This window comes from Ambystoma mexicanum, chromosome 12 (assembly GCF_040938575.1).
Source record: "Ambystoma mexicanum isolate Mex_15411 chromosome 12, UKY_AmexF1_1, whole genome shotgun sequence".
NCBI lineage: Eukaryota > Metazoa > Chordata > Amphibia > Caudata > Ambystomatidae > Ambystoma > Ambystoma mexicanum.
In genome coordinates this window covers 278,736,193-278,880,371 of record NC_090936.1, presented here as the reverse complement: position 1 = coordinate 278,880,371, position 144,179 = coordinate 278,736,193, and positions in this window count along the sequence as shown.

Genomic DNA, 144,179 nt, shown 5'->3' with positions numbered 1-144,179 from the left:
AAACGGTGTTACAGTTTGCCTGTATCCATCTGAAATTACCAGTGGCATACCAGAAAACTTGTATTGAGGCCCATACTGTTTCGTTACACAGCTATCAACCCTTAGCTAAGCTTTTAGCATCTGGTACTGACAGGTCCTCTTCCTTTTGGAAAGCAAAGTCTGTAACTGTGATGGCGGAGGCTGATATCTTATTAGATCTACTCATATAAGCCCTAATCGGGTGAAATTGAAAATGTGGCTATGATTGGTGCCAAGCTTGTGATACCTGCATGAAAAACAAACATGCCAAAACTGTATACTTTAAAATTAAATCCATCAATCAACCAGAGAAGTATCTAATCAGGTTCCCGGCACCCAAATACAGAATATTATTTCTCTGCTTTTGGTTAAACTTGTTGCATTAGAGCTAAGCTGACCAATAAGGAGAGGACTTCTGTATGTCTTATCGAGGATGGTAATTGGAGAAATGATGGTCCAACCTTGCTTTTACTTTCAGTCTTTGCCTTGTCTTAAATGAAGGAACAGGCCTGCAGGGTCTGCAAACATAGCCTGTTAAGAGGTAAATGATCTTCTCTTCCTGCAATTCCCTAAACAATGTGACTCCATAAAAAGGTAGTTTCATGGCAATCACCTTTTGGGAATGCTCAGAGTGCTATTACCGCACCAGCAGATGATGCCTACCACAAACCACTGTTTCTATAGCCATTGCAGGAGCTCAAACCCCATCAAAAGCCAGGTCTGATAAAAATTGTGCTAGAATTCGCATGTGCTCCAAAATAGTTGCACATTCATCCTCCGCCAAAATTGCCTTGACCAGTTTCTAAAAATCATCAAGGCTGTCCAAGCAGCATAGCAAGCATTGTTATTCATCATCAGAGCCACATGTGTCCAGAGTCTATTTTAATTCAGAATCCACCTCCATCACACACAGATGCCTCCTCAGGCACCATATATGATCTACTCATCAAGCTCACCGAAAACTGGATCCATGTCCACTACACCGGGTGATGCTGCTTCCTCCCCTCTCAAAAGATATGGTACGCCCATTAAACAATGCAGAGCGATCCTATTATACTCTTTCCACTCAGATAACACCTCATTGTTTAAACATGCTATTAGAGGCAATCCCAGATTGGGGGACTTCTTGAACTGTTAAACTTTAGGGTCTTCTGGAGTCTGAGGTACCTCCTATGAGGGGAACCCCATACCATCAGCCACCTGTTGCATCACCCTCACAGGTTTTTCTTATCCAGGTACTTCACCCTGGGGTCACTGTCCTCCTCCGAGGAAGCAGTACCAGTGAATTATAAAGACCCTGCTGATGAGGATGATTGAAAAGATGGAAACATCCACCTTCTTGAATGTTTCTGGTGCCTCTGAGCTGTTGACAGTCTGCAGGACTTATTCCTTCCCTCTGTTTTCAAAGGCAGAAAGCCTCTTCCTGTGCTTCTTTTGGTCCGTGCCGAAGGGGTCTGGATACAGAGGAACCTCACTCCTCATAGGAAACCAGCTCTACATCTTGTGTTTATAGGAATGCTTCGTTCGGCACAGCTCATGACTAAAGACACAGATTTCCAGCCACAGTAAAAGCTGAATGCAGAAGATAACCACCAGGTGTTCACCTACAAGTACCACCAAAAACTATCAATCCTCCACATCCCTTTAAAATCATAATGGCCACAAACACTTGAACCCAATCAATCAACCTCCACCTGCCCAGCCACAGTAAGACAATGATGCACCTCAATTCAATCTCAGAGAATTCAGTCTCAGAGAAAAAGCTATCAGGAGCAAGCTCCAACCATGTCGTTTCCCCGCAATGACCATGGCATTGCACAATCAATCCGAACTTGACTCCCTCCTTCACTTGTTCGGTCCAATGCTCTTCACATGGTACAGCTCCACAGCTCCTCAGCTCCACAGCATGTATCAACTCAGACTGGGTTGGACCATGCCCTATTAGCTCAGCCTGTATTTCAAGCAAGGCTCTGTATGGCAGTAGAACATTTAAACTGGGCGGGTCTGCCAGTCGAACAGCAATCACACTGACTTACCTGTGCCCGGGTTATTCCATCCTCAATTGGGGCCCTTCGCCTTGCAAGAAACCAAACCGTAGCTATGCACAATGCTTTCACATTTCCCTCTCCCACTTGCAGTGGAGGGTGCACACAAAGTCACCAACTTGGCAACTGAAAGCCCAGCAGTGAGAGGATACAGTACCTGTCAAGAGTATAGGAAAGGTTAACAGATGAGTATAAGTAAAAGGGGTACTAGTCTTCCTGGTGGAATGTGCGCAACCTTTAATTGGATAGAGATAGTTCCTGTCAACGTAAATTGACCCTCAAAAGTAAGTACTGAGACGGTGAAGAGGGACACAGGTAATATGTACCCTTCTTTTAAGATCAAATTAGTAGCAAAGCCCTGTGTATGTAAAGCTGAATCTATTTTGTGAAGCCTCCACATCACATTGTTAATCAGCATTTCCTTTTAAACATATCACAATATAACTAAAATAAGGTTGTTGTTTGGCAGAATTATATTTGATTTCTGAAGTGCATTAAAATGTTCGGTTTTCAGTTTGGAACATGCATTCTATCATATTGTAGGTTTTACTTAATAAAACTGAATTTAAATTATGGAACAGAATGCCCGCTAACTTTAAGGTATATTTGTCACCAAAAAATGATTGATGATGTCCACAATGTGTAAAATAAAAACTACCACATTTATTTAATTTATGATTGGGAGACGAGTAGAAAATGTGGTGGGGATTCACTGATTCTTTTTAATTGTGACTTATTTTAATGCAAAACAATCTTTGAACAATTGGGTTTTGAGTTTGGCTATTAGTGGATTACGCCGGCCACATAGATAGCAACACAGTTTATTCTGAATTTCCTCTGCAATCTGAATTTCCCCTGGCAGTGTATCTCTTGTTATACGTGAAAACAATGAAAAATTAGAGCGATTACCCCACTCTTCCTCCGATTAGTTCCGGTCACTGCACCAGCTTTTCATTATCACCAAACAATTTGATAATTATCACGTTATCTCCAAATAATTTTCATTAAAACATATTTTATTCATATTTATACAATTCAAAAAACATAAAAACAATTAAGATGTTCATGTGCCTTTTTTCAAAACGCATTTGTACAAAGCCCAAGTTTCAAAACACTTTCGAAGGATGTAATTCAAAAAGATTTTTTCAAAGATTTAATCAACCGTGGGGTTAGTACGTGACATCGATCTTTTACATTCTACAGTAAGGCTCTCTGACAATTTCACAAGAGCAATAGTGACAATGGTATCTATTTTCTTTAAGTCACTGAACACCTCTTCACATAGAAACCCTTTATTTGGTCTATGGTTATCAGGTTTTTTATTCTCAAACCTGTCGGAATGTCTACATATGTTTCGGCCATCAAAAGGTACATTGGAAGTTATCCCTAAAAGATTGGCTCAAAAAAGGTTTTAGTGCCACAGATGTCTCATCAAATGAGGCACATCTTGTGACCTCAAAGAAGTTGGTATCTGGCAGGGCTCAGAATTTCTAGCAGCATCAAGGACTGACATTTCTTTGGCCAATCCTTTCTCTCCGGGGAAGCCACATGCTTCAATCTGCCACGAGGTATGAGTGGATCAGCAAACCTTGCATGTTCAAAAGTGCCACCAACAAAACCAGAATGATGGTGCAGATTTGAGGTCCAAATATAGTTGTCCGGATCAGAATGCCAACACTCACAAATCTCACCCCATACATCTCGGAGAATAAACAACTAAAACGGCTGCACTGTGCTCAAGACAGCAAAAGATGGGGAGGAAAAACGCAGCAAGCAGTATCCAATTCAAAAGAACAGAAAACAAACTTGATGAAGAATAAACAATGCAGTACAAGTAGGAACAGCTCCCCCTAATCATTCCTGAGACAGTAAGTGTACAATGTCTCGCAAGCACTCTCGAGACCAACAGTGCCCAACGGCACGAGGAAATGAAAGAGAGGAGAGTGAAGGAGTACATCAGAACTAGTCTACCCACCCGATAGAGGACACAATGTATCTGTGAAGGTAACATTCAGTTCCAGTTATCCTTTATCCAGGAGATCAGGGAGGACAAAGGCAGAGAATGGATCCAGGAGAGCATACAATGAAATTAAGAGGAAACCCCAAGAGTCTATGCAAGTGAGGGTGCATGTTCAGGCTCAGTAAGCACAAAAGAAAGATCAGGGGAGCCAAGAACAAGAGGAGTATGCAGATGCAATCTTAGAGTAAAAGATGGAAGCACTGCAAAAATCAGACAAAAGGGGTGAGTAGCCGCAGTCCAGAAACTGAATAGTGGTTCAGCAACATGCAGTTACAACTGAGGGAAGGTATCATGCGATGGTCAAAAAAGTGGATTGGTGGTTTGGCAATTTGCAGCATTAATCTAAGCAAAGGATGAGGTAGTAACAGTGGAGTGTATGATTGGTGAGGTGGCAGCGTGCAGAAAGGCTAATCAAGGCAGAAGCAGTGCATGAGATAGATACAGACCAATGTCCAGGCAGTCAATATGAAAAACAGCAGAATCTCAGTTTGTGCTGCTGCAACACCGTAGCGTTGAGGAGTGTTGCTGAGCAAAACATGTGCATTGATATGTGTGAACAGCAATGTAATGTCACACTATACCCGACGGGATTTGCAGGCAACAGGCTCAGACCTTCAGACACCAAGGGTTGAGCATCACTGTGATCACCATTATGCAGCTTGACGAGGGAAATCTCTTGTTGTTCTGGGAGGCACAACTTGCAGGACTGCTAACTTTATGTTATGTTCTGTTTTTCTTATAAGGCGCAACATACCTGGAGGCCTCAGTGCGCTGCAAGAAAAAGGGACAGATCTTGAAATCAGAGCCAGGGAATCACCACCCAAAGCTAACCTAACCTCGTTGTTAGAATGAAAAAGAAATGTCTTTGTAGATTTTTTAAAGCCCGCAAGACAAGCTGTGAGACGTATATAGGGGTGGGGGGGGGTGGAATTCCAGAGAATGAGGGCCTGAACAGAAAAACAGAGTCCACCAAAGTTTCTCAGCTTAAAATGAGGAATGAAAAGCTCAGTGTGCTTGGTAGAGCTAAGAGTACGAGTAGTGGGCTTCTTTGCTATTCTATTGACTAGGTAGCTGGGTGCTTGATTGGCAAGGCATTTACATGACAACATCAAGATTTTGTGGGAGATACGATGGTGAATGGGCAACCAATGTAGATCTCACCTTGACTGAGTAACATGGTCGTGCGGGCCCAGTTTACAAATTGTCCTGACCGCGTTGTTGTGGACTACTTGGAGGTTATGAAGATTTTTTTTTGATGTGCCAGCCAGTAGGCCATTGCAGTAATCGAGGCGCAAATTGATAAGTGCGGCAGCCAAAGAGAGGCAATGCGTGCAGGAGACGAGTAAGCTTTAATTTGTCTCAAAAGCTTATTGATATATGAATAGGTAGATTTAACTTGACAAACATGTTGATTCATAGTAAGACCAGAATCTAAAATAACGCCAAGTGCTTTTACATAAGGACTAACCACAATAAGACAGTTAGAGATACAAAAGTGGGAGTACCATTTACCAAGTTTCTGAATTCTCTGGTGCGAGCCCACTATCATGAGTTCTGTCTTGTCGTTATTCAGTTCCAATGAGTTGTGAATCATCCAATGTTGGATCATGTCGTAAACACTGTTCACACAACGAAGGTCAGTATTATAGTCTCTGTCAAGTTCCAGGACAAGCTGAGTGTCATCTACATAGTTAATGTAGGCGACACCAGCACCGTCAAGCATATCAAAGAGCAAACAGGCGTATATATTGAACAAAATTGGTACAAGGCAGGCAAACTGTGGTAGCCCATACAAGAGGCCTTAAAATTGTCAACAGCCACCCGTGCTGTTCTGGTACCAAGAAATGAGGCAAACCAAGAGATGGTAGCTTCTGAACATTTGACGTGGTGTCTCAACCTGTCCAATAGGAGGGAGTAGTCCACCAAGTCAAAAGCAGCCAACAAGTCAAGTGGGACAAGAAGAGCCAGTTTGTCTTTCTCAACTATTTCTCCCAGGTTAGTATGTAGGTCAATCAGGGCTGTTTCCATGCCATGGATGGCACAGACACCAGACTGACGGGCACTGTGCAAGCCATGTTGTTCAATGTGGTTTGGAGCTGTAGATAAGCAATCCTGTTCAGTTTCTTCAGTAGAAATGGAACGTTAGTGATAGAATGGTAGGTATCAACGTTCCCAGGGTTCAAAGTGGGCTTTTTAAGAATTGGTGTTATCCATACATCTTTCAGGATAGGAGGCACAACAGATGTACCGAATGAAGAGTTAACAATTTTTTACAGGATAGGAGTAAGGAGATGCATAGAGTCTTGAATGAGACAGGGTGAACAAATGTCTGAAGTACATGAAGTGGGTTCGAGTTCTAGGACAATCCTTTTTTATAACATCCTCTGGGGGAGAGGAGAGATCAAAGGGGTGGACAACTCAAGTTGTGTCAGATCAATTGACTGAATTATTGGTGAAAGTATATTGCACAGAAGGAAGATTTTCCTGTCTGATGGTGATATTAGTTTGATGATTCTTATAACCTAATTGTATTTCAGTGCACCAGCAATCGCTGGCTTGGACACAATTGATTACCTGTTAATTACCTTCAAGCTCCCCTAGGACTTTGAACAGTTCTCTTTTATCTGATTTGGCATTTGCAAATCTGGTTTCAAAGTAAGATTTCTTACTGGAAATCATTTTCCTTGTAGTGACGATCGCCAGACTTATACATGGCATGTGAATCAAGGCATGGATCTTTCCTCCACAATCTTTCCAGGAGTCTCTTCCAGACCACGGGCAAGGCTCTATAATGGGGGGAGACACTATGAGATTAAGGGTCAAGACCCAATCAAGAGTGTGGCCTTTTTGGTGAGTAGCAGCTTTGACTATTTGAGTAAAGCCAGAGGTTCCAAGAGCGATCGTTAATGAGGACACTCTATTATCAGAATCACCATGATCCCATAGATTAAAGTCACCAGGAATGAGGGTATGTGAGGTCATTTTAAAGGAACTATTAATGGGCGCAATTACTTGTTCTTCAAATGCAAAAGTGCAGTATGACGGTCGATAAATGTTTAAAATATTGATAGTAATATTGTCATCGGTACCAATTTTTATCAATAAAGATTCACAATCTTCCAAAGAGGCTATAGTCGAAGCATAGCCTCTAAAGATATCTTTAAGGATGATAGCAACTCCCATACCCCGGCCCAAGGTACTATGCGCTCTATAAATTGTGTAGCCAGTGGGTGTTGCTAGGGTTGCAGTGTGACTCGTTGCAGCTGAAAGCCATGTTTCAATTAGGCACATAATGTCCAGGTCATGTTCACTAATCAAGTCTGCAACGTCAGTGGCATGTTTGACTATGTACCGTGTATTCAATAAGAACATCCTCATATTTATATTAGAAACACATTGGGCCTCATTCCGAGTGGGGTGGTAAGGGATACCGGGCACTGGTAAGGAGACCGACCGGTGCCGGTAATCCCTTATCACCCTACTACGAGTTCCCTTAGCGGGTCCCTCCTTTAACGCCTGGTCTGACTAGGTGTTATGGATGGGACCCATTAAGGGAATTCAGAGCCAAAAACGGTACCACAATTTGCGGTACCGTTATTAGCGCCTTCCCCACTCCCATTGAGCCCTATGGGGAATGGCTTTTTCAATGAGGACTTACCGGTCCCGCAAAGGTCGGACTACACCGGTAAGTCCGCATTGAACGAGACCAGTGCTGGACATGTTATTGGTGGCAGTCATGGTGCAAATAGCGCATGACTACCACCAATCTCGTAATGATAGTATTATAGTTCACCTCTAGCAGGAAACCACTATACTGCTGGACGCTGCATGGACCGGCACAGACCGGCTAAACCCTCACGTGCCGGCACTCACTCGCCTGGTTTGCAAAAATATAACCCCTCAGGATATATTATGACTGTAGTCTGTTAATATGAAAAGGAGGTTCCTGAGTTACTCTTGGTACGTTGGCAGCATACGAAGGTAGCGGTGGCCATCCATGAGTTGAAAGGGTTCATGCATATCCCTGGGTGGGTCACTTGCAGAATTATACCGTAGGATTTCTCCATCTTGTACCAATTTGATCTGGTGAGTCACCAGCTTCAAATCTAGAACCAGACAGAAACCTTCCGGGTTAATCGGAACAATACAAATAGAGTAGGATTTGCAACCCCATGCTTCCATGACTAATCCCATGACCCTCTACCAGGAAGCTTTGACGCTGAGTCTCAGTGCTTCCATCTTCTGTTGATTGCAAGGACATGGAAGAGATACAATCTTGGTGGCATACACCTAATGAATGACCTCACAGAAACCGTGATCTAAAATATGTCACCAATACCTCCTGCAAAAGTAGACAACATGATATTGCTGGTTCTTTTGGACCATCATTAGCATATTGGGGATCATTATATTTTCCCCCGTTGTTAGGGAGAATTCTCATAAATGACTAATTTCCCTTACCTAAAGAGTCCCCCAGCAGCTTTGCTGGATTTCTAGGATGTATTTCTTTCACCTGGTAAAATGCACACAGCTCACAGTCTTACATGTGTTTTGCTGTGTGCATTTTTACTTTTGGTGTGATCTTGGGCGCTGGAGCCTCACCTACTCCATGTGCACCACTTACTTTTTGTGTGTGTTACACACAACTTCAGTGCAGTGACACAGTGTTGTCTTTGAGACTTCCCACTGACTCCATTTTTCTCGGGCTGATTCCTGTCCCCCAGAAACATGTAAAGTTGCCATTAACTTTATATAGTCACTTTAAACTGCAGACCCAGTACACCCCATCTTCCATGGAGTACTGGAAAGGGCTCATTCTTATCTCTTTTTGTCAGTGCCTCTTGGAGCCTTGTTTCGCTCCCTTAACACTAAGACTTGGCTGGTGGCAGTGGTAACTACCCTAATTTTCCTACCGCGATATAATTATATAAACGTGGTATTGTTCCAGGCTATTATAGTAGCCTCGAACATAATCCTGCTTGACCAAATACATTTTATTTTGGCTCCGGCTGGGTTTTTTCACCATTTCTTTTTGTTAAAGTCTTTCTCGTGTTTTACTCTGCGCGCCAAACCGGGGATGATTTCTTTGTTTGCTGTCTTTTCGCGGGCTTCTGCACATAAGCCCTCCTTAAGGCGCCAGTTAGTCTAGAGGGGCAGGATGCGAGGGAGGGATGTTCGGACCACTGCCATGGGTTGCCTTAGCAACCGAAGTCGCACTCTTGTCTGATTGGCTAAGGGTACTGGCCTTTCCATGCCAGCCACACTGCTGTGTGATTGACAGCCAGGCTGTATGAATGGGCGAAAACTGCATAAAAAGCAGGTCTCTGGGACTGGGAGAGCAGAGTCGCCACTGGAACGAAAGAACCAACAAGGAACTGGAAGAAGAGGACCCCTACCACGACTGAACCGCCCGACGACAGAGAAGATCCTCCAGGAAACTTCTTCCCTTGAGCTGGTGGGACCAACCAGTTCGCCCAAACTGCAAGACAGGACCCCTCTTCTGGTCGAATTCGCTGTACAGAAGTACAGTGGGCCGGATAGCCAGGAAGGTCAGACCCTGCTTGGGTTTTAAGGAGCGCACCTTTTATTCGCTGATTTGCTCTGCTGCTGGTTTCTTCCCTGGGTGGTGCAGGACCCTCCAGTCTTCCTACTTCGTGTCAGTCTGACAGTCGCTTCAAGAACCGTGAGCCTGCAGGAACCACCAGGAACGTCCTCAGCTGCAGCTCCCTCTCCGTTTTAAGGTACTGTGCAAATCCGGTTGCCCGTTTCGGTTAGCCGCAGTGAAAGTGTTTGAAATCTTTCTCCAATCCGAGGTCTTGTCCTTCTCTTCTCTTTGAACTAACTTTTCTACCAACCAACCTCGTCCGGAATCGGTGCCACAAACTTTACCGCAAACTACATTGAACCTATTATCTTGAGCAAAAGACTTTTGAACCATTGACTTTGGCCCTCAGCCTTTTTATATATTTTAACCTGGTAGTCTCTCTCTTGTTCTACTGCCCTGATTACTTACCTGTTGGTGTTGCCTAATTTCTAATAACTTTGTCTTTCCTTCCCTTTTAAATTGCTGGAGTGCCATTTTGCTCCCACTTCATTTGTGAGCTTAACTTGTCTGAAATTGAAGGGAAGTGGTGTGGTGTGTTTATGTTTGTGATTTTTGACTTGGTTAGACTAGTGAAATGTTATACAACTGTTGATTAAATAAATATATATTCTTTTACTTAGAAACCTTGAGTCGGTGTTTGCCTGAACCACAATAATTGCTGTCCTTTTGTGTAACTCCTTGTACTGCTCACTAACTGTGTAGTACAGGCTTGTACCAAAGGTGAAATTGTACTGTCACTTGAAGTCTTAATTGTGTGTGGTGTTCCCAAAGGGTACTGCATATAATTCTGCCTAACACCCGTGGTGATGAACGACCTTTCAAACACTTGGAACTGGAGGAACTCTTCTCCTTAAAAAGCGTTTACAGTGAGCCGACTGACAGAACTTTCATTAAAAAGGAAAATCATGCATACAAAATGTAAATGGTTGTACCTCTTTTGCCCTAGCTCAAGGGTCTGCAACCTTCAGCTCTGCAGATGTTCTGGACTAAGACTCTCATTAGCTCTAAGATTTGATTATTCTTGCAAGGGCCATTGGAAGTTTTAGTCCAGCAGGTCTGGAGAGCCAAAGGTTGCAGAATCCTGCCCTAGCTGGGATCCCAAAAAGAGTTTGACCTATGAATGACGTTTGAAACAATACATTTTTATGCATCGAGTCTCAATGCAATGTTCTCATATAAATATGATATGATATAATATGATGTGGCATTTATAATGCGCCTGTACACAAGTGTTTTTAGGCGCGACACGACAGGGAGGGGGAAACAAATGGAGGACAAAATAACAATCTTACTAGGCCTTATGTCATTCAGATGGTGCAAGTGCGAGGAAGATGGAAGGAGAGAAGTGCCAGGGGGGAGGGGAAGTGCAGTTAACTCACAAATGCAGCCAGTGGGTGGCTCATAAGTGCAGATAGAAGGGACTGCAGGTTTGCAGATACAGACCCTCAAGTGCTGGGGAGCCTGGGGGCAGTGCAAGGGCAACTGGACATGCATGAGCCTGGGCCCGAGTTCAGAGGATGACCAGGTAACCAGTGCGCGGAGCAGTCAGGTGCATCAGCAGGGGAGTGGAAGAGAGAAAGTGGAAGCGAAAAGGAAGGTCTTGAGTTGCTTCTGGAACTGGAGGTGGTTCTTCTCAAGTTTAAGAGAGACAGAGAGGCTGTTCCAGAGGGAGACCCCAGACGGGGAGATAGATCTGCCCCCATCTCTCTGTTTGGAGAAGGGTCTGATCCTCAGAGATTTGGAGGTGGTTGAGCGGAGAGCTCGAAATATGTCATCACATCCGTGATTCCTTCAAAGACTAGATTGGATCACAGTTTCTATAGCTTCTATAAGGACTGAGAGGGCTATGCAGCATTTGAGTACATTCTTTGTGTTAAACTCGGGGCTGTCACATCATATTGTAAATGGGATTCGGAGTGTGGGGGTGAAGCCTATGGTTTAACCTAATTTCCAAATCAATGTTACTGCTTCATGCTACTCAATATAATAGCCACTTTTCATAAACACATGTTGCCACTTTTTTTCTACAGGCAGGTGGTTATGCTGCTGTTTTCATTTTTAATGACAGGAATTTGGGTCTGACTGGCCCCAGTGTGTGGCAGTAAAGTCAAACGCATGACAGCTCCACCCCGTCTCTAGCCCCACCCACCCCCATGCACACCCTCTCTCCCCTCCACATCATGCACAGCATCTGATTCTGTCCTCTACTCTGAAGGCACACCTACGTCACACTATGCTATGCGGAGATCCATGTGCTAGCAGGCCCGAGTAATGTTAAATGGGCTGCCTACAAACATCAGTAGCATAAGAAAACGTGCTCAGCAGCCGACGAAATCCCCCATGCTTTGGACACCAAAGACTCCAACGAGCCTTCAAAAGCATGCAAATAAAAGTTGGAAAATTCGAGCAATGTATTTGTTTTGTAGCTTTATTCTTCAGTCCCAAGTGTATTGTTGGTTTTAAGTGCTGCTGTTGATCCATGTAAAATGGCTTGACATTTACAGTAAGGATCCTTTGGTTGACATTAATAGAGTGAAGTCATTTTGTTGTCTAAATGAATCTTCGTAATATAGAAGGGTTTGCCTTGGGTCGCTTTTGTTGCGTACCGCCTCTTACAGAAAGTGAAGGTCTGACATGACACATCTCAACGTACGCTGCTAAAAATAATTGCTGTTTTCTACAATGTGATCGTTCTCGGGGAACAGTTTTTTTTCTCATTTAGTCATCCTCTTATTATTCCTTTGCAACTTCAACTGGTTTAGTTAAAAGGCTGTTCTACTAATGCTCTGCCTAAAAAAACAATCTAAGCAAATGTGAAAGACGTCTTTCACTTCATGTTTTGTGAACTTCAAAAATGAGTAGCAAATCTAGTTTTTCTATTACTTTCCGCAATGTTAAATGAACTAACTTGTTTCCCTCATTATAGAAGACTTCTGCGCACCTTACTACAGGGAAACATAGAATGATATGTCATCATTTTGTATTAAGCTATCTAGGGTTAACTGGGAACAATGAAGCAGGATTCTTCCTTTGTGATGCCAAAGGATCTGAGATATCGACAAAAAGAACCCCCAGACTTCCATTGGATATTATCCGATTACTAACCGGTCATCTTTATTACTCCTAGTCATGCACTTCCTCTTCACAGTGTTTACTTGTGAGGTGTCATCGTCCCTTGACAGGAATCCCTTTTCTATGTCTTTGATCATGCCCCACCCTTCTTACCTGAGAGTATAACACTCCCTAATTCCCAGCATGTAATAATTTCATTCCAAATACAATCAGCAGACCGAGACCTATTTCAAAATGCTGTTCAAGGGCGCCCCTCTTCCCTGAACATCCTAAGGCTGGGCAACCTCCAAAGCCTCATAAGCAAGTTTAATCACTTCACAAATCCATCTACTAATTTTAGGAATGGAAGCCTTCCTCCCAAAGTGATGAACAAACTATCTAATTTCTATACTTAAGCATTTTGTATTTGTATTTATTGATTTATAAAGCGCCTTACGCCAAAGCGCTGTCTTATCTAGGTACATGAGTGCTGAACGTTGTACGTCCATGTCCTTCGAATGCCATTGCATATCCTCTGGAGATACCAGGTTTGGGAAGAAGGAACGAAGAACAGTCTCTTGAGCCAAATGGAACTTGGAGAGCAACTTTTCTCTTAATGACGGATGACATTTGAGAAAGAGGGCCTTCTCCTGTATCACTAAGTACGAGGTTTAGATAATAGGATTCCAGTTTCCTGGAGGATGTGATGGCTACCGGAAATGGTGCCTTTAAAGTAAAAATTGTCAACTCTGTATCATCTACAGGTTCAAATTTAGCCATGACCGTTAGTACCAAAGGTAGATCCCTGACGAAGACCCGACAACCAAACAGGTCTAGAATTTTCCCCATGCCCCGGTCCCTAACACCCTGATGGCAGCCCTTTGTGACCTTAAGGGAGAAATAGCCAATACCAATTTGAAACCATCACTTAGGAACTGCATGACAGTTGGAGACACACTGTAGTGCCTGCCATCCCTTCCTCTGGCACCACTTAGAGATGTTAGCCAAGTGCCTATCGTACACTTTCAAGGACATTGGCCTTCTAACCCCTTGCACTTGTTGAGACAAATCATGCGTCAGACCCTGTATTTGCAACCCCTTCCTTTCAATCTCTAGGCCCCCTATCACGGAATCCTAGTACGATTCTGCCCCAGATTTAGAACAAAGGGACATGGATGAGGTGGACGTCGAAGAACTGGCGCTATTGCCAGCTTCATTAGATGTGGGAACCAAGATCTCCTCAGCCAAAACGGTCAGAGGACGATCACCTCAACGTCATAATCCCTGATCCCTGATCGCCATTTTCTCTGTGGGAACAGCAGAAAAGAATATAAGACCTGTTGGCCACTAGATCTTCGTGGCATGTACCCCCCATGCTCCCTGGCATGGAGACCTGGAGCAGAACGTCTCCACCATCTCATTGTGGGGGGAGCAAACAAGTCCAGTACATGAGTCCCAAACTGTTAGCATATCAACCTGAACATATCTGGACAAAACTTTCATTTGGCACAAGGAAAGCCCGTGTCCGGGTGGTCTGCTATCTTATTTTCCTCCCCTATTACTCGGCCCGCCATTACAGACAGAAGGTGAGTCTTCGCCCATTCCCCCAAGGATTTTGCCATATCTCCATATCCTTCGATTTGGTTCCCTCTGCCTTTTGATATAAGCCATAGCAGTGGTGTTTTCTGTACTGACAACCACTGCCTTTCCCTGTAGAACATATACAAATGCCTAGAGTGCTCTGCCTGCTGCTGCTAATTTACTCCAATTTCGAGGAGTGAGCAGATTACCGGGCTGACTTCCCACTTCCCCTCGAGAGATCTCAGCAGTAGCTCTCCAGCCCAGCCTGCTGGTGTCTGTCATAACTATGATCAGACAAGTTTGGCCAATGGAAACCTCTCTATAAATTGTTTCTTTGCAGTCTTGCTTTCAACTCCCCTGTAACCGGGGGCAACATGTCGAAGTTCTGCAACTCCACTGCCCAGTGCAGATGTGAGTGCCAAGGTCTTCCATGTGGCCTGGCCCACAGAATAAAAATAAAATAGGCCGCCATGTTAACCTGGATCTGTAAAAAAACGACTTGCAGAAGCCTGTTCCACTTCCATTCCATTAAGGACTGACCCAGATGCTGGTATCTGCCTGCTCTTGCTTCTGGTAAAAGAACCATGTGGTTGGCTATCGAGAATAAGGCCCCTATGAAGACGAAGTCCTGAGATGGTTCCAAGTGCACATTCTCCCTCTTCAAGTTGAATCCCACCCCTGCCAATGTTCTGCACAAGACCTTCAAATGCTTCAGCAGCTCCACTTGTGATGCTGCATGGAGAAGCCAATCGTAAAGATATGGAAACGTCTGGATTCCCTGTGCTCCTTTATTGACTTCAGAAGGACGCAAGGTTGAGGTTGACCTGCAGATTTCACACAGATTGTGCAGTGAGCTCTGAATCAACTGAGAAGGAGCGTGGACAAGCGTGATGTGACATCACAACTTGCTTTTAAGAAGGAAAAAACTGTAACCTTCTTGGGAAGTAGCATTCCGTAAATTAAAGAATTGAACAACCTGATTTGCAGAATTAAATGGATAACACAAATGTTTTCTCTGCGAGAGACAGAATCCATTTTTATTCAGGTTTCGCCATTAACAAATCATACAATACAATAAATAGCACATACTGCAATACATAGAAAACTGTACATAAAGTTCTAAAAAAAATAGGTAAAACATCAAATCACATTAAAATTGCCTATCAAGTTTCCCAAGTGCAGCTTTAACACATTCACATATTTCCATTAAAGCATTAGTATCATTAATACCAATACGAACTCCATTACTTCTGCTGTGGTTCTAATATTATGGTTAGTAAAGTGACCCCTGAGCCACAATCTGCTAATATCCCTCAAGAGCCTGCAGATCAGAATAAAGTGTAGCAGATGTTCAATGGCCCCTGATGCACAGGAGCAGAGCCTACTATGGGTTAACCAACCGAAGCACACCCTCAGGGGTAGAACATGCAGCCTCACCATCAAAATAATTCCTGTTTCAGGAGACCTCAGTTTTACAGCAATGCTGTCAACTTGGGTCACAGGATGAGAGCCCGCCAAATATTTTACAAAATGTAGATTCCTGCTATGGCTCATCATAATGTCGTAGTCGAGACAAAGCTCTCTTTTTTAGGTTCAACATACTTATTTTACAATTAATCAGCTCCATAAAATCCATATCCCAGCTATTACACAAAGCTGTAAACTTTTTAGGCTATGGATATTTTACTTGCGTGAACTGGGACATAATTTCCTACATTGTAGTTTTAATATTCTTATTTTCTAGGCATAAATGTAAATAACTTTATGGCAAGTTGTAAATATTTTGCTGCACTAAGATCCTAATACTGGGAATTTCCAATTCCAACCACAGTGCTTCCCCTGGGGTGCTGGGCCCAAGCACGGCTATCCTACCTTGGAAGCTATTTTGTATGTAATCTAACACTGCCAAATCCGAATGGCTGGGTGCTTGATTGGCAAGGCATTTACATGACAACATCAAGATTTTGTGGGAGATACGATGGTGAATGGGCAACCAATGTAGATCTCACCTTGACTGAGTAACATGGTCGTGCGGGCCCAGTTTACAAATTGTCCTGACCGCGTTGTTGTGGACTACTTGGAGGTTATGAAGATTTTTTTTTGATGTGCCAGCCAGTAGGCCATTGCAGTAATCGAGGCGCAAATTGATAAGTGCGGCAGCCAAAGAGAGGCAATGCGTGCAGGAGACGAGTAAGCTTTAATTTGTCTCAAAAGCTTATTGATATATGAATAGGTAGATTTAACTTGACAAACATGTTGATTCATAGTAAGACCAGAATCTAAAATAACGCCAAGTGCTTTTACATAAGGACTAACCACAATAAGACAGTTAGAGATACAAAAGTGGGAGTACCATTTACCAAGTTTCTGAATTCTCTGGTGCGAGCCCACTATCATGAGTTCTGTCTTGTCGTTATTCAGTTCCAATGAGTTGTGAATCATCCAATGTTGGATCATGTCGTAAACACTGTTCACACAACGAAGGTCAGTATTATAGTCTCTGTCAAGTTCCAGGACAAGCTGAGTGTCATCTACATAGTTAATGTAGGCGACACCAGCACCGTCAAGCATATCAAAGAGCAAACAGGCGTATATATTGAACAAAATTGGTACAAGGCAGGCAAACTGTGGTAGCCCATACAAGAGGCCTTAAAATTGTCAACAGCCACCCGTGCTGTTCTGGTACCAAGAAATGAGGCAAACCAAGAGATGGTAGCTTCTGAACATTTGACGTGGTGTCTCAACCTGTCCAATAGGAGGGAGTAGTCCACCAAGTCAAAAGCAGCCAACAAGTCAAGTGGGACAAGAAGAGCCAGTTTGTCTTTCTCAACTATTTCTCCCAGGTTAGTATGTAGGTCAATCAGGGCTGTTTCCATGCCATGGATGGCACAGACACCAGACTGACGGGCACTGTGCAAGCCATGTTGTTCAATGTGGTTTGGAGCTGTAGATAAGCAATCCTGTTCAGTTTCTTCAGTAGAAATGGAACGTTAGTGATAGAATGGTAGGTATCAACGTTCCCAGGGTTCAAAGTGGGCTTTTTAAGAATTGGTGTTATCCATACATCTTTCAGGATAGGAGGCACAACAGATGTACCGAATGAAGAGTTAACAATTTTTTACAGGATAGGAGTAAGGAGATGCATAGAGTCTTGAATGAGACAGGGTGAACAAATGTCTGAAGTACATGAAGTGGGTTCGAGTTCTAGGACAATCCTTTTTTATAACATCCTCTGGGGGAGAGGAGAGATCAAAGGGGTGGACAACTCAAGTTGTGTCAGATCAATTGACTGAATTATTGGTGAAAGTATATTGCACAGAAGGAAGATTTTCCTGTCTGATGGTGATATTAGTTTGATGATTCTTATAACCTAATTGTATTTCAGTGCACCAGCAATCGCTGGCTTGGACACAATTGATTACCTGTTAATTACCTTCAAGCTCCCCTAGGACTTTGAACAGTTCTCTTTTATCTGATTTGGCATTTGCAAATCTGGTTTCAAAGTAAGATTTCTTACTGGAAATCATTTTCCTTGTAGTGACGATCGCCAGACTTATACATGGCATGTGAATCAAGGCATGGATCTTTCCTCCACAATCTTTCCAGGAGTCTCTTCCAGACCACGGGCAAGGCTCTATAATGGGGGGAGACACTATGAGATTAAGGGTCAAGACCCAATCAAGAGTGTGGCCTTTTTGGTGAGTAGCAGCTTTGACTATTTGAGTAAAGCCAGAGGTTCCAAGAGCGATCGTTAATGAGGACACTCTATTATCAGAATCACCATGATCCCATAGATTAAAGTCACCAGGAATGAGGGTATGTGAGGTCATTTTAAAGGAACTATTAATGGGCGCAATTACTTGTTCTTCAAATGCAAAAGTGCAGTATGACGGTCGATAAATGTTTAAAATATTGATAGTAATATTGTCATCGGTACCAATTTTTATCAATAAAGATTCACAATCTTCCAAAGAGGCTATAGTCGAAGCATAGCCTCTAAAGATATCTTTAAGGATGATAGCAACTCCCATACCCCGGCCCAAGGTACTATGCGCTCTATAAATTGTGTAGCCAGTGGGTGTTGCTAGGGTTGCAGTGTGACTCGTTGCAGCTGAAAGCCATGTTTCAATTAGGCACATAATGTCCAGGTCATGTTCACTAATCAAGTCTGCAACGTCAGTGGCATGTTTGACTATGTACCGTGTATTCAATAAGAACATCCTCATATTTATATTAGAAACACATTGGGCCTCATTCCGAGTGGGGTGGTAAGGGATACCGGGCACTGGTAAGGAGACCGACCGGTGCCGGTAATCCCTTATCACCCTACTACGAGTTCCCTTAGCGGGTCCCTCCTTTAACGCCTGGTCTGACTAGGTGTTATGGATGGGACCCATTAAGGGAATTCAGAGCCAAAAACGGTACCACAATTTGCGGTACCGTTATTAGCGCCTTCCCCACTCCCATTGAGCCCTATGGGGAATGGCTTTTTCAATGAGGACTTACCGGTCCCGCAAAGGTCGGACTACACCGGTAAGTCCGCATTGAACGAGACCAGTGCTGGACATGTTATTGGTGGCAGTCATGGTGCAAATAGCGCATGACTACCACCAATCTCGTAATGATAGTATTATAGTTCACCTCTAGCAGGAAACCACTATACTGCTGGACGCTGCATGGACCGGCACAGACCGGCTAAACCCTCACGTGCCGGCACTCACTCGCCTGGTTTGCAAAAATATAACCCCTCAGGATATATTATGACTGTAGTCTGTTAATATGAAAAGGAGGTTCCTGAGTTACTCTTGGTACGTTGGCAGCATACGAAGGTAGCGGTGGCCATCCATGAGTTGAAAGGGTTCATGCATATCCCTGGGTGGGTCACTTGCAGAATTATACCGTAGGATTTCTCCATCTTGTACCAATTTGATCTGGTGAGTCACCAGCTTCAAATCTAGAACCAGACAGAAACCTTCCGGGTTAATCGGAACAATACAAATAGAGTAGGATTTGCAACCCCATGCTTCCATGACTAATCCCATGACCCTCTACCAGGAAGCTTTGACGCTGAGTCTCAGTGCTTCCATCTTCTGTTGATTGCAAGGACATGGAAGAGATACAATCTTGGTGGCATACACCTAATGAATGACCTCACAGAAACCGTGATCTAAAATATGTCACCAATACCTCCTGCAAAAGTAGACAACATGATATTGCTGGTTCTTTTGGACCATCATTAGCATATTGGGGATCATTATATTTTCCCCCGTTGTTAGGGAGAATTCTCATAAATGACTAATTTCCCTTACCTAAAGAGTCCCCCAGCAGCTTTGCTGGATTTCTAGGATGTATTTCTTTCACCTGGTAAAATGCACACAGCTCACAGTCTTACATGTGTTTTGCTGTGTGCATTTTTACTTTTGGTGTGATCTTGGGCGCTGGAGCCTCACCTACTCCATGTGCACCACTTACTTTTTGTGTGTGTTACACACAACTTCAGTGCAGTGACACAGTGTTGTCTTTGAGACTTCCCACTGACTCCATTTTTCTCGGGCTGATTCCTGTCCCCCAGAAACATGTAAAGTTGCCATTAACTTTATATAGTCACTTTAAACTGCAGACCCAGTACACCCCATCTTCCATGGAGTACTGGAAAGGGCTCATTCTTATCTCTTTTTGTCAGTGCCTCTTGGAGCCTTGTTTCGCTCCCTTAACACTAAGACTTGGCTGGTGGCAGTGGTAACTACCCTAATTTTCCTACCGCGATATAATTATATAAACGTGGTATTGTTCCAGGCTATTATAGTAGCCTCGAACATAATCCTGCTTGACCAAATACATTTTATTTTGGCTCCGGCTGGGTTTTTTCACCATTTCTTTTTGTTAAAGTCTTTCTCGTGTTTTACTCTGCGCGCCAAACCGGGGATGATTTCTTTGTTTGCTGTCTTTTCGCGGGCTTCTGCACATAAGCCCTCCTTAAGGCGCCAGTTAGTCTAGAGGGGCAGGATGCGAGGGAGGGATGTTCGGACCACTGCCATGGGTTGCCTTAGCAACCGAAGTCGCACTCTTGTCTGATTGGCTAAGGGTACTGGCCTTTCCATGCCAGCCACACTGCTGTGTGATTGACAGCCAGGCTGTATGAATGGGCGAAAACTGCATAAAAAGCAGGTCTCTGGGACTGGGAGAGCAGAGTCGCCACTGGAACGAAAGAACCAACAAGGAACTGGAAGAAGAGGACCCCTACCACGACTGAACCGCCCGACGACAGAGAAGATCCTCCAGGAAACTTCTTCCCTTGAGCTGGTGGGACCAACCAGTTCGCCCAAACTGCAAGACAGGACCCCTCTTCTGGTCGAATTCGCTGTACAGAAGTACAGTGGGCCGGATAGCCAGGAAGGTCAGACCCTGCTTGGGTTTTAAGGAGCGCACCTTTTATTCGCTGATTTGCTCTGCTGCTGGTTTCTTCCCTGGGTGGTGCAGGACCCTCCAGTCTTCCTACTTCGTGTCAGTCTGACAGTCGCTTCAAGAACCGTGAGCCTGCAGGAACCACCAGGAACGTCCTCAGCTGCAGCTCCCTCTCCGTTTTAAGGTACTGTGCAAATCCGGTTGCCCGTTTCGGTTAGCCGCAGTGAAAGTGTTTGAAATCTTTCTCCAATCCGAGGTCTTGTCCTTCTCTTCTCTTTGAACTAACTTTTCTACCAACCAACCTCGTCCGGAATCGGTGCCACAAACTTTACCGCAAACTACATTGAACCTATTATCTTGAGCAAAAGACTTTTGAACCATTGACTTTGGCCCTCAGCCTTTTTATATATTTTAACCTGGTAGTCTCTCTCTTGTTCTACTGCCCTGATTACTTACCTGTTGGTGTTGCCTAATTTCTAATAACTTTGTCTTTCCTTCCCTTTTAAATTGCTGGAGTGCCATTTTGCTCCCACTTCATTTGTGAGCTTAACTTGTCTGAAATTGAAGGGAAGTGGTGTGGTGTGTTTATGTTTGTGATTTTTGACTTGGTTAGACTAGTGAAATGTTATACAACTGTTGATTAAATAAATATATATTCTTTTACTTAGAAACCTTGAGTCGGTGTTTGCCTGAACCACAATAATTGCTGTCCTTTTGTGTAACTCCTTGTACTGCTCACTAACTGTGTAGTACAGGCTTGTACCAAAGGTGAAATTGTACTGTCACTTGAAGTCTTAATTGTGTGTGGTGTTCCCAAAGGGTACTGCATATAATTCTGCCTAACACCCGTGGTGATGAACGACCTTTCAAACACTTGGAACTGGAGGAACTCTTCTCCTTAAAAAGCGTTTACAGTGAGCCGACTGACAGAACTTTCATTAAAAAGGAAAATCATGCATACAAAATGTAAATGGTTGTACCTCTTTTGCCCTAGCTCAAGGGTCTGCAACCTTCAGCTCTGCAGATGTTCTGGACTAAGACTCTCATTAGCTCTAAGATTTGATTATTCTTGCAAGGGCCATTGGAAGTTTTAGTCCAGCAGGTCTGGAGAGCCAAAGGTTGCAGAATCCTGCCCTAGCTGGGATCCCAAAAAGAGTTTGACCTATGAATGACGTTTGAAACAATACATTTTTATGCATCGAGTCTCAATGCAATGTTCTCATATAAATATGATATGATATAATATGATGTGGCATTTATAATGCGCCTGTACACAAGTGTTTTTAGGCGCGACACGACAGGGAGGGGGAAACAAATGGAGGACAAAATAACAATCTTACTAGGCCTTATGTCATTCAGATGGTGCAAGTGCGAGGAAGATGGAAGGAGAGAAGTGCCAGGGGGGAGGGGAAGTGCAGTTAACTCACAAATGCAGCCAGTGGGTGGCTCATAAGTGCAGATAGAAGGGACTGCAGGTTTGCAGATACAGACCCTCAAGTGCTGGGGAGCCTGGGGGCAGTGCAAGGGCAACTGGACATGCATGAGCCTGGGCCCGAGTTCAGAGGATGACCAGGTAACCAGTGCGCGGAGCAGTCAGGTGCATCAGCAGGGGAGTGGAAGAGAGAAAGTGGAAGCGAAAAGGAAGGTCTTGAGTTGCTTCTGGAACTGGAGGTGGTTCTTCTCAAGTTTAAGAGAGACAGAGAGGCTGTTCCAGAGGGAGACCCCAGACGGGGAGATAGATCTGCCCCCATCTCTCTGTTTGGAGAAGGGTCTGATCCTCAGAGATTTGGAGGTGGTTGAGCGGAGAGCTCGAAATATGTCATCACATCCGTGATTCCTTCAAAGACTAGATTGGATCACAGTTTCTATAGCTTCTATAAGGACTGAGAGGGCTATGCAGCATTTGAGTACATTCTTTGTGTTAAACTCGGGGCTGTCACATCATATTGTAAATGGGATTCGGAGTGTGGGGGTGAAGCCTATGGTTTAACCTAATTTCCAAATCAATGTTACTGCTTCATGCTACTCAATATAATAGCCACTTTTCATAAACACATGTTGCCACTTTTTTTCTACAGGCAGGTGGTTATGCTGCTGTTTTCATTTTTAATGACAGGAATTTGGGTCTGACTGGCCCCAGTGTGTGGCAGTAAAGTCAAACGCATGACAGCTCCACCCCGTCTCTAGCCCCACCCACCCCCATGCACACCCTCTCTCCCCTCCACATCATGCACAGCATCTGATTCTGTCCTCTACTCTGAAGGCACACCTACGTCACACTATGCTATGCGGAGATCCATGTGCTAGCAGGCCCGAGTAATGTTAAATGGGCTGCCTACAAACATCAGTAGCATAAGAAAACGTGCTCAGCAGCCGACGAAATCCCCCATGCTTTGGACACCAAAGACTCCAACGAGCCTTCAAAAGCATGCAAATAAAAGTTGGAAAATTCGAGCAATGTATTTGTTTTGTAGCTTTATTCTTCAGTCCCAAGTGTATTGTTGGTTTTAAGTGCTGCTGTTGATCCATGTAAAATGGCTTGACATTTACAGTAAGGATCCTTTGGTTGACATTAATAGAGTGAAGTCATTTTGTTGTCTAAATGAATCTTCGTAATATAGAAGGGTTTGCCTTGGGTCGCTTTTGTTGCGTACCGCCTCTTACAGAAAGTGAAGGTCTGACATGACACATCTCAACGTACGCTGCTAAAAATAATTGCTGTTTTCTACAATGTGATCGTTCTCGGGGAACAGTTTTTTTTCTCATTTAGTCATCCTCTTATTATTCCTTTGCAACTTCAACTGGTTTAGTTAAAAGGCTGTTCTACTAATGCTCTGCCTAAAAAAACAATCTAAGCAAATGTGAAAGACGTCTTTCACTTCATGTTTTGTGAACTTCAAAAATGAGTAGCAAATCTAGTTTTTCTATTACTTTCCGCAATGTTAAATGAACTAACTTGTTTCCCTCATTATAGAAGACTTCTGCGCACCTTACTACAGGGAAACATAGAATGATATGTCATCATTTTGTATTAAGCTATCTAGGGTTAACTGGGAACAATGAAGCAGGATTCTTCCTTTGTGATGCCAAAGGATCTGAGATATCGACAAAAAGAACCCCCAGACTTCCATTGGATATTATCCGATTACTAACCGGTCATCTTTATTACTCCTAGTCATGCACTTCCTCTTCACAGTGTTTACTTGTGAGGTGTCATCGTCCCTTGACAGGAATCCCTTTTCTATGTCTTTGATCATGCCCCACCCTTCTTACCTGAGAGTATAACACTCCCTAATTCCCAGCATGTAATAATTTCATTCCAAATACAATCAGCAGACCGAGACCTATTTCAAAATGCTGTTCAAGGGCGCCCCTCTTCCCTGAACATCCTAAGGCTGGGCAACCTCCAAAGCCTCATAAGCAAGTTTAATCACTTCACAAATCCATCTACTAATTTTAGGAATGGAAGCCTTCCTCCCAAAGTGATGAACAAACTATCTAATTTCTATACTTAAGCATTTTGTATTTGTATTTATTGATTTATAAAGCGCCTTACGCCAAAGCGCTGTCTTATCTAGGTACATGAGTGCTGAACGTTGTACGTCCATGTCCTTCGAATGCCATTGCATATCCTCTGGAGATACCAGGTTTGGGAAGAAGGAACGAAGAACAGTCTCTTGAGCCAAATGGAACTTGGAGAGCAACTTTTCTCTTAATGACGGATGACATTTGAGAAAGAGGGCCTTCTCCTGTATCACTAAGTACGAGGTTTAGATAATAGGATTCCAGTTTCCTGGAGGATGTGATGGCTACCGGAAATGGTGCCTTTAAAGTAAAAATTGTCAACTCTGTATCATCTACAGGTTCAAATTTAGCCATGACCGTTAGTACCAAAGGTAGATCCCTGACGAAGACCCGACAACCAAACAGGTCTAGAATTTTCCCCATGCCCCGGTCCCTAACACCCTGATGGCAGCCCTTTGTGACCTTAAGGGAGAAATAGCCAATACCAATTTGAAACCATCACTTAGGAACTGCATGACAGTTGGAGACACACTGTAGTGCCTGCCATCCCTTCCTCTGGCACCACTTAGAGATGTTAGCCAAGTGCCTATCGTACACTTTCAAGGACATTGGCCTTCTAACCCCTTGCACTTGTTGAGACAAATCATGCGTCAGACCCTGTATTTGCAACCCCTTCCTTTCAATCTCTAGGCCCCCTATCACGGAATCCTAGTACGATTCTGCCCCAGATTTAGAACAAAGGGACATGGATGAGGTGGACGTCGAAGAACTGGCGCTATTGCCAGCTTCATTAGATGTGGGAACCAAGATCTCCTCAGCCAAAACGGTCAGAGGACGATCACCTCAACGTCATAATCCCTGATCCCTGATCGCCATTTTCTCTGTGGGAACAGCAGAAAAGAATATAAGACCTGTTGGCCACTAGATCTTCGTGGCATGTACCCCCCATGCTCCCTGGCATGGAGACCTGGAGCAGAACGTCTCCACCATCTCATTGTGGGGGGAGCAAACAAGTCCAGTACATGAGTCCCAAACTGTTAGCATATCAACCTGAACATATCTGGACAAAACTTTCATTTGGCACAAGGAAAGCCCGTGTCCGGGTGGTCTGCTATCTTATTTTCCTCCCCTATTACTCGGCCCGCCATTACAGACAGAAGGTGAGTCTTCGCCCATTCCCCCAAGGATTTTGCCATATCTCCATATCCTTCGATTTGGTTCCCTCTGCCTTTTGATATAAGCCATAGCAGTGGTGTTTTCTGTACTGACAACCACTGCCTTTCCCTGTAGAACATATACAAATGCCTAGAGTGCTCTGCCTGCTGCTGCTAATTTACTCCAATTTCGAGGAGTGAGCAGATTACCGGGCTGACTTCCCACTTCCCCTCGAGAGATCTCAGCAGTAGCTCTCCAGCCCAGCCTGCTGGTGTCTGTCATAACTATGATCAGACAAGTTTGGCCAATGGAAACCTCTCTATAAATTGTTTCTTTGCAGTCTTGCTTTCAACTCCCCTGTAACCGGGGGCAACATGTCGAAGTTCTGCAACTCCACTGCCCAGTGCAGATGTGAGTGCCAAGGTCTTCCATGTGGCCTGGCCCACAGAATAAAAATAAAATAGGCCGCCATGTTAACCTGGATCTGTAAAAAAACGACTTGCAGAAGCCTGTTCCACTTCCATTCCATTAAGGACTGACCCAGATGCTGGTATCTGCCTGCTCTTGCTTCTGGTAAAAGAACCATGTGGTTGGCTATCGAGAATAAGGCCCCTATGAAGACGAAGTCCTGAGATGGTTCCAAGTGCACATTCTCCCTCTTCAAGTTGAATCCCACCCCTGCCAATGTTCTGCACAAGACCTTCAAATGCTTCAGCAGCTCCACTTGTGATGCTGCATGGAGAAGCCAATCGTAAAGATATGGAAACGTCTGGATTCCCTGTGCTCCTTTATTGACTTCAGAAGGACGCAAGGTTGAGGTTGACCTGCAGATTTCACACAGATTGTGCAGTGAGCTCTGAATCAACTGAGAAGGAGCGTGGACAAGCGTGATGTGACATCACAACTTGCTTTTAAGAAGGAAAAAACTGTAACCTTCTTGGGAAGTAGCATTCCGTAAATTAAAGAATTGAACAACCTGATTTGCAGAATTAAATGGATAACACAAATGTTTTCTCTGCGAGAGACAGAATCCATTTTTATTCAGGTTTCGCCATTAACAAATCATACAATACAATAAATAGCACATACTGCAATACATAGAAAACTGTACATAAAGTTCTAAAAAAAATAGGTAAAACATCAAATCACATTAAAATTGCCTATCAAGTTTCCCAAGTGCAGCTTTAACACATTCACATATTTCCATTAAAGCATTAGTATCATTAATACCAATACGAACTCCATTACTTCTGCTGTGGTTCTAATATTATGGTTAGTAAAGTGACCCCTGAGCCACAATCTGCTAATATCCCTCAAGAGCCTGCAGATCAGAATAAAGTGTAGCAGATGTTCAATGGCCCCTGATGCACAGGAGCAGAGCCTACTATGGGTTAACCAACCGAAGCACACCCTCAGGGGTAGAACATGCAGCCTCACCATCAAAATAATTCCTGTTTCAGGAGACCTCAGTTTTACAGCAATGCTGTCAACTTGGGTCACAGGATGAGAGCCCGCCAAATATTTTACAAAATGTAGATTCCTGCTATGGCTCATCATAATGTCGTAGTCGAGACAAAGCTCTCTTTTTTAGGTTCAACATACTTATTTTACAATTAATCAGCTCCATAAAATCCATATCCCAGCTATTACACAAAGCTGTAAACTTTTTAGGCTATGGATATTTTACTTGCGTGAACTGGGACATAATTTCCTACATTGTAGTTTTAATATTCTTATTTTCTAGGCATAAATGTAAATAACTTTATGGCAAGTTGTAAATATTTTGCTGCACTAAGATCCTAATACTGGGAATTTCCAATTCCAACCACAGTGCTTCCCCTGGGGTGCTGGGCCCAAGCACGGCTATCCTACCTTGGAAGCTATTTTGTATGTAATCTAACACTGCCAAATCCGAATGGCCCCATAATTCGCAGCCAGAGAGGACCGCAGCGTTTTACTTTGGCCTGAAAAACCTCAAGGCATTTGTCGAACCAACGGCCCCTGCATTTATATTAGAATCTGGCCAGGCCCCGCAGACTCATACGTAGTTTATTTGCTAGCATTACCAAGTGGGAACCACAGCAAAAGAATTTGCAACGAGTCCCTTCGTAGTTGTTGGAGTCTGTAATCTCAAGGTTCACCTTATTGATCAATTGTCCATACGCGACTGGGCGTTTTTTTTGCCACAGATAACAATTTAGATTTTTGACAGGTTTAGCTTCAGACCATGGGCCTCATTCCGAGTTTGGCGCAAAGGGATACCGGGCACCGTTAAGGACATCGGTGCCGGTAATCCCTGTGCGCCCTATTCCGAGGTCTCTTAGCGGGTCCCTTCTTTAACGCCTGGTTTTACCAGGCGTTATGGACGGGGCCCGTTAAGGGACTTGAGAGCTAATAATGGTACCACAATTTGCGGTACAGTTATTACCGCCTTCCCCCTTCCCATTGAGCCCTATAGGGGCTGAAATGGGAATGGGGAATGGCTTTTTCAATGGGGATTTACCGGTCCCGCAAAGGTCGGAATAGACCGGTAAGTCCCCATTGAACGAGGGCGGACTCAGTACCGGTATTGGAGGTAGTCATGGCGCTAATAGCGCCATGACTACCTCCAACCTCGTAATGAGGCCCCATGAGTCTCAAAATAGCTTGCTACAATGCCCAAACTACAACCAAAGCCCTTTGGTGTAAGATCCAACAGCGTCATATCATCAGCATGTAGAAGAGAGGGGTAGCTGCAGCCATTTAAGACAGGTGGGACTTTCAATCCCTGCTGGCAACTAGGATTAAAATGTGACAAAAAGATAATAAATATCTGCAGAGCTAACGGACATCCCTGCCTAACAACCATATTGGTACCAAACTCCATGGGCATCCTATGGACACCGTGGCTACGAACAGTACCCAAGGGTTTGGAGTAAAGGCAAATAATCAGCTGCATTAAACCCTAAGGGACTCTTACTTTGAGTAATTTAATCTAGAGAGTTGACTGATCCAGTGTGTCGAAGGCTTTAGCCAAGTCAAAAAATGCTACGTATACCCGGCCTTTCCTTATATAGAGAACAAAACAGTGATCTATTGTCATATATCTCTTCCTGAATACATGGTACATTGGCAATATACTATTCATTTTATTCCAATCCTCTAATCTTGTAACAAGACAGCTTGCAAAAATCTGTGTGACCCCTTTTTATATACAGGGATAATCACGCTCCTGGCCCATGAAACTTGGACCTGGGTGATCGTACTAAATACACCAACTAGAATGTGGGCCCACCAATCTTGGACACATTTGTACATGTCTGAGCAGCGATTGCTTTTGATATCTCTTCTAGAGTAAAAACTACAATGTCAGAGTCAAACGTAGCCCTCCACGGAAATTGAAATATTTCAGCTGCTGCATTAAACAGAATCTGTCCCTTGTCAATGGAGAGATCCACTCACTTTCACACTCAGCCCCTTGTCTCACCTGTTTGTCTGAGGTTGATTTCTTCTTTAGAGCTCTTTCCTTCTTCCTGGCTGTCTAGGACTTATATAGGAATGGGCGAGTATCCTCTGGGTCCAGCTTGAGGATCGCTGCCAGCCTCAGGAAGCAGGTAAGGGTTCAGTATCCAGGAGGAAGGAATGCGGGAGGCAGAGTCCAGGAAGGAATGGGGGCAGGAATCCAATGTCGGCTGTGTGCAAGGGGAAAGCACAGAGCAAGGGTCCGGGATGGAAACGGAGAACAGCCCTTTGGCGGAAGCAAAGGGAGCAGCTCAAGGAGTACCAGGGAGTAAAGGACGATAAGTATCGGAAAGGGGAACTCACGGAAGGAAGAAAGTAACAAGCACACTTGCCGACAACTTGGAACAGTAGCAATGAGATGCGCAGAGCTGCAGGGGTGTGCCTATTTTCTAGGAGGTAGTGCATCATACGTGAACACTAGAGCGCAGTGTTTCCGTGAAGTCGGCCATGTTGGGAGAACAGCCGACCCGATGTTGCGCTGCGTTATGGACCATGAAGTCCAAAAGGGCCGGAATAGGCGATTCATGACAGCATGCCCCCTCTTAAACCTTGATTCACCGGGTTTACCTGGATGTGTTAGATGGGATCTCCGTACTAAACGGGGGGCATTCATGTTGGAGACTGGTTCCCAGGTTCGTTCCCTGGGGGGGTATCCTTTCCATTCCACTAAGTATTGAAGTTGACCCCTTCTGCACCTAGAATCGCATATCCTGGAGACCTCGAATTCAATCTGATCATTGACGAGCACAGGGTTAGGTCGATGAGTCGATCTGGTGGATTGCACATAAGGTTTCAGTAATGAAGTGTGGAAAACGGGATGTATTTTCTTCCAAGATTCTGGCAGCTGAAGTCGAAAGGCCACTGGGTTGATGATTTCCTTAACAGAAAAAGGCCTGTAATACTTCGGAGCCAGTTTATTTGGTCGCAGGTGTTGTGGCAAGAGTTTCGAAGATAGCCAGACTTTGTCATCGATTCCATATAATGGACTGGGTCTCCGTTTAATATCAGCATGTCTTTTGACGTCCATCCTGGCCTTTTCCAAATGATCTTTAACTTCTCTATGTACATTCACCAGACGTTCAATCCAGGAATCGACTGAAGGTACCGGGGTAGAATGCAGAAGGATAGTTTGTAGGACCGATGGATGGAACCCTTGACTGCAAAAGAAGGGGCTAGTCTTGATAGCCGAGTGGTCAGAGTTGTTGTAAGCAAATTCAGCTCCCGGGATTAAAAGTGACCAGTCATCCTGGACCTTGGCTGCAAAACATCGTAAGCATTGTTCTAGGGTTTGGTTTACTCGTTCAGTTATCCCGTTGGTCTGGGGATGGTATCCCGAATACAATGCATGCTGGATACCCAACGTTTGGCACAGATGTTTCCAGAATTGGGATATATACTGAGGCCCACGGTCGGAAATGATCTTGGAAGGAAGTCCATGCAGCCTGAAGATGTGCTTTAAGAATATTCCTGCCAATTTCAGAGCTGAAGGTAACTTGTACAAGGGGGTGAAGTGAACCATATGAGTGAATAGATCAATGGTAACCATTATAGTAGTATACCCCCTGGACGGAGGAAATTCCACGATGAAGTCTGTGGCTACTATTTCCCAAGGACGTACCGACAATATAGGTTGGTGGAGAAGACCTGCAGGTTTTCTGTTATCGCACTTATTCTGACTGCAGACCGCGCAGGCTTGGATGTACGCCCTTACTCCATCAATCATCTTTGGCCACCAGAATTGTCTCTGAATGAAGTGGAGAGTGGCAGTAATGCTTCAATGCCCGGAATGGAAGATATCATGACAAAGGTTTATAATCTTGGTTCTCAGTCTTTGCGTGGGTATAACCAATCTCTTGTCTTTAAAGAGGTAACCATCTTTTGTGACCAAGGTCCATTGGTTGGCCTTGGTGTAGTCCTCCCAGAGATCAGAAGATGGTGTTTCGGTATGGATATCTTCCAACAAGGAACTGGCCTGCGCCACGAAAACTGTGTCAGGAAACATCTTTGGAAAGGCATGAGTTTCGACAGGCTCATAATCAGGACGTCTGGATAAGGCATCTGCGGATATGTTGTTGGTTCCAGGGATGTGATGTATGCAGAACTGATACTGGGCAAAAAAAAGGCCCAACGAGTTTGACGACTATTTCTGCATTCCAAGGATTGGAGGATCTGCAAGTTTCTGTGATTGGTTCGCACTTGTATAGGATATTTGGCACCTAGGAGTAGATGATGCCAGTCTGTAAAGGCCTGCCGGAGGGCTAGTAGTTCTTTCTCCAGGACTGAGTAGTGGGTTTCGCTGGGAGTCAATGTCCAGGATAGGTAGGCAATGGGATGTTCCACCTTGTCCTCAAATTCTTGTTTTAAGCCTGCCCCGATAGCATAATCTGAGGCATCTGTTTCCACCAGGAAGGGTTTATTTATGTCAGGTTGAGCCAGGATGGGACCTTGAGTAAATCTTTGTTTTAGCTTCCGAAAGGCTGTCTCTTGAGCAACAGACCAATTGAACGGTGTGTCTTTCTTTAACAAGGCGACAATGGGATGTACAATGTCAGAGAATGTGGGAAGGAATTTCCTGTAAAAGTTTGCAAGTCCCAGGAAGGATTGGATTTGTTTTACTGTAGTAGGTACTGGCCAAGAAAGAATAGAGTCGACCTTAGCAGGATCCATTCCGATTCCCTTGGAACTCAGTACAAATCCTAAATAATGAATGGTTGGAACATGAAAGAGACATTTTTCTGGTTTGGCCAGGAGCTTGTTTTCTCGTAGTCGCTGTAGAACTGATTTTACATGTTCCTGATGGACTTGGGGGTCATTGGAATAGATCAGTATGTCATCCAGGTACACTATGACAAAAAGCGACAGCATATCTGAGAAGACTCTGTCCATGAAGTGCTGAAAAACCGCAGGGGTGTTGCAGAGGCCGAAGGGCATAACCAGATACTCAATATGACCAAAGGGTGTCCTGAAGGCGGTCTTCCATTCATCACCTTTCTTAATCCGAATGAGATGATAGGCACCCCATAGGTCGAGCTTGGTAAAGATTACAGCACCTCGAACGGCCTCCAATATGTCAGAAATGAGTGGTAGAGGATAACGATCTTTAAGGGTGCATTGGTTAAGACCTCGGTAGCCCAAGCAGGGCCGGAGTTCCTTGGTGTCCTTCTTTGGAACAAAGAACAAGGAGGCACCGGCTGGGGATTTTGAAGGACAAATGGTTCCATTAGCAAGATTGGTGTCCAGATATTCTCGTAGTGCTCTTTTCTCAAGTTCAGAAAGTATAAACATTCTGCCAAAGGGAATTACAGCTGAGTCATCAGTATCGATTGCACAGTCCTCAGGTCGATGGGGTGGTAGTGATTGAACAATGGCTGTTCAAAACACATCTGAATATGACTGATAGATCTCTGGTACTTGGGTAATGTTGGAAACACACAAAGGTGGTTGCTCGGGAATTTGGGAGTTCATAGGACAGCTCTGTTCCAAATTTTGAGACATGAAATGGGACAAGCAGAATTCTGAGCCTAGGAATAGGGATCCAGCCGCCCAATTGATTTTTTTTTTTTTTTACATTTTTTATTTTGAGAACAAATAAACAATACAAACCAAACTTGCAGCATTATTTACAACAGAATCGTGAACATCAATTAACGCTCATTACTGCTCCCCAAATCCCCCCCCCCTCAAGAGCTTATTTGCATTTCTCGTTCTGTATCCGCTGCGTGTTGCTGGGTATCGCTTCCTTCCAAAGCTGCAGAATCCACTACTGTGCAAACAGTCCTGTTATTAACATTCTCCAAGCCATCAGGTTACCCACATCTTCTTCCCCGCACTTGCTACATGCCTCCTGCCACACCACAGTTTCAGCCTCCGCCCATTTTTGCAAGTCCCGCCACCATACCTCTACCCGTGGCTTGTGGCATTGCTTCCAGCCCATGGCAATCCTTCTTTTAGCAAGCACATATGCCAGGTCCCTCAGTTTCCCAAGGTGTTTAGTATTCCGTGGTCTGGGAAACCCTCCCAACAGGCAGGCCCAGGCCGTATCTATGTTGAGCGTGACCCCTTTATCCGCTAGTTTCCGTGCCACTTCCCACCAAAAAGCTTCAATCACTGGGCAAGACCAGAACATGTGTGTCATATCAGCATCTTCTTCATCGCATTTTGGGCATGCTTGTCTTCCTGCGTTTGCAAACTTAGATATTCTCTTCGGGGTCATATAGGCTCTATGCGTTATGTATAACTGTATCTGCTGCAATCTAGCATTTATGGACACCTTCTTGTGGTATCCTATAGCACGTTCCCACATTCCATCGGTCATCTGTGCCCCCACCTCCGCTTCCCAGTCCAGCCTCAAATGAGTCAAATCCTTCCCCACCCGGGTCATCACCATCTCATACAGTCTAGAGTTCTTGTGCCCTCCTTCTGATGTATCATATATTGTTCCCAATAGGACGTCTGGCTCTTCCGCCAGTACAGTCTCTGGCCAGGTTTTGTGAATAGTCTGCACTAGCCTAAGGTACGTGACATATTGGCCTCCATGCAAACCTGTCTCTTCTCCCAGTTCTTCGAAATCTTTAATAATCCCTTCTTGCCATATGTCTCCCAATGTGACCAGCCCAACCGATTCCCAATAGGTCCTGATTATCATCCTGAGTTGGTTGTCTCCCCTAGCTAAGGCGACTAGTGGCACCTGTGGGGAATACGGGCACTGGTTCTCCATCAGTTGGCATACTCTGTGCCACATCTTCCACCCAAGCAACAGCATACCCTGGCGTTCTTTCATTTCGAGTCTAGGCACCCAGATAATCTCCTTTAGGTAAAACGGGGTGCAGTCCTGCCCAAACAGCCTAGATTCAGGAGTTTCTTCATCAGAGAGCCATTTGGTTACATATTGCAACTGACTAGCTACATAATAGGCCTCAAAATTCGGCAGCTTAATGCCCCCTCTATCATGGAAGTTCTGTAGCGTCCATAGCGCCACTCTGTTGCGAGTGCCGTGCCATAGGAAGTCCCTGCACATGCTGTTCAGTTTGACAAAAAACTTTTTGGGTATCAAGTATGGTATATTACTGAAGAAATGTAACAGCCTAGGCAGGACCACCATTTTGAGCCTCGCACCTCATCCCATCATCGCCAGCGGCAGCTTCTCCCAAAACTTCATATTTGTTCGAATTTTTTTCACAGCCACCTCGGTGTTATGCAAGTGTTCCCTCTCCACCGTATGATGTACATCTATTCCGAGGTAGCGGAAGGAATCAGCCGCCCACGGTATGGACAACACTGGCTACCGTTCCAGAGGGGCTCCTATGTAGCTCCCCAATCGGAACATGCTCGATTTTTGGGGGTTTACCGCTATGCCGGACAGTTCTGTATACTTTTCCATGACCTCTAGAATATACTGAAGATTTTCCTCCGGATATTTCAAATACAGTAGTAAATCGTCAGCATACAAGGATATTAGGTGTTTCTCTCCCCCCGCCTCACTACCGACCATGTCATATTGTTGTCTGAGGTACACTGCCAGGGGCTCTAGGGCTTGAATGTATAACATCGGGGACCAGGGGCACCCTTGTCTGGTGCCTCTACTGAGTTGCCACCTCTCAGATTTCACCGATCCTGTGCGTACTCTGGCCAGTGGTTCACTATACAATAATTTTGCCCACCTAACATAATCCGGCCCCATCCCGTATTCTTCCAGGGCCGCCAGCAACCATGGCCACCTCACTTAATCAAAAGCTTTGACTGCATCTAGGGACACCACAGCCATTTCCCCATCGCTCCTGTTTCCCTCTTCAATCACCCGGTGGAGTCGCCTGTGGTTGTGTGTTATATTTCTGTTGGGGACATAACCTGTCTGATCCGGGTGTATCAGTTTGCTGATGACCCTTCGCAGCCTATTGGCCAGGACTGCCGTCAAGATCTTGCTATCCTGGTTCAACATTGACAACGGCCTATAGGAGCCACAGCTATGCCCTGGCTTGTTGGGTTTAGGGAGCGGTACAATTATCGCTTCTCTGAGCGATTCCGGTAGCCGACCCTTCTCAAAGGACTTATTGAGCATCTCTAGCATAGGGGGGAGTACTTCCACTTTATATATTTTGTAAAACTCACCAGGGAATCCGTCTGTGCCCGGGGTCTTGCAGGTGGGCAGCTGCTTCACCACCTCCTCTAATTCCTCTAAGGTAATCGGTGCGTCCAGCTCCTCCCTTTCTTCATCACTAATCTTAGGTAAATCCATGTCTTTTAGTGTTTCTCTAATCTCCTCCCGATTGCCCCCTCCTCTGTCCTCATATAATGTTCTATAATAGTCCAGAAATGCCTCGTTGACTCCTTCCTGGGTGTCAACCACCTCCCCGTCTTCTCTAGTTATTGTCCTAATTGGGGGTTTTGCTCTTATATAACTACGCCAACAAGTGGCCAGTTTTATCCCCACCTGCATGTTGCCTCTCGACATACTTCTTGTAGTTAAGGTTGCAGAGCCTTTCCGAAAGCTCTGCGCACCTCTGCTGCAACTCGAGTACAAGTTCTGCGTCCCCTCCCGCCCTGTTGCTTTCGCGCTCCAGTTTCTCTTCCGCTTCCTCTAGTTCCGTTAGGACCCCACCTTGTAGGCCTTTTGACTTAGCAATAGCAGCACCCCGCAATACCACCTTAAAGGCTTCCCAGAGTGGGCACGCTGAATCTACGCTGCCTGTGTTTACCTCAAAGTACTGTGAGATCGCATCTCTGATATCTTCCCTGAAGACTGGGTCTCGGAGCGCCTCCGCCCGGAGGCGCCATGTCGGTATCCGCGCCCTGGGGCAGCAGTGCTGCCAGGTCAGCACCAGAGGCAAGTGGTCCGACAGGACCCTCGCTCTATATTCTAGTTGGGTGGTCTCTATCATCACATCTGGCGTGGCAAAAAAGTAATCCAGCCTCGTGTGCAGGTGCTGCGGAGCTGAGTAGTGCGAGTACTGTGTTTCATTAGGGTGTTTCAGTCTCCAAACATCCGCCAGCCCAAAGTCATCTAGTAATGTCTGCAGAACCCTGGCCACTGGGGTGGGACTATCAATCTTCCCATCAGATCTGTCAGCCTTTGGGTTGAGCACACAGTTGAAATCCCCTCCCTAGATAACCGCTCCTCCCATACACGTGCCCAGATGAGTACATAGGGTACTAAAATATGTTGCAGTGTTTTGGTTGGGGGCATACGTATTTATAATGCACACCTCTCTATTCTCTACCAAAGCCTTTAATATGACCAACCTCCCCTCCGTGTCCACCACCTCTTGTGTAAGTTGGAGCGGAACGTGCGGTGTCACCCAGACCAGCACTCCCCTAGCGTAGGCAGAGTACGGAGAGCCCACTACAGTACCTCTCCACTTCTTCCCCACCAGTTCCATTTTTTGCTGGGTCAAATGTGTTTCCTGCAACAACGCAATATCAATCTTCTGTCTTTTTAAGTACATCATGACTTTGTTTCTTTTTAAGTAACTGTTAAGTCCCCTGACATTCCATGTTACGATCTTAAGGTCTCCCATGGCTCATGAGTGCCTTCTTGCCTCCCACGTAGCGACTCCCCTTTGCCCACGTGATACAGATACAGCCCTCTATCTTTGCTTGTAGCTTCTCGTACCAGCTCAAAATCCCCATAACTATGTACACGGCAAATCCCCAACTTCCCTCCCCTTCCCCCACCCGTCCCTTCCCCAACATCACACACCCCAACTGCTGCCCAGCTCCATTCTCGGAACTCAGGCACCCCCACATCTAGCCCTGCAAGCACCAAACAATGCACAGAGCTCAGTAGGGTGAAGTCGCCCTAATGGCCACTTAACTAAAACTGTTGTGGGGTAGAGAGAATCGCTCTGTAAGGCTCCCGTTAATTCAACATTAACTAGAGTGCTTATAACATATCTAGTGCAATAGTCTGACCTTCTCTACTGAAGGTTGCGCAAGCGACTATATTCAAGTCCCACGCACCGCGCCATCTTCTTCGTGCATCACTTGTCTCTTCTGTGCTCTTTCTCCGTCCGAACTTCTGACTCCTGGGGACATCCTTGCGCGTCGAGCCATCCCATGGCATCCTCCGGGGTCTCAAAAAACAAAGTTTTGTGTTTATGAATGACTTTCAATTTTGCCGGATACAGTAACATATATTTGTGGCCCGCCTCTCTCAATCTCCGCTTTACCGTCCCAAAGTTCATGCGGCTACGCTGCACAGACAGGGTGTAATCCGGGTAGGCCGTGATGTTTGCCGCTCCTCGTGTGATTGTTCCTCCCTTACGAAAGTGTTCCAATATCCTCTCCCGATCTCGGTAGTTAAGAATTTTGGCTATTACCGGCCTAGGCGGGTTCCCCGGCGGTGGCCTCCTTGTTAGAGCTCTATGTGCCCTTTGCACTGCAAATCCTTGGGATAGGGCTCCTCCGGGTATCTCTTACAGAAGCATGGATTCAATGAATTCCGTGGGATCGTGGCCCTCCAATCCCTCCGGCAGGCCCACGATACGGATGTTGTTCCGTCGGGCTTGTCCTTCCGCCTCCTCCGCTCTGCTCTCCAAGTTGCCCACTCTTTGTATTAGGGCATGCAATTCAGCCTTATGGGAGGCGCAATCCGCGGTATTCGGGCTAACTTCCTTCTCAAGGGACTCCGTGCACTCCGCCAGGGCACTGACATCGTGTTGGAGTAGATTAACGTCCTCCTGCACCTCTCCGACCTTGAGGTCCAGTGCCGTTTTCAGCTCAGTGACGGCTAGTTCGAGTTTAGATTCCCAGGCCACCCTTACGTCCGCAATCGCAGCTAGGACTTCTTGGTTAGCGCCCAAAGTCGTCATGCCGCTTGCAGGCGGCTTGTCCCTGCTCTTGGTATTGTCTTGACCCGGGGACGTCTTAGCGAAGTCGTCTAAGGTGGGCTGTTTCGCCTTCGGCCTCACCGTTCTATTCGACATGACCCAGAGGACCTGTATTTTGCACAAGTGACAAATGTGCACTCAGTATGCCCCTTTCGATAGGTCACCGTGCGGCCTCCTTCTTCCTTTGTTCCGGACATTGGTCGGCCATTTTGTGTCGTCTTTCGTCTCCGGCGCTCCCTATCTTTTCCGCACCGATCTCTGCCGCTGTTCCTCCTGCACCATCCAGATGTTCACCACGCGTGGCCCGATCATTCACACACCGACATGTGTATTTTCAGCGGTCGTCAGCCCATCATCACGCACTTTTTTGCCCGGATCATTACAGGATCTCGGGAGCTTCTCCAGATCGCGTCCTCCTACATGGCCCTCGTAGCCACGCCCCCCAGCCGCCCAATTGATATACAGGTTGTGTTTCTGGAGCCAGGGCATACCTAGAACCATGGGGTAATATGCTGCCTTTATGATATCAAAACAAAGCTTTTCTTGATGGTTGTTTATCGAGAGCAATAATTCCTTGGTTTGGTGAGTAACGGCCCTGAAGATAGTGGTTTCCCATCAATCCCTTCGACAGCTTGAATTATGTCTTTGGAATCTCTAGGAATGTTGTGCCTTACGGTCCATCCATGGTCTATGAATATTCCCATGGCACCACAATCCACTATAGCCAGGATGGGATATGTTTCCTTATTAGGGGTTGACAAGAATGTTTGCAAAACCACCAAGGTATTTTGTCTAGGACAATTCAAGGAAGGAGCAGAAGCGCACTAAATATCTTTCTCCCGAAGCTGTGCTCCGCTCAAGATCGGGAGCTGGCGTTTCCCGAACGCCTGGGTGGTGCTATTGGACAATTTCTTACAAGATGTTTATCTGAAGCACAATACATGCAGAGTCCAGTATTCAGACCTAGAAAAGAGCCCAGCTGCATAGGTTCGGGATCAGAAGGGTGTTGAGTGGGTGTTTCCTTGAGACTAGGGTACTCCACGGATGTCTTTGGGGGTGCGGTTCTTGTTTTTCTTTTCTCTGCCTTTCTCTCCTGGATTCGGCAATCCTTCTTCTTGGCTGTCCGGGACTTATATAGGAATGGGTGAGTGTCCTCTGGGTCCACCGTGAGGATCGCTGCCAGCCCCAGGAAGCAGGTAAGGGTTCAGTATCCAGGAGGAAGGAATGCGGGAGGCGAAGTCCAGGGAAATCCGAGAGCACAGAAGCACAGAGCAAGGGTCCGGGAAGCAAAGGGGACAGCTCAAGGAGTACCTTGGAGGAAAGGACGATAAGTATCAGAAAGGGGCACTGACGGAAGGAAGAAAGTAACAAGCACACTTGTCGACAACTTGGAACAGTAGCATTGAGATGTGCAGAGCCGCGGGGCGTGCCTATTTTCTAGAAGGCAGCAAGTCATAGGTGAATGCTGGAGTGCAGTGTTTCCGTGAGGTCGGCCATGTTGGGAGAACAGCCGACCCGATGTTGCGGTGCATTGTGGACCATGAAGTCCAAAAGGGCCGGAACTGGTGATTCATGACACTCACACTCCTTTCTTTCTCTGTCCCGATCCCAAAACCATGGGCAACAAGACCCCAGAAACCTTTCGTATCATTCTCTCTAACCATCTTTTCCAATCGATCCCATTTTGTCTCAATATAGCTCTTCTTTTCTTTTACAAGTTTTTTGTAGGCCAATTTTAAATTGTATAATTTGCCTGAGGTTATGTTTTTACTCCTTACCAGTAGAAAAGTTCCTGTTTTGCCTTCTGCCAATCCTTGGCAAACCAAGGGGCATTTTGTCTGAATTTAGAAGCAGGTTTAGTTGTCAAACTTGGCATCTTAAAATATTCACTGGAAATTAGACTTGCCAGTTCCTCGTTGGCTGCTATTACTAGACTGGGAGAACAGATCAGAGAGCATATAGCTGATGCCCTTTGCTTATGTCATCCTTACCTAAGATTACAGCCTGCTCCTCTTTAGACAACTTTAAGGAGTAACCATGTTTAGGATCTGCCTCCTGCCGTCCAGAATTATAATTGTACGAGACCTCCACTTTTCAGGTCAAGACAATAGGGTTATGGTCACGTTCTAGTCTAGTATGGATGGTGAAATGACAAACGTGTGAGCATGAAAAGCAATCGATCAGGCAATAGTATAGTAATGATGCTCAGGTCTCTGATCTAAAAGTCTCTTTGTGGAGATCGTACCCTATACATATTCCATTTAGCTCTACTAAAGAAAATTGTTGTATAAATGAGTCAAGCAGACGCCCACGTAAATCCCCCTTCATCATACATAGATTCTGCTCGGGATGCCATAAACCATTTCTAGATCTTTCAGTCCCATGTTGGATTCCCTGTATTGCCTCAGATTAAGGTTAAATCGGCCATAGTAACAAGACTCTCATTGCAATTAGAAATAATACATTTTGCTAGCCAACTATTGGTTGCAAAAAAGGTTGATGACACTCTCTTTTGGATGTAAGTACATATTAACAGCTGTAAGATGATCACTTGAGCAAAGCTCAGGGCAAATGAAATTGCTATTCCCTGGTTATCAGCATTCGTGAACAACTTGGGACTCATACAAATTGCATTGTTCACTAAAGGTGCATTGCCTTTTAATGGGTGCCCTGTTCCACACTGATGGGCAGCGAAAGAAAAAAGACAGACATCGGTAAACCTGGACGCAGGCAATCATCATCCTTCTTCCGCGTCTCTTGTAGGCAGATCACATCAATCCCTTCTAGCCAGATCATGCATCTTGCTACACACCCCAACCCCATTACAGCGTCCCTACTTTGGCAAGCTATTCTGCGCTTCTCCAGACCCTGTATAGCTAACTCTGTGGTTCATATCACCTTGAGTCTCAAAGACAATTAGCCGGGGGTGATTGTGTAACATAGGCATGCACCCTCTTTGATGCATGCTTAGATAAACCAAGGCCACCAGGGCAGGTCAGCCCACGAGACTGCTCAAGTTCTGCCCTGGAAAGATCTAGAAGTAGATATGTTGAGCCTGCTATACCAGCAATCAGAGAATTTTCGTCAGACTGCTCAAGCTGTTCCACAGGTATGTGCCATGTATCATGAAGATGGCACAGATTAAACCTAACATCCTAGAACACCTCATTACCTTTTAGCAACAACGCATCTGTGCATTTTAGAACACACAAAGTGTTGATTCTTAAATCAAAAAGCAGACATTACAGCCTTTACAAAACTTACAATTTGATAAAATATGCACACTAAGAAACAATTTGTTAAAGCCAAGTACTTCAGATAGAGCTTTAGGCAATGCTCTTTTATGTGAGTTTGTATTACCATGCGTTAGGCCCTTGAAACAGCAGATCGAATGTTGTTCTCTGCAACCTTCTAGAGAGTCCATGGGTGCCATATCAATCTTACTATCCTTTTGGGCTGGAGGGTGAAGGATCTCAGAACGGCCCCCAATGGCACACAACTGAGGCTTAGGATCCTTAGGACTTACTTGCTTGTCTGGTACAGCGACCATTATTTTAGAATGTCCACATGATGATGTCTGCTGCATTTCCACAAGTGAGGCCAGACTGCTTCACATAATTGACTTTACCCAGCGTGGTAGATAGAGAAATGATGGTGTCCAAAAATGTGTTCACTCTTTCTTGTCTCTTCCCCTTGTATCCATCAATTGCTGCAATGTGTGCTCGAACTCCAGAAAGGAGGCATTCAGTGGATTAAAGGGTGAAAATGATCTACCCCTCCCACAGCATTTGTTAGTTGTTTGGGTCTCACTATGCTGATGCATAGTGGTTCTAACGTAACCCTATGGTACATTAGCACACCACTAGTCACTCGAGGGGAGTTAGCATCAGAGTCCAAAATTCAGCAAAGGGGAGTACCAGACATGAATTACCCAATGCTTGCTTGAGCATTGCTATTCAAGCTACTGAAGCGGTCTCCGATGATATTAGGAAAGGACTGAACCACTGCGTAAGCAGAGGGATGACTGCCACTGGAGCAATGATTCCTTCTGTCGTTTTCTGCTAAAAAGGACGCCTCAGGACTTAAATCAGTCAATGGAATGCTCCAAAGCTTCCAGAATGGACCTGTCAGAGGGAACAGCAATGGGACCCAACCCCTTGCCCAATGGGAGGCTTACTGGCCCTTTTACAGGGGGGGGGTTAAACAGATTGAAGCCGGCACAGAACTGAGCGCCCACTCAACAGCCCCCTACCTGCTAAGGCATTTACATGTGTTGTCATAACTGCAGATTCTGGCAGACCAACTCCTGCCGTTGGTAAATTGCCAGATATATTTTCCAGTGGGATTAAAAAGTCTTCCCTCTGCACTGACTGCACTGCTAGTGCTGCTTTACAGCTTTGGAGTACCCAATTGATCATAGATTGTGTATTTTTGCCGGATGACTTCAGCAGACCTTGTCTGCTTACTTCTCTCAGTTTCCTTTCTGTGCTCTGAGTATCTCTTTTAGGTCTCGGCTTTATACCCATGAGTATGAGCACTGCTCCCAAATACTCAGCGCCCATAATAAACACAAATAAACAATATTATATTAGGTGCATTGTTTTGACTCAGTTAATAACCACACTGCTGTTCTCACAGTCATATATCCACATAAACATATGAAAGTCAAATGAGAACAACTAGCAAGTGTGGATGATGATTGCTGCTGGCAGAGTAGGCACCGGGTCCTAGAACCAAGAAATTGCCAGAGACAGAAGCCCAGAGACCAGTCACCTGAAAAGAGCAATGCCTCCAAAGCTCAAGTGGATGGCACACATCAACCACCACCCCTTCGGCTTGCCACTTAAATGCTTTTTGGCGGCTGCCGGCTCAGACTCAGGCACATGTTCAAACCTGGCTCAAGCCAGAATCATCTCCAGACTCTCAGGCTGATAATTGAGGTGCCACGGCTAACAGGCCACCGCTACTCGGACCCCAGACCCCTGGCCTTCAGTTACCAGTACTAGATAGTCACTTCACTGCCTGCCCTTCTGTCGGCGGTGGGCCTATGCCCTTTGCAATGCTGCAAATGCTTTGTGTACAGGCTAGAGAAAGGCACCTTGCAGCGCCCTAAGAAGTCATGCAGTGGCCATCAAGATGCACTCCAAGTTACAGAAGGAGCAACAGGAACACTTTCCGACAGACCACTGAATATATTTCCGCAGCAGCATTTGATTTATTTTTAATTTACTTTAATGGAGGGGTGGGGGGGTCAGTATCCACAATGGAACAAGGCTAGGCTTCAAATCTTTAGAATTGTAAAAAGAAGAAACTTGGTAAAGGACAGAGAGTTTTGTAACTAAATGCAGCGTCTGTCATTTCAATGTCTGTCACGGATAGCTTGAATCAGTGCCACTAGGCCGTTTACACCCTCCTCTCTTCATATAGAAATACGCCCAGCAGTTAACTTTTAGACTGGCTCCAGCCCAGCCCCCCCTCTCTGTCATGACTGCCACCAGCAGTAGAGGGCAATGAAATATAATTTAAAAGCTAAATGACTTCTTCCTCCTAGATTTATAGGGGAAAAAACGTGTCCAAGGGCACCCTTTTCTGCTCGGACCTTGCGTACTTATGAATAAATGTAACCTTTTTGCATCACACATTTTATTACAATCTTTTGAATGTGCTAACTCGATAAGTGTGGAGTGAGTTGTGATGTTATCTGTACTGTTATACAATGATCGTACTGCTCTTGTGTCAAAACTGCTATAACAGCCTGATTGTCTTGTTTGTTTTGGCATTGTTTGTTTTTATCACCGTACTGTCTTTCACATGCCTCTTATTTGCAAGAAATGGCACAACCCATCAACATATTTAATCCTTTCCCTCATGGTTCTCCCGCAAAGTCTGATCGGGATAATATGACGCAGAGTTCATTTGTGAATGTCAAACAAATTCAGCTCTCTCAGCATGCAAGGTCTCTAAATTACAGTCTGGTGTGTACTCTATGAAGGACCTCTATCATTTTCTGAACAGTTCCTCCTACTCTTGCCCCTCCCTGAGGTAAAGTTATCAATTGAGTCCGGAACATCACAAAGCCACGACAGCACCACTAACGTCACCCTAGCGGATAGAAGGAGCCATGTATTCAGACATGTTACCTGAGGTCAGTGGGTATAACAGTGTATTTGATGCACCAAGAATCAAGTATAGAGGATTTTGTAGAATATCTATTCCCACTACACATTAATCCCAGATCTCCTCTCAAGCCAAAGGTTCTCTAATGGACAGTCCCAAAGAATGCGTAGCAGGGAACCTCTACCTTTACCCAATCGTCAACAACAATCTGATCCACCCAATTGGAAACGTTACAGACGATCTGGGATGAGGTACAATCTATAGAGTATTTTAAAATGGGATTGTTTTATATAAGGTGTATGTGCATTTATCAAGTGCTCTTCTATGCATGTCATCCAATGTTTTGTCATGAATAGGTATTCATAACTCAACATGGCATTTTTTTATGGGTCCAATCCTTTCGAGTGATCAGCTGCGACTAGAACATAATATAACTTAGAGAGAAGTCCTCCTAGGAAAGTCTGTTTGATGAGGAATACGTTAAAATCTCTCTCTTTGCTCCTGATCTGATAGGGGGATGAAGCACTCAACGTCTAATCTATCAGGATCCATCGCTTTCCTTTTCCCTACAATTGAAATACTTCAAGCACTACTTATTCCCCTCAAAAATGAATTTTCAAAGAGCCACTTTCCCCCATTTTTTTAATCCACTAACCCGTAACTGTAGGTAGAATTCAACAGTGTGCCCTACACGAGTAAAGGGGGATATAAAACCCTGGATCCTCACCAAAAAATCACGCGCCTCAGAGCTAGCCCTTTATAATAGCTCGGCTACGTGTTAGCAGCCACAGTTGTGCCCAGATGCAGCAACCTGCGATTGCTTGGTGCGTACGCTGCCAGTGTTGGTCAGATCATTCATCAAGTTGGTGATTATTCATTGTTGTGGCGGCAGATGCTATGTATAAACATCTGGGCTTTCCAAACCTCTGAATTTTTTAATATGGAAATGTTCTCCCATCCCTATTTTCTCTCCCCAGCTCATATAAAGTTTAGAATTAAAGCTTGCCATCACTTAAGTGTTCGAGATGTAATTTGGGATTGGGACCACCCAATAAAAGGTGTAGAATACAGGGTAAAACATTGATCTTTATAGCTGAAATCGTTCTCGACCAGGGTAAGTATAGGTCTTTCCAGTAACTAACCAAGGTGGGTTATTGGCTTTGTAGAGTTTTTGACAACTTAGATGTAATATTAATGACCTATCACTATATAGATTTCTTGGGCCATTGAAATGGCACTAGAGTTTGTAGATCTTTTTTCTCTTTTCCTTTTTTGTCAAATTCAGATTTTCAGGATTTGTCACATTCATGTTGAGAACTTATGCACTGAAACAACTACCAAGCTCTTTGTGCGTTTTGAAAGCAATGGCATTAAACAACATCTGCAAAAAGACATATTTTATGCTTTGTTTTTCTAAATTTAAAGTGAGTTTCGTCTAATCCTCTCCAGTAAATGTTTCATTGACAGTCAGCAAAGTAGGGGCGACAATTATTTTTGCTTTCCCTTCCAAACAAGAATCAGCCGAGCCACACCATCAGGGCATTGACTTAAAAAGATCTGCTAATTGTTTGGACATCAAGGGCACCATTGCATTATGAAAGTTTGCTGACAGCCCATTTGGGCCTTGGTTTTATTGCGTTCAACTTTTTAATCACCTCAAGACTTTCTGTAAACTGAATACATTTCCTGTTTCCCTCTCTGACTGTTGTTCAATTCAGCTATCAGAACTTCTCTTAATAAAGCCCTTTCCTTGTTATCAAGCTCAAAAATGCAATGCTTGCTCCAGACCCACTGCTTCTTGGCCGTATCTATCCTCAATGTGTTTAGTAATACCTTAATCATTGTATGTCTTTTAGGAGTCTATTTATTCGGACATTGGATAATCACAGATTCTGTAAAATGAAAGCTTCCTCATGACCACTCAGTACCTTTAGCAATTTAGCCAATCAGATTAAAGCTGTTCTAACTATGGCCTTAAGGACGTCCCAGCAATTGACTAAGGAGGTCTTCTTAGGAGCATTCAGATTTAAGAACTCTCCCTAATGATGTCTATAATTTCCTCTTTACAAACTGGGTCTTTTCATATCGTCCAATCCATCTTCAACCCTCAGTAACATGGTTGTTGAGACCTTAAATCTTTAGCTACCTTAACCACAATCTGGTCTGTGCAAGTAGCAGAAACACTATCCAAACTCAGAGTGTAATTAGAGTCCTAGTGATAAAAATATATAACCATCTTGAAATATAGCTGACTTTGAGAAAAATACGTAAAGCCCTTAGTGTGAGTGTGCATACAGAATCTGCCAAGGTAAACTTTTCTAATCTGCCGTTTCTTCTAGATACACCTTCTCCCATCCCTGAAACCTTGTCTGAGTAATCCGGTCTAAGGATTTAACTTTCATTTGGATGAATTCTCCTTCTGCAAATTATAAAGGCTCTTCCAGGATTGTTTTATATTGACATATTCCCCTGTCCTGGGAGCATAACGTAAAGCTAGTGTGCACAACTGATTGCTAGTGGCCCATCACCACTACATACCTCCCATCTTTATCCTTATTCCTTATCACAACAGAGAAGAGGACTCTCTTATGAAGTAGTAGGGATACTCTTACTCTTTTCCGTTTATTGTAAGAGTAGAACTTGAAAGGACAGTCTTTAGAGGGCCTCATCCCGAGTTGGGCAGTCTCCCGACTGGGATATCGCCCAACTGTATTTGCGTTACCGACCAACCCTCTGGCGGTATTACCACCGGATCATGGGTTGGGCAGTATCTGGAATTCCCCACTGGGTCCATTCGACCCAATGCAGTATTTTCAGCGCATTTACCCACAGCTTAGAGCTGGAGGTAAATGCTGCCAGCACGAGATCGTGCGGACCCTTAAATGCGGCGGTAATAGCGTTACCACCGCATTTAAGGGCTACCGCCCAACTCGTGATGAGGTCCAGTTTCTGACCTTTTTGATCTTGCCATTATAGAAACTTTCACACTTTTTGGGCAGGTTTTATTCTTGAAGGTGGGCCCCGCCTTCTCTCTTTTCTCTTACCCTTTGGGCTCACTCTGTGCCTTGTACTCTCAGCTTCGGCTTTGGGATGAGCTGCTGCTGTTACCAAACCCATTGAGAGGCGAAAGTACTTATTCCTGAAACTGACACTCCTTTGTGTTCATTTGATGCCTCTGGAGATGACCCACTAAAAAACAATTTGCCCATCTCCAACTGCATGGTTAAGAATGCAATCGCTGATATTGTGCCAGAAGGAGTTGGAAAAAATGTGAATGTGAGGGGTAGCGTTCAGAAGTTTAATTTTGAGATCCTTCGCAACGGGGCCAACTATATGACAGCTGGGGTTTTTACATCATTACCAGGTTTAACATATGTGGTTAATCTTACAAAGTTGGGTGACAGTTTATGAAGTTCCTAGAAACCCTGATCAAGAAGGTGGAAAAAATGTCAGCATTCCTATGGAAATACATGTTGGTCCCTTGAGGGCTAACCAGGTCCCCAAGTTAATTTACTCTCGCACTGTACCAACTGCAGGTTCAGCAGAGGACATGAATGATGACGCACCTTGTTTACCTAATACACTAGTATGAAACATGTTTGAACCATTGTCTTGTTCACTGCCACTGATGCAGCAGTTAATTCCATGGGTGAAATTGGGAATGTGGATCCTCTTTTTACTTTGAGATCGAGCATTTCATGTTTTAACCAGGTCTTGCCGTTCTCTCAAGAAGGTATGAGAACAAACTGATCTGTAGAAATCCCAAAAGGCCAATGTTAGAGGACATCACTAGCCTTGTTCCCTTTTGTGATGGCACTTTTGTTCAAAGCCAGATACACAAGAATGCGCTAACTGTACAAGTCTTTCACGGGATGCACCTGACTTAAGAGATATGATGCAATCACTACGAAAAAAGCTTGATACGATCAAGAGCGATCTGACCATTGCATACCTCTCAACTCACCGGCTTTTGGCGGGTGTCACCCGCCAGAGAAAGTTTTCACACACCCGCCAAACTCTTTATCCATCTATTCTCTTCAATGAACCCTAACCCACCTAAAACAGAATTGTGTTTCCGCCACAATGCCATTGTCAATAAGTAAAAAGTGTATATCCCTAAAATTGCCTTCAATGAATAACACATCTACGACCTCTAATTCAAGTATCAACCTAGTGAACAAACAACCTCATAGCCCTTCTGCTAATGATACTAAAAAAGGGGCATTGGGGAAGCCCTTTGTGGCAGGAAACACTCTCCCATCTAAGATCAACGAGCAAATCAACAACTTTTCTGCCAGCAAGAGGCCAGCCCTGGGAACTAGATATCCTACTATGGGGCCAGATAACCATGAGAGGCCAGCATATTGTTCCTAGCTTGATAAAAGCAGTGCTTTAGTGTCGTACAGTGAAGTTGGTGCCAAATAGGGCCCTAAAACAGGCAATTCTAGCAACCTTGATGGGGCCAGTAGCCACAGAGAAGAGCATATTATGTATATGGTTAATGTTCCTGATTTACCTCCAGGTTCTAGAGAGTTTGATGATTCGGTAGTTGATAAATCCATTCTTTGGATTACACACATAAGAGGGTGCCATTCTGTAATTGTTAGGAAGAATTCTCATAAATGGCTGATTTCCCTTACCTAATGAGTCCCTCAGCAGCTTTGCTGGATTTCTAGGGTTTATTTATTTCACCTGGTAAGAGTGTGAGCCTTTTTCCCACTCTTACATGTGTTTTGCTGTGTGCATTTTCACTGTTTGTGTGATCTTGGGCACTGGAGCCTCGCCTACTCCATGTGCACCACTTTTTGTGTGTGTTACACAGCACCTTGAGTGCAGTGACACAGGGTTGTCTTTGAGACTTCCGACTGACTCCCTTTTTTCTGGGGCTGACTACTGTCCCCCAGAAACAGGTAAAGTTGCCATTAACTTTATATAGTCACTTTAAACCAAAAGACCCAGTACACTCCATCTTACATGGAGTATTGGAAAGGGTTAACTCTTATCCCTTTTTGTCTGTGCCTCTTGGAGCCTTGTTTCGCTCCCTTGACATTAAGACTTGGCTGGTGGCAGTGCTATCTACCCTAACTTTTCTACCACGATTATCTTATATAAACGTGGTAGTGTTTCAGGCTATTATATTAGCCTCGAACATACACCCACTTGACCAAATACAATTATATTATGGTTCCGGCTGGGTTTATTCGCTATTTCTTTTTGTTAAAGTCTTTCTCGTGTTTTTCTCTCCGCGCCAAACCGGGGATGACTCCTTTGTTTGCTGTCTTTTTGCGTGCTTCTGCACAGAAGTCCTCCTTAAGGCGCCTGATAGTCTAGGTAGGCAGGATGTGAGGGAAGGATCTTTGGACCCCTGCCATGGGTTCCCTTGGTAACCCAAGTGGCACTCTTGTCTGATTGGCTAAGGGTACTGGTCTTGCCAGGCCAGCCACCCTGCTGTGTGATTGACAGCCAGGCTGTATGAATGGGGGAAAACTGCATAAAAAGCAGGTCTCTGGGACTGGAAAGGCAGAGTCACCAATGGAACGAAAGAACCAACGAGGAACTGGAATAAGAGGACCCCTACAAGACTGAACCGCCCGGGGAAGCCCTGCTGCAGGTCAGAATCTCCAAATACAACAACAGAGAAGATTCTCCCGGAAACTTCTTCCCTTGAGCTGGTGGGACCAACCAGTTCGCCCAAACTACAAGCCAGGACCCCTCCTCTGGTCGAATTCGCTGTACAGAGCTACAGTGGGCTGGATAGCCAGGAAGGTCGGACCCTGCTTGAGATTTAAGGAGCGCACCTTTTATTTGTTGTTTTGCTCTGCTACTGGTTTCTTCCCTGGGTGGCGCAGGACCCTCCAGTCTTCCTACTTTGTGTCAGTCTGACAGTCGCTTCAGGAACCGTGAGCCTGCAGGAACCACCAGGAACGTCCGCCTCAGCTACAGCTCCCTCTCCATTTTAAGGTACTGTGCAAATTCGGTTGTCCGTTTCGGTCAGCCGCGATGAAAGTGTTTGAAATATTTCTCCAGTCCGAGGGCTTGTCCATCTATTCTCTCTGAACTAACTTTTCTACCAACCAACCTCGTCCGGAATCTGTGCCATAACCATACCACAAACTACCCTGAACTGTGTGATCTTGAGCAAAAGACTTTTGACCCATTGACTTTGGCCCTAAGCCTTTTCTAGCTGATCTCCTCACTGTAGTCTCTCTTGTTCAATTGCCCTGAGTACTTACCTGTTGGTTTTGCCTAATTTCTAATAACTTTGTCTTTCCCTCTCTTTTAAATTGCTGGAGTGCCATTGTGAGTTTAACTTGTCTGGAATTTAAGGGAAGTGGTGTGGTGTATTTATGATTGTGATTTTTAACTTGCTTAGAATAGTGAAATGTTATACAACTGTTGAGTAAATAAATATATATTCTTTTACTTAGAAACCTTGAGTCAGTGTTTGCCTGAATCATAGTAATTGCTGTCCTTTGTGTAACTATTTTTACTACTCACTTACTCTTGAGATAAGTCTGGCTGCTCTGCTACTGCTACCACTATAACTGTGTAGTACAGGCTTGTACCAAAGGGGAAATTGTACTGTCACTTGTAGTCTTAATTGTGTGTAGTGTTCCCAAAGGGTACTGCATCTAATTCTGCCTAACAGTGGTGTACAGTGGTGAGGATAAAAGTATAGTAATTACACTTAGAGGGCTGATATTAACTTGGATCAACTAACCACAAGGCTAACATCACTAAAAAGCAATATTAATTATGTCTGATATGGAAAGCCACAGTCAGGAGACCCTCCTGAGTTACACTGATGATTATTTAAGAAACATGCTTAAAGAAAGGAAACTCTCTGCCAATGGCAAAAAGATTGAATTTGTTGAAAGGTTGTGAAAGAACCAAAGTCTAGGGAGTGGGTCTGAAATACCTGACTCTCTATCAAATGTGGAAAGTATTGAGGATGATACTATGTCTATTAATGATGAGTTGAAAGAGGTAGATGTGTCTCTTAATGTAGGCCTCCCTGGCCTCTTGCCTGCTCAGCAACCTCAACCCTTGTCCACTGGGACCCCCACAGGTCCTACACTCAGTCCTGAATTCATTGCTCTAGAGAAAATGAGGCTTGAACTGGAATTCAAACGTTTAAATGCTCAAACTGAACATAAACACCAAGAACTTAAGCTCAGAGAAATGGAGTTGAATCATGAACTTGAAATGAAAAGATTGTCTCTTGAAAATGCTTCTTTCCCAGAGTCTTCTAGGTCTTCCAGTCCTAAGAGACCCTATATGCCTAAAGAAATTGTGGGTATGTATGAGGTTAAGCTTGAAATTTTAGATTGGTTGGCAATGTTTGAATATAACAATGGTATTCAAGGTCTCACAGGGAATCAATTGCTTCCCTGGCTCTTCTCTAGGCTACCCACTGTTGCATCTGATGTTGTAATGGAGGTGGATAGGATGGATTATGAGTGTGTGAAGCTAGCTTTAATTGCTAGATTTGGGAAGACCCCTTCCCAGTTTATGACCCTTAAAAAGCATGATGGTACCCCTTGGGCTACATGGGTCTGTGAGCGTTTGAAAAACTTAGATGGTTCGATTAAAGGTTACAGAGTGAATACTTATGAAGGAATGAGGAATCTTGTTATGTTGGAGTCTATTTTTGATTTTTGATGTCTGCTCTCCTGAGCTCAGACAGCACTTGGCTGATTCTAAGGAGATAGATCCAAAGAAGCTAGCTAAGGCTGCTGACTTGTGGGTTGCCAACAGGGCTACTCAAAAGGATTCTGGGGCTACTCAGAAAAAGGATGAGGGGAAACAGCCAAAGAAAGACAACAAAGAGAAATCTAATACCTCCAATCCAAAAGAGGGCCACAAACAACAACATAAGGGTAAACCACAAGGGAAACCAAATCAGGCTAGTGCACCATCTGGACCCAAACCAGATGGAGGTCAGAACAAACCCCCATTCATCAAAATATTTGGGAAATGTTATGTTTGTGGGTCAACTGACCATGTGAAAGGGGATCCCAGATGTATGGGTAATCCTTCAGGGGTCACACTGTCTTCTTAGCCTTCTCCCCAGAGGAAGAATACCTATGGCAAGTGGAAACTTTCACCTACTGGCTGAGGAACCCATGAGAGTCTCAGCCAGTGTTTCTTTAATGTCCCTGGGCTTGCGGGAACAACAGAATTTAGATGTCTATAATTCTATCCCAGATAATACTAAAGAGTATTATAAAGATAGTGTTCTTGTGAATGGTCAGGAAACCCCTGCCATCAGAAACACTGGTGGATGAATCATTTTTCAAGGTAGAGGATGTTGCTAAGGCACCCAAACGCCTCACCAAGTTAGCTGGAGGCCCTGTGCAAATGCTTCCCCAGTTACCAGCCCTCATCCAGTCTAATGATATGACTGTCAAGATAACTGTTAGTGTGCAGAGAGAAGTGCCTGGGAGAGTCCTGTTGGGCAGTGACCTTAAAACTCTTGGAGTTGTGTCAAGCACCCCCAGTCCTCCCAGTAAAAGGAAACAGGAGCTCACAAGGTATGCAATGGAGAGAACCTTGAGAGACTCTCCAGAGGAGATGATAGAGGAAACTATCACTCCCACTCCACAGGAGTTGCTCATTGCCATTTCTAGAAAAACAGAGGCAAAGGGGAAACCCAAGACCTACAGGAAAAAGTCAGACAGCACCCCTGTGCTACCAACAAGGACATCACCAAGATTGTCCAGAGTCACCCCTGTGACTACTCCACCTCCTGAGGCAGAGTGTGAGGTGCAACCTTGTGTGGGTGAACCAGCATCTGAGGAGTCAGATCTCGAAGAAGACACTGTATTAGTTGGAGATCTTGACCCTGTTGACCATCCTGAGCTGCAGTCTTTTCTGGCAGAATGTGGACCCAACAGGGCAGACTTTAACAAAGGACAGAGAGAGTTTCCTACTCTTGAAGGTCTTCGACAACAGGCTGCGAACAAACTTGATTGGCAAGAAGTTGGAAAGCACAGGTTAAGCTGGGAAGATGGCCTCTTCTACAGTGAACCGACTGAGTCTATCCCTGGGGACTGCAAAAGAATTGTAGTGCCCCTTGCTAACAGACTCCAGTTCCTACAGTTAGCCCATGAGATACCTTTGGCTGGTCACTTGAGTTTCAAGAAGACCAAGGAAAGGAACTCTCTCTACTTCTACTGGCCTAAGATGGGTTCAGAAGTGGACAAATTCTGTAGAAGCTGTCACACTTGCCAAACCTCTGACAAGATTGGAGCCAAGAATGTGGCACCCCTGGTGCCTCTCCCAGTGGTGGGAGTTCATTTTGAGAGGGTGGGCATTGACAATGTCAGTCCCCTTGACCCGCCCACATCTTTAGGGAACAGGTTTATCCTGGTTGCAGTAGACCATGCTACAAGATACCCTGAAGCCATACCTATGAGAACTGTTACGGCTCAGGCTGTGGCTAAGGCTCTACTTGGTATATATTTTTTAACAACTTTATTGAAGTTTTTGAGCATCATGGACATGTAAATATTGACAAATATTTGGTGCCAGGCATGTAACAGCTTTCCTGTATATGTCAAATCAATGTTGCCCCTATTGGGGTTCCAGCACATGAAACAGTAAAAGAGAAAGGGACAACAGAAACTCTGCTTTGCTCATATGTGAAAGAGAATGAATAAAACAGAGAAACAAAACATGTATAATAAATATCAACTTAGTACCCCCCACCAGAACGAATCCCCAATTTATGGGTGAGAAGGTGTACCATATTAAATTAGAAGAACAGTAGGTTGGATCGCTTTCAGAGTAAAGTTCAGATTTGTCAAATTATAGCTTAAAGTAGCCTTGGTTTAAAGAGCCTTTGTATCGTTGAGTCATTTCCCTGATTTGAAGCTCGGGGTTATTAAACAATTGATATTGCGCAGAGCAACCTTTGTTTAAAGAACATCTGCTCTTTGTCGACCATAAATTTGTGTAATGGAAGCCAAGTGTTCAGGTACCTTGAATAGGAGCCGTGGGCCAATGCCGTCACCTTTTCCATGGCCATTACTCCCCACAATTTTACCCACCACATGGCCGTTATTGGGCCATCCTTAGTTTTTCCTGAATGTGCTAATGTGATTCTGGCCGCACTCAGCATGTGGGTTATGAGCGCTGCTGTAGGCCCTGAGCTTGCATAACATCCCTCCACCGCCTCTCCCAGGAGTACCACCAACGGTCAAAGGGTAGCCCCATACCAGTGATGTCTTTGATATGGCTCAGGATCTCCTTCCAATAAGTCTCTGCTAGTGGACAGGTCCACCACATGTGGATAAGGTCCCCAGGTTGTCCGCAGTTTCTCCAACATGCTGCGGGTTATTCTGGGGTGATGGAGTGTAAGCGTACGGGTGTCATGTACCACTGGAGGCAAAGTTTATATCCTGCCTCTTTAATGGAGGTCCATTTGGACCCTTTAGCAGTTCTGAGCCAGATGCGACCCCAGGTTTCTTCAGAAATCGGATTCCAGAGGTCCGTTTCCCATTTTTGCATATATGTGAGCTTTTCTTCTGAGTCCACCCCTCCCAGTAGGCGATATAATCTAGTTATGCCTTTATCAGACAGACCTTCCTGTATGGTTAGCTCTATTCCTGTTGGAATGCTATTTGCCCTTTCCTTGACTTTTGCATTGGATGCCCAGTGCCTAAGCTGAACGTAATGATATCGCTCTCGCTCTGGTATGTGGAACCTGGATTTATAGTCCTCGAACACCAACGGAGTCCCATCTGTGTAAAGGTCTTTTAGAGTCAGGTTGTTTTCCCTGCCCCCCCAATTTTTCCAGAAGTTGACTTACATTCTCGGGGTAAAATCTGGGTTGTAGGCGATCAGAGAAAGCGGGCCCCCTCCCACCTTAATCTTCTTATTTCTCAATACTTTATCCCAATACCATAGGGTGGTCTTAGTTGCTTCTAATAACATAACTCCTCCTCCCCTGTGACGTGTGGCGAGGAAGCCCAGGTTCCCCAGGGGTATCTTTGACGCTGCTCTTTCTAGCATTACCCATTGATTGGGGTCTTCCTCGGATGACCATTGTAGCATCGGGGCTATTTGTGCTGCCCACAGATACCTGCGAAATTCCGGGACCCCCAGCCCCCCGAACACTTGTGGTCTAAGAAATACCTTTTTGGGATTCTCGGTCTCTTCCCTCCCCAGATAAAGGACATCACTTCCTTCTTGTGATGACCACTTCGTACCCTCTGCAAAACCTTTGGTGTAAAGACAATAAGGGGAGAGTTTCCCGGAGGGAATCCTTTCTGACTCCTTGCTGCAGTCTAGTGTTTTCATCTCCAGCTCCGGAGGCTCTGCCCACTTCCGGAAGGACGGTAGATCCGGACGGCGAACCCCAGGCTCGTCGCGTTGCTACTCTCTTAGGAGTACGTCCACGCTCCGTGAGTTCGCCTAAGGATTATTCTCTCTAGGTTGCTCCAGAATTCTAATTTCTAATTTCGTATTCATGCCTTTCCTCTTTTCTCTTACTGATACAGATATGTTACTCTGTCTTAAGACCGAGGCCTCGTTCGGCTCGGTTAATCATCTTCGTTCAATCTCCTACGAGAACGTCGCTACCAGACGTCACAGTAAGCATCAGACTCCGCCCCTTTTCTTGTAGGCATTATTCTACGCATAGGACGCGTTTCCCATTCTTCCTGTTTCACCGCGCTCTTCCTATTCTTTGTCCCTCTGCAGAATCAGACTTTGGTTCCAACTTGTACTTTGAGATATTTTCATTCAGTGGTGAGTTTGCTAAGCTGGATCTGTCTAAACGCTTTCCATTTCTCCTTTCTACTTTTCTTTCGTTCTGTCTCAGATTTCGATGGGAATCATCCTTAACTTCACCTTCAACATTTAACTCTAAAGATTCACGGTCCGAGGGTAAGGAAGACAGGAAAAGTGGGTGCTCTTAGGGGAGAGACTTACCATTTTTATAACATTCTCTTCTCTCTTTCGGATACTGTAGACATCCAGCCCTGCTACCCATTCTATGGGTAAAGACAAGAGTTCCACTTCGGCCTGACAGCCTGTCCTGATCCCAAGGAGAAGACATTCAGGAGTCTACGAACACTAGCTGCTCTTCTCAGGGTTTTTACCCTTCGGGGTTTCCATGGGGCCTTCACTGAGCCCAAGCCTCGGGCCGGGGTCCAGAGAGGGTCTCAGGGGGATTTCCTTTTGCCACGATCACGATTAGGAAGACATCCTTTCCTGTACCGGGCGGAGAGAAGACGACTAGCAGGATACCGGTAGGTGCATGGTGGGCCATTTCGTACTCTGGGTGAAAAGCGGAAATTTTGCATAACACTTCTGTAATGCTTGGATAACTGGGCTCGGGATTTTTATCGGGAGAGCGCCTACCACATATAAACATTTTGGAAGTAGAGTCATTTTAACCGCTGTAATGCATGCCAGCCAAGACAATTACTGCAATTCCCACCGTTTTAAGTCATTTGTTAAGGTCTTGATGAGATCTGGGATGTTAGTCCCGTATAGCCTGTCGTATCTGGGGGTTAGTTGCACCCCAAGGTATTTGACTGATTTGTGTTCCCATTTTAGGGGGTATTGGTTCTCCCAGTCCGAAATTCTGGCCACCTCTTCAGTGATATTAAGGGCTTTGGATTTTGGGTAATTGATGTGGAAGCCTGAGACTTGTGCGAACTCTTCCGATAGTTGTATGGCCACTGGCAGGGAATTTGCTGTGTCCCTTAGGAACAGAAGAATATCATCTGCATAGAGTGCCACTTTCTGTGGACCCATATCGCCCACCTCGACCCCTCGAATCCCCTGGTGACCACGGACCTTGCATGCAAATGGCTCCATAGCCATGACAAATATCAGGGGTGATAGTGGGCACCCCTTTCTTGTGCCTCTCTGGATGGAGATGTCATTCGTGAGTTTCCCATTGATCATTAACTTAGTGGAAGGGTATGCAAAGTTAGCCATTACCATGCGAGTAAAGATTGGCCCACAACTGAATTTTCCCACGGTTAGCCGAAGGAATTCCCAGTGGAGGCTATCAAAGGCTCTGGAAGCGTTTAGAGCTGCTATTGAACATTTTTGGCCCATCCTCCGCCCCCAATCAATCGTGTCAATGGCTCTGCGGATGTTGTCGTATGTGTGTTGTACTTTCACAAAGCCAGCCTGGTCTGAATGAATTATCTCTGGGAGTATTGCTGCCAATCTTCTCGCCAGTACCATGGAATAGAGCTTAGCATCCCCATTTAATAAGGAGATCAGGCGATAGCTTGCGCAATCGATTGGGTCCCTGCCTGGCTTCAACAGTAATATCGTGGTTGCTGGACACATATCCCGAGAGACTTGCCCTTTATCCCTGATGAAATTAAATAGCTGTGTTAGGGGGCCAGTTATGACAGTTCTAAATGTTTTATAATATGCGTTGCTTAGCCCGTCTGGGCCTGTTTTTTTTTTACCTTTTAGTGCCCCTATCTCCTCCCCTAATTCTTCCTCCATGATGGGGGCTTCCAGCAGTTGCCTATCCGCCTTCTTAATTTGCGGTAGTTCCAATTGGCTTAGGTAGGTAGCCTGTGCTTCCCCCTCTAGATTCTCTCTTCCCAAATTATTGGAATAATATGTGGACATAACCTCTTCTATTTCCTTTTCTCCCCTCTTTATTTCCCCATTCTCATTACGAAGTTGTGTTATATGATTCCGAAGTTTCTGATGTCTCAGTTTGGCGGCGAGGAATCGATTGGCTTTCCCCACCTGAATATAGTAAAACTGTTTTGTTTGTACCACAAGACGTGCTGCATCATCTGTTAGATGGGTTTCTAGGATGGCTCTAGCCTTTTTAAGTTCCTGCCATGCCTTTTGGGAGCCCCTTTTTTGGTATTCCACCTCTGCTATATGTATGTTGGCCTCCATGTTGCGTCTTGCCCTTGCTCGAGTCTTGATGTAATTTGATGTTTGCGCAATAAACTCCCCTCTTACCACCGCTTTACTTGCATCCCAAATGGTCGACCAGTCGACCCCAGGTGTTATGTTTTCCCGGAAGTAATTCCTTAAGGTCTGTTCTATGCCAGTACGAACTGTTAGGTCCTTCAATATTACTTTGTTTAAGCGCCAGGGTTTAAGGGATTGTTGATGGGGGCAACTTGGTTCCATCTTTAAAATTACCGGGGTATGATCCAATAGGCAACGCACTCCAATTTTGAGGCTTGTACCTTTGGGACCATTGTTTCTGAGATAAGTACCATGTCAATACGGGAGTACCCCCTCTGTACAGCGGAGTAGTGGGTATAAGCTCTGTCTTGTGGTCTAAAGAATTGCCACGTTTCAAGCAGGTGTAATTCCCTTCGAAATTTGGCTAAGGCTTGTCTGAATATTTGATCATGAGAAGTGGCTGGGAGGGTTTTACCCATAGCTGCGTCCATCACCCCATTAAAATCGCCCCCAATTAGAATTTTCCCTATTCCCCATTGTGCAATCCTAGGCAGTAGGCTCAGCAGAAAATGGTCTTGTTTTGCATAAGGAGCATAAATTGAGATCAACGTGACCAATTGCCCCATCAGTTTCCCCCCCAACATTAAGTAGAGACCTTCTGGATCCCTCTTAACAAAGCGTTTCTCGAAGTGAATACCCCTTGCCAGTAGAATGCCCACTCCCCGTTTTTTAGTCCCGCTAGAGGCCAGGTATTGTATTGGGAAAGCCCTGTGTTTCAGCCTCGGTTCATCTTCTGGGAGTAGATGTGTCTCTTGTAACCATACCACTGAGGCATGCATATCCCTCAGCCTATTTAATATAGATTTCCATTTAATTGGGGAGTTAAGCCCCTGAACGTTCAATGAAACAAAGGTTAAATCAGACATTTTTATACTCTAAGCCATTTGTCCCCTTCATTGAGTTCCAACTCGTGTGTATTTTTAGGTATTGTATTTATATATGGTACCCTTCCACCTGGAACAATCAAAACAAAACTCCCACCCCCCCACCTTTTGGATTATAACATCCAAATTGCATTACTAACATAATGCGTGTATAACGTGTCGCCAGGTACTTTACTCACCCGCTATATTTAGGGTCCAGTCTACCCCCACCTTCCCCTCCCTCCCCTCCCCCTTTCCACCTTCCCCCTCACACCTTCTTTGTCGCATGAGTACCCCTTATGTTCCGATTTGACTTAAGAATTGTTCCAGGTGTGGAACTCTTCCTTTCACCTCCTCCCTCTTCCCTTGATGGCGTTATGCTCTTACTCTAAAGAGACAGCCCCAAGGTTCTAGATGCTCAGTGACCTTTCAGGTAGGATCCGTGGGTTGCAATTCTTTGTTGCGCCTTCGTGGTCATTGGCGTCCAGGTCTCCATTGGTTCTCCCCAGGCTTCCCCTCCTGTTCATCGCTCCGGGACAGAGATCCTTCCCCGTCCATAAGGTTGCCTCCTTCATCTTCCTGCATGAGATCCACCATTTCTTCTTCTTTGGCAACCAAAAACCTCTGGCCCTTCCATTAGAAACAGAGAAATGTTGGGTGTCCCCACCGATACCGCACCTTTCTCGCTCTCAGCCAGTCCGTGACCACCCTCAGTTTCTTCCTTCTGGCGAGTGTAGCTTGGGCTAAATCCTGGAACAACTGGAGTGGTGTGGAACGGTAGCTAATAGGTTCTTTCTTGCGGGCAGCTCTCGCATTATGTCTTCCTTCAACTGGTATAGGTGAACCCGGGTCAAGACGTCTGGAGTCAGGTTCTTATTGATTTGATATGTGGAGTATGTCCTATGCGTTCGATCTAGCATAATTTCTTTGTTCTCTTCCACACTCAGAATGTGTCGAAACAGGTCCGTCACATATTGCTGCAGGCCTGAGTCAATGATTGATTTTGGAATTCTCTGGATTCCAATATTATTATGCCTGGACCTGTTTTCAGCATCTTCTTGTCTGTTTTGCACATGTTCCATTTGTTGTTCCAGTTCGTAAACTCGCCAGTACGTCATGTTCGTGGCTCTGCTCTGTTACTAACGTTTCAACCTCGTCGATCCTTTTTTTTCCGCCACCAAAATTCCTTTATCAAGGTCTGAGATGGATTTGGTCAGGTCATTTGCACTTTCTTTGATATCTCTCTTGAGTTCCTGTAACATTTCCAGCAGATCCGATTTTCTAATAGGTGGGTCATCCGGAGTGTCTGCTCCTTCTGGGGGAGGAGTATGTACCTGGTTTAACGCTTGTACCTGGTTGCGTTTCTGTGCGTCAGTTGTTTGTAACAGGGATTTAATGTCACCAGACCCTCGGCCTTCAGCTTTCGTTGCTTGCTTAGACATCGTGGTCGATATGCCGTGGCCCTGTCGCTTTAGTGCAGGTGTGGTGAATCAAAGTCAACGATATTAACCTTCACAGAGCATCAGGTGGGCACAATGTCCTAGTGCTTTGGGTCAAGGTGTCTCCTGAACTCTCAGGAACCGCTGCCCGGGGGCCACCTCTCCCCCCTCCGGCCCTTTCTGAGTTGTGCGCTTCGGTCTAAAGTATTATGGGAGGGTGCTTGTGCTGTCCGACTCCGCGTGAAAGTAGACGCTTGTGTTAGCTCATGCCTAGTTGTTTGTGGGCCCACCAGCCGGAGCCCACTCTACCGATAAGTGGCGAGACAGGACTATTACATTCAAGTCCAGCACTTAGATATTGCTGAGAGTACCAGTCTTTTTTAGTATTGTTGCAAAGCATTCTGGCGAACCAGCCAGGATTTGCGTGTCGGCCTTAAATCCTTATGCCCCGTATGATAGGGGTCTCGGGTGACACTAGGTGCTTACGACCCTTGCTGTGTCCGGTTTCCTCTGCTTTTGCACCTCTCCAGCCGTTATATGTATGACATGGGTGGGCCCGTGGGAGCACCCCACCCAGAAGCAGCGCTGCAGTCATACCCGGAGCCCACACCCGCTCCAACTTCTCATCTCCTCTTCAATTCAGCAGCGATCCAACAGGGGAGCGGGGTTGGGGGGGTGAATGCCAAGGGCCTGCCATCATGGCACAGCCCACCAGCTGTAGGACCTTTTAAGGATAGGTCCGCCACTAGTCGTGCCCAGGGATGCTGCCCTGGATCCAGTAGCGCTCTCTCAAGCGTTTGATGTTCCCCTCAGTTTGACCACCGCATCCAGAGGCTCATCTCTAAGAGACTCCGCAGGACTGCAGTGGTGCTGTAAGGCACAGTGAGGGACAGCTCCTCCCCAGCCCCGATCAGCAGACTCGCCATGTGCGCATGTGTGTCCAGCTGGTTGCGTCGCGTCTCCAACTGCAACCCCGTTGAAGTCCAGTGTCTCTGCGGCCCCTCTGCCTCCAGATCAGGGCCTACTACACCCGCGTGTCGGCACCAGACCCGCTCTCGGGTGGACCCCTGGGGCCGCCTCCCTCGTTGTGGCTCCTCTCGTCCCTGCGCCCTGGGCTGTGGGTGGACAGATCAGCCACCCTGCCCTCCGAGGTGGAGCCACAGTCACTGCAGCAGCCTGCCCGGGTCCCGGAACCTCGTAGCCTCACACTCCGGGAGCCCCGCGCAAGGCCCGACAGCATCCGCGCCACACTCCAATGAAGCCCTGGAGCACAAAGAGGGGGAGGGGCCGGCAGTCACAGCACGGCTCACATAAAGTAGAATTTCGCCATGGTTGTCCTTTTCTGATGCTTCTGATGTAAGCAGGAGGATTTTGTCTTGGTACCCTGCAACGCAGGCAAGAATTATCCAGATATAATCAGGTCACGGGTCCCTTAGAGGAGGAACACGGCCCCGGCCACCATCTTAACTGCAGGAAGGCCGCTGGGGAGGAAGTCGCGAAACTCCATTCTCTGGTCTCCAGGAGTCATCTGCAGCTCCTATTTTATTCTCTCAGCCTTCTGACATCTATTGAGGGGCTCCACTGGCGCTGATGCATTTTTTAGGGGGCTCGGGGAGTACGGGAATGGATAGGGAGCCAGGAGCTCACCAAGGAGGCATCCAACGGCGTCCTCGGCTTGCCACGCCCCCCTCTACTCTGTATTTTTACCAGAGTAGGGTTTCCTAAGGAAGTGATATCCGAAAGGGGATCCAATTTTATGTCCCACTACATGCAAGCCATGTGGAAAAACTGTGGTGTCACTTACAAGTTCTCTACATTCTACCATCCACAGACAAATGGACTGGTAGAGAGGTTTAATCGTACTATGAAGAGCATGATAGGTGCTTTAGAAGAACCCCTTAAGAAAAAGTGGGACCTTCTACTGCCATGCCTTCGCTTTCATATAGAGAAGTCCCTCAAGAGGGAGTTGGTTACAGTCCCTTTGAACTTCTCTATGGCCAGCCAGTTAGCAGTCCATTGGCTCTGATCAAGGAGGGGTTGGAGAGTGCTCCTTCCCCCAAGCCAGTCAGAGTGACTGACTATGTGATAGGTCTCCAGAGGAGAATGTTACACATGATGGCAGAAGCAAGTGATAACTTGAAAGCAGGTCAGGCTCTGGTCAAACATTGGCATGACCAGAAGGCCAACATGGTTGTGTTTACTCAAGAAAAGCTTGTACTAGTTATGTTGCCATCAAGGCAGTGGGCCCTGCAGGACAAATGGATAGGACCCTTCAAGGTTGTGGGTAAACTTGGAGAGGTGAACTATTTGGTGGATTTAGGCAGACCTAAGGAGGCTCCCAGAGTCTTTCACACCAACTGTTTAAAGGCTAATGTCTCGAGACCAGAAGTAGGAGCTTTGCTTCTAGCTTCAGCTCAAGAGGAAGAGGAGCGTGAACCTCTACCTGACCTCCTCAGAGGCCAACCTTTAGATGAACAGATAGAAGGAGTTAATCTCTCTTCTCAGCTGACTTCTGACCAACAAGAGGAGTGCAAAGTTTTGTTGAATCATTTTGCCTCCCTGTATTCACTATCACCAGGCTTGACCCCTTGGGGCCAGCATGATATTGTCACTGGTGACTGTTTACCTGTCAAAAGCAGGGGGTACAGAATGTCAGACCATGTGAGATCCCACATCAAAGGAGAGGTCAACAAGATGCTTGATCTTGGGGTTATAGAGCCCTCTACAAGTCCATGGTCTAGTCCAGTTGTTCTAGTACCAAAGGCAGGCTCCAAGGAGTTGAGATACTGTGTGGACTCTAGCGCTCTAAATGCAGTCACTAAGACTGATGCCCATCCTTTGCCAAGGACAGATGAACTGGTGGATAGACTTGGTTCAGCCAAGTACCTCAGTACATTTGACCTAACCTGTTGGCAAATAGCACTGATAGACCATGCCAAGGAGATAACTGCATTCTCCACCCCAGCAGGCCTCTACCAGTTTAAGATAATGCCTTTTGGACTAAAGAATGCACCTGCTACATTTCAAAGGATGGTTAATCAAGTTCTGAATGGGATGGAGGAATTCTGCATGGCATACTCAGATGACATTGCAGTGTCCAGCCCTACACGGAAATAACATATTGATCACCTAGGATATGTTGTGCAGGCTCTTGAGCAGGCCCATCTGACCATAAAGGCAAGCAAATGTCAAATTGGTCAGAGTAAAGTGGTCTACCTTGGTCATGAGGTAGGAGGAGGTGTGATAAGGCCATTGCCCTGCAAAGTACAAGCTGTGCAAAACTGGGCCACCCCTACTACTCAAACCCAAGTGAGAGCTTTCCTAGGTCTCACTGGGTACTACAGGAATTTCATTGAGAACAATGGGACCATAGCTTCTCCTTTGAATGTGATCTCCTCTCCCAAATTCCCTAAAAAGGTTAGATGGAATGAGGAGTGTACTCAAGCCTTTGAAAGCCTGAAGAAAGCCCTTTGTCAAGCTCCAGTACTAAGAGCTCCTGATTATCACCAACCCTTCATTGTTCAGACAGATGCCTCCAATATAGGTATAGGTGCAGTCCTTATATAGGTGCAGTCCTTAGTCAACTGGATGAGAAAGATAGGGAGCACCCCATTTGCTTCATCAGTAGGAAACTGAAGGAACCAGAAACAAGGTGGGCAACCATAGAGCGTGAATGGTTTGCCATTGTGTGGTCTTTGAAGAAGTTTAGACCATACTTGTATGGATCTACTTTTGTAATTCAAACTGACCACCAACCCTTGAGATGGTTAATGCAAATGAAAGGGGAAAACCCAAAACTACTAAGATGGTCAATCTGCCTGCAAGGGTTTGATTTTACCATTGAGCACAGAGCAGGATGTCACCACCAAAATGCTGATGGTCTCTCTAGGATGTTTATAACTGACTAGAGGTTGAGAGGAGTGGATTAAATCCTCCTGTCCCTTAGTCTGGGAGTGGGGGGGGTGGGGAGAATTCTCATAAATGGCTGATTTCCCTTACCTAATGAGTCCCTCAGCAGCTTTGCTGGATTTTTAGGGTTTATTTTTTTCATCTGGTAAGAGTGTGAGCCTTTTTCCCACTCTTACATGTGTTTTGCTGTGTTTATTTTCACTGTTTGTGTGTTCTTGAGCACTGGAGCCTCACCTACTCCATGTGCACCACTTTTTGTGTGTGTTACACAGTACCTTCAGTGCAGTGACACAGGGTTGTCTTTGAAAATTCCCACTGACTCCATTTTTCTGGGGCTGACTACTGTCCCCCAGAAACAGGTAAAGTTGCCATTAACTTTATATAGTCACTTTAAACCACAGACCCAGTACACCCCATCTTACATGGAGTATTGGAAAGGGTTAACTCTTATCCCTTTTTGTCTGTGCCTCTTGGAGCCTTGTTTCGCTCCCTTAACATTAAGACTTGCCTGGTGGCAGTGGTATCTACCCTAACTTTTCTACCGCAATTATTTTATATAAACGTGGTAGTGTTTCTGTCTATTATATTAGCCTGAAGCATAAGCCCGCTTGACCAAATACATTTTATTTTGGCTTCAGCTGGGTTCATTCACCATTTCTTTTTGTTAAAGTCTTTCTCGTGTTTTTCTCTGCGTGCCAAACTGGGGATGACTCCTTTGTTCGCTGTCTTTTCGCAGGCTTCTGCACAGAAGCCCTCCCTAAGGCGCCTGATAGTCTAGTTAGGCAGGATGTGAGGGAGGGATCTTCGGACCCCTGCCATGTGTTCCCTTGGTAACCCAAGTCACACTCTTGTCTGATTGGCTAAGGGTACTGGCCTTGCCAGGCCAGCCACCCTGCTGTGTGATTGACAGCCAGGCTGTATGAATGGGGGAAAACTGCATAAAAGGCAGATCTCTGGGACTGGAAAGGCAGAGTCACCACTGGAACGAAAGAACCAACGAGGAACTGGAAGAAGCGGACCCCTACCACGACTGACCGCCCGGTGAAGCCCTGCTGCAGGTCTGAATCTCCGAATCCGACGACAGAGAAGATCCTTCAGGAAACTTCTTCCCTTGAGCTTGTGAGACCAACCAGTTCGCCCAAAATACAAGCCAGGACCCCACCTCTGGTCGAATTCACTGTACAGAGCTACAGTGGGCCAGATAGCCAGGAAGGTTGGACCCCGCTTGGGTTTTAAGGAGCGCACCTTTTATTGGTTATTTTGCTCTGCTGCTGGTTTCTTCCCTGGGTGGTGCAGGACCCTCCAGTCTTCCTACTTCGTGTCAGTCCGACAGTCGCTTCAGGAACCGTGAGCCTGCAGGAACCACCAAGAACGTCCGCCTCAGCTACAGCTCCCGCTCCGTTTTAAGGTACTGTGCAAATCCGGTTGTCTTTTTCGGTCAGCCGCGGTGAAAGTGTTTGAAATCTTTCTCCAATCCGAGGGCTTGGCTTGCTTTCTCTTCTCTTTGAACTAACTTTTCTACCAACCAACCTCGTCTGGAATCTGTGCCACAAACTTTACCGCGAACTACCCTGAACTGTGTGATCTTGAGCAAAAGACTTTTGACCCATTGACTTTGGCCCTAAGCCTTTTCTAGCTTATCTCCTAACTGCAGTCTCTCTTGTTCAATTGCCCTGTGTACTTACCTGTTGGTTTTGCCTAATTTCTAATAACATTGTCTTTCCCTCCCTTTTAAATTGCTGGAGTGCCATTTTGCTCCCACTTCATTTTGTGAGCTTAACTCGTTTGGAATTTAAGGGAAGTGCTGTGGTGTATTTTTGATTGTGATTTTTATGATTATGTTCGCCTACAACTTACAAATCAGTATTTTATGTAGGGGGTACTGTCAATTTAGCATATGGTATTAATATTGAACTAAGGCCAACCCCTCGTTTTCATGTGAGCTCAGCTCCTGATAACATGGTCTGAACAGCACATTCCTTGGCACCGGGTTGTAGTGCAAGAAACTCACTACATAGATGGTGGCCCCCTGATGCTCCTAAAAAGAGTACTTTCAGTAGATGTGAATGTTAGGGATGCTGGAGCTGAATCTATAGATTGACAATTGCTGGTACATAGACCTAGCCCGTCAATCTAACTTAAATATTGCTGTTGTAGATCGTTTTTTGTTATCTTGGAGCATGTTACGTCTTTTTATTGTCAATTTATTAGACAACATCATATTGTCTGTATACAGGAAAGATGGGCTACTAGTGATGATTGTTTTTCTAGGACTATGTTTGTTATTCCATCAATGCATTTAAAGGAAAGCGGGGACAATTAGGGGGATGATCATGTGGGTTGACTCCAGCATCAATGTTATTATAGTTTCAGTTAATATAGATTCTTTGGATATGCAAGAATTCCAAATCCAATTAACAAACTGTGTTAGGTTTTCATTGCTCAATGTTTACAACAGACCATTAAAGTCTAATGAGAATAAGATAATTGAGCTGCTTAAGCAGCTTATCGAAGCATGGAGAAGCATTGAGTCGCAAGACACCCACATTATACTTATGGGTGAACTTAAATGTGCAATTTGAGCCTCTTTCCCAAATGATGGGCATTTTGGATGAGGAGTACCAAGCATGCAGACGATGGTCTTGGGGTCGTTGACAAGGAAGTTTTTGGGGTCGTTGACGATGATGCTGCCGACCAAAACCATTGAACATTCATTGTCGTCGGCAGCATAATTGTTGACAACCCCAAAAACATCCTCATCTACGATCCCAAGACCGTCATCTGCATCATCGTCGATGAAGACTCCATTTGCCAGGCCGGCAGTAGTATTTTTTGCCATGTCTACTGGCTCATCGACGACTGCAGGCAATATCTCTATGGTAACAATGGCTATCTCAATGGTAGCATTGCTTCCAAGGCCTCCGTCAGTCGTGGCTCGATCTGCTTCACCTGCACTCCCTTCTTCAGTTGCACCTGTGTTAGATAAATTACTGAGAGGTTTCAGCAGAGAGAGGTAGGTACCACCAGATCTCTCTTTTCTGCTGAAGCCCACAAAGACCCCACAGCTGCCTGCCACATCCCCTGTGATGCCTCCCAGGGCTGTTTCTCCAACCCCTGTCTCCGCTCCTTCCTTCCTGTCAAACGCGGAGGAGGAGGAAGAGGTTTATGAAGACATCGGCCCACACCTTATGGAGGGTGACCTACACCCACAGCCTATGCAACCACTTGAGCCTATTCGCCGTACTCGCTCCTGGCCTCATGCACCAATCTTGATGCTTCAGGCTCTGAGTGATTCATTGCCAAGAGATGGTTCTTTGGACATTTTGTCAACTCTCCACACTCTGGTCACAGAGATTCAGCAGTACCTACCAACTGTGGCTCCTGTTCCTCCTGTGGTTCTGGGCCTGGCTCTTATAGCCAGTTCACCAAGACCGTCTTGGCCCGGCCTGGTGCCACCTCCTCCAGTGTCTGCAATTCTGTTCCATGGCCTCCTATTGTAGAGGAGTTGGACCTGATAGGGACAGACACTAATACAGACACCAACCCGGATACAGATGGTACCCAGGGTACGGATAAGTTCGAAGACTACGTCCCTGCAGAAGGTGAGCCACGAGATGCCAAGCTACCATCTGGGGACTCTTCCCCCGGATGAAGTTAGTTCTTTCCAGGCGATTATTTCCAGGGCGGCCAAGAATTTCAACCTGGTACCGGAGGAAAAGAAGGAGGGATTCCTTTTCCAGCATCAGGAATCCTCCAGAAAGACTGCGGTCTCAGTCCCGTTTCTGGATGATTTCTGTGAGGACGGGCTGGTTGTGATGCAAAACCATTTTCTGCACCAACTAAAAAGAAGAGGCTGGAGAAGGAATATAGGGTCCTTTGTAAAGCACTTAAATGCCTTAGAGGCCATACAACGCCAGACTCAGTATTCTCGGCTGCTGCGACAAAGCGTTTGTCTAACCCATCATTCTTTAACCCAAAGCTTTCAATTAGTCTCCCTCGTTCGGGCTCGGACCAACTTTATCTACTTTGTCATCAACTTCCTTTACTGTATCAACATTGAAGTCTTTTGATGGATTTTGGATTTTGCTTGACCCGTTGCAGGACCACTTCCATTTATAATCCGTTGCCACTCCTTTGCTTTTGCCACCTGTCAGTTGGATACCTTACCGAGACCTTCGACTGAGCATGCACGCAGTGCTGGAAAACTCTGTCAAAGTTATCGTTTCTTGGTCCTATCTCAAACGCTTCATTCAACATGTCCAGCATTGGGGGGAGGATTTCCTCCTTGTATACTTTATAAAATTCGCTGGGGAACCCATCTGCCCCTGGGGCCTTACAAGTGGGCAGCTGCTTTACTACCTCTTCTAATTCCTCCAACGTGATTGGCTCATCTAACTCCTCCCTCTCTTCGTCGCTTATCTTGGGCAGCCCTATGTCTTCTAACGTTTCGTTTATCGTGCGCTGGTCGCCTATCTCATCATCTCCATACAGCACTTTGTAATATTCCACAAATTCTTTGTTAACCCACTCTTGCGTGGCCACCTCTTCTCCGTCCTCCCTAATAATGGTCCTAATCGGAGACTTAGGGGTCTCGCTTTTGTATAGCCAGGCCAAAAGGCGGCCTGTCTTGTCTCCCCCTGCGCGCTGCCTCTCGACATATTTCTTATAATTAAGATTGCAGAGTCTTTCCCAGTGCCCTGCACATTGTTGCTGTAGTTGGAGTACCAGCTCCGTGTCTACCTCTTCGCTCTTCATCGTGGTTTCTAGCTCAGTTTCCGCCCTCTGTAGGTCAGCCAAGACCCCAGCCTGTAACCCTCTTGACTTAGCAATGGCCGCCCCTGCATCACCACCTTAAAAGCTTCCCATAGTGTGCCCGCAGAGTCAATACTTCCAGTATTTTCCACAAAAAAGTTAGTAATCTCCTCCCTTATATCTTCTCTAAAGATTAGATCTTTGAGCGCCTCCGCTCGGAGGTGCCATGTAGGGATTTTCGCCCTCGGGGGGCAATATTGCCAACCGAGGATCAGGGGCGAATGATCCGAGAGGACCCTGGCCTTGTATTCGGTTTGAGTAATCTCGGCCATAATCGAGCCTAGTGTGCAGTTGGTGCGGGGCCGAATAGTGTGAGTATTGCCTCTCAGTGGGATGTTTCATCCTCCACGCATCTGTAAAACCAAAATCTGTTAGCAGCGTCCGCAACGCTCTCGCTGCTGGGCTAGGCTTATTCACCCTGTCATCTGACCTGTCCACCGCCGGATCCAACACACAATTGAAGTCCCCGCCCCAGATCACCGCGCTCCCCATACACACACTAAGATTGGCACACAGGGCTCTGAAATATGCTGCTGTGTTTTGGTTGGGGGCATACGTGTTTATTATGCATACCTCCCTGCCCTCTACCAGCCCTCGCAATATAGCCATCCTTCCATCCATTTCAACCACCTCTTGTGTCAATTTGAACGGGACATGCGGTGCCACCCAGATTAGCACCCCCCGGGCATATGCAGAGTATGGCGAGCCCACCACGGTCCCTTTCCACTTTCTCTTAACTAGGTCCAACTTCTCCCGCGTCAAGTACGTTTCTTGTAGTAATGCAATGTCTATTTTCTGCCTTTTCAGATACATCATGATCTTGTTTCTTTTCAGGTAGCTGCTAAGGTCCCTGACGTTCCACGTTATTATCCTGAGGTCCCCCATAGGTCGTTAATAAGCACCCACCCGATCCTCCATCGATTACGTCCCTTCATGCACCGCACATGCCGCAAGCTGGTTCTCCCAAATAGGCTCGAAACAAAACTTAAACTCCCCATAACCACACACACACTCAACTCCCCATCCCCCAACTTTCTGCCCACCCACCCCTCCCCCAACAATACCCTCCCCAACAGTTGCCCAGCTCCATTCCTGGATCTCAGGCATCCCCAGATCTAGCCCTGCCGAGCGCAAGCTTTTGCTCAGGGCTCAGTAGGATATAGCCGCCATAATGGACGCTGAAACTAATAGTCTATTGGGGTAGGTCGTCTGCGTTCTGTTGCTCCTCTCAAAAAAACATTACACATTCAATTGCCAAACCGTTACCGATTACAGTTACACTCACTATATTCCAGTCCGAATCGAGCACCAGGCTCAGATCGTGTACAAAGTTCAGTAAGTCACAGCTTCTCCATACAATCAGGGTCCTTTTCCTTACTGAATCTTCATTTAGTATGATCCTGCCGATCCCGATCCGCTTCTTGTTCCGGGCAGCCCTGCAGGTCCAGCCATGCGACAACATCCTCAGGGGTATCGAAAAAGAGCGCTTTGTTCATATATAGCACTTTCAATCGTGCCGGGTACAGAAGCATATATCTGATTCCTGCTGCCCTCAGCCTCCTTTTGACGGCTACATAGCTGTACCTCTGCCTTTGTACCAGCATCGTGTAGTCCGGATACGCTGTGATGTTGGTGGATGCTCTCTCTATCGTGCCGCCCTTACGAAAGTATTCGAGGATCTTCTCTCTATCTCTGTAATTCAGGATCTTCGCGATGATCGGTCTTGGCGGGGCCCCCGGCCGGGGTTTCCTCATCAGGGCGCGGTGTGCCCTCTCCACCGTGAATCCCTGCGAGAGATTACCAGCTCCGATCCCTTGCAGGATCATGTTTTCAACATAGTTTGTGGGATCTTGGCCTTCTTCTCCCTCCGGAAGGCCAACCACGCGAATGTTGTTTCTCCTCGCTCTTCCTTCCGCCTCTTCCACACGATTTTCCAAGTTAGCGACCTGTTGTTTTAAGACATGAATCTCCTTCGCATTGCTCGTGCTAACATCGGTATTAATCTTCACCTCACTTTCCAAACCGCTGGTCCTTTCTGCAAGTGCCCTAACATCTTGACGAAGCAGGGTGAGTTCTGTGCCAACAGCATCGATCTTATTCTCCAGAGCTGTGCGTAGATCCGCCATTGCCAAGCCCCATTTAGCGCTTAGCCCCGTTATAGCTTCTAGGATCTGGTGCTTATCCCCTTCGGGGGCATCCTCTGCGGGGGTCTCGATCGCGCTCTGTACTGATGTTGAGGGGGTCCGTTGCATTCTCGTGAAAGTCTCCATCGTGGGTTGCTTGGTCTTAACTCTCAACCCTTTCGCCGACATGGCGCTTCTCGCTGCTCCTGTGCGCCTCCGCTTTAGTGCTGCTGTCGCACCGTCCTCGGTCCAACAATGGTCAGGCTTTCAGGTCGCCAAACGCACATTCGAGATGGAACTTCGGATTGTCTTGCGGATGGGCTATGGCCTTCCACTCCCCATGCAACTTCCATAGGCCTCGTCACCCAAGCATCCAATGTCATCTACTCTTGCGGTCATATCGCCGAGGCTCCATTCGCGTATGTCAGGCCGGGCGCTTTCATGGATTCGACCACTCTGCCATATCACCCAATTGTGTTGCTTCTCCAGGCAATTTACCGCAGCCGTGTCCCGCAGGTCCGGGGAATCAGTTTCGTTTCTCCTCGGAGGCCTTTCCTTTGTTAGCCACCATCTTGGTGTCGAAGCAGCCCCACAATCGCACCGACAAAACCATGTATATCTCACGATTCTCAGGGACTATGAGCATCTCCAGCGAGCTTCACTTATCTTGCAGCTTCCGACACCTGATCCTCAAAGTTCTAGGCGCTCGTTGCAGTTTCAGTAGGTAAATTTGGCAAAAATAGAGTCGGATCATCAGGAGCTCCTCACGCAGCACGTCCTATTCCATGGCCGGTTAGCCACGCCCCCCAGGCTGGACATCGTTATAACGAAAATGTATAAATACGCCGATGTCCAGCTAGTAAATCCTGCTCACTGCTCACATTGAACCCTGCTGGTGGTCTCTGTGATGTATTGATGGCCAAATAGCTATTTGTGTACTTTGTTTTATAACTGTTCAGTTTTGTAATAAAGATTCTGGGAATCTTTACAAGCCTGTGTCAGTGTATTTTCCTTTTGCATGGTGTAAAAGCCTTAATATTGTATTTTTCTGATTCCACAATACTGTCTGCACGTTTATTATTTTGCCATTAGCTTGCTGCAGCAGCACAGAAACGCAAGAAGAAAGAAGACAATGTGTGAATGCTTGCAGATGCCTACATGCAAATAACCCTATGGACAGGCAGGAGCACTCAAGGGACCTGACTGGACCATAACACACTAGCCTATGGACACTATGGAAGGCACATAAAGGACAGGTCAGACCATGGCTTAGGAACTAATAGTAGGCTGCCACCGTCTTAGAACTCCTGAAGCCATGCAGAGTGCTGTGGCAGCACAGCTACCGAATCTGGAGCAGAGCAGCTGCCAAGGTCGCAATGTTGCAAGTGAAATTCTTTACCCAGAACTAAAGAAACAGCAACAACAGAAGGGCCTAATTCCTTGTAAATACAGAATCATTTGGACTCTGCAGAGCTCACAAATGCAGTCTCCAAACACGTGATCCGGCTGAGCAGATAAGGAGCCAAGATTTGGTGACTGGGAAGAGCAACTGTCTCACGGACCAGACAATGGTTGCAACAGAATTGTTACACTCGAGCTACAGCCATGCGATGGGAAAGGGAGCACTCTCACGGCAATGATGGTCCAAACACGGTTATGCCGCAGACACATTGTCACACATCACAGACACATAGTTGCACATAGCACTGTGAACAGGTGCATTCCGAGCTGGGAATTGACTTCATCCCAAGCCTGGGGGCTCTCAGCTCAGCCAGTCGCACATCATGACCCTAGGGGTGGGTAGCTGGGATCACTGACCAATCACGGTTCCGCGCACTGTAACAATTAGTAAGGAGCAATTTTTAGGGATAGTCCGGGCCCGACACCTGACATCGCCTTGTCCAATCAACTAACACCTATATGGGCTCCTATAGGGGAACTACCACTCAATAGCCAACCCGGAATGGGTTAGGTTTTCTGGAGAAGGGCCCAGAATGTGACAAAGTCGTGACACAATTCATCAAAAAAACTGGCCTGCAAGCCAGAATTCTTAGAGATGTACCTGGACTCATCTGCATGCATTTGATCCCTGTGGTTTGTTGGCTGAAATGAACCCAGTTTATCTTGTTACTTGTTTGGACCATTACGTTCCTTTGGGTTGGGAAGGAGTTAGCCCTTCAATGAGTTCGGCATCCGCAGATTCCTAGCACGTCAATCTGACTGCCTGGGAGTCCCTCCTAACATCCCGCTCACCCCTGGCAACTTGTTAACAACATTATAAACACACCCCTTGTAGGGACTTTGCATCAAAATGTATTTCATATGTGATGTCATCAATGACATTTGTAATGCTATCTTTGATGTCCAAGGTATTAGTCTTATCAGTGCACGGTGGTGGAGCGAGTTATGGTTGCTTAGTTTACCATAACTTGCGGATTTATGAGGTTTTTAGGTTTTACTTGTAACCATAACGTCCCTTTAACAATGTTTTTCACTGAATTTCATAGGTTTTTATGAGTGAAAATGTTTCGTAGTAATAATAATAATTTAGTGTTTATATAGCACTATGAACACCCAGGTATCTAAGCGCTGCTTATTATTACCCACAGTGTGTGGTGTTCATATATCAACCTCGGAAGGATGAAAGGCTGAAGTCTGAGTTTGGCCCTGCCGGGATTCAAACCTGCATCAGCAGGCTCTGCACAGATGTCAAAGCGAGCGCTCTACTCGCTGTGCTATCGGACCGACTACATGCTACCTTACTGCATACGTTATTAATAATTCCTCTTTTAACATATATGAAAGAACTGTAAACCTCCTTTAAAAAACATATTTTTTGCAACGCATTATTATAATATCTAGTTTTATATAGCGCTACAAACTGCAGGCATATGAGCTCTGAGATACCAGTTAATAGTATTATTGCACAGCTTGGTATTGTGTGATACCTAATTTATGGATCTCGGAAGGATGACAGGTTGAGTTAGCCCTGCCAGGATTCGAACCTGCTTGAGCAGGCTGCACACAGATGTCAGAAATGGGTGCACAGCTCGTTGTGCTATCTGACCGGCATTCTGATGTGTGTTATTATCAGCAGCACATGCTGGAAATGCAAGTCATGGTTGAATTGCCTAGGGCATGAGGCCCGACCATGACCCCAACCCAACCAAACTACCCCCGTTATCCACTGCATTCTAGTTCAGTGTCCACTATACTCTCATAATGTGACGAATGTCCAGTGCTCATGGCTTGCACGGCCGGTCTCCACAATCCATGGGGCATGGGCTTAGGCCATGCCGTACTACGCAATTGGCAAATCAGAGTAGACATTTGTCCTCGCCGAGGGACAGACCCACTGCCTAGGCAGACTTCTTACGACAAATTAAATTGGTCCCTGAAACGTTCGACATGTGGCAGATATAAGGGTATTCATAACGCCTTTAAGAACAAAGCTAAGAAAAAAGACTGGTTGGACAATTTTAGTCACCTGAGTGGCCTCCATAATTACAAGTATCTGGAAGGCATTGTGTACAGGTATATGTCCACACAATTCTAACTAAAAAAATGCCTGTGTCCTAAAGTTTGCAGATTTAGACTATTAATGCGATTGAATTTGCTGCCGGTAAGAGCCACTTTTGGTTCTATCTGGAAATTGGCTCTTCATCAAAGCATCTGTTGGATATGTGAGATTGAGAGCAATCTAGAGACCGTAAGACACATATTGACTGAATTTTCTATGCTTGAGATGATTTACAGATGCAGGTATGAGCACTACTATCATCGCTATGATTATGCTTACTCTGTGCATTTTTGGAACTACTGTTTAAACACCTCTTCTCAAGCAATGATTATTGCTCTTTACAATGTTTGGCAGGATAGTGATGTATATGTTAAAATCAAGTTGAGATAATTTATAATGACATCTGCCCTCATGGTAATAATTAGAGGTATGTGCTGATGTGCTGATGTTTCATAGGGGTAAATAAGATGATTGTATACTGTTATACTGACAAATTGAATTGTATATAGATAATAAGTAATTGTAAGATTTAATATGTACACATTTGTTACAAATGTTCTATGAACTATAAACAACAATACATCAAATATTTCACTGTTTTTTGTACTTACTTGTTGACACTTTAAAAAAGTAAAACACAGGATAGATTTGCAAAAGTATGCTTTCAGGTCCTTGCTGATGCTCCTCGTGCATGTTTGCTGCAATTCCGTCCTGCACTTCGGGCTGCAACTGCAAGCAGAATTTTGTTTCCCATTTAAACCTAAGGCTTCGGCCATGCCGCATGCCCCAATAAGTAAATCAGAGTACGTATTTGTCCTTGCCGAGGGCCAGGCCCTCTGTCCATGCACTAAAGTTATATTAGAATTTTTTGTACTTACATTTTGACACTTTGGAAAAATAAAACACAAGACAGATTTGCAAAAGCATGCTTTCAGGTCCTTGCTGATACTCCTCGCGCAGGTTTGTTGTAATCCAGTCCAGGACTTCAGGCTGTAGCCGCAACCAGAATATGTTTTCCCAGTCAAACCTAGGGCTTCGGCCATGCCACCCGCCCCAATAAGCAAATCAGAGTACACATTTGTCCTTGCTCAGGGCCATGCTCATTGCCCAGGCACCAAAGTTGTATCACATTGTTTGTACTTACATTTTGATAATTTTGAAAAAATAAAACACAAGACAGATTTTCAAAACCATGCTTTGAGGTCCTTGCTGATTCTCCTCGCGAATGTTTGCTGCAATCCTGCCCAGCACTTCAGACTGTAGCCATGAGCAGATTGTTTTTTCACATTCAAACCTGTCTGATTTCAGAAAATGTTACCACATAGCCGGTCCCTGGTGGCCATGCCCACTTTAACCCCACTCCCCGTCCCTCATGGTCATGGCTAGTAGCCTTCGGCCATAACCCTGACAATCTTTCCACTGCCCATGGCCACAGGCTATACCCCAGTCACCGTAGGTATAACACTATTTGCTGTACCTACATTATGACACTTTCCGCAAGGCCCTAAAGACTAGGCTCTTTGTCTAAAGAGCCTATTCCTCCTCCTGTATAATGTTTCTACTACTGCTATAATTTGAACTCGACACACCCTGTATTGTAGAACATTGTACACTGTAACTCAACTGTATAAATAACTGTATGTTGTCAAGCCTCAAACATTGGGCCGCTTATTGTAACCCACAAGCAAGCCTCCTTATGCATACTTATAGTGCCTCGTTGCCTAGAGGGCTGCAGTGCGCTTTACAAATCCAAAATAAATAAATAAATAAATAAATATAAAATATGGACACATTTGCAAAACCATGCTTTCGGGTTTGTGCCAATGCTCCTTGCATGAGTTTGCTGCAAATCCGTTGCTGTTAAATTTTTTGAAAAGTGTCAAAACATATGTATTGTAATGTATTGTGTTTGGTTATTTATTTAGCGCTCTTTACCCATTTGTATGGCCTCAATGTGCTTTTTCCTGGTTGGACCGCCCTCAGTGACCGTTGTCAATGTGTCAGAGAAAGTTCTAGAAGTTTAGTTTTAGAAGATGCGTATATGCATTTTTGTGCCGGTCTAAGGCTTGGGCTGGCTTGACTAAGCAGCCCAATGGTCCAGGCACAGGGGAGGGCGCTGTTGGAGGTTGCGATAGAGAGCTATTGTTGAGAGGTTCGATATGTGGCCGGCTGTACTAAATTTCTTTTCTTTGGTAGTCGCCGTATGCTAGTGGCACGGGTGTTGAGGTATGTCCGGTGTTTCAGTGTGTATGGTTATGTGCGCAGCTAGACCGAAAGCATAACAGTAACTGTATTCTATGGTGCTTGCGTGCTTTGTCGTGCCTGCGGCCTGTGTCCTCAGATCTGGTGTAGGTATACGTATCAGAGGCCTTCAGGGGGTTATAAGTACCTTGGTCTTCAGAGTTGTATGGCTGGTGCGATCTCCATTCTGAGCGGATGGCGTGGTCTCATCATTCGTGGTCTCTCTAGTGAAAAAGGGTTCTGGGATGCGTCTGGCATGGGTGGGTATGTTGCGTTGTGCCTTGGGGGTGGGTGTGGGCTACCTTGGGCTACTTATCTCATTGTTCGTGATACCTTTGGTGGATGGATCTGGTGAGCGGGGGTACACTTGTGGGTGTGCCACAGCAACGGCTGCTGGCTTACTCAGGAGTACTTGTCGGGTGGGAGTGTTGTGAGTGGGTGATAGTGTTTCAGGTGTGCCACAATGAAGGCTGCTGGATTACCTGGAGTAATTGTGGGGTGGGAGCGTTGTTGTGCATGTGGTGGTGGTGTGTCAGGTGAAACCGCTGTGAGAGCTGCCGGCCCCTGTGTTGTGATTGATGCACGGGAGCTTTTTCAGTGGTGTAGTCTCAGAGTTTCATGCATCATGTGAGCATTGGGAAAAGTCAGGTCATAAGGGCCTTCCTGAATTTCAGGTGGTTTTCACTGTTGCGAATGTGTAGCGGTAGGGAATTACAGAATATTGGTGCTTGAAAGGAGAAGGAGGAACCGCCAAGCCTTGTGGTGCTGTGGGGTGGGATCACTAGACGGAATGCTGTGCGAGATCTGAGAGTCCTGGAGGGTCGGTAGGGGACAATTTTGTCTCAGAGGAATTCTGGGCCGGTGCTGTAGACTGCGCTGTGGGTGATACACATGGCTTTAAAGGTGGTGCGTAGAGCAATTGGGAGCCAGTGGAGGACTCTCAAGGTAGGGCTGATGTGTTCTCTGGCAGGCAGGTTAATGAGCAGGTGTGCTGCCATATTTTTTGGAGTTTCCTTAGTTGGGATGCCGGTGCTCCTAGGTAGACGCAGTTTGCGTAGTCTAGGCGGGACAGGATGATGGAACTGATCGCTGAGAAACAGTGGGGAAAAGTGAGGTAGCAAAAAATCTGCCCGAGAATCAAAATATAGTCATATAAATTAGCCCCCGCTTGACAAAATCCATTCAGACTTTGCACAAACATTCAAGGTTGGATCTATAATCTTTCTGAAAACCTTTGTGCAGATTCATCAAACATCAAAAAGTTATAAACCATCCCAAAATGTTGAGACCTCCGTCTTATTTCGGCCCCTCTTGACAAGATCACACCAAACATTGCAAAGAAATTCTAATCTGGGCCTAGAATGTGTTTGCAAACTCTTGTGCAGATTCTTCAAACAGCCCCAGATTTATAAGCCTGTAAACCCCCTCTAATTTTGTCCCCATTGGCAAAACAGTGCCAAATATTGCATGGTCAGGTCTAAAATTATACTGCAAAATTTCATGCAATTTCATTGAGTTGTCGCCAAAGTTATAAGCATCCAAAAGCAGATTTTCACAGACCCTTTAATGCAGAAATATGTATGTATGTCCTCGAACATCTGAAATCTTCACGGACTTCGTAGAAGGAAAAAACACCTCATTTTTCGCTTTTTATGGTCATATCCCATCCCATCCTCATCACTCTTCACCTCCCCAGAGATTGTTTCATTAGTTTGACAAGTACAATGTTGCGTTTTTTTTTAATGTTTTTACTGCGATGTCTGCACACTATGGGCACAGTTCGCGAATCCTACATGGCGTCCGTTTCAAACGTTTTGACACACCTCACATTTTGTAATTGACCAATCAACAGATGCATATGATGTCCGCAAACTTCACTCTACTCTCTGATTGGTCCAGAGGAGTCCACGGTCAGGGTCGGACTGGGATAAGAAATAGGCCTGATCACCCAAAAAAAAGTGGCCCACCGCTCACCTCAAAAAAGTGGCCCACCCCTCGCCTCATGACACTTGACCTCTGATGACATCACCGGAAGTGATGTCATTTGACCCCCACCCCAAAGTGGCATCCCGGGAAGCGATGACCCCTTGACAAAACAGGAAGTGGCATCAAATAGCATTGTACCTAAGTACACTAAATTACTGTGAATCCAAGCAGATGTCCAAGGCCAAATGATATGTTATTGTATAGCACTCTTACGCTTAAGATCTTTTTATAGAACAAATATGCATACAATATCACCCAATCTGTGTTGGTACTCATTTATTGACCTAAGAAGGATGAAAGACTTTTTTGAAAAAGAAAAAAAAAAGTGGGAAAAAAATCTTTTTTCTCCAAACCGGCACAGGCATGGCCAGGAACCTGCCCCCACTCCCCAGGGATGATTTCGGCCCGTCCACAGGCTGAAAGGCTGAGGGGCCAATCCGACCCTGTCTGCGGTCTCCGGATCAGGAATAAGTCCGCGACCCGGACTCAGATATCACACATTTTATTTACATACTTTTTGGCCATTTTACAAAAAAACTACTGGACGGATTTACACCAAATCCGTCATGTGATTTGGGCTGTAGGTGCAAGCAATTTTTTTTTTTCTTTGGGGATTTCAAAAATTTTGGGAACCCCCCCGTATAGCTTTTCCCGCCCTGAACGAAACCGCCCCAAGCTTCGCTTACTCATGCCGAGGTGGCCATATACTTTTTTTGCAAAGTTTGGTGAAGAATCGTTGAACGCAGCGGCGTTGCTAGGAGGGAGCTGTGGGGGTTATAGCCCCGGGTCTTTTGTTTTTAGCCCCGGATAGAAGCTCAGGGGTTACAACCAAAAAGGCTAGCTAGCCCCAGTTCCGACATTCCCAAAAGTAGCGCAGCCCCAGATCTTTTCCAGACCTAGCAACACCCATGATTATGGCGCCAAAGTTATAAACCACCCAAAAAGGGCTAGTTTTATGACTGGAGCAACTTAACCATAACTACAGTGCCGCTACCGCAAGTCCTGTAATAAATATATATATTTTTTAGTGCGGATGGGGCGGACGAAAAATGTTGCTGCGCCCAGAGCTCTGTCAGAGCTAAGGCTGGCCCTGCCAGCAAGTGGTGGTCTTTGTGATGTTCTCTTCACATCGTGACAGTGGTGGGCATAACAATGGGCCCGGGATTGTGACTAGAATAATGTCTGTGTTGATAGGAACTTTTTCACTCTGTTTAGTGCTCAGCGACATATTCTACTGGCGCACATATTGAGGTTGGTACATTATCTTGCAGAGCAATATTGATGGCCGTTCTTTATCTTTTCACAGAAAGTGCTATTATTTTCTCTCAGACTAAAACGGTTTACTGGGCACCAGTTTGTTAAATGGTGAGTATTTAAACGCCCTTTTCTACAACAAAGTGGTGTACTGGTGATTGGTGCTGTGAGAGGTTTTAGAGAATTGTGCGATTTCATAAACTGTCCCTTATCATTGTCCCTAAACCATACATCTTTTATCTAGTATAATTAATAGAAATATTCGAAATGCACCACCTTTGCCACATTGTTTTAAAACAAATATATAATTATTGCATGGAGGAGCTGGGGAGGGTGGGTACTTCGCCCCCGACCCGGGGACCGCATATCCTATGACTCTTTTATTTTTTATCCTCCAAACAAGTTGGGACATAGGCGAAAGTATAGTTGCCACGCACAATCTGAAGCAGACCACAGTGCACGCCAGTCTAGCCACACTCCTTCACATCCTGCTTCCTTCTAGTGGCGCGTGCAGTGGGAGAAGCCGACATTTTGCAGGCGCCAATACCTCTCCTTGAGGCGTTATTGGCAGGAGACATGTTGAGGCCAATCCAATGTCTACTGCGGACTAATGAAAAGGCGAGGAAATATAAAGAAAAAATGAAGGAAATCGATTCCAATCTCTGATGTTAGATGATGTATGCGGCAAAAGGTTACGTAGAAGAACGAAGAAACTCTTTGGAAAATACGTCCTCTGGTAACCAGAAAGACAAGACTGGGACTGGTGCTGCAGGAAGTTTGTTCAGCACACGATCTGACGTATGTTATAGAAATGAAGAATCTGTAGATGGCGTCACTGACATGAAACAGCGGGACATCCTTAATAAGCACCTGCTGACGGCAATAAATTGCTACTTCTCTGGTAGACCGCATCTTTAGTTAATTACATGTCACTCTGAGGAGTTGGACTTTTACAGTTTAATATCAAATCTTTTCCTCACTTTTGCATTGCAAATGAACTATAATGTACTGCACCGTGACTATAGATTCACCCTCTAGCTACTATTCAGCGCAACAGTCATTCTATACGTGCCATGTAAAACACGTGTTCGCTGTTAATATAATAGACTGCTGATCTGTTGTTCTGAGTAAATCGGGTGCCTTCAAAGGAGAAATCCTCACTAAGGTCACGTGTTGAGCTGCGCTCGAGAGGAAAATCCCTGAATTCATCATTTTTCAAATGATTCACTTAATACCAAACCTACAATCCCCGGATGTAAACACGCAGTCATGCCCTCTCAACTGGATCTGCACCCGTGCCTGGCCTTTTGGAAGGCCTCTGATGACCACTTGAGTGAGTGCCCTGATGGCCTTGCTCACTTTGCTGCTGAGGGCCTTGAGACTTTTGGGGCCTAAAATATACAAGTGCCCTAAAGGTATGCATGTAGGGGCTTTGCAGATAATCGAGGGGCGTGGGGGGTAGGGAGGGGGTGGCAGGGGCTAGGGTGAATAAGGAACGGGATTTTTTATTTAAAGCGCGAATAAGGCGCAAAATGCGTCTGTGTACTGCACACAATATTGGTAGTAACAAATAGCCAGAAAAAAAATAAAACAATGAATTACATGATCCGTTTTCTTGGTCGTACCTGCCTGTAGAGAAGAATGTTTTTCACCCTTTCAGGAAAGCTTTGCCTGGATTTTTATGAGACGAAAATGGGCCTGAGTCGGAAGTAGTCGCGTGGCGCTACATTTATTGAAACACGTTATCTCACAGGTAGGAAAGAGCTTGTTTTAGTAGGCATTTAAAGGCAAACCTTCTATTTTCAACCCATGCGGTCTTTCACTGGCTGCCAGGATAGGAACGCACGGTTTCGGAGACCTCCTTGCAGTTTAGCAAGTTGCATAGCAAGCGTGCAACACGGCATTATGGGCCTAATTCCCAGAAGCGTTTTACAATGGCAAAACCCCATTGGGAAACTCTCTGTGAATCAGGGCTTATGTGCCCAATGGAACCTGCGCAGGCGCCAGTCTGGTAGAACCAAAGAGAGAGGGCGCTTGCTAGGTCCAGCCACGCATTGACAGCTTCTCTAATCGGCTATGCTTTCTGCTGGGTGGACAGCAGATGGGGGCTATTTGAGTTTTTTTTATCTGAAAAAACAACTACTTATTAGTGAGTTGTTCTGTATGTATAAAGAGATCCTATTGCCAAAGTAGAGAGCTGAGATTGTACCTCTCAATCTTGGATACTAGACAGACCCAAGAGTAAAGGGGCATGGTATTTTGGTACATTCTGGTTGCGAGTGCCAAGCAAGACATATTCTGCTTTCACAGTCTTTTGTTCAAAACCAAACTAAGAGACTACCTCATTGCCTCTATGTTACCTTTGAACCTACCTCTAGCCTGAGTTCTAGCTAACATTTTTCCCTTGCCTCTAACCTGCCCTTTTCCGGCACTTTAACTGCATCCACTGTAGCACTTTATCCATCATGGTCACATCCCTAGCACAGCTGGCCGTAACAACTAAGTGCATTGATAAATGTCTAATACTCATTGCCCTTAATCTATTTAAGTCCACTCATGTATTGTCCTGGTCTGTTCCATTTATTTCACTCCACAACAGGGTCGGAATGCCACTCAATCTCAGCCCGTTGCAAGAAGGTCACGGCTCCCTTCACATCTGATTTCTTATCTATTGCTCATTTTTCTATGATCAAAAGAGCATTGCTCCTTCCTGTATCTAAAAAAAATGAATGTCAATAAGTTGGTTGAAGCCCACTTTGGGGCACTCTTTTATCCTAAGGAGAATGGATTGGAGTTTCCGCAAACCACATCTGAGCACATGAAGTTCAGGTATATCCGGGTGTCATCTGAATAGGAGGACTTCATGCAGACTGATAGGTCTTAAAGATGTCGAAAATGCTACTAAATATAAGTAGAAAAGCACTGGGAGCAAGGGAAATCCCACACACCCCACAGCCAGCTGTCTTGAAGGAGCACTGAAAAAAACATATTTTAACAAATAGTTAGCGACTGGCAGAAATAACGCAAACCATTTCCTTCAAGGGGCATATACTGACAACGTCTAACAATCATTGAACTAAGATTTTATGATCCACAATGTCAAAGGTTGCCAAGAGATTAACCATGACAAAGATAGCTACCCCTAGCAATCTTCCTTAGGGTATTGCCCCCAAATCCCAGTAATGCAATGGAGACAAACAGTGACATAGATCGAAAGCCGAGCGACCATAACTCTCTCCATAACATTCGATAAGCCCAGTAATTGGGTAATTGGTCTGAAGTTGGTGGAATGAGAGGACTCCAAATAAGACTTTTAAGGTACAGTACATTTTGACGCTATTTTCAAGGCATTGCAGCCTGGCCAACTTTAAAGCAAATATTGATTAACTTAAAGGTAACTGAGGAGGTTCCTTGAATACTCCACTGAGAAATTGACTGCCACAAAAGAAGTGGGCCATAGCAAACAATAACTTTATTTTAGGTGGAACTGTTCGTCTGAAACTGCGTACTCACTGCAGAAGTACACAGACGGAATGGGGTGTACCTTTGTCTAAGCGTATAGAACTCCTTTTGCAAAGGGCAGGAAGTCATTCTCTTCACAAGAATCAATAACTATTGCCCTGGGACTGCCAATCAGACAAAGAGGGGTAGGCTTTATGTAATTGGCCACCAATTTAATCAACTCTGATCCTGATTAGCTAAAAAAAGGACAGGGTTGTAAATGAGTTGTAAATACTGGACAAGGTCACTAGATTGGGCTAGAAGTAGATAGCCGGGTCACCGGAGGGGCAGATGATGCCACAAGCTGCATAATGCGGGCCTTTGAGTAATGGAGGGATCCCCTGGTTCCCCATGCAATGTCACATAAGCAAAACAGGGACTTCCTACATTGGACCACTGCAGAACACTGTCCCTTTAAAGAGTCATATATGATGTTACCGACCACAATTACAGAGTGGTACATTTCATCATGGACAAAACACTGAAAAACACGGATTTATTTATTTAGTTATTTCATTTGGGGGCTCCTTGCCAAGACCCCCTTTTTCCACCCTTTTAAAGCCACATCAACCCCATCCCGACCCATGTGAACCCTTTACCCCACTACCCCTTTATATATTTATTTAAACTTTTCTGTGTGTTTCAGTGTTATTGTCCGCTCTGTTATGTACCACTCTGTTTTGGTTGCAATAAAATGACTGGATACCCTTTAAAGCATCCCAGAAACATAGATCACAACATACATGTAGCCACAGTATGCGAGTAGCCTCACTGCTGCACAAACCTTATCAAGAGAATACCTGGGATCACATCGTAATTTCCTTTGCCAATAAATCAATGCATGGCACAGTATTTGGGAGAGAGTCTGAATGCTCAAGCTGCAGAAATGAAGACATGAATGAACTGTTCCCTCTGCAACAAGCACCCAAGTAGGTGGAATCCAACATGGCGGTTGAACCAGTTATAGGCACAGGCCTACTATAAACAGCCTTTAATTAAGAAACCCAGGTGTTTCCCAGAGCTGTGTCGACCTGTTGGGTATTTTGTGCAGATTTGGGGCCTGGCGGTATTTTTTTACCACCGAAAAATAATTTAGCAATAATCACTCCTTGTATTCAGATTGGGTTATGTATAATAATAATACAGTGGATATGCATTATTTCAGTACACAGACATGCGTGGTTGGTATGCGTGGTTGGTATGCGTGGTTGGTGGTATTTTTGGTGAGCATAATCCCTTTGTTTTATTTGTGGCCCCAATATCCAGAACCCCTTATTTTTGTTTAGATTTTTCGTGTAATCACTAGAGAGACCTCAGGCTTGCATTTCAGGAACACCACATTTTCATTTTTAGTGTGCCACCAATGGCAATTTCTCGCTGTCTTATCTACGGCAGCGAGCTATCATGTGGTATTTTTCACTAACTTATATATGGTAGTGAACTATGTCCCGGGTCTCTATTTTTGCTGACTCATGTACCTTCAGCAAAAGGCTATTTCACACCCAGTTACTTATTATGTTCTGTCCAGAAAACACACACTTATATACTGAATGGAATCATGCACACAACTGCAGCCAAATCTTATTTTTAGCTATCTTAAAAATGACAATTGCACTGTCTAAACATCTCCCCACATCATCAGCACTGTATTGGTAAATGCACAAAGGAAAGAGAAAATAAAACACACCACCCATCTGCTTTCAGATATTTTTGTGTATTATAAAAGTTGCATTTAAACACGATCTCACTCTTTTTACAGAAATAAATGAAATAGCACAGTAACAGCATTATTTGTGATACACTGAAAAGAGAGTGGCGGGGAACAAGAATTCAATTTGCAACATTAAACACGTGGGTAAAGCACAGGAATCTCCTTTCCTACACTGACTGAATATTTTCGCACACACTCAGCCCCCACACTTCAGCGAGATAATTACCAGGCTTGTTCAGCATGTAACTTCTTTGGCTGGTCGCCTTCTGGAGGGGTTCACCCAGCAAGGACAAGCATTTGCTGTCACTCAAACTGGGACTTGTTGACTGGGAATCCCAGTCTCTGCAACCAAGTTGAATCTGCTTTAGGAATCAGGCATCCCCAGCTATCAACTCAGTCCTTCTCCGAGCTGTGTCAAGATGTCTCTACCCAGCTTCTTCCTCGAGATTATACAAGAAAACTCTGGTTACCTCCTACCAAAGGATCCTAACCAATAAAATTATATCATGCCCTAACCACCCTCTGCACACAATGGCTTGGCTTATACAGTTGCAACTGTAACCAAACTGATTTCCTGCTTATTTGAGGTCTTTGCTTCCTGCCGTTACTGTGGACAGAGCGCAGATAGAGGCAAAAAAAAAAATCTGAATGTGCGTTTAAAATGACTTTCAGAGCCTGTCAATTCCCATTCATTTTGCACTGGAGAACACATTATGTTATTAATGAGTTAGTGTGTTAGTTTTTTGTTAATGAGGTTAGTTCATTAATCCTGAAATGTGTCTCCTGCAACAGAGGAATTTCAGGTAAAAATAGTGCGCATTTTGAATGTACAAATGTGTGCTTTTAACTGTGAAAAAAAATGATTTGCATTTTATATGTAAAAATCGTTTTTGACTGAATAACCTGCCCTCACATATATGTCCATGTTACACTGGCAACACATAGCCTGAAACAATTGCATCATAGCAATGCACCAAACCCATGCAGTGGTACTGCATAAAAAAAAACATGCTACACATTGATCCTGTGCAGTAGTGCTGTACTCTGTGCTGTACTCTGTGTTGTAACACGCTAAATAACCTTACATACCCTCCTTTTTTTATAGAACTTGGCTACGATCCAGGCCAATTTTTAAAAAAGCAAGTTTGCCCCCATCCTTCTTTTAAAATGCATGTGTATTGGGATATCTTTCTCTTCCTGACATAGCTACCAAAATCAGCAACATTTTCATTTTTACTGATAGCACAATCAACCAACCACCCATGATTAGCACCAGGACAGCCAAACCCACTATTGAGCGTTCCCCCCAGGTTCCCCAATTAAATCTTTACACTTCTATTATCCCCAGATTACTAACTGTAAAATTGTTTTTTCTCAGATTCATTTTTATAACATGTTTTTCTTTGTGATTAAATAAAAACTCCATATCCGGATCTATTGGAAAAGTGTCCCTTTGAAAAAAATCGATATTTTCCACTTGGCTTTCCCAAATATCGTTTGTTACATGAAACAATGTTAACCCTCCAATTGACACAATTGTATCATTTGGAACCTGTAAATAAAAAACATTATATTTCACCTGTTTAACCACGTATGTTCCATGGTTCAAATGTACTACTGCCATGTTCTTTAAGCAGGTGCTGACCAACCATTTACCTCTGACCATCTTAGCCTGTGCCAGTTCTTCACTCCCCATATTGCTAATAATCACCTGACATCCTTCTGATATACTTGGGTCAGATTTCAAACCACAAATAGCATCTGTGGCATCAGGAACAAACGGTTTACCTGGACACATATCATTGTGTTCTTTAAATTTGACACATGTTTCCAAATTTGGTATTAAATAAACTTCAGGCTCCCATGACTTAAATGCCACCACTTCTGGAGTCTTAATCTTAATAAATGTGTCCTCTTGCCAAAATTCCACGTTGTGTACCCACTTCGTTTGATAAATAAGTTCAGGAGCTACATATGGTATGCATAGTCGAAATCCAATTTCCAACCTTTCCAGGTCCACATATAATGGCATCGCATTACCCATTTCAAATGCAATTTTTACCTGTACCACATCAATTTCCCTCCTGGTCAATCTTTCTATCATTTGATGAACAATAACCTGCGAAACAAAATACAAGGGGATATGTCCTTGAATCAATTGTGAAACTGCAGTTTGAACTTCTCTCATATAATTCGTTAATAGTCTATCAACAGGACTCATTATGTTCAATATTTCATTTAAAGTTCTGTCATGCTTAATAATTAGCTTCGTTGCCCGTTGCATCACATCCGCTTGTCCATTTAGAATGATTGCAGTTTCATTTATGAATCTTACTTGTTCATCCAGTCCCCCTCTAATCCCATCTAATGTTTTTTGTATTATTTCTAGGTCAATACTCAGTTGTTGCGCTTTAGTACTCAGTGTTCCTACCGAAATAGCATTGGTTGTTGATATTGTGGTACCTATTATGGCTCCAACTATAGACATTACCAATGATATCGCGAGCATCACCGCACCTCTCTTTCCTCTCCTCTTCTTAATGTCTGCTGAATTCACAAATGTTTTCTCCAATTGCATCAATATATCTCCTATCGACTGCTTAGCGTCCTCTTTTCTTATTTCCAGCCACTCTTTAGTCTGTTCAAATTTAATGTCGGTATTGTTCAAATGTTTTTCAATCAAAATCTCAGGATTCAATGGTATGTAGAAATTTTGGAAAATCATCCTTCGATCACTCATGATGAATCCTGGGGCCTCTTCCACCGCGATACCAGATGCTGGTCCAAGTTCAATGACAACCTGTGCTTCTGAATTCTTGAAGATCCCTCCAAATACCATCACCATTAAACATATTGTTGGTGTCATCTTCAATGCTGATCGCTTTGCAGCCTTGGTCTTCGCCCCCGCTCGGGGCTTTCCCAGAATCCGTCCACGTGGGCTCCAGGACTCCATCGTCTCCCGTGACCTCCGGTATAAATAGTTAATGTTCTAAATCAAAATAGAAAAGAAACAGATTAAGTATATAGCACAATACTAACTTCACCCTTTTGCCAAAAATAAAACATTTTTTTTTCTGAAATTAAACACAGGTTAAAAAGAAAATAAGCATGCATGAAACAACATTTTAAATTCAATGCATTTTCATTTTACATACCAATCCCAGAAGCTTCCATTATATATTTTTATTTATTTTCATTTTTTATTTTTATTTTTTACATTTTATATATATTTACATATATTACAGTGTTTATGTGCCATTATAATAATCAACTTTTTAACTTCTCTGTCACTGCCTCCTGACTGTACCCATTTATTTTATCTTTTTGTGTTCAAGGGACTTTCTGTTGTATTGTGTGCATCAGTGGCCAGTAGCCCCAGGGCTTTCTGTTTCTACATGCTCAAGCTGCCTGATCTCGTGTCTGGGATGGCATGGCTTGATCTGATTTACATGGACAAACTGCTCTATCGCTGTTTCACCTTCATTCTTCAAAATTTTATAAACTACAGGAGAGATCTTATCTATAATTCGAAATGGCCCCTGCCAGGCTGCTAGAAATTTAGAATTTTTCTGTTTACTTTTTCCAAAATGAAACTTGTACACCTGATCCCCTACACTGTATTCTCTCACTGATGTTCTTTTATCATAGTATGTCTTAGCACTGTCAGCAGCCCTTTCCAGATTTCTCTGCACAAAAGCAAATGCATGTTGCAAATGCTTCCTCAGTTCATCAATGAACTCATGAACTGTGGATGCACTCACAAGTGTCTGCTCATGTGTTCTGTATAGCAGGTGTTGTGATAACACCATGTTCCTACCTGTCAAGACATCATGGGGGCTAACACCTGTTGCTTTGGCAGGAGTTGATCTGATTTCCATTAAAACTAAAGGTAGACGTAAATCCCAGCTGGAACCTGCTACTGCCACGAATTTCTTTAAAATATCCACAACAGACCTATTGCTCCGTACAACCCCACCTGAAGAGGCTGCCCGATATGCGATATGTAGTTTCCTTTTCACACCCAGTATTTGCCATACCTTACTCATTAGAGTACTTGTGAAATGACTTCCTCTGTCTGACTCAATTCTTTGTGGCAACCCAAACCTTGAGAACACTTTGTTCACCAGCAATGTGGCTGCTGTTTGTGCACTACAATCTGGTGCAGGAATACATTCAATCCACTTCGACATCAAACATATCACACTTAAAATGTAACGGTTTCCTCTGCTCGACCTTTTTAAAGGGCCTACATAGTCTATTTGCAAATCTGACCATGGGAGAGTTAGGCCTCTTTTCATCAATTGGGCTCTATGCATTGGTGAAGCAGGTTTAAATTGGGCGCATACTAGACACCCTCTAGTATATAATTCCACATCCTGGGACATATGTGGCCAGTAAGCATACTCTTTTAGTATTTCCAATGTTTTTTTGTGAACCTCTGTGGCCTGCAGTTATTGCTTCATGTGCATGTTGTAGCATTAGCCCTCTGAATGAAAGGGGTACCACCCACTGTATTTGTCCTGTTATGGACTCTCTAATCATGAGTCCATCCTGCAGTCAACTCGTTTTTTATTCTTTAATAGCACCCTCAACTCTTCTTTTCCCATACAATCATTTTCTGTTAAAGGTTTTTGTTCAGGATCTATCAAATGGTTATAATGGATTCCCAAAATTCGATCATTCTTTTGTGCCTCAATCAAATCTTGGTCTGGCATATCATGACCCCACTGTACCACTGGTTGCTCTGTCTCCTTTGGTGTTTTAGAACGTGTTACTGCATCAATTTGTATTTCACCCAGTAAATCATCTATAGGTAGCAATTCTCCCATCACAGCCCCAATTTTAGCCAGGTGGTCTGCCTTATCATTTCCCTCCTTATCCTCTCCGGGTGTTTTTAAATGCCCACCAATTTTTCTCCAGTATATTGTCAAATCATTTTCTGACACCAATTTGTCTATGGCTTGTATCATTTTTCCATGTTTAAGTGGCGTTTTGTTGTATGTAACCATGCCTCTCGCTTTCCAGCCAGGTAAATACTCCACAAAGCTATTTCGTGCATAGTCAGAATCAGTCACCAGGACAATTTCACTGAATTTATTATCACCTGCCGTAGCAATTGCTTTATAAATGGCCGCCAATTCCACCACTTGACTGCTTCTAGCTCCAATCCTCATCCCTACACTGGGGACGCCTTCACATTTCAACCAGACATTCCCTATTCCTGACACTAATTGTTTATTACTGTCATTTTCAATGTGAAAAGCACAACCATCCACATATACAGTTGGCAGATCCTTGCATGTTTTTTCATCAAAAGCTTTGTGTGGTGATTGTTCAAATTCCTGCAAACTAGGTTCCACTTCCATTTCGTTTGATACTTGTTCAGCTGCACAGTCATGTAAGTCAGCTAACCCTTGAGCAATTGGGCTCTTTTTATTTTGTCCATATCTCACTTCTACAGGAAAACCTTGTAATGCCAGCGTCCATGAAGTGATTCTGGACTGCGCTAGATTACCTGACCTAATTCCTTTACTCTCTAAAAACTGCAAAGGTTGATGATTTGTTTCAATAATCACCTTATCCCCCTGAACAATAGGGCGGAAATGTTGTAGCGCCCACACAGTGGTTAATAGGGCCTTTTCACATTCATTGAATTTCATTTCAACTTGGGAAAATGCTTTACTTGCATATGCAATAGTTTTGTGATTCACATCATGTTTTTGTGATAACACTGCTGACATACACAGGCCGATTCATGGAATAATTTGCGCGGCGCAAGTGGGCAAAAACGTGCGATTCGCATTGTAATAGCGAAAATCGCAGTGCAAGTGCGAAAAATCGCACGAAAAGCAGCGCACATCGATTCATGGAAGTCCGTGCGCGAGAAAACCAGCGGATGTGCGATAAAAAAGTGCGCGGCGCACGTTGGCGCACAGGCCATCAAACAGCGTGCGCCAGGTCACAGCGAAAATCGCACAGGCCAGAGCGAAAATCGCACATAGCGCGGCGCACGCAACAAAAGTAGGCGGAACACGGGCGTAACACTCGGAATGGGGAACAACTTGCCAAAACGTGGGCGTCACGGGGGAAGTACAGGGCACAAGTGCGCGGAACGCCCACACGCTAGCCTACAACACGTATTCATGGAATAGAATAGGGCAAAAAAGCGCACGCTCAAACCAGCGCACAGGCACAAACACGACCGCCACAAGAAAGCAGGCGGTAGCGTCTCTGCGGCTGTAAGAAATGTGCGCCAAGATGTGCGCCAACAAATAGCACCTATATACTGCCATGATGAATGTCCTATACTGTGGCCCTCCAGGACAAATGACGTGCAAAGGGGTACCCACAAACACGGACCCGCTGACAAAAAATACGTGTGCGTGTATACCGGGGTGCGCGGGAAGTCTCACACGCGATTTGGCCGGGTACGTGGATTTTAGGGGTGCGCGGGAAGTTCCACACGCGAATGGGCCAGTGCGAGCCGGGTACGTGTATTACATGGGTGCGCGGGAAGTTCCACATGCGATTCCATCAGGGTACGTGTATTTCAGGGGTGCGCGGGAAGTTCCACACGCGAATGGGCCAGTGCGAGCAGGGTACGTGTATTACATGGGTGCGCGGGAAGTTCCACACGCGATAGTCCCAGTGCGAGCAGGGTACGTGTATTTCAGGGGTGCGCGGGAAGTTACACACGCAATAGTCCCAGTGCGAGCAGGGTACGTGTATTTCAGGGGTGCGCGGGAAGTTCCACACGCGATTCCATCAGGGTTCGTGTATTTCAGGGGTGCGCGGGAAGTTCCACACGCAAATTCTGCAGGGTACGTGCATTTCAGGGGTGCGCGGGAAGTTCCACACGCGAATGGGCCAGTGCGAGCAGGGTACGTGTATTACATGGGTGCGCGGGAAGTTCCACACGCGATTCCATCAGGGTACGTGTATTTCAGGGGTGCGCGGGAAGTTCCACACGCGAATGGGCCAGTGCGAGCAGGGTACGTGTATTACATGGGTGCGCGGGAAGTTCCACACGCGATAGTCCCAGTGCGAGCAGGGTACGTGTATTTCAGGGGTGCGCAGGAAGTTACACACGCGATAGTCCCAGTGCGAGCAGGGTACGTGTATTTCAGGGGTGTGCGGGAAGTTCCACACGCGATTCCATCAGGGTACGTGTATTTCAGGGGTGCGCGGGAAGTCCCACACGCGAATTCTGCAGGGTACGTGCATTTCAGGGGTGCGCGGGAAGTTCCACACGCGAATGGGCCAGTGCGAGCAGGGTACGTGTATTACATGGGTGCGCGGGAAGTTGCACACGCTATTCCATCAGGGTACGTGTATTTCAGGGGTTCTGGGGAGTACTACACGTGAATTGGCCTTGTGGGTCCTCCCAGGTGTATGCTCCACAACCTCCACGGCCCCTGCAGGCAGCCCATACCACGGGGGACTACCCTGCACCCGTGCTCATGTCCCCGAGGGCAGCACATCCACCATGGGCATGCCCCCAGCCAACCCACATGTCACCTTGCACTACTGATCAACAATGCATGTCTCCCACCGCCCCCACCCCCCAGCAGTGCAGGGGCAGCCTCCACCAGGCCCCCACTCATGTGTCCCACCACCCCCACCCCCCAGCATCCAGGGTCACCCTCCACCAGGCCCCCACTCATGTCTCCCACCACCCCCACCCCCCAGCATCCAGGGTCACCCTCCACCAGGCCCCCACTCATGTCTCCCACCACCCCCACCCCCCAGCAGTGCAGGGGCAGCCTCCACCAGGCCCCCACTCATGTCTCCCACCACCCCCACCCCCCTGCCACCATGGCCAGCCCCCACCAGGCCCCCACTCATGTCTCCCACCACCCCCACCCCCCAGCCACCAGGGGCAGCCTCCACCAGGCCCCCACTCATGTCTCCCACCACCCCCACCCACCAGCAGTGCAGGGGCAGCCTCCAGCAGGCCCCCACTCATGTGTCCCACCACCCCACCCCCCGGCAGTGCAGGGTCACCCTCCACCAGGCCCACACTCATGTCCCCCTGCACCCCCACCCCCCAGCATCCAGGGTCACCCTCCACCAGGCCCCCACTCATGTCTCCCACCACCCCCACCCCCCTGCCACCATGGGCAGCCCCCACCAGGCCCCCACTCATGTCTCCCACCACCCCCACCCCCTGGCAGTGCAGGGTAACCCTCCACCAGGCCCCCACTCATGTCCCCCTGCACCCCCACCCCCCGGCAGTGCAGGGTCACCCTCCACCAGGCCCCCACTCATGTCTCCCACCACCCCCACCCCCCGGCAGTGCAGGGTCACCCTCCACCAGGCCCCCACTCATGTCTCCCACCACCCCCATCCCCCGGCAGTGCAGGGTCACCCTCCACCAGGCCCCCACTCATGTCTCCCACCACCCCCACCCCCCGGCAGTGCAGGGTCACCCTCCACCAGGCCCCCACTCATGTCTCCCACCACCCCCACCCCCCGGCAGTGCAGGGTCACCCTCCACCAGGCCCCCACTCATGTCCCCCTGAACCCCCACCCCCCAGCATCCAGGGTCACCCTCCATCAGGCCCCCACTCATGTCTCCCACCACCCCCACCCCCCAGCAGTGCAGGGGCAGCCTCCACCAGGCCCCCACTCATGTCTCCCACCACCCCCACCCCCCGGCAGTGCAGGGTCACCCTCCACCAGGACCCCACTCATGTCCCCCTGCACCCCCACACCCCAGCATCCAGGGTCACCCTCCACCAGGCCCCCACTCATGTCTCCCACAACCCCCACCCCCCGGCAGTGCAGGGTCAACCTCCACCAGGCCCCCACTCATGTCTCCCACCACCCCCACCCCCCTGCCACCATGGGCAGCCCCCACCAGGCCCCCACTCATGTCTCCCACCACCCCCACCCCCCGGCAGTGCAGGGTCACACGCATGACAGTTGCACATGAGTGGCATTGGCAAACCTCAGACATGTCATCACAATCCCCAACACACATGTCATTGCAACTGGCACACATGAGCCATACCACAGCCATTTTGCAACTGCCACCCCCATCCCTACACATACAACAGCATCAGCAGCCAAAGGGGAGCCAGACATCACATGCAACACAGGAAGTGCACCACACATGTACACACACCACCACACTTGCATGCATGTCTACACCTCTGCCAAGTGTCGCACTGTTCAGACGGGCATCCATGTCACATCTGCCAATCAGGCTTCCACATACCGCTGTCACATGCATCCATGTAGCATCACTGTTGCACCCTTGACAAATACACACACATGCACATGTACACAGTGCTCATACATGCAGCCGAAAAAAACATACATGCCTGACATCACGGACATGTCTACTTACATACACATTCATCCAAACATGTGTGCACGCACAACTGCATTTGCCATGCAAGCCCACACACACAAGCACCATCCATGTCTCACACATTACAGCCCTCGCATGTGTCAGCCCCACGGCCCTGTACACCCCCACCCATACTCCACCCCATACAAACAGATCTGCAACCGGCACAATGGCGAATGATCACCACACGCCCTGCTCACAACCAGGATGCATGTACACTCACCGCTCGACTCCAGACGGCTCTGCTTCTCTAGGACCTGGACGTGGAGCGCTGGGGATATGCGCTCCAGGACCCCCATCTGTTCTTCCGACAAGTGGCCCCGGCGCCCCTTGGCATCCGCTGCCTTCAAGAGGCGCCGGGCCTTGTTCAGGGTCCTGGACCTGAAGTCCTCCCAGCGCTTCCTGACATGTTGTAAGTCCCGGACTGCCACCCCCTCCGCGTTGATGGCAGTCACGATCCGAGTCCGTCCTTCCTTGTCGGCGCGGGAACTTCCAAAGAGGGCATCATACTGCCCCAGGACTTGCTCCACCAGGACACCAACTTCGGTGGCACTGAAGCTGGTGCCCCTCTGCCTCTCTGGCCGGGGGTTGTCAGTGGTCACAGATGTTGTATGCCCCGACATGACAACCCCAGAGGCAGGAGTGTGTGGGCAACTGGGTCCTGGGGCTGGGCTGTGGAGCAATGGTATTCCAGTTGGGAGTCTTCGGTTCCAGCAGGGGTGGTCACAGCAACAGCACCCCTGGCTGATGTGCAGGCAGCAAATGGCAGTGCACGTGAGCAGCAGGCAGTCAGGCAGCAGCAGATGGCAGGTGGGAGCGTGCTCGGGGCTCTGGGGGGCAGTAGTTCGGCCTTCTGGGCAGGAGCGTGGTCTTCCGTGTGCTTACGCGTGGCCAGCTTGGTACCGAGTGATTTGGCACGTGAAAATCCTGCACGTCAGCGTGAAAACCGAGGAAAGGCCCTTAGCGCGTAAGCGCGTCAGCACACATACGCGAATCCATTGGACCAAAGGCCCTCAGCGCGTAAGCGCGTCAGCACGCATACGCGAATCCATTGGACCAAAGGCCCTCAGCGCGTAAGCGCGTCTGTGATGTGACCCGCATGGGTGTTTCCCACACACCACGTGATGACAGAGCACATCAGAGTCTCATCGCGTGTAATTGGACAGCACGTCAGAGTCTCATCGCGTGTAATTCGACAAAAGTGCGTGTACACGCGATTGGCCTATGTACGTGTATATGAGGTGTGCGCGGACACTTACACACGCAAGTACGTCAGCGCACCTGTATCCCGGTGTGCGAGCCAATTTCCACACGCTATTGTACTGGGCACTGGATTGGAGGGGTGCGCGGGTCACACGCTCGCCTACAACACGCGCAACGCATTAATTTGCGCGCTAACAAAATAACTAGCTCAGACCCAGGATGAACATACCGTTCCTAGCAGCAGTGGGCGTGGCCTACCAAAGGAGGAGGAGGAGGATAGTCAGGGCCAGAATATTCACACCCAGAACCAGCCTTTTCGGGATGCCTGATGACCAGGTGCATGGGAGGTACAGGTTTCCACCACACATCATACTGGACCTGGTGAGTGAGTGGGAGGACGACCTCACATCACCCACCCTGTGCTCCCAAGCACTCAGCCCCCTGGAGAAGGTCCTCAATGTACTGCACTTCTTAGCCACTGGATCATTTCAGTGGACAAGTGCCATTGTGGGTGGTGTATCACAGGCCACCCAGTCACGGTGCCTACACCAGGTCTTGAACATCATCACTGCACGCCCATCAGTCCGCAGGCACATATACCTGCCCAGAACACCTGCAGAAAGGCATGCTGCCGCCCTGGATTTCTACGCTGTGGCACGATTCCCCAAAGTGCTAGGTGCCATTGACTGCACCCATGTGGCTCTACGTCCCCCCAGGGCATCTGAGCACATCTATAGGAACCGCAAGCACTGGCATTCCATCAACGTGCAGGTAGTATGTAATGCCAAGGGAATCTTCACCTCACTATATGCCAACTATCCTGGGTCAACCCACGACAGATTCATTTACCGAATGTCCACCCTAAGCCGGGACCTAGAAGCTGGCCGGCCTGGCGATACATGGCTGCTTGGTGAGTATGAACGCCACTGCACATGCATGCATGCATGTCAGATACTGAGCAAGGTCACAACCCCACCAATGATACCACCAATGATACCAATCACCACCTCCACAGGGGACAGTGCCTACCCTCTCAGCCCCCACATGATGACGCCAATTCGAAACCCCACCACGCCACCCCAGGTAAGATATAACGCAGTCCACATTACAACCCGGGGCATAGTGGAGCGCACATTTGGAGTGCTGAAGTCACGCTTTCGCTCCCTTGACCGTTCTGGCGGTCAGCTGTTGTACGCTCCCCCAGTAGTGTGCAGGATCATAGTGGCAGCATGTGTCCTGCACAACGTTGCAACACGCCGGGGCCTGGCCGTGGACATGGTGGTGCCCCCCCATCCCCAACCACATGCACAGCCGCAGCGCATGGGAGGGGAAAGGGCACGGGGGGGAGGCAGCCCGTACACAGCTAGTGGCTAATTACTTCACATAGAAATCACACCCATGTGGAGTACACACTGCCCTGGCACATTCCATCTGACAATCAATGATGACTCAACCTGACACTGATCCTGAATGTCTGGAGAAAGAACCGTGAAAACCATATCAGCCTGAGATTGTTCACCTGGAAGTGTCACAATGTGTGCATCCCTACCCACACTGACACCACCAATGCAGTTTTGTGAAGTTACAAATTCAAGCAGCTGAAATGAATACCCACTTGCAAAATGCAACAAGAGGACAGTGCCATGTCAGCCAACCCAACCCCAGCACCGCCACACGACATACCGTGCCATTTCATGCTATTTGCACGTACACAAATTAATCCCCACAACATGACACTAGTGTCACAATGTAGGGTGTCCCTATTAGAAACTTGCAACACCTGAAATGCTCACAGTAATGCCGGACCAACAACAAACTTGAGCACGTACTACCATTAACATGACATCACTAATGTATAATATTATGAGTCTCACCACCTGGAAATGCCTGCACTCCCACCACTATCAACTGTGCAGTGTTGGCGCCTGTAGAGTTGTAGGTGCACTGCTGCCAACATGGACCACATCTCCAGACTAGAGGTCCTTGTGTAGACATGAGGAAGGGACCTGCAAATTTGGAGGTAGACACAGAAGATGAGTTACACATCAATGCAACATGCAGTGTACAACACAACAGCAGTATACACTAGGAATGTATACACAGTATTGATTACAGACTGCCCACACAGCTCATGGGAGTCCAACGTCACTGTGTAATTCACTGTCACTTGGGCACACCCTTTGCAAGCCCATGGAAACGGGAAGCAGGAGGGGTGTGTGTGACTCAAACCCAAGCATCTGAACCAAATACATTACAAGCCTGCATGTGCCCAGCCACAATGCAGCGTAGGCCCACAGGAACCACGGAAGCCAACAAATTGTCCCAAAAAAATTGGGAATAAAAGAAATAAAAATTAAAATAAAAAAAAATAAAAATTAAAATAAAAAATGGCCATTGAAGGGCCCGGGGGGTTGGGGAGGCCACCCAGGAGGTCCGAGGACAGGATGCACACCAGAAACCACCTGCGTGGATCCTGGGAAAAAAAAACACCTCCATGGGCTCATGGCCCACACGGCTATCCTATTGTGGGAGTATCACTGCTGTCGCTATTATCACCCTGTGCAGCTGCATCCGGAGGTGGTTGCACTATGGGAGGCAGCCCACGCAAGGCCCTAGTCTGCTCCTCCATGGCTACAAGCATGCGGGTGTGGTAGGTCTGGTTCTGGAGGATGAGTGTGCGGAGGTCCCCATGCAACAACTCACGGGATGCCCGGACCTCCGCCCTCGTTGCCTGCATCTCAGCAGAGAGCGTACGGGTGAGACGCTCCAGCTGCTGTTCTGTCCTTTGGTGTGTAGAAGCCTCAAGCTCAACAAGAGTCGTCCTGAGGTGAAGGAGCTCCTGCCTCAGGGCTTCCTGCAGAGTCGCCAGTGCCGCCCGCCTGTCCCTGTTGGACCCCAACATGTCCTCCCTGTGTGACTGGCAGATGGAGTCGGTTGCCTGCTCTAGTCGCTCCATCAGCCTTTCAGGGGGGACAATGGAAGTGGCCACCCTATCCATGGCCTGAGCCATCATCTCGGATGATGCTGCCTGTTGGGTTGCCATACTGTAAATGGATTGCTCCCATGCGGTATTGCCAGGTGGCGTACGGCCACCACGTCGGCGGGCACCACACCTGTCTGGGGCAAGGCGAACTGCGCCTTGCTGTGCCGGCACTGCCTGAGGCTGCAGGACTGCATTCCCCCTCTGATCTGCTGGCCCAGGAACAGGATCAGATGTCGCGGAGTGTGACCCTGCATCCGTAACCACCAAAGGCGTAGCTGCCAACACTGACATCCCCATTGAGGGTTCTGACCCTGGTGCAGGTGGGTGAGACAGAACAGAATTCCTCCCTGGAACACTCACCTGCGACGGCACGTAGGTCTCATCCGAATCAACACCTGAGTACAGCTCGGGGGAGGTGCAGCCAGAGACACCCCTTGAGAGCAGGACCTGCAGCACTTGTGGGTTCTCATCCACCACCACACCACGTCCCTCACTGGTGGTTGGTCGGCCCTCGGGCCCCTCCTGGGTCAGCACCATCTCCACAACCCCAGCAGTATCAGGTGCGTCTTCCCCTGCAAAGACATAAAAACAAAGAAATGGAAACAGGCATTAGCACCATGGCACACAATGAGGGCTGAGAAGCAAGAGAAACAGTACTTGTTTGACACATGTCCCACATGACTAAAACCCTCCCATGCATGCAGCCTCACTGCATATGAAGGGCAGGCAAATGGCGCACACTGATGACACCAAGATTGAAGATGAACACATTTTCTGCATGCTGCCTGGCAGTGGCATCACACATTGGCCTGTGATTGGCAGGTGAAACACACATGCCATCACACAGATGGCATGTACCATTGCTATTGAGTGAAGATGGAGAGGAGGGCAGCACCTATGCATACTGTCCAGTTCCCACATGTAATAGCTCTTCTAATTCTAACAGGTCAGATTCTTCACCTGGAGCTGCCAGTCCGAAATGGTGCAATTGCACAGGGACATGTTTGAACAAATGATATCCAGGTAACTAAGTCACTCAACTTTACCATAGCCATGTCAGACATGTGACTAGAGGACTGCGACATGCCTAGTAAAAGTGGTGGAATGGTAAATATCTGACTAAATTAACAGTGCTAAATTTTGCAACAATGTTGTGGCAAGGTGACACTTCAAGGGCAACTGGCGTGCAGTTGGACTACATGTCTACTGTTGGCAGAAGGGATACAGCTATGGCCAAATGCAGCTGCGCTGGATGTATTGCATGAAGCACATGGATGACCCATACGACTCAGGCGCACACACTCTCACCTGGCACACAAGCAGAAGCCCTCACACACACCATGCACATGGATGACACACACATGCATGTGCACTCACCGGACAATGCCTCGAAATCAGGGAGATCTCCCACGCCTTGGATCTGTTCCTCCGTGACGTAGGTCCCAGCGACTGACTCATGTGGAGTGAGTTCCATGTCTACTACTGGAGACCCACCTCCAGTCACTAGAGTTGCGGCATGACTTGAGGCCAGCTTACTCTTTGTCCAGCGCTTATAGCAATCATTGGCTGTGCGCCTCACGATTCCAAGGACACTTACGATGTCCGCAACGGTCTGCCAGTGTGCCTGGCGTTGTGCAGGTGTGGTCTTGGATCCTGCAACAATGACCATCTCGTTATCATGTCCGGACACATACTCGACAAGTGCATTCAGTTCGTCATCCGTGAAGCTGGGCTTCCTTAACGGGCCGGACTGTGTAGCCGTGTCTGGGGCATCAGCCTGTGCCGGACGAGCACTCTTCCTCTTCCGCTTGGAAGGTGGTGGTGATCCTGAGTGTCCTGCGCCGCTCTGGACACTAGGGGCAGGAGCCCTGGTGGACTCTGTATCAGGAGTGTGGGATTGCACACTCAGCATGGGAGTTGGTGCAGGCATTGGCTCTAGTGTGATGGTGTCAGGGGGAATATCAGCAGCATGGACTAGGACCGACACTGTCCTGGCTGGGTTTGTGAGGGCTGGGGTGGATGGAGCCGCAGCTGCCCCTGCAGCCTCTCCGCCCTGCCGACTTGGTGCAGCAGATGACCTTGCTGCCCCAGATGCACGTGGCATTGTGACATCAACGTGCACCAGCGCACGTGTCATAGGCCTGCTGACCTGGAAGTCAGCCATGGAGTCAGCCAGGTCTGGTGCCACAATGGGCTGGTCTAACAAGGGCTGAGCATGGATGGTGTCAGCCACATCAGCCTCAACGGGAGGAGGGTAGGGGGGGGGATTATGGGTGCCCTTGACTGGTCCTCCACACATGGGGGGACAGGCTCACCCTGCAAGTAACGACCACGTCCCCTACCGGATCCACCACGGCCACCACTTGTGGCTCTTCCACCTTTGCCACCCTTACGGAATCCTCGCCTCCCAACCATGGCACTGATGTTGATGTGCGTATGGGAGTGGCTGTCAAATATTGTCCTGGGCGATTGGGGGTCAAAGGGGTTGGGTACCAGATGGTAATTGTACCCTAGTGCTCTTGCAAGGCTGATTGTAACCCCTGGGGAAAGATGACGGGTCACGCTACGCACAGGAGCCCCAAAAAAGGGAGATGACGTGCACGCAACCCCTCCTAGACCACGTGTGCAGAAAGAAAAACCTGCACTACGCTGTGGCACCCAGTAACACAAGAATGAACGTATGCGTGTCACACGCAGCCTAGAATGACCTCTGAAGGGGTAGGCTACACACGGGGCAAGCACAGATGTTAGATACGTGCGTGACTCACCATCTGCCAGGTAAAAGAGCGTGAAAAAGGAGCGCGTTTGGTTGGCAACACCCCCGCCAAAAGAAGATTTGTACGCTGTCTGAGGAGACAGGACAACAGTAGAAGGGAACACTGTTTGAGGGAACAGGCCCAGGTAAACCAGTAAAAGAGAAAAAAGAGAAAAATCTGTCAGAGGTAACAGGGAATACGAACTTGAAACGCCGTGAAGTAAATCGCGTGTGAACCGACAAGAAGTACAGAATTCACCCACTCGCTCTCCACGAAAAGCACGTACAAGGAAATGGTGTTCTACGCATACCTTTTATACAGGCCCACACGTTCAACGTCACTTACGCGGCGTGTACGCGCTAGGGCCATTTGCACCAATTACACGCTTTGTGACTTATGCGTGTACGGCCATTTCCACCAATTACACGCTTTGTGACTTATGCGTGTACGGCCATTTCCACCAATTACACGCTTTGTGACTTATGCGTGTACGGCCATTTCCACCAATTACACGCTTTGTGACTTATGCGTGTACGGCCATTTCCAACAATCACACGCGATGAGACTCTGACGTGCAGTCTTTCCACGTGTGCTCTGTCATCACGTGCTGTGTGGGAAACACCCGTGCGGGTCACGTCACAGACGCGCTTACGCGCTGAGGGCCTTTGGTCCAATAGAATCGCGTATGCGTGCTGACGCGCTTACGCGCTAAGGGCCTTTCCTCGGTTTTCACGCTGACGTGCAGGATTTTCACGTGCCAAATCACTCCGTACCAAGCTGGCCACGCGTAAGCACATGGAAGACCACGCTCCTGCCCAGAAGGCCGAACTACTGCCCCCCAGAGCCCCGAGCACGCTCCCACCTGCTATCTGCTACTGCCTGACTGCCTGCTGCCCAAGTGCACTGCCATTTGCTGCCTGCACATCAGCCAGGGGTGCTGTTGCTGTGACCACCCCTGCTGGAACAGAAGACTCCCGACTGGAATTCCATCGCTCCACAGCCCAGCCCCAGGACCCAGTTGCCCACCCACTCCTGCCTCTGGGGTTGTCATGTCGGGGCAAACACCATCTGTGACCACTGACAACCCCCGGCCAGAGAGGCAGAGGGGCACCAGCTTCAGTGCCACTGAAGTTGGTGTCCTGGTGGAGCAAGTCCTGGGGCAGTATGATGCCCTCTTTGGAAGTTCCCGCGCCGACAAGGAAGGACGGACTCGGATCTGGACTGACATCGTGACTGCCATCAACGCGGAGGGGGTGGCAGTCCGGGACTTACAACATGTCAGGAAGCGCTGGGAGGACTTCAGGTCCAGGACCCTGAACAAGGCCCGGCGCCTCTTGAAGGCAGCGGATGCCAAGGGGCGCCGGGGCCACTTGTCGGAAGAACAGATGGGGGTCCTGGAACGCATATCCCCAGCGCTCCACGTCCAGGTCCTAGAGAAGCAGAGCCGTCTGGAGTCGAGCGGTGAGTGTACATGCATCCTGGTTGTGAGCAGGGCGTGTGGTGATCATTCGCCATTGTGCCGGTTGCACATCTGTTGGTATGGGGTGGAGTATGGGTGGGTGTGTACAGGGCCGTGGGGCTGACACATGCGAGGCTGTAATGTGTGAGACATGGATGGTGCTTGTGTGTGTGGGCTTGCATGGCAAATGCAGTTGTGCATGCACACATGTTTGGATGAATGTGTATGTAAGTAGACATGTCCGTGATGTCAGGCATGTATGTTGTTTTCGACTGCATGTATGAGCACTGTGTACATGTGCATGTGTGTGTATTTGACAAGGGTGCAACAGTGATGCTACATGGATGCATGTGACAGCGGTATGTGGAAGCCTGATTGGCAGATGTGACATGGATGCCCGTCTGAACAGTGTGACACTTGGCAGAGGTGTAGACATGCATGCAAGTGTGGTGGTGTGTGTACATGTGTGGTGCACTTCCTGTGTTGCATGTGATGTCTGGCTCCCCTTTGGCTGCTGATGCTGTTGTATGTGTAGGGATGGTGCTGGCAGTTGCGATATGGCTGTGGTATGGCTCATGTGTGCCAGTTGCAATGACATGTGTGTTGGGGATTGTGATGACATGTCTGAGGTTTGCCAATGCCACTCATGTGCAACTGTCATGCGTGTATGTGTCCATTGTACAGTGCCCTGATGCCTGTGTTTTGTTTCTCCCTGTCTGCAGCGTCAACTGATGAAGAGGGCGGAGAAGGTGCTGTGGAGCACAGCGGCGGGGATCCGACCGCCAGCCGGAGACGCAAGGCCCGGCTCCCCTCCGTGTTGTCATCTCGTCGGGGAGTGAGGAGTCCGGTGCCGCGTCCCAGGCCACAGCTGCCGGGGGGAGGTCCAAGAGGCGGAGGTTGCAGTTGGACTCCTCGGCAGCAGAAGGGGCAGCTGGGACCCCACAGGGCCCAACAGCGGAAGATGGCACAGAGTCATCCAGGTTGGTGGGGGGTTTGGTGGAGGAGGGGGCCGCGCAAGCACCAGAGACAGGGTCTGGAGGTGGGGATCCCACTGGTGCTAGTGGTGCAGTGCAGGACCAGGGACAGGAGGCAGCACAGGCGGCCGCGGAGGTGCCTGTGTGCAATCCTGTCCCCGATCCTGTCCCTGCATCATCTTGCACCAGCAGGGATGCCTACGTCCAGACCCGTTTTCAGGCAGGGGATGAGCTGACGTCAACTGGCCTTCCTCTGCCTGCGGACGTGGCCATCCAGGTCCAGGTTGAGCCTGTCCTGGCTGGTGTGGCGTTGCGTCAACGGGCCATGCGAGGTGACCTGCAGTCTTTTCATGGAGAGACTGCACGTCATCTCGAATGGCTCGTTGACCACGTCAGCCTGCTGGGACAGGTCACCCAGGCCGGATTCCGCTGTCTGATGGGGCTTGCTCCGACCCCCTCCTCAACTGGACCCCCTACGCGCCAGTCGTCCTCTGTGCCATCTTCCCACCCATCAGTCACCTGGGTGCCCTGTGGAGCTGCCTCTGACAGTGCGGCCAGGCTGGTGGAGGAGGCATCCCTGCCACAGTCGGGAGTCGGAGGTCCAGCAGGGGTGGTCACATCAACAAGTGCACCCCAGCCGGCGGAGGATGTGCAGGCAGCAGGAGGCAGTGCACGGGCAGAGGCAGAGCAGCAGCAGCAGCAAGATGGTGGGAGACATGAAGGCTCGGGGCTTTCAACATCGGAGGGGCAGGCATCGTCCGGAGGGCAGGGGGACCCAGGACAGAGAGTGTCTTCCGTGTGGCAGCGGTTGGGCCACGCCATAGGTGCGGAGCGGCTGCGGGCGGAAGAGGCGCGGCTCACAATGGTCAGGGCGGAGAACTCCATGCGGAGGGCCCTGAGGCGGGCCGAGTGCCTCGAGGCAATCCGCAGGGGGTTGGAGGAGGACACAGCGTCGTCCCTGCGGACCCTCGGGGCCATGGAACTGGACCGCCTCCAGGACATCGAACAGGAGTTCGATGATGCCCTGGCCCGGGACACCACAGAGTGAGCCGCTGGAATTGCCCGCCGCCTTTGTATATAGTTCTTTAGTTTTAGGTTTCCTTTCGTTCTTATTATGATTTGGAGTCGACGGACACTGCTCCACTTTTTGTATATAGTTGATATTTAGGTAGGTTTTTTAGGAGGTTTCCTTAGTTCAGTTGGGATGATGGACCCTTGTTATTTTTGTACATAGTTCTTTGTTGCATGGAGAGTTTTTACATTTCACTTTGGACAAAATTTTTTTGATTTGGATTTCCAGTTTTGTGTTTTTATGCGGACATGCAGCTTATTTTTTCACATTTACATTGTAGTTAGTTTTCTTTCTTTAGCATTCGTAATTTTTTTCAATACATTTTTGTTGCCATTGTTCACTGTGTGGTTTCATCTCATTGGTTTCATGCATGTCATGTTGTGTGTTTTCCCATTCAATTGCAAAAAATGTGTGTGACGGACATGGGTTCATTAGCTTCATGAACATTGGGGGTGTAACATGTGATTTCCATTTCCATGTGGGTGAATGGGTTACTTGGTAGGGCTTTTTGGCTGTGGAGGCTGACCATTACGCACATGATTGGGGATTGTGAGGACCTGGTGGGGGCTGCACATGGTGGCAGGGGGGTGGGGGTGGTGGGAGACATGAGTGGGGGCCTGGTGGAGGGTGACCCTGCACTGCCGGGGGGTGGGGGTGGTGGGAGACATGAGTGGGGGCCTGGTGGAGGCTGCCCCTGCACTGCCGGGGGGTGGGGGTGCAGGGGGACATGAGTGGGGGCCTGGTGGAGGTTGACCCTGCACTGCTGGGGGGTGGGGGTGGTGGGAGACATGAGTGGGGGCCTGGTGGGGGCTGCCCATGGTGGCAGGGGGGTGGGGGTGGTGGGACACATGAGTGGGGGCCTGGTGGAGGGTGACTCTGCACTGCTGGGGGGTGGGGTTGGTGGGAGACATGAGTGGGGGCCTGGTGGAGGCTGCCCCTGCACTGCTGGGGGGTGGGGGTGGTGGGACACATGAGTGGGGGCCTGCTGGAGGGTGCCCCTGCACTGCTGGGGGGTGGGGGTGGTGGGAGACATGAGTGGGGGCCTGGTGGAGGGTGACCCTGCACTGCCGGGGGGTGGGGGTGGTGGGAGACATGAGTGGGGGCCTGGTGGAGGCTGCCCCTGCACTGCCGGGGGGTGGGGGTGCAGGGGGACATGAGTGGGGGCCTGGTGGAGGTTGACCATGCACTGCCGGGGGGTGGGGGTGGTGGGAGACATGAGTGGGGGCCTGGTGGGGGCTGCCCATGGTGGCAGGGGGGTGGGGGTGGTGGGAGACATGAGTGGGGGCCTGGTGGAGGCTGCCCCGGCACTGCTGGGGGGTGGGGGTGGTGGGACACATGAGTGGGGGCCTGGTGGAGGGTGACCCTGCACTGCCGGGGGTGGGGGTAGTGGGAGACATGAGTGGGGGCCTGGTGGAGGGTGACCCTGCACTGCCGGGGGTGGGGGTGGTGGGAGACATGAGTGGGGGCCTGGTGGAGGGTGACCCTGCACTGCTGGGGGGAGGGGGTGGTGGGAGACATGAGTGGGGGCCTGGTGGAGGCTGCCCCTGCACTGCTGGGGGGTGGGGTGGTGGGACACATGAGTGGGGGCCTGCTGGAGGGTGCCCCTGCACTGCTGGGGGGTGGGGGTGGTGGGAGACATGAGTGGGGGCCTGGTGGAGGGTGCCCCTGCACTGCCGGGGTGTGGGGGTGCAGGGGGACATGAGTGGGTGCCTGGTGGAGGTTGACCCTGCACTGCTGGGGGGTGGGGGTGGTGGGAGACATGAGTGGGGGCCTGGTGGGGGCTGCCCATGGTGGCAGGGGGGTGGGGGTGGTGGGAGACATGAGTGGGGGCCTGGTGGAGGCTGCCCCTGCACTGCTGGGGGGTGGGGGTGGTGGAAGACATGAGTGGGGGCCTGGTGGAGGGTGACCCTGCACTGCCGGGGGGTGGGGGTGGTGGGAGACATGAGTGGGGGCCTGGTGGAGGGTGACCCTGCACTGCCGAGGGGTGGGGGTGGTGGGAGACATGAGTGGGGGCCTGGTGGAGGCTGCCCCTGCACTGCCGGGGGGTGGGGGTGCAGGGGGACATGAGTGGGGGCCTGGTGGAGGTTGACCCTGCACTGCTGGGGGGTGGGGGTGGTGGGAGACATGAGTGGGGACCTGGTGGGGGCTGCCCATGGTGGCAGGGGGGTGGGGGTGGTGGGAGACATGAGTGGGGGCCTGGTGGAGGGTGACCCTGCACTGCCGGGGGGTGGGGGTGCAGGGGGACATGAGTGGGGGCCTGGTGGAGGGTGACCCTGCACTGCCGGGGGGTGGGGGTGGTGGGAGACATGAGTGGGGGCCTGGTGGAGGGTGACCCTGGATGCTGGGGGGTGGGGGTGCAGTGGGACATGAGTGGGGGCCTGGTGGAGGGTGACCCTGCACTGCTGGGGGGTGGGGGTGGTGGGAGACACGCATTGTTGATCAGTAGTGCAAGGTGACATGTGGGTTGGCTGGGGGGCATGCCCATGGTGAATGGGCTGCCTGCGGGACATGAGCAGGGGTGCAGGGTAGTCCCCCGTGGTGTGGGCTGCCTGCAGGGGCCGTGGAGGTTGTGGAGCGTACACCTGGGAGGAGCCACACGGCCAATTCACGTGTAGTACTCCCCAGAACCCCTGAAATACACATTCCCTGCTGGTATCGCGTGTGGAACTTCCCGCGCAGCCCTGAAATACACGTACCCTGCTCGCACTGGGACTATCGCGTGAGGAAGTTCACGCGAACCCCTGTAATACACATAGCCCGCCCCCCCAGGCCCGATCGCGTGAAAAAATTCACGCGAACCCCTGAAATACACGTAGCCCGCTCCCCCAGGCCCGATCGCGTGAGTAAGTTCACGCGAACCCCTGTAATACACGTAGCACGCTCCCCCAGGCCCGATCGCGTGAGAAACTTCACGCGAACCCCTGAAATACACGTACCCTGCTGTAATCGCATGTGGAACTTCCCGCGCACCCCTGAAATTCACATACCTTGCTCGCACTGGCCCAATCGCGTGTGTAACTTCCCGCGCACCCCTGAAATACATGTACCCTGCTCGCACTGGGACTATCGCGTGTGGAACTTCCCGCGCACCCCTGAAATACACATACCCTGCTCGTACTGGGACTATCGCGTGTGTAACTTCCCGCGCACCCCTGAAATACACGTACCCTGCTCGCACTGGGACTATCGCGTGTGGAACTTCCCGCGCACCCCTGAAATACACGTACCCTGCTCGCACTGGGACTATCGCGTGTGGAACTTCCCGCGCACCCCTGAAATACACGTACCCTGCTCGCACTGGGACTATCGCGTGTGGAACTTCCCGCGCACCCCTGAAATACACGTACCCTGCTCGCACTGGGACTATCGCGTGTGGAACTTCCCACGCACCCCTGAAATACACGTACCCTGCTCGTACTGGGACTATCGCGTGTGGAACTTCCCGCGCACCCCTGAAATACACGTACCCTGCTCGCACTGGGACTGTCGCGTGTGGAACTTCCCACGCACCCCTGAAATACACGTACCCTGCTCGCCCTGGGACTATCGCGTGTGGAACTTCCCGCGCACCCCTGAAATACACGTTTCCTGCTCGCCCTGGGACTATCGCGTGTGGAACTTCCCGCGCACCCCTGAAATACACGTACCCTGCTCGCACTGGGACTATCGCGTGTGGAACTTCCCACGCACCCCTGAAATACACGTACCCTGCTCGCACTGGGACTATCGCGTGTGGAACTTCCTGCGCACCCCTGAAATACACGTACCCTGCTCGCACTGGGACTATCGCGTGTGGAACTTCCCGCGCACCCCTGAAATACACGTACCCTGCTCGTACTGGGACTGTCGCGTGTGGAACTTCCCGCGCACCCCTGAAATACATGTACCCTGCTCACACTGGGACTGTCGCGTGTGGAACTTCCCGCGCACCCCTGAAATACACGTACCCTGCTTGCCCTGGGACTATCGCGTGTGGAACTTCACGCGCACCCCTGAAATACACGTACCCTGCTCGCCCTGGGACTATCGCGTGTGGAACTTCTCGCGCACCCCTGAAATACACGTACCCTGCTCGCACTGGGACTATCGCGTGTGGAACTTACCGCGCACCCCTGAAATACACGTTCCCCGCTTGGCGTTTGCTGTTTGCCAGCCCGGTGAACTGGTCCAGGGTTAGCGCAGCCCTTTGCGATGATTTAGCGATTTTGATGGCTTTTCCTTGCGCGAGGGCGTTCTTCGGGGCGTTACTGGCGCTGCTGCAGGGTCGCTGCGATTCTCTGCGCCACGGCTGGTTTGGGAGCCTAGTATCCATGAATACGCTGTGCGCGGAAATCGGTTTTAGCGCACGTGCCTGGCGCAGACAATCGCACGCGGACACTCTGCGCCAACCGCTTGCGACACTTTTCTGCGAAATTCTATGAATTACCCTGACAATGTTCAGAGAACCCTATTTCTACAAAGATATCCCTACCCTTTATGGGATATGCTAAACATGGTGCCTTTACAAGACATTCCTTCAATTTAGCCACTGACTCAGACTGCACTTTTTCCCGTATCCATGGTGTATTCAGTTTAAGCAGTTTAGTCAATGGTTGAGTAATTTCAGCATCATTTTCAATTAACTTTCTGTTATAGCCTGTCATCCCTAATAAACTTTTTACCTCTTTCACATTTTTAGGGTCCTTTAGTTTTTGTATGGCCTCTATTTTTTTCTTTTGTGGATTTAGCCCATGTTCAGTCACTTTATGGCCTAGAAAGTTCACTTTTTTCTTGCACCATTGTGCCTTTTGTAAAGACACTTTGGTGCCTGCTTTCTGCAATTGGCCAAGCACATGTCTTATTTCATCAAAATGGCTTTTCAGGCTTTCATTTTTTATCAGGACATCATTCACATAAAGTATGGTTCCGCTTTCCGCTGCATCCGGCATGGCCTTTCTCAAAAATATGCCAAATTCACTCCCACTATTGATGTACCCGAACGGAGCTCTAAGCCAGGCGTATTGAGTCCTGTCAAATGTAAAGGAAAATAAATTCTGTATCTCCTCTGCCAATGGCACGCACCAATATCCAGAGGTGAGATCTAATGTGGTAAACACTTTTGAACCATGTACCTGAGCTAGGCCCTGATCAATGAATGGTAGTGGCCATCTGGATACTGGCACTCTTTTATTTAAATCCCTCAAGTCTGCACATAGCTGCCATTGACCATTTGGTTTTAACACACCTAAAATAGGTGTATTGGATGTGCTATGAATGGGCCAGATGATTCCCCAAGCTTCCAAATTCTTTATAATCTCTGCTAATGATTATAAACATGCCAGCGGTAGTCCATACTGGCGTACAAATACTGGACTTCTGCTACACGCTTCTGGTAGTGTGGCCACATGTAAATCAGTTAAACCGCAATCATAAGCATCTTTTGCAAGTACATCCTTAAACTCCATAAATATCTCCCTCAGATTGTTTCTATCCTCATCGCTGTCACACGCATCCGCTAAGGAGATCTGCTCTTCTACCATTTTGGAAAATTCTGGAAAATCTTCTGGTAAGGGAATCTCGGCGCTTTCCTCTAACTGTGTGGCTGTGTCTTTTTGTAAAGCTGCCACTTTTAAATATTTTGGCATATCAGCTTCCACTTCAATGGGCTGATTTTCTGTTTCATTTTCATTTAAATTAAATATTATTCAATCCTCTTGATGGCAGCACACTGTCTCATTTGAATCATAAGGATACACAGAATGAATTTTAAATATTCCTTTGGGCTGAGAGTCCAGGTGTTATGGCAACTCACCCTTGGCATCTACATACTTTTCAGGGATATTTCCAATCACCATGTTATTTAAATCTGCCGTATAATGTGATTTTTGTATGGCCATTCCTAATGGGGAGTTTTCCTCTAAATGAATATCCTGACAACCTTTATTATTTACCATAATTTTTACAGATCCTTCACCAATATCTACCAACGGAATGTATTCATAATCCAGGGCTTGCTGTTTTATGGATTCATTCAGGCATACAAATGCATCAGAGTCTTTCATCTGCTGTCCATTTTTGCATTTCAGTGTTATTGCAAACTGTTTTGTAAATGCAGGAATAATAATATCTTTCCTCATTTGTAATTCGATTGCATAAGGAACCAGTTGTGCACAATGATAAGCCCTTCTTTTGTCTTCAAATTCAGGTGCCGGGCCACCTAGGCTTGACCATATTTTTTGATTAAGGAAATCTAAACCATACACATTCTGTGCATGATGTCATTGCCCATGTAAAAGTCATTTTGTGCTCCACTCACTAACCATACATTACGGTAAATTGTTTTCTGCCCAATGCTAATTTTAAGCATGCATCTGCCTGCATTTCGGTTTTCAAAGTCTGGACTGTCCAACCCAGAAACATATTGGTTTTTAATCCTAATTTTCGGGATTTCCTCCCTCTCCATTATTTTTTGCAATAATTTCTCATTAATGAAGCTCCTCTCCTGTTCAAGCGCTAAAGTGGCTTTTATTGTTTTAAAACAGTCATTTATACCAACATGAACCCATGGTTGCTCATCTTCCATGTGTATTTCAGCAAGAGTGGTAATGTGTTTTTCTGAATCTGTTTTAGGAGCAATATTCTGTTTGATTGTTTTCTCTTTTAAATAAAAACGTAATGTGTGCTCATCTATGGCAGTCTGCCAATTTATCCTTGGGTCCAAGTATATTTGTACAGGTAGTCTTTCATTGTCGCTCTGCATTATGTCTTGACACATTAATATAACAGTGACACTAGGTATGCAACTATTCTGGAGATATACCTCCACAGCATCATTTGTTTTGGCAACGGTGTGACATTCATTTATGTTGCTGTTTTGTGATTTTAGTTTCTTAGGTCTCAATGGTTTCTTGGTTAAGGACCACAGCACTCCATTCACTCCATCTATGAGAGGATACAATCTTTTCAGGCAATCTGTCCCCATCAGAAATAGAATTTCACAAATAATGTGATCAATACCTCTTGTTTCATTCTGTGCTTTCCTATTTTTATGTCAACCTCAGTTACACCTATGATGGGCACCTCCTCCCCATTAAAGTTATGCACTGGACCTTGATTTTCCTTCACTGATTCTGTGGGGGTCTCCCTTCATTGATACTCTTTACCAGCTCCTTGGACATAATTGTGGCCTGTGCGCCAGTGTCAATCATAGCAAATGTTTGGCATTTTTCTTCTACAGTGATGGGTGCATAATATCTGTCCTCAACTTCCTCTAGTACACATAAGAAGTGTGAATTCTTACTGATTTCAGGGCTCACCTTTCTCAGGCCTTTTTCACTTTTGGCTAAGCACATTGGTAAATGGAAAGACATTTTTCCCTCCTTTTTACCAATTTCTGCGCGAGAGACTTTATTCATTTCTCCATGATCAGAGGTTTTTTGGAGTGTGGCCACTGTTTGCCCATCCATCTGGGTAACATCAGGGACCACATTACAACCTTCCAACTGAACATGTGTAACAACATCATTCAGCAATTTGTCATTGTTTAATTCTGTGCATTTGTGATCATTTAGTGTGGTACCAGCCCTTTCAGCCTCTTCAAAAATATGTGGCTCAAAGAATTCTTCAGGTGATTGACCTGTACCCTCCTTTTGAGTATTTCCTTTTTCTGTCTGTGTTTGGTCATTGTTTTGCTTGCCCAGGGAAGGAGCTATAGCATCCCCACTTACTCCCTGTTCACTGGTATTCCCCATGCATGAGTCATTTTTCTTAAATCTGTCTCTTTGTTCTTTTGGAATTTCCGGTGTTTCTTTTTTATTTGCACAAATCTTCAATGTTTGATTTAGTTCTAGGTTAAACCGTACCTCTTTTTTAGAAGTATTTGCATTTTCTGTTACATGTTCATTTATTAGCGCTTTCACTTTTAAATCATTAGGCATCTCAGAGTCATTATGCAAAATTACATCAGGGCAATCTGTCTTTTTGGCATGGCAGAAGCCCCCCGATCATTGCTATGGCCATCAGCCCCCTCTTTAGATGGTTGTTTTTGCGCTGTATAGAGCTTTCCTATTTGCTCAGCTAACATTTTCACTTGGGCCTCAAGGCACTGGAACCTTTCCATCTCTCTAGAATCCTCTTTCTGTGGCCTAGGTCGATATTGGTTGTTTTCCCCCTGATTGGATCTATTCTGATACCTCTCAGGTGATTGATGTCTGTTGGGATGGTTTCTGAACTCTTGATTCATTTGTGGAGGGGAGCGGGGTGCACCCATCCTTTGATTATAGTCCCCTGGTGGGGAATCATTGTACTGACTTGGATTGTAGTTCATGTTCTGCCTCATGTCCTGTCTCTCAGATTGTGGGTACTGACCCTATGTTGATTCCCATTATCAGTAAATCGATCCACATATCGGGGTCTATCATGATTACCATATATCATGGTGTTGGGATCAAATCTGCTCTGTCTCCCCAATGTCTGGTAGGGACCATCATTTCTTTGATCTTGATTTTGTCTCTGGTTATTGTTCATACCTGACATATCAGGCCAATATCCTGCCTGTGGTCTGTCCCCTAAATACCTAGGGCTGATGTAGCTCTCCCTATTACTAGGATCATGTGATTGGAACATTGGTACAGGAAAGGGCGATCTTTGTTGATTACCCCTTTGTTCAGGTGTCACATTATTTTTACCTGGGCTTTGAGCAGACTCAAGGGACATTTTGGCTGACCTGTTTTCCATTACTGTAGCTGAGGGTTCTTTAGATTTAGGTCTAGTATCTTTCATTTTATCACTTTCTCTACCCTGACAATAGAGTACCTCATATAGTTGTGTGCTTTGATGTACAATCCATTCAAGGGACTTGTCACGGTCAAATTCACGGACCAATTGGGATATGATGTCTTTCTGTAGCCCATAGAAGTATGCAGTTTTAAACTCATTGGAATTTGGGTCAAAAGATACATCAAAGCGAGAAAATGCTCTTTTTAAGTCTTGTAAAAATTGGTGAGGGGATGTATTAGGCCCAGCAGTGATTGTGTAAGCGACTTTCTTTGCCTCCTGCAATGACTGAAAAGGAGAAAAATGATGCCTAATTTCTTTTTCAAACTCCACCCATGTCATATTCTGCTGTTCATTTAATCCCCTTATGATGCTGGCCGTCGGGGCATCTAAAGTTAAATGAAAATATTGTCTGTACTGTTCCTTAGGTATCTGGAGTGCTTTAAAAATGTCATGAACCGCTTCTAAGTGATCCTCAATGCAACATTCACCTCCCTTTTTAAATGGTTTGATCAGGGCTTTAATGGATTTCATTATTTTTATGGGGCTACTTGTTGCAATGCATGGAATTGCACTACTTTGTGATTCAATCCTGGTTTCAGGTGTATGGGATTGGTGGCTGCCCCCAATGGGAGTATCCAATCCCCCAAGGGCGCTGCAACCAAGTTCAGTCACCGGCCCAGTCACTGGAGCACTAGCTCTTTGGGCAGAACTAGAATTCACCTCCACTCCATTGAATGTAGTACCCTGTCGCCTCTCCTGGGACCTGGGAATGCACATTTGTTGTTCTAAGTCTTTTCACTTTTTAAGGAGCCTGCGTGCTTCATTTTGCAGATAGTTGTTTTCATCACTCATTTTATTTATTACCTCCTGCATGTCGCACGTTTGCATTTGGCATTTATTGAATTCTTTGTTTCTCTTGTCTTTTTCTTGAATCATTTTAACCATTTCTTGCTCTGCACCTTGGAGATCACTTTCTTTTTCAAAGTTTTATTTTTGTAAATTCTGCATTTCTGAAACAATCTCATCTTTATCCTGTCTAATGTGGTCCACTAAGGCTTTTAAGTGTATCAATTCTTGCTCACTATCCTCAAATTGTTTCTTGCTTTTTGTCATGATCTCTGCTTCCAAAAGATCAGGACTTGCCCGACTCCCTTGGAAGCAGACCCATAACCCCGGTTCCGAGTGCCAGCCAGTCCCAATTGGGACCTTTTGGACCCTATCCTGGCGCCAGTGGCACCAGGCTCATAAAGATGCCCAGTCCCAGCGCTGGAAGCGCCGGGCTCATAATGCTTGGGTGGACTTACCTGCAGCAGACCATGCTGCTTACTTACCTGCCAGTTGAACCCCTGATCCTCTTCTGTTTGGGACTACTTTTCCTGTTGGGTGGGGCAGGAGCCACTCCCTAGGTTCAGAACACTAGAACTCTTCTGGAAAGCAGGAACTCTTTTCTTAGGCGTGGCTGTGGAAGGAGACACCTAAGCACTACAGAGGCTATTTAAACCACACCCGATGGATGAATCTTGCTTTGCGTTATTCTGCATTCTCTGCAGCAGAACGCTCATCGTGTCTTCTGCTTCTGATCCTGGGCCTAAGGGAACAAAGGCTTACCATCCTGGAATCCAGTCTTCAGCAGCACCTGTAAAGACAAAGAAAGAACAGGTTAGCACTACGGTCTTCAGTGGCAGCGCATCTCTTACCTGGTCCATCGGCTGTCACCAACGCCTCGAGCTGCATTCCGGCATCTGAAAGACAAAGGCTTACCTACTCTTCGCATGCTCCGGAGGTCTTCGCACTGCATTCCGGCATCTGAAAGACAAAAGCTTACCAGCTCTTCGCACGATCCAGAGGCCTTCGGTGCTGCATCCCGCATCTGAAAGACAAAAGAAGGTGCGTTTAAAGACATTGGGCAACTTTATTACTCACGTGCCATTACTCCTTCCCACGCCGAATCCAGTGGGTATTCCAGCACCCTTCAGCTTCTCTAAAGCTCCGAACTTGTACCTGCAAGATAAAAGGGACAGTTAGTGCGCTTCGTGAAGCAGGCTACAAGCGCTTACTTACGTGCTTCCAGGCGCTTCTATTCCTCACGCGGGTTCGATCCTCAACTCTCATCAGCCCGCCATCCGCCATCGCCGGAACCCTGCAAAACAAGAGATATCATTACAAAAGACTTTTAAGACATTTGAAGTGCCCAGAACTTACCGTTCGTGCAGTTAACGACGGACAGCAGTCCTCTGAGGTCAAGAGGCCTGCACCCTTATCCAGTGAAGAAACTGGTTACGGCACCCTGCCCCGAGGCAGATGGAGAGCTCGGCGTTCACTTACCTAAGGTGAGGGTGTTAACCTTTGGGGTTCTACAGGAGAAGAGAAAGGGAAGAGGAGAGAGGCACCCAATAACCCCAGTTCACTAATCCCATATTTTCTATCTGCAGACATCTTACTCTTCGAGTCAGACATACAGTGCACAGAGGTCCAGCCCAAAGAGCCAACCGTGTGTTACACATCACCTTTGAAGATACGGCATTCACCCAGTCAAGACTGGCGCCTCTGCGGGAATCAGGTGAGCGTTACAGAACGCAAAGCCTATCGCAAAACTCCCACCCAGGCGCTATGGAAACCTCGGATACCGACCAGCTAGCCCAGTTACTTGGGGAACTAAGAGCAGAAGTGCATGCAGCCCGTCAGGAAACAAATGCTCTAAGAAGGGAACTGATTATTTCCAAGGAGCGAACAGACGATCTCGCTAGACAATTGCTACAGTCACAAGCCGGACAAACTCTGTTACCCGCATCAGGGGCAAATCTTCCTTCAACATCCTCTACGAACCCAGTGCAGATCAACCTACCTGGGAATGTACCTCTGGCTCCGCCCAAACGATTTTCTGGTGACCCAAAGAGGTTTGCAGTATTTATTAATCAGTGCCGGTTGCACTTCTTATGCCGGCCAGCAGCCTTTCCAACTGATCAAGCTAAGGTAGCTTTCGTGCTTTCGTACCTTAGTGGCAATGCGGCAGACTAGTCGATCCCTCTAGTTAATCAAGATGATCCGGTTCTCCATGATTTTCGAGCTTTTCAGCTCAGTATGGAAAAACTGTTTGCAAGACATTCACAGGGGCAGGCCTTGGACAATGAGCTCCTTTCATTGCGACAGGGTAATCAAGACCTTTTGGCTTATATTGCGTCTTTCAACAGACTGATAGATGAAACTCGATGGCCTGAGGACAAAAGGATTACGCTGTTTTATAGAGGTCTACGTGGAGAGCTCAAAGATGTGTTAGCCCAAGTAGTGAATCCCCCGCAAGACTGTTCGGACTATATTGACTTAGTCGTTCAAATTGACCACAGACTACAGAACAGGAAGGCCGATCGTTCCAAGTTTGATGCTCGAGTATTTTCCAAACCACCAACTCCTACCAAAGGAGTAGACTCCGGGGAACCCATGCAAATAGGGGGCCTGAAAGGACCACTAACACAAAAGGAGCGGGAAAGGAGAAAACAGCTGCAATTATGCCTCTATTGCGGAAACTCGGGGCACTTTCTTCGAGACTGTCCGGTGAAACCAGCCAAGAAGGCAGTAGGAGCTGCAGTTACCAGGGTCACAAACTCTGAGCAGGGAAACAACCTCGCCCGACAAGAATAGAGGTCCTCTTGCTGAGCGTTAAAACCAGTTCCGTGACCTCGCATTTCGTGATACCTATGGTCCTCATTAGCCCTGAACATCCGGATCGATTACATGCGATTGAAGCTTACGTCGACAGCGGTGCCATCGGCAATTATGTGGATCATGAAATGGTTTTGAGGATGAATCTGACTCTTTGTCCAAAGGCTGTAAAGGACGTCATTACTACGGTGGATGGTACAGAGATAGCCTCCGGACCAGTAACGCATACCACCCAAGAAGTGACGCTAGTAAGTCAAGATGGACACCATGAGAAGATCGTGTTCGATGTGATCAAGGCCCCCCAGTTCCAGATTATTCTAGGAATTCCTTGGTTAGAGAAGCACAATCCTCAGATCGATTGGCGAGCAAGAACGGTTCAGTTTCCAGAATGTGTCTCCACTTGTCACCCTCGAACTGGTGTTGCACTGGCAGCAATTTCCTCGGAGGCTCCTCAGTTACCTCCTGAATACCTAGAATTCCAAGATGTTTTCCGGAAGGATCAGGCTAACTCTCTACTCCTCATAGGTCTTATGACTGCCAGATAGACCTGATACCTGGATCTACTCCTCCTTGTAGTAGAATTTATGCCCTCACCGAGCCTGAGAATCTTCACCTCCGACAATACCTGGATCAATACCTAGCGAATGGGTTTATTCGTCCTTCCAAGTCCCCTGCTTCCTCAGCTTTGTTCTTCGTTCCAAAAAAAGAAGGGGACCTTAGAACTTGTATAGATTATCGCGCCCTGAACCAGATCACCGTTAAGAATAGATATCCGTTACCTTTGATCCCTGAACTCCTGGACCAAGTCAGAAAAGCATGCATATATACAAAGCTGGATCTTAGAGGAGCCTACCACTTGTTACGAGTAAAAGAGGGTGATGAATGGAAGACGGCCTTCCGCAACAAGTATGGGCTATTTGAATATCAGGTCATGCCCTTCGGACTTTGCAATGCCCCGGCCGCCTTTCAATATTTTATGAACGATGTCCTCGGAGAGCTCATAGATGTGTGTGTTGTTTACATTGACGACATCCTCGTTTATTCTTCATCGGAAACTGAACATCGGAAACACGTGAAAATGGTCCTCGAGAGATTGCGTCAACACAAACTTTTCGCTAAATTGGAAAAATGTGTTTTCAACGTGACTGAAGTTGAATTCTTGGGATTCATATTATCACCTAGCGGAGTGCGTATGGATTCAAAGAAGGTCGCTGCAATTCTCAAATGGCCATCGCCATCCTCCGTAAAAGGTGTTCAAAGCATGTTAGGCTTCGCTAACTTTTACCACAGGTTTATCCCCGAATTCTCTCGAATAGTCCAGCCCATCACCGCCTTGTTAAAGAAAAACAAACGTTTTGAATGGTCTACCGAGGCGGAACAAGCTTTCCAGAATTTGAAGACTAGATTTATCTCTGCACCGATCTTAAAACATCCTCGCCCAGAACTCCCCTACATCGTTGAAACTGATGCTTCGAGCCTTGCCACGGGGGCAGTTCTATCACAAAAGGACCCAGTAACCAATCAGTTGCATCCCGTGGCATTTTGGTCCCGCAAATTCTCGACTCCTGAAATCAATTGCACTATTACTGATAAGGAACTTCTAGCTATCAAGTCCGCCTGTAAGGCTTGGCGGCATTATCTTCTGGGGGCCCGACACACCGTTACTGTGATTACAGATCACCGAAACCTGCAATATTTGAAAACCGCAAAAGCTCAATCCTCTAGGCAACTCCGTTGGGCACTATTCTTTGCCGAGTTTGACTTCATAATTACCTATCGACCTGGTACAAAAAACGGTAAAGCTGATGCCCTTTCTCGGATAGGAGTGGAAGAACATTTGATCAATCCTAAACCTGTACCTATCATTCCCGAACAAAGAATTCTAGGTGTAATCGCCACACAATCCATAGAGGAAGTTAAGGATAAAGCCAGGCTACTGGTAACTCCAGCAGACATACAGAATTGGCATCTGCAGGGAAAGGACTTTACGGTGAAGGACAACCTATTATATTTCCAAGAACGGTTATACCTGCCCAGCACAGATTTACAGAAAAAGGTAATCTCTTGTTATCACGATTCTTTAATGGAAGGACATCCCGGTATGACCAAGACCTCGGAAAAGATCAAGCGCTACTTCTGGTGGCCGTCTTGGAAAAAAGATATCAGAGACTTTATAATGTCCTGTGGATTATGCGCCCAAAACAAGAGTCAAAAGGAAAAACCAGCCGGCCTCTTACGCCCTATTGACATCCCGCCTCGCCCTTGGCATACCCTTTCTATGGACTTCATCACCGATCTACCTCCATGCTCCGGATACAATACGATCCTAGTAATCGTGGACCTATTCTCCAAGATGGCGCATTTCATTCCACTCAAAGGCTTACCAACAGCAGCAACTCTGGCCCGAGAATTTCTCGAAAACATCGTCCGACTGCACGGTTTTCCTTCAGTTCTAATTTCGGATCGAGGTAGTCAATTTATTTCTCATTTTTGGCGAAGTTGCTGTCGGTGGGCTCAAATTGATGTGAGACTTTCGACCAGCCACCACCCTCAAACCGACGGACAAACCGAGAGGACCAATCAAACTCTGGAACAGTATTTGCGCTGCATGCTACAACAAACTGAAAAAACTTGGAAAGATATCCTTTGGATAGCCGAATATGCCTACAATAACTCTGTCCACTCGGGAACTGGGAAGACCCCGTTTTTTCTTTTATACGGTAGTCACCCTCGAACCTCGGAGTTGGATCCACTCCAAGATCTTGGAACACCAGCAGTAGACCACCTGCATTCTACAATCACCCAAGCCTTTAAGGAAGCCGTTTCTCACCTTCAAAGGGCTAAAGAACAATACAAGAAAGGAGCAGACCAACATCGGAAGGAAGCCCCCCAATATCAAGTAGGAGATCAAGTCTGGTTATCCACCAAATATCTACCTCTAAAAGGACCACGCACATTCAACCCAAGATACCTTGGTCCCTATTCCATCACTACCATAGTAAATCCAGTAGCGGTCAAGTTGGACTTGCCCCCTCACATGAAGATACATCCGGTCTTCCACGTCTCTCTATTAAAACCCGTGCAACCTCAAACCCGACTAACTACATCTCCAAAACCTATTCTAGTTGATGGAGAACTCGAGTTTGAAGTCAAAAGCATCCTGGATTCCAAGATCTCCAAATCTAAACTATTTTACCTGATTGACTGGAAAGGCTACGGTCCCCAAGAAAGATCCTGGGAACCTGCAGAATATATCCACGCGCCTCGTCTAATCAAAATATTTCATCAAACATTTCCTAACAAGCCCAAACCCCCGGAGAAGCCCGGTTTGGGAGGGGCCTTGAGGGAGGGGTGCTGTCATGATCTCTGCTTCCAAAAGATCAGGACTTGCCCGACTCCCTTGGAAGCAGACCCATAACCCCGGTTCCGAGTGCCAGCCAGTCCCAATTGGGACCTTTTGGACCCTGTCCTGGCGCCAGTGGCACCAGGCTCATAAAGATGCCCAGTTCCAGCGCTGGAAGCGCCGGGCTCATAATGCTTGGGTGGACTTACCTGCAGCAGACCATGCTGCTTACTTACCTGCCAGTTGAACCCCTGATCCTCTTCTGTTTGGGACTACTTTTCCTGTTGGGTGGGGCAGGAGCCACTCTCTAGGTTCAGAACACTGGAACTCTTCTGGAAAGCAGGAACTCTTTTCTTAGGCGTGGCTGTGGAAGGAGTCACCTAAGCGCTACAGAGGCTATTTAAACCACACCCGATGGATGAATCTTGCTTTGCGTTATTCTGCATTCTCTGCAGCAGAACGCTCATCGTGTCTTCTGCTTCTGATCCTGGGCCTAAGGGAACAAAGGCTTACCATCCTGGAATCCAGTCTTCAGCAGCACCTGTAAAGACAAAGAAAGAACATGTTAGCACTACGGTTTTCAGTGGCAGCGCATCTCTTACCTGGTCCATCGGCTGTCACCAACGCCTCGCGCTGCATTCCGGCATCTGAAAGACAAAGGCTTACCTACTCTTCGCATGCTCCGGAGGTCTTCGCACTGCATTCCGGCATCTGAAAGACAAAAGCTTACCAGCTCTTCGCACGCTCCGGAGGCCTTCGGTGCTGCATCCCGCATCTGAAAGACAAAAGAAGGTGCGTTTAAAGACATTGGGCAACTTTATTACTCACGTGCCATTACTCCTTCCCACGCCGAATCCAGTGGGTATTCCAGCACCCTTCAGCTTCTCTAAAGCTCCGAACTTGTACCTGCAAGATAAAAGGGACAGTTAGTGTGCATCGTGAAGCAGGCTACAAGCGCTTACTTACGTGCTTCCAGGCGCTTCTATTCCTCACGCGGGTTCGATCCTCAACTCTCATCAGCCCGCCATCCGCCATCGCCGGAACCCTGCAAAACAAGAGATATCATTACAAAAGACTTTTAAGACATTTGAAGTGCCCAGAACTTACCGTTTGTGCAGTTAACGACGGACAGCAGTCCTCTGAGGTCAAGAGGCCTGCACCCTTATCCAGTGAAGAAACTGGTTACGGCACCCTGCCCCGAGGCAGATGGAGAGCTCGGCGTTCACTTACCTAAGGTGAGGGTGTTAACCTTTGGGGTTCTACAGGAGAAGAGAAAGGGAAGAGGAGAGAGGCACCCAATAACCCCAGTTCACTAATCCCATATTTTCTATCTGCAGACATCTTACTCTTCGAGTCAGACATACAGTGCACAGAGGTCCAGCCTAAAGAGCCAACCGTGTGTTACACATCACCTTTGAAGATACGGCATTCACCCAGTCAAGACCGGTGCCTCTGCGGGAATCAGGTGAGCGTTACACTTTTGGACAACTGAGCATCAAAATCTCTGCATTTTAATTGCATGTCTTTTTGGCATACATCCAATTCTGCTCTTAACATTTCCTGATTTTTACTTGCCCCATCTAATTCAGTCTTTAACCTGTTAATTAGCTGGGTATCTTTATCCTGCATTCGCAGGGGACCTATTCAAAATAAACCATATTTTGGCGCATAGCCGTATTAAACAGTCTTTCTCTGCACTTTTATCGGCTGCATTCAATAATCTTGTAAGGCAGACCTGAATTATGCTGCCTTCTGCAAAAATATTGTCTAGTTTTTCTTTCTGCACCTCACCCTGAATGCGGTCATGCCATTCTAAGGTACTGTTCGACGACCACGTCCCATGTGCAAACAACTTTGCCTCTAAATATTGTACTAGGTCTGAGAATGTGGTTTCCCTTTGTGACATTCTGAAATTTGTTTTTAGTAACACACTGCCATTATGAAATGGGTTCCCTTTAATGTACAGATGGCAGTGTGAGACACACTTGCCACGCCCAGTAGGTGCTCTGTGATAACTTTCCCGGCCTGCAACGCACCATAAATATGTTGGGTATTTTGTGTAGATTTGGGGCCTGGCGGTATTTTCTTACCGCCGAAAAATAATTTAGCAACAATCACTCCTTGTATTCAGATTGGGTTATGTATAATAATAATACAGTGGATATTCATTATTTCAGTACATAGACATGCGCGGTTGGTATGCGTGGTTGGTATGCGTAGTTGGTGGTATTTTTGGTGAGCATAATCCCTTTGTTTTATTTGTGGCCCCAATATCCAGAACCCCTTACTTTTGTTTAGATTTTTTGTGTAATCACTAGAGAGACCTCAGGCTTGCATTTCAGGAACACCACATTTTCATTTTTAGTGTGCCACCATGGGCAATTTCTCGCTGTCTTATCTACGGCAGCGAGCTATCATGTGGTATTTTCCCTAACTTATATACGGTCGTGAACTATGTCCCGGGTCTCTATTTTTGCTGACTCATATACCTTCAGCAAAAGGCTATTTCACACCCAGTCACTTATTATGTTCTGTCCAGAAAACACACACTTATATACTGAATGGAATCATGCACACAACTGCAGCCAAATCTTATTTTTAGCTATCTTAAAAATGAAAATTGCACTGTCTAAACATCTCCCCACATCATCAGCACTGTATTGGTAAATGCACAAAGGAAAGAGAAAATAAAACACACCACCCATCTGCTTTCAGATATTTCTGTGTATTATAAAAGTTGCATTTAAACACGATCTCACTCTTTTTACAGAAATAAATGAAATAGCTCAGTAACAGCATTATTTGTGATACACTGAGAAGAGAGTGGCGGGGAACAAGAATTCAATTTCCAACATTAAACACGTGGGTAAAGCACAGGAATCTCCTTTCCTACACTGACTGAATATTTTTGCAAACACTCAGCCCCCACACTTCAGCGAGATAATTACCAGGCTTGTTCAGCATGTAACTTCTTTGGCTGGTCGCCTTCTGGAGGGGTTCACCCAGCAAGGACAAGCATTTGCTGTCACTCAAACTGGGACTTGTTGACTGGGAATCCCAGTCTCTGCAACCAAGTTGAATCTGCTTTAGGAATCAGGCATCCCCAGCTATCAACTCAGCTCTTCTCCGAGCTGTGTCAAGAGGTCTCTCCCCAGCTTCTTCCTCGAGATTATACAAGAAAACTCTGGTTACCTCCTACCAAAGGATCCTAACCAATAAAATTCTATCATGCCCTAACCACCCTCTGCACACAATGGCTTGGCTAATACAGTTGCAACTGTAACCAAACTGATTTCCTGCTTACTTAAGGTCTTTGCTTCCTGCATTTACTGTGGACAGAGCGCAGATAGAAGCAAAAAAAAAAAATCTGAATGTGCGTTTGAAAAATCATATTGATAAAGCTCCTCTAGTAAAACATTTCAATGAGAAAGGCCACACATTCTCGGACTTTGAATGGTGTATCCTTAAAAAGATTAAAGGTAGAACCCAAGACGAAATCAATAGGAAATTGATTAATCTGGAACAGAAGCTGATTTTTCTTACTAATAGTCACATTACAGGATTAAATGAAAATATAGAGTGGCATAATATTAGATAAGAGAGCGAGGTGTCTCTGGGATAGGGCTCATGAAATCATTGGAGTGTTGCACTTACTGGGGGTACCCATTGTGGGAGAATATCAATCTCTATGTGTAAAAATAAAGAACTGTATATCTGGTGGTGAATTAATGGTTGTACAAACCTCTTGATGGGTTTATTTCATCTGTGATTGCTTCTATTTGGGTAAATCCTTATTGAGAGAGGTGACATTGTGTTCTCTATGGCCGTTGGACATGATCGGGGTCAGGGGTTTTCCCGCTGGTAGTGTGACAAGAGTCATCCTGATGGTTGGCCTATAGTCTTTTGACTTTAGTTTTTCTGTGGTGGTGAATGGGGGAGAGAGCTTCGGTATGTTACTCCGTTTTCTTTTATTATGGTTTTGCTACTTTTGAGCCCCAGATGTACCTTTGAGGTCGTTGTGGTAGGCACTCTGTTGGCCCTTGTGCACGTGGGGTTATTGTGTGATCCCCGTTTGTTTTCCCGGTAGCAATGGTTGCCTGGCAACCTTGCTATTTTCAGGGATTTTCGAGCCCGGCCCTATTCGGCATGAAGGGGCGTGAGGACGTATTATGTCGCCGCGCGAAGACTAGCGTGATGACGTCATCACGGTACATCATTTACGCGCAATGAGGATTTTTGAACGGCTGGTTGCCGAGTTTGCGGTGGACGTGTCCGCCGGTTCCCGAGCTTGAATTTCCATACATGGCTGGCTGCTAGGAGTGTATCCATTACATTGTAGTTAAGAGCCAGGGGTTGCTGTCTAATTACTCGAGTCCTACGTTGGGGTACTCCTTTACATTTTGCTTACCTAGCATTTTACTATTACAGAGCGAGAGGTTTACATCCGTGAAGAGGAAGAGGCCTGATTCAGATGGACTCTGTTTAGAGCACATATTTGTTGGCTTATAAGAGCTGGAGATAGGTAAGAGCACTACTTGTAGCGGGATGAGAGGAGTAATGTGTATTTGGTGGGATAATGAAATGTATCTTCTACTCCCTGAATTTTAGGCACCTGTAGGCCTATAGGAATTGGAAAGGGGGACACTGGTGGCTACCACGACTTAGGCTTGGTTGGATCTAGGAAAAGAACAGCTTCCACATCCCATGGTGAGCAATCTATATAATAGAATATCTATCTTTGGTTGTATTGGTATCCAACTGGAGATGGAGATGCTAAGAAACCTTTTACTCAGGGGAAAGAACGGCAATTATGAGTTAGAGAGACCTACATTTTAGCTTTTTGGTAGGTGATTCGTGGTACTTAATGTTGAATCCCTCTTGCTTTTGCAGTGAAGAGCCATAAATGGGTTGGCTTTTGAGGTCTAAGTTATATATTTCTTGAGACCCTCGATCAGGTATATGATTTACTGTATACTTGATACCCTATTGGTGATTAGGGTGTGGCTATGGTGATTAACTAAACCGATTATGCCTGTGTTAGTGATACATGTTTGTATTTTTTACCCTTAGAAATAGCATTTTGATGGTTGAATAGGAATAATCTACCTGAAGCACAGGACTACTTCTGCCCCTGATGAATGTCCGGTTACTGGAAACACAGAGGACAGAAACTTATATAAGTTGGGCTGGTACACACAATGGGAAATGAGATTAATTAAGTTGCCATTGTTGTGTTATGATGATCTAATCGTCGGCATAAATGTTTCGATACTGTGAGGTGGAATGTTTTTAACATGTATATGACTATGTGATGTGTATATGTCTTTTAAACAATTTTTGTATTACTTGTGCTGAATTAGAGATTAATATATTAAAAACGATATTTTTGACAATACTGTTTTATGTCCATTGAGAACACATAATGCAGCCTAAATTTGTTGAGCGGCTGTTATTTGAAATTGCTTTCTGAGGGTATATGTTCATTGTTTGATATAGTTTGTTGTATATTCCTTCCTTTTGTTGAAATACATGGAGGAAAAGGAGAGCATCAGGTGGACATTGGAGGAAGTGCAGAGGTGCGGTGGAGAGTAAGAGCGCTTCCTCTCCACCGGTCTTGGGAACAAGATGGATGATCCCACATGGCTTGACGTTGTCCACTCATTTGATATGGTATGCTCACACAGGTCATGGCCTATTTCAATTGAAGTGCACAATAATTGCGATTGTCCAGATATCAAAGGATTAAAAGGTCGACCTAGCGGGGCTCATACGTATCATGGGTAGCCATGAATTTACCCTGGATGTTCAGTATCTCCACAGTGGGGGATACTGTTTTGAAAGTGTTTAAAGACTGTTATTTTATCGTTATTAATGTGTCTAATAGACTCCGGAAGGATTCTGGAATGAACACTCAACATATGGTGGAAACACTGATAGATAATTAGTTTTCACATTACAAAAGGAAAGGGGAAGTAACGTGTGGTTATGGGAGATCTCAATGTACAATTTGAGCCTCTTGGTTCTATGGAGGTAGCTCACACTGAAGAGGACTTGGTCTTTGACATCCCTGATACCAAGGCACCAAAGTCAAAAAGGAAACAGTGTCTTGCTTTCGCGATGGCTAATATATGGTCCAGATTAGCTGTAAGGGTACTCAATGGTCACTCTGGGGAAGACAATCTGGCTTTTCCAACATATAGCAGTTAAGGACAGTCTAGCCATATTGACTATATATTAATCAGCTTAACCTCCTGGCATTACGTTAAATCCTTTAAGATTGTGAAACATCCAGAGAGCGATCATGACCCTGACTTTTTGCTTGGAAAATGTGCGTACTTTAGCATTGTGTTTACAATTGGTTACGGAGGATGTAAAATCAACATCCTCATACACTGTCAAAGTAAACAAATTGAACAAATTGGATCGGATCATCTTGATGCCACTATTATATTCAGATGTGTTCATAATTGTAGAATCCATATTGTCTGTTGATTTGCGCGATCCGAGTTTGCAACCCGCTGCCAGTCGTCAGTGGTGAATTGCATTAATAATTGTACTTTAGAACTACCCCTCAGACTATAAGCAGGAGGAACTTTAAGGAGTCTTGGTAGGTTAGGCACTGCATATTATATAAGCAGAGGCTACTACCTTGGGTAAAAATTAATATTCAGAGAAACAGCAAAGAGTTAAGTATTTCCAGATGGGATTACAAGAATTGAATTGCTGAGAAGAAAAAGGCGCACACTGCTAAAAAGTGGGGACATTTGAAGTTATACAGAATAGTAATGTTAATGTTGCAACTGGGCATTTTACCAGTAGGTCAGTTAAAAAATTGGCATCCGATCACTCAGATTTGTGCCCGAAATTTGTGAACTAAGTCCAGAGACAATCCAACATTTTCTTTATGTCCAGTGTATAAAGACATAAGCAGAAAGATCCTATACCTATGGCTGTGGACAAAACTCATATGTAAATTGTCATTGGCACTTTACCATTGGAGGTTGTTGGCTACAGCTGATTGTATTCATGGTGTAGCAGCCTAGATTCTTCATGCTTGGCATAGAAGAACTCTGAGTCTTGGCTCGACTTAACTCTTCCACTGTTCTCATTCTCCTTGATCTCTCCTCTGACTTTGACACTGTCAACCACTCTATCCTCATAAAACGATTCTGTGACCCCTTTGGCATCACTGACCGGGCACTGGATTGGCTGACGCCTTTTCTCACTATCCACCCTTCCCAGTTGCAACTTGGCCCTTTCTCCTCCACCACCTCACTCTCTACCTGTGGCGTCCCTCAGGGCTCTTTCCTATCGCCATGGCTCTTCAATATCTATCTTGCCCCGCTTGCTTTCCTGGTTTCGTTTTTCTCTCCTCATGTCCAGTGTTATTCCAATGACACACAGCTTTCCTTCAAACTTACTTCTATTACCTTCTCTTCCTTCTCTCTGATCCCTGAATGTCTGTCCCCATTCAGACATGGTGTGTAGCTAACGATCACAGGGCCTCATTAGATGTGTGCCCATCCGGAAACAACCTGACGGTAAGTCTGCTGGCACCATTGTTCTCGGACTGGCACACTACGGGTTTGCCTGCTCGAGCCGCTGTGGCCGGCAGGGCTGACCCTGCCGGGCACAGTAGCCACAGTAGGCAAGCCATCATAGAAGCACCGGCACCGTATTTAACGGTGCCGGTGCTTCCGTGGTCCCCACTACCATGGACTCCATGGGAATGGGGATTAACAGAATTACTGGTGCCTGACTTCTCGGCCGCCGGGGTTGTAATACCCCAGTGTTACGGGAAGTCAGGTGCCAGTAATTCATTACGGGTCATTGCGGGTCCAGCGGCACCCCACCGGTATCACTGGCAGGGTTACCGCTGGTCCCGTAATGAGGCCATCTGTCTTAATGCCAGTAAGACAGAGATACTTCTCGTTGGGATACATGCACCCTCTTTTACTCCTACTCTATGGCCACCCTCTTTGGACCCTGTAAGCCCACCATCCTGTGAAGCCAAAAATCTCAGGGTCATTTTAGATTCCGCTCTCTCCTTCACCCATCATATCATGGATCTTACTAAGAAGTCTCACTTCCAGCTCTACCTCCTCAGAGGCATCCTTCCTTTCCTCCCCCTCCCCAGAAGCTCTATGTCTCCAGAGCTCTGGTGCTCTCCAGGCTGGGTTACTGCAACAGTCTCTATCTCCATCACCCTCTTTCCTCCCTACAAACCCTACAGCTAAACCAGAATACAGCTACAAGACTTATTCTTGGCCTCAAGCTCAAGAACCTTATCTCTCCAGCCCTAAAATTCATCCACTTGCTCCTGGTGGCTGCAAGGATCAAATTAAAAGTCCCTCTGCATCATCCACAGTGCCTTCTGGGGCCTGGGACCACGCTATCTCCAACTTTCCCTCCCTATATGCTCCCCTGCTGGAGCTCTACACTCCTCTAAATCCAACTCTCTGACTGTCAAATGCTTCTCCAAGCAGAGATTGAGGGGCAGGTCTCTCTCCTCAGCTGGCGCCTCCCTTTGGAACAGCCTTCTTGCCCCTCTCAGACTTGAGCCGGTTCTCCTTAAATTACGGAAACTGATCAAAACTCTGCTGTTCTCTCCCTCTTTCCTTTCCCTGTTACTCCCCCCCCCCTGCGCTGTGACTGGTGGCCTGATCCGTATGAATGTTACAGGATTCCAGCCTGTCTTCCCATTCGATACCAGCACCCACCCCTCCCCCCACTGCACTGCCTTTGCGGCCTCATGCTTGCCAGTTCTGCATCCCACCCTGGGGAGTTGCCTGCACTTGCACTTAGCCTGAGGTTCTCCTGTTTGGCTCCCCCATACAACTGCCCTCCATCAGCACTTCTCCACTCCTCTACTCCTTCCTCCCTATCTCCTGCACTTTTCCTCACTGCACTTGCACGCCTGAATGCCACAAGGTCTACTAGGACGAAAAATGTATTGACTGTTTTTGCCATTGTTATTACTTACCCTGTACCCTTCCCATTTAGCCATGTGGCGCTTAGAAACACAGTTCTTTTGTATAAGGCGCCCAACAAATGCTCAATAAAATAAAATACAAAAAATAGAACAGCCAAATACAGCACATTAATTTTATCTTGATATCTATTGTGTATATTGTATTGTAAATCACTGTATATTATCATGGGTATTTGTGGTGTGGATGTATGGTTGCAATCATGTGATTTATTTTAATTTTTTGTATATTGATGACAGTAGTCGAAATAAAGTGTAATGATTGACTGATTGCATATTTTTAGGACGATTAGAGAGGAGGAGGAGGGTGAGGGTAGAGTAGGAACATCAGACCCTAGGATAACAAGAAGGAGGAGTGAAGCAGGGGTGCAGGGGGAGTGGAAAGAGAGTTGGAAGATGGTGGCAAGGAGGACAATGTAGTTGATATTAGAGGAGGATAAGAGGAGAGTTCAGAGATGGCGTTTGGAGAAGTGGACATTGTAGCCCAGAAAATACTCAAAGAACAACTCAGCGGTAGGAGGAGGAACAAGCTTGTGGAGATGCATCTGAAGCCAGTGTCTGGCGTGGAGGATGATGGAAAAAGTGGAAGGCCCATTGGTTTGATATATTGTGGGGCGGTGATATATTGAAGAGTATAGAAATTGGACTTGTGGGTGTTGGAGCCAGGCCTGAGGAAGAAAAACATTTAAAGAAGTGTCCCCAGCACCATCATGTGTTCAATCTAACTGCCAGCTCCTCCCCTGGACCAGAGAACACAGGAGGAGACGTCCCCACTATACCTGAGTTGGCAAAAGACAACTTCAAGAATGCAGGAATAAGAAAAGAAACACATCTTCTTAAGAAATTGTGAGTGATATAGAGATGCATCAAAAGACTGCCAAAGTTTAAAGATGTGTGAGAACATTGATTTGCAGACATTTTAGTTGGTTTTTGGTCACCCCTTTGTTTCAGAGACCAAGCTAACCTGTCCTGGCACCATGAAGGAGCAAGACGCAGATGGGAAAGCAACTGCAAAACTGGTTACTCTTACCTTAGACTAGCCTAGAGATTTATAGAACCCTTTGCTCTGAACTCACAAGACCCAAAACAACAAGAAAGGGATGAAAGGTTGGCTATGAAGAGAAGGACACAGAACCCAAGTGTGTTGTTATTCCTTAGTTTGAGTTTGAAATCTAATCTTAAATGCGGAGCCATTTAAATACATGCATGGTGTCTGATTCCTTGTTTGCTCCCAGAGATGGCAGGTACACTAGTTAGGGATAACTTCAACTACCTGAGGTTCGGGTGGTTTGAGGTCCTGCAAACTTTCAAACTCTTCCAGACACAATTTTTGAAGGGTTGTAGCATTCACCCCTGAGTCGGGGTGTACATGCTCAGGCCAGCCGAGCCTAGGCCAGGCTGTAGACCATTACTAGCCATGTGCGCCCCCCTGATGTGGACTGATAGCTATTTGCAGCCCAGGATTCGCCCCCGGTGAAAATAGTTTCATTTCTTTCACGGGAGATGTGGTCTAAGCATATTGCACACACCCAATCTCCTGTAAAAAACACGATTGCTGCCGCTATAGGAAAAGGGAATGCGTCCCTTTTCCATTTCCATGGCGGCCACAGAAAGGTCTGGTCCAGGAGGTAGGTGGGGAGTCATGGAGGGCGTAGGGAAAGGGAGCAGGATGTCTTTGGGGGTGAGGGGGTGGGTGTGGTGTATACATGCCAACTCTCCCAATTTAGGCTGGAGACTCCCGATTTTTCTGCCTAAACTATGCCAAACCCCAATGGGAAAATATTATTCTCCCATTTCCCGTTATATAATCTCCCTCTCAGGAGATCCAAAATGTTGGAATGTATGAAGATGGCAAAACAAAAGAAGCATCGGGTTTAACGTGCATCTCTGTAGAGAACCAAAGAAGACCAAAATCATCTCTTAATTTATTCAGCATTGGATTAGAAAAAATTAAATTCCAATCCGTGCTGTAGTTTTCTCAAACATCACAGTTTTACTGACATCAAATCTAAATATAAAAAACTTATAATGATGAAATAAAATAAATCAAATTCGTCACTAATACAAAAAGTGTTAATACATGATCTCAATTAAAAAACATGTTAAACACCCCAGCCAAACTACCCAAAACATAAGAATCAACAAAAAATCATAAAGTCGTTGAAAAAGTAAATCCTTCTGCAGTGAATATATAATACAATAACTAAAACCAATCACCACAATAAGGTACAAAACAATCAAAAAAAGGAATGTATAAAGGAAACAAATAATCAAGTATTACAAAATAAATACAAGATAAAACTAACAGAATCTAATTCATGTATATTCTAAACCTGGTTAATGAGTCCTAAACGATCCCAACATGATTCTTTACACTTAACAGATCTATATGAATAACTGGAAACTCTTCTGGGTTTCTTTGTTGATAATCTTGCTGGTTTAACTTTATTTTAAAATAGCACAGGCAGGTAGGCTCGTACTTATTATCTTCACCTACACATTAATTAAACACAGAATTAATAAAATGCACTAAATTAATAGTTCATAATGTCAGCGTGATATAATGTATGAATCACAGACCAGATGAGTTAAATTAAAAAAATCTCTTGGACTGAATCCAGAATGCTCACACTTACCAATTTGATAGGTTAGTAATCAATCAAAGGTATGGAAGGAATCTCAATGTCCTTATCTAACTGGAGCTGTGTGTTGAAAAACAATAAGAAAGGGAGACACAGGAGTGACTACTGTTACAAATATTGAACTCGATGTAGTTAAATTGTATAATCACCATGTCAGAGGATTACTCACACTATGAATTTCTAGATTTAATATTGATCCATCAGGTCAGTCCTCTCAAGACATGCTGTAATAAGAGTGATATACTCGTCCGTGTAGAAAGGCAATTCACACTGTGTGATGGAAGTGATCCACTCCTACAAAGAAAAGGGTAATGTATGGGTATGTTAGAGTACGTAGCCCTAACTGTAATAAAACAGATTGTGTAGGAATTTCCAAATATTAATGGAAGTAAACAACAAATCCTTACTTCTCATGTTGCGTAGTTGTTTTAGTCCAAGCGTGTCCTTGTCACGGTATGTATTTCGAATATACCTGTCCTCACTGTTCACACAGCACATTACTCTTTAGATACTGAAAGTGTAAACAAACAAACAATCTGTCATTATCTACATGTATTCTAATCATACGGTGTAGTGAGCATTCTCCTGCCGAGTTCACAATGGTGTGTCAAACAAACACCAAAAGCGCAGTAGCATCTTCATGAATTCAGACCCGAAGCTTCTGACTACCTGTGTAAGACTGGAAGTCTCCGCCCCTGATTACAAAAGGGTCTTTGTCGGGTAGCTCAATCTACGGTTCCTGGTGACTGTGCAGTTTTGACCCTACATAAGCATTCAGACACCCGATGTTAATCTCACATCCACTCATGATTACCACAAAGTGGTGGATCGGCAGTGCCCCAATTGTAATTATCTAACTATTCATAATGTCTTCGAGTTGGTGTAGGTATTACAAATCACTAAATCTGCTGGTATTGCAGTCCACTTACCTTTAAAATGCTGTCTTGTTGTATAAGAAAACCGTCAGGGTCTCTGTCCACTGAAACTAGTGCGGAGCCTCATCTGTATCGGTTTATTTATGTCCTTTCTCTAATCGTAACGCCGCTTGCCAAACCAAGGAAAACACAGCAGCCATCTTGTACATCCTAAACAGTCACTAATGCATCTTATCAGTAATTAACCCTTACAGATACTGAATACTGTTCAAAGATGTAAAATACTGTTTAGTGTCTATTAGTTCAAAATATCTATTGCCTGGTCACTAGTTAAATCACTACCATCTGCTATTGCGAACAGTGTATATGGTTTTAAATAAACCACTACTCGATAATAGTTAATGAAGGTGTCCAGCTAGTTCAATACAGCCCATCACACCATTCAAATTGCTCATTAAAACCAATTAAATGGCTCTTAGTAAGAAAGATCAATCTCATTTCTTCCCTTGCTAATATTTTCTTATCTTCATGTGCGTTGTTACCTGTCTAAATCTTCTTCAATATTGACCATTTTAGTTCTTCACAATTGTGGTCACTAGAGACAAAATGGTCAACCATAGGGGCTGTCATGACTTTGTTTCTGATGCAACTTTTATGTTTATTTATTCTGATCTTAATTTTACGCTCTGTTTTACCTATATATAGCTTGTGACAGGGACACCATATCGCGTAAACCACCCAACTGGTGTTGCAGTTAGTGAAACACTTTGGTTGCCTTGCTTTTGGTAGACCAATATCTACACAAATGGTCTCTGAGTCTGATGGTAGCACCTACACATGCCACAAGGGCTGTGTCCAACTGGTTTTGAAAGACCCCATTGTTCAGTAATTGTAGGTTGTATCTCACTAAGACTGAGATGTAATTAGTAGTTAATAACTCTTTGAGGTTCCTACCCCTTTTGAAGGCACATCTCGGTGTCAAAATCGAATTGGTTCCTTTAGACAGAATGTGCCAATTTCTCTACTGTCTCTTTTTTCTTATACTCTAAAAGAGCTCCCTGGTGGTTATTAGAAGCATGTTTCAGTGATTGTTTTCACAATCTTATTTGGAGAACCTCTGGAAGTCAGATTGTTACACAGAGTTTCTGACTCTCTCGCAAACACATCCTTATTAGTGCTATTACGTTTCAGTCTTTAGAATTGCCCAAATGGCAAGTTATCACATAATGTTTTTGGATGGAAACTGCTATACGCTAGTAATTAATTCCTATCCGTGGGTTTGTGGTTTGGTTTCATGCCCAGGACATTCATTTCAGTATCAGCAAAGATGGTAATATTTAAAAAATCTAATTGATCATTTCTGAAAGTACTGGTAAATTTCAAAAAAGGATTCAAGTTATTTAGCCATTCAAAAAAGGACAGCAAGCTTTTCTCATCTCTGTGCCAAATTAACCACACATCATTGATGTATCATTTCCAAAAGGTTAAATGGTGTGAAAAAGGATTCTCCTGACTGAAAATCTTAGTTTGTTCTAAGCAATGAACATAAAGGTTAGCGAATGTCAGTGCCACCGCCAACCCCATGGCAGTGCCGTGGATCTGTTGATAAAACCTGTTGTTGCAGATAAAGTAGTTCTCAGTCAAAGCAATAGTAGTACACCACATAATGGAGGAGTTTGGGGTCATAAAATCACTTCTTTTAGTAAGCAATAACTCTTCCACCATTTCTAAAGTCGCTTGTTGTGGAATCTTGGTGTACAAGGAAACTATATCCAAACCTACCAATATATGAAATTGGCTGTCAAAGGGAAGTCCTCTATTAGATTAATGACACGTGTGGTGTCCTCTATGTACGATGCCATGCCTTTTACATAACCTTTAAGAAAGTAATCAGTGAAAGCAGCCAACGGTTCTAACAATGAATTAGTGCCAGATACAATAAGTCTGCCTGGAGGGTTAACCAGTGTCTTATGCACTTTCAGGAGTATATACAATTTCACTGGGATTCATCTTAACTAAATAGTCAGCTTCTTTTCTAGTTACCCAATTATGAGCTCTTGCTTTTTCTACCTTGATCGATATTAGAGACTGCAGTCGTGTAGTTGGATCGCTTTCTAATAATTTGTAAAAAGTAGTCTCACCCAACTGTCTGTCACACTCAGTGACATATTCTGACCAATCTAAAAGTACCATGGCACCTCCCTTGTCAGCACTCATAATGACAATTGCTTGATTGTTCTTCAATGAGGTGATTGCCTTCCACTGTAACCTAGAGCAATTCTGAAAAAATTGTTTAATGTTCACCTTTTTCTCCAATGTGCCCAGTTCAGACAATACCCTGTGTTCGAACACCGCAGACTCTGGGCTGTGAATGGTAGTGGGTGGGCAGAATAAGGATGGATCATGGAGACCACTGCTACTCAATTCGGTTTCTAAGATATTATCCTTAAAATATTGCTTTAAGTGAATTTTCCGAAACAGTTGTTGAATTTCCAGACGGATATTGAAACTATCATAGGTTGAAGTGGGAACACATCCAAAGTCTTTCTCTAATACAGAAACTTCCCCTTTGGAGGGTATACATGATGATACATGTATCAATAGGCTGTCCTGCTTCTTGTTATTCTTAGTTCGTATTCCCATGCTATCTGGTCCCGGTCTAAAACATTTGAGGAAGATGGTGTACAATTCCTCTGTGCTTGTCATGATTCACCGTTTACGCCCTTTTTGGACTTCCTGGTCCATGGTGCACCGCAACATTGGATCCTATATCCTCCCAACATTTCCGCCGGCTCAGACACGTAGCAGTTCAGCGTTTACGCAGGAACTCTGGCTTCCTAGAAAACGGGCACGCCCCCGAGGCGCTGCGTGTCTCAATGCTCCCTTTCGAGTTTGCGGCTAGTGTGTTCACTGTTTCCTTCCTTCTCGGCGAACCTACCACCCGATATTCTTTCCCTTCCTCTTCCTTCTTGAAGTGCTAGCGCGGCCTTCACCACCGCCTGAGGCCGCTCTTTCCATCCTTCCTGGAAACCACTTGTTACTTCCACGCTCGCTGCAATCTCCCTGTCCTCTGCGAGCTGTGCTGGTCCCTTCCTGGTTCCGCGCATCATCCTGGACATAGACTACCTGATTCTTACCTTACTGGAACCCTGAACTCCTGTTTCCTCCTGAGACTACCTGGGGTCCCACACTGGATACGGAAGACCACCGCCCTTACCTGTATAAATCTCAGACGTCCCGGAACGCTGAGGCCTCCAAAGAAGAAGATTACCAAGGGCAAACATGTGAGTACAGGGGCTGAGTGTGACAGTTTGAGAAGCCAAAGACCTGATACGGAGTTCAAAATGGAGGCTGCTGTCCAGGACCTCATGAGAGGAATGCAGGAACTGACCACAGAGGTGCAAAACCTCAAAGCGAAAGTGCTGCGCTAAAACAACTCGTGCTCTCCAGAGATTAGATGCTCCAGGAAAGTGCCCTGGTCGAGGGCATAGTGGACAAATATGACGGTTCCTCTAAAACACTGCAATCCTTCCTTGATTCTTGTTTGGTGCATTTCACATTTAAACCCTACTATTTTTCTACACCCCGGGCCAAGGTGCGATTCATAATATCACATCTCGCCGGTAATGCTTTGGCCTGGGCAACTCCCCCGGTAAATGCGGAAGACCCACTCCTGGACAATTATGATGGATTTGTAGAAGCCTTTAAAACCATGTTTAACTGCCCTGAACAACTCTACAATGCTCAGGAAAAGCTCCTGGAGTTTCAACAAGGGAACCAAGACATGTTGTCTTATGTAACTCGCTTCAGGCAATTGGCTAAAGAGGCCGATTGGTTGCAAGAGGCGAGTTTTACCTTGTTTCAAAGAGGGCTAAATGACGAAATCAAGGATGAACTAGCCAGAGTAGCCCGTCCAAGTTCTTTCCAGGCTTTAATAGATTTCTCCCTCCAAATCGACTTTCGTATACAGGAAAGGAAGGCGGAGAAAAGAAAAACGAAGACTGCTTCTCCAAAAGTTTCCATGGATTTGCCTTGCCAAAAGGAAATGACTGCACAGCACTCTACTGATCCAGAACCCATGCAATTGGGCTCCTTGCGGGGTCCGATATCTTCACAGGAAAGGATGCGTAGGATTAATACAGGACTCTGTATGTATTGTGCCTCAGACAAACATCTCGTAAGGAACTGTCCTATAGGTCCACCCAGGCGTTTGGGAAATGCCAGCTCCCGATCTTGAGCGGAGCCCAGCTTCGGGAGATACATACTTGCTCTGCTTCTGTTCCTTCCTAAGGAAACTCATTCTATCCTGGCCCTAGTGGACTGCGGTGCCATGGGAGTGTTCTTGGACCATGAATGGGCCTTAAAGCCCAACATTCCTTGAGAATTCAAAGAAACAATCCAAGCTGTCGAAGGAATTGATGGGAAACCACTGTCTTCAGGACCCATAACCCAGCAAACCTCGTAATTGATGCTCTCAATAAACAACCATCAGGAGATGCTTCGTTTTGATATCATCAAAGCAGCACACTACCCCATGGTTCTGGGAATGCCTTGGCTACAAAAACATAACCCTTATATCAATTGGGCAGCCGGATCTCTATTCCTAGGCTCCAAATTCTGCTTGTCTCATAGCTTATCCCAAAATATGGTGCAGACTTTATCTATGGAACCCCAGACCCTCGAACAACCATCCATTCATATTTCAAACATTGCCCAAGTACCCCAGATCTACCAACAATACTCAGATGTGTTTTCTACAGCCATTGTCCAATCTTTACCACCTCAATGACTAGAAGATTGCGCAATCTATACAGAAGATTCTGCAGTGATACTATTTGGAAGAATGTTTATCCTTTATGAACCTGAGAAAAAGGCATTACGGGAATACTTGGATACCAATCTCGCCAATGGAACCATTCAACCCTCTAAATCTCCAGGCGGAGCCTCCTTGTTCTTCGTGCCCAAGAAGGGCACCAAGGAACTTCAACCCTGCCTGGACTATCGGGGCCTTAACCAATGCACCCTTAAAGATCGTTACCCCCTGCCTCTCATTTCCGACATACTGGAAGCTGTCCGGGGTGCTGTAATCTTTACCAAACTCGATTTATGGGGCACCTACCATCTCATCCAAATAAAGGAAGGCGATGAGTGGAAGACCGCCTTCAGGACGCCCTTCGGGCATTTTGAATACCTGGTAATGCAATTTGGTCTGGGCAACGCCCCTGCGGTGTTTCAACGCTTCATGGAGAGAGTGTTTTCGGATATGTTGTTTCTCTATGTCATAGTATACCTGGATGACATACTGATCTATTCCAATGATTCCCAGATACATCAGGAACACATGACATCAGTCTTACAACATCTACGAGAGAACAAACTCCTGATCAAACCAGAAAAATGCATATTCCATGCCCAAGCTGTTAATTATTTAGGTTTCGTTCTGAGTTCCCAGGGAATGGAAATGGATCCCGCCAAGGTTGACTCCCCTACAACAGTGAAACAGATCCAATCCTTCCTGGGACTTGCCAATTTTTACCAGAAATTCATTCCAACCTTCTCAGATATTGTACACCCGATAGTAGCATTTTTAAAGAAAGACATTCCCTTCATTTGGTCAGATGCTCAAGAGACAGCCTTCCAGGAGTTAAAACGAAGATTTACTCAAGGTCGCATCCTGGCACAACTGGATATCAATAAACCCTTCCTGGTAGAAACTGATGCCTCAGAACATGCAATTGGGGCTGTATTAAAACAAGAATCTGAGGATAAGACAGAACATCCCATCGCTTACCTATCCAAAACACTGACTCCCAGCGAGACCCACTATTCAGTTCTGGAGAAGGAATTGCTCGCCATCCGGCAGGCTTTTACTGAGTGGCGCCATTTACTTCTGGGTGCCAAATTTCCCGTCCAAGTGCAAACCGATCACAGAAACCTGCAGATTCTGCAATCCTTAGAATTCAGGAACAGTTGCCAAGCTCGTTGGGCCTTTTTCTTTGCTCAGTATCAGTTTCGCATACACCATGTTCCTGGCACTAATGACGTAATTGCCGATGCACTATCCAGGCGCTGTGATTACGTACCGCTTGAGGCCCGTGCCCTCCCGAAGATGTTTCCCGACACGGTTTTTGTGGCCCAAGCTAACTCCTTATTGGAAGATATCTGTGCAGCAACACCACCTTCTGATCTCTGGAAGGATTACATCAAGGCAAACCGATGGACTTTAGTCACTAAAGACGGCTACCTCTTCAAAGATAAGAGTCTGGCGGTACCCACGCAAGAATTGAGAACCAAGATTATAAACCTCTGTGATGATACCTTCCATTCCGGGCATCGAGGCATTACTGCCACTCTTCGCCTCCTTCAGAGACAGTACTGGTGGCCTAACATGATCCACACTGTAAGGGCATATGTCCAAGCCTGCCCTATCTGCAGCCAGAATAAGTGTGATAATAGAAAGCCAGCAGGTCTTCTCCATCAACCGACCTTTCCAGAACGTCCTTGGGAAGTAATCGCTACCGACTTCATCGTGGAATTGCCCCCTTCCAAGGGTTTCACTACGATCATGGTTACTATCGATCTATTCACCCACATGGCTCACTTCACCCCCTTGTACAAATTGCCAACAGCTCAAGAAATGGCAGGGATATTTTTGAATCACATCTTTTGGCTACACGGTCTTCCTTCCAAGATCATTTCAGACCGTGTTCCTCAATACATTTCCCAATTCTGGAAACACCTACGTCACATGTTAGGTATTCAACGTGCCTTGTCCTCTGGATACTACCCCTAGACTAATGGAATAACAGAGCGAGTGAATCAAACGCTAGAACAATATTTGCAATGTTTTTCGCCAAGGTCCAGGATGATTGGTCGGTTTTGATTCCAGTTGCCGAATTTGCCTATAACAATTCTGATCACTCTACCATCAAGACTAGTCCCTTCTTCTGCAGTCAAGGTTTCCATCCATCTGTCCTGCCAACAGTCCTACCTCATTCCACCCCGTCTTTCGGTTGATTCCTGGATTGACAGACTGGTCACTATTCATAAGGCTGTAAAAGAAAGATTAAAAAAGGCCAGGATGGATGTCAAACGACATGCTGATGCCAAATGGAGACCTGGCCCCATGTATGGAATTGGTGAAAATGTCTGGCTCTCTTCCAAACTCTTGCCTTGACATCTACGACCTAATAAACTGGCCCCCAAATTCTATGGGCCTTTTTCTATCAAAGAGGTTATCAACCCAGTGGCATATCGACTTCAGTTACCGGACTCCTGGAAGAAGATTCATCCCGTTTATCATACTTCTTTGCTCAAACCCTATATTCAATCCACCAGATCAGCTCATCGCCCTAACCCTGTGATTGTCGACAACCAGATTGAATTTGAAGTTTCCAGGATCTGTGACTCTAGATATAGAAGAGTTCGGCTACAGTACTTAGTGGAATGGAAGGGATATCCTCCCAGCGAACGGACATGGGAACCTGTTTCCCACATGAATGCCCCTCGTTTAATGCAGAGATTCCATCTAACTCATCCGGGCAAACCCGGAGGGACAAGGTTCAGGAGGGGGCATGCTGTCATGATTTGCCGTTTATGCCCTTTTTGGACTTCCTGGTCCATGGTGCAACGCAACATTGGAGCCGCTATTCTCCCAACAAGGCCGCCGGCTCAGACACGTAGCGGTTCAGCGTTTACGTAGGAACTCTGGCTTCCTAGAAAACGGGCATGCCCATGCGGTGCTGTACATCTCAACGCTCCCTTTCGAGTTTGCGGCTAGTGTGCTTGCAGTTTCCTTCCTTCTCGGAGAACCTACCACCCAATATTCTTTCCCTTCCTCTTCCTTCTTGAAGTGCTAGCGCGGCCTTCGACTCCGACTGAGGCCGCTCTTTCCATCCTTCCTCGAAACCACTCCTTACTTCCACGCTCGCTGCAATCTCCCTGCCCTCTGTGAGCTGTGCTGTTTCCTTCCTGGTTCCGTGCTTCATCCCGGACATAGACTACCTGATTCTTACCTTCCCGAAACCCTGAACTCCTGTCTCCTCCCGAGACTGCCTACGGTCCTACACTGGATACGGAAGACCACCACACTTACCTGTATAAATCCCAGACGTCTCGGAACGCTGAAAGACCTCCAAAGAAGAAGATTACCAAGGGCAAACAGGTGAGAACAGGGGCTGAGTGTGACAGTGCTGAGTGAAATTGTTGTGGTCTTCATCTGTTGTTACTATTGCCTTTTCCCCTTCCAGAGCCTCATTTATGATTCCTAGTACTCGGATCACTGGTCGAACTGTCATCATCTGAACTCGAGTACTAAAAGAAGTTTTCGCAAACCGTACAAACTTCTTATTGTTTTTGGAAACCCCATTAAAGGCTTGATCCGACACATAATCATCTTGTCTAAATCTAAAGGCTTTTTCGTGTTTGTAGTCCGATAAGTCCTTTTTAAATCTCTTCATTCTGTCTCGTACTGTTTGTTCCTTAAACTTGGTCATTTCTTTCAGGATCTCTTCAAGTCTCTTTTTGAAGGAATCCAATGATATTAATTTCTTAATTTCTTCTTCCAGACTCGCTAATTTAATACCCTGTTTCTCTGTCATCTCTTTCGCAGTGTCAATAATTAGAATAAGACAATCTGTGCCACTTTTGTTGGCTATGTAACTCCAATGAATGATAAATTCATTATTGTCTAAAAATAGACAAGTCTCATTCCTTACTACCAAACCTTGTGGTAATGCTCCACTCCTTAGATACTCTGGCATGATGGTCCCGTGAAGTTCAGTATGTATCAATCTTTTCTTCAATTGAAAAAGTTCATCCCAATTGCTGATGTTAATGGGGAACTCTCACCTTCAGTAGAGAATAGTGATGACCTTACCAACAATTCTGTGACATATTAGTCATCATTACTCCGGGTCTTATCTGCCACTAATATATATTTCCTTTAGATAGCCAAATACCAATTAGCTATCAATATGTAGTCACTTCTACATCCTCTGAAATAATTGTATCTCTCACAACCAAAAGGTTTTGAGTGAGCAAAAATGTCCCACAACCGATAGCCGTGCACAAAGGACAACTAAATAGTAACAGGGGACACCAGGTATATAATACACCCGGTCACACCTGGAAATTGATGAAACAAAACCAAAGAAGGACCGGGTGTAACATTCATCCCTGTAGGGAACAAAAGAAGACCAGAATCACCTCGAAACTTATTCAGTATTGGATTAGAAAAAATTAAGTTCCAACCCATTCTCTAGTGTTCTCAAATATCACAGTTTTCTTAATATAAAATCTGAATTAAAAATAAAACAGTTATAATGATGAAATACAATAAATCAAATTTGTCATTAATACAAAAAGTGTTAATACATGATCTCAATTAAAACTCATGTTAAACACACCAGCCAAACTACCCACAATATGAGAATCAACAAAAGGTCAAAAAAGTAAATCCTTCTGCAGTAAATATATAATACAATAACTAAAACCAATCACCACAATAAGGTACAATACAATCATAAAAAAGGAATATATAAGGGAAACAAATAATCAAGTATTACAAAAGAAATACAACATAAAACTAACAGAATCTAATTCATCTATAGCCTAAATTTGGTTAATGAGCCCTAAACTATCCCAACATGTTTCTTTTCACTTAACAGATTTATATGAATAATTGGAAATTCTTCAGGGGTTTCCTATGTTGATAATATTGCTGGTGTAACTTTATTAAAAAAGCACAGGCAGGTAGACTCGTACTTCTTATCTTTACCTACACATAGAGATGCACAAAATTAATGGGATCTATGTGATCACTGCGCCGCCCGTAACTGCGACGGTCGAAAATGCTGACGCCAGTTACGACGCAGTGCAGTGATCATATGAATCACTGTGCCTGCTTCCCCGGGCCTGCATTACCCCTCCCAACCCCCCCACTCCACTTACCTTTAGGGCGGCACACGCAGAAGTGTGCCGCCATCACTCTGCGGTCCCTGTGGTGTCGGCTCCTCCCACCAATGTGGGTTGAAGCTGATGCCGCAGAGTGCTTTTCTTTTTTTTTCTTACGTGTCCCCCATTTTCCGAAATGGTAAGCGGGGGTCACCTCCGCAACCCCCGACACCCGTTACTGCGCCCAGGTAGTGCGGGGGACACCCCCACAACCCCTGCTCTGCTTGCGTGCAATAAATGTCGCCCTCATTTTGTGCGCCCCCGAAGTTGCAGTGACTGCGGGGGAGCACAAATGAGGGTGACATTTTGGTACAATGCCGAATTAATGAACTGCTATAAATTAATAGTTCATAATGTCAACGTGATATAATTAATTAATCATGGACCAGGCCAGTTAAATTAAACAAATCACTTGCACTGAATCCACAGTGCTCACACTTACCAAATTGATAGGTTAGTAATCAATCAAAGGTATGGAAGGAATCTCAATTTCGTCATCTAACTGGAGCGGTGTGTTGAAAAACAATAGGAAAGGGAGACACAGAAGTGACTACTGTTACAAAAATCGAAATCGATCTAGTTAAATTGTATAATCACCATGTCGGAGGATTACTCACACAATAAATTTTGTGATTTAATATTGATCCATCAGGTCAGTCCTCTCAAGACATGACGTAATAAGAGTGATATGCTCTTCCGTGTAGAAAGACAATTCACAATGTGTGATGGAAGTGATCCACATCTACAAAGAAAAGGGTCTTGTATGGGTATGTTAGAATATGTAGCCCTAACTGTAATAAAATCCAACATATTGTGTAGGAATTCCAAAATAGTAATGGTAGTAAGCAACAAATCTTTACTTCTCACGTTACGTAATGGTTTTAGTCCTAGCATGTCCTCGTCACGGTATGTATTTCAAATATAGGTGTCCTCATTGTTCACACAGCACCGTACTCTTTAGATACTGAAAGTTTAAACA